General features: G+C 39.0%; 2 protein-coding genes across 12 annotated transcripts in view; both read left to right on the forward strand.

The window, feature by feature from the left end:
* The first annotated feature begins 18,658 nt into the window (after nt 1-18,658).
* herc4 (HECT and RLD domain containing E3 ubiquitin protein ligase 4) lies at nt 18,659-85,888 on the forward strand. 7 transcript variants are annotated; one of them, XM_017722813.2, is made up of 24 exons: nt 18,659-18,912; nt 32,550-32,840; nt 34,055-34,214; nt 35,068-35,144; nt 35,263-35,484; nt 35,568-35,659; nt 38,204-38,334; nt 45,363-45,523; nt 46,475-46,551; nt 50,733-50,857; nt 51,034-51,093; nt 59,001-59,112; nt 59,249-59,438; nt 61,915-62,087; nt 63,278-63,397; nt 69,412-69,510; nt 70,488-70,661; nt 71,555-71,698; nt 71,806-71,972; nt 72,097-72,163; nt 78,583-78,665; nt 82,724-82,907; nt 84,990-85,092; nt 85,223-85,888. In XM_017722813.2, exons 2-24 carry the CDS (start codon nt 32,615-32,617, stop codon nt 85,429-85,431), a joined length of 3,156 nt encoding a protein of 1,051 aa, XP_017578302.1. In that variant the 5' UTR covers nt 18,659-18,912; nt 32,550-32,614; the 3' UTR covers nt 85,432-85,888. The 7 variants fall into 7 exon arrangements, 6 of the variants coding, with proteins under 6 accessions (XP_017578302.1, XP_017578304.1, XP_017578303.1 ...); XM_017722815.2 differs by having other exon boundaries at nt 35,392-35,484; XM_017722814.2 differs by lacking the exon at nt 51,034-51,093.
* A 6,945-nt stretch (nt 85,889-92,833) lies between these two features.
* lyst (lysosomal trafficking regulator) overlaps nt 92,834-144,179 on the forward strand; it is a 166,916-nt gene continuing 115,570 nt past the window's right edge. Inside the window, exons 1-10 of one of the 5 annotated variants that reach the window (XM_017722809.2) lie at nt 92,834-93,056; nt 93,161-93,261; nt 93,739-94,007; nt 99,132-99,214; nt 111,966-112,167; nt 114,877-114,967; nt 115,876-117,970; nt 121,278-122,259; nt 122,593-122,748; nt 130,388-130,544. In XM_017722809.2, coding sequence (XP_017578298.1) covers nt 93,927-94,007; nt 99,132-99,214; nt 111,966-112,167; nt 114,877-114,967; nt 115,876-117,970; nt 121,278-122,259; nt 122,593-122,748; nt 130,388-130,544 — 3,847 coding nt within the window. In that variant the 5' untranslated portion in view covers nt 92,834-93,056; nt 93,161-93,261; nt 93,739-93,926. The remainder of the gene's footprint in view (nt 93,057-93,160; nt 93,262-93,738; nt 94,008-99,131; nt 99,215-111,965; nt 112,168-114,876; nt 114,968-115,875; nt 117,971-121,277; nt 122,260-122,592; nt 122,749-130,387; nt 130,545-144,179) is intronic. The other 4 variants (XM_017722807.2, XM_017722806.2, XM_017722808.2 and 1 more) reach the window with 4 other exon arrangements.

Raw genomic sequence — 144,179 nt, forward strand, 5'->3', positions numbered from 1 at the left:
ATGTCAAGTTCAGGTTGAACTTCCTTGCAGATCTCTGTATTCTTTGAGGTGGTGAAGAGTGTTGGGGTCGGCATCCACCAAGCCAATGGACAGGATTTTGGTAATGAAGTGAAGCTCCTGTTCACTAAAGTTCTTCTGTGAGAGAAAAAAGCTTGTTAATTTCCAAGCAGTAAATTTTGCATCAAAAGAATGATCAGTGCACATTTTAAGGGTTTAGACATTGTTTTTCCATAGAAAGGGCAATTCACTATTTATTATTTAGTGTAACTAGGCAATTCTAAGTATTTCTCTGCAGGTACTAGTGAAGCAGCAATATTGAATTTCTGGGGCAAATAAATTAACAGCCAGTTGTGGCTGTCATAAACTGTAATGTATTTAGAATCCATATATATGTACAGCTAAAAAACATTATGACCACCTGCCTAATGTGCTGTTGATACTCCACATGCCACCAAAACAACTCCAACATGTTGAGGCATAGATTCTTCAGAATCTCTAAAGGTGATATCTGGCACTAAGACATTAGATCCTTTAAGTCCCGTAAATTGCAAGGTGGAGCTCGTGTGAATTGGACTTCTTTGTTCCAGCACATCCCACAGACGCTAAACTGGATTGAGATCTGGGGAATTTGAAGAGCAGGTTCCTCACACCAGTCCAAGAATATTGCCTAAAGCCTTACACTCCCTCTACTGACACCTCCTCCCACAGTGCATACTGGTGTCATCACTTCTCCAGGTGAACGGCATAAAGGTAACCAGTTGTAACCCTTGTTTTCCCTGTTTTATAAGTCCTGTGTTTGCCCCTTGTCTTGACTGGTCTTTGTCTGCTTTGTTTGATCATGCTGTTGGTTGTTCTGGTTACTGTGTGTTGTTTGAACCTGATTATTGTTTATTGTTTGTCTGTCATGTCTGCCCCAGGTTCAGTCCGTGTTGGCTCTATGACCTTGGACAGTTACGACTATGACCCTGGATTTGCCCATAATAAATCTCTTTTATCTCAGCATGTGTGTCTGCCTCCTTGCTTCCCATTACAGCACCATAGTTTGCAAATGATTGGCATAGACACAGTCATCTTTTTGCTTCATGCAAATTAGTGATAAAATTGAAATCCTTGGCTAAAATTAAAATCAAACATCAGGACACAAAAGCGAAAATGTAAAAGAAAGCTCACAATAAATAAAAAAAACAAATGCATAAAATAAAATAAAATTATTCTAGAATGTAGGCGAGTGTATATAGTATATACCACGAAATCCAATATTCTTAACGACAGAGCATTGTTGGTCATGCAAGGCAACAAATTTAAACGGAGTTATGGAATAACTGAAGTTTTGATGGAGGGCCATGTCTTAAACCCCTGCTCCTTCAAAGCTAAAATACTACAAAATGGCCATCTTTGCCTTCTTTTTCCCTATTTTCTGTAATATGAACCACCACCCCACCCCCCATCTCTTCCTTTATGTTACATTGTGCCTATTTAGCATGATATTGTGTTTTTAAGTGCTTGTCAAACTTGTAAAAGTTCTGGGGCACTGTACCCTCCTGATCCAGAACATGAAAAGAGATTATATATTGCCAGTCTGATGATCCCCATAGAAATCGGGAAATACTTCCATATGGCCAACATTTTCTCTATTTATATACTGCTGTTCAAACTGTTTGAACATGTATACACTGACTTGCCATTATGTGCCTGCGATGCACGTATATTTTGTTCTTCTTTTACTTTTTTTCCCCATTTCCCTTTTTCTCTCTCTCCTTTGTCACCCACCTAGATCGTGCTACAGGTGTGCGTGCAATGGACCAATGTGGACATCAAATGCTTAGCTGTGTTCTTCTATCCATCAATCCAGATGGCTGCTGAGGGGCAGGCCTTGGCAGATAAAAGGACTCACCTGAGACTTGTCATGTGGGGAGCATTTAATGTGCATGAGACTTGCTGTGCTGTGCTACTTTAGCTGTGAAAATGTAGCTAGTAATTTTAGTTCCCTGTGCTCCTTCTCTAGCTCTCTCTTTCTCTGTTTTCTCTCCCCCAGCATGTGTGGACAGGCAAGTTGGGCACACCTATACATATGCATACCCAGTAGTGGTTGGATTGTTTAGACACATCTGGCGTGCCACCCTCTGTATTTTCGCGACGATTAGTCTCAGCTAGGCAGGTTAGAATTTGGTTTCTTTTTTTCATTTCTTTGGGACTGTCCTCCCCATTAGTCAATGTTCTTGCATACTTAGCAGTTAGTCAACTACTTTATCTTTTAATCTATACTCATATTCAGCTCAGATTATTGTATCATCCCTCTTTTCATGTAAATGTTCTGGTATCATACACTTTTGCAAGAGGGAAGCAAAGTAAAGCCTTGAATGCATACACCACTGTGTACTTGTGTCCTTCCCTTCCGTCTCCCATCACACGCCATGTTATTTTCCTTCCACCCCTAGCTACATCTGATGGGAATGTAACACTTGGGAACAGTGGGAAATAACCACAGTGTTTAAGTCAGTGTTGCTTATGTTCATTGCCATTAAAGATATTTGTGTCTTTGTTAGTTTCAGTCAAAATCTTCAGCAGTTTTTCTCTTTTGGTGGGTGAAATTTTGATGTATCACTAATTAAAATGTTCAAAATACTGTACTTACATTAAATTGTGAACCTGGCATTGTCAATCAAATTGTAGACTATATCATTATATCATCATACCTCTACTGTTCGTGGATACGTATGCAGGTGGGGGAAGAAGTAATGTAATGGAATAACTGTACCTTCTTTTTATCTGGAATGGCATGGGTATCTTTAGCACATCTTTGTGTGTCCTGTTGAAAGAAAAAAACTTCCTGTGTCTGTTTTCAAATTCACATGTGACACGTTAGACATGACAAGTTAATTTATTTTAACCCTGTACATTTTTGGATTTTTAAATGTTTTACCAACATCTTACCAGAATACTCAATAAGAATCGATAGACAACACTATCTAGAATTAACATGCCACATTTTTATGTACATTTTCTCCTTGCAGAACACACATGGGCCACACCATGCAATTTCTGTCATTTTAAAATGCTTAATTTGTGCCAAAATAATGAATTAAATAATTCAGTTGTTTGATAAAGGTATATTAAATTCTTCATTCCTTATTATCAAACTGAAATGTGCCTTCTGTTATGTTACGGGCGAGAAAAACAGAATCACAAGCAGTCATATGAGTGTATTATTTACTTTAAAATTTGCTTCCATGGCATATCGTATTTCACTTTTATTAGCAAAGACTAACATGTAACAAGCTTACACACGTTCTTGTTTTTTTTTTGTTTTTGTTTATTTTAAATTTACTATTTCCATCAACTCCTTTTTTTATTGGACGTACCAAAAATGCATGAATTGAAACCTAACTACTGTTTCTTTCTCCAGGTGACTCACAAAAAGGCTGTTATTCTATATGCCTGATCCAGCTCATCAACTGATTACGATTTGTTGGAGCAGGAAATGGTTGAAACTGTGCAAACAAAATTATTTAGAGAGGTGGTGGTAATATGAACCAGATATGTGAGCCATTTAATATAATGGTAATCAATACACTGACTGAGACATTGTTTTACAATAATATTGAGATAAAGTGTAAAATATCCATCCATCCATCCATTTTCTAAGCCGCTTCTCCGTCAGGGTTGCAGGGGGATGCTGGAGCCTATCCCAGCAGTCTTCGGGCGGAAGGCAGGATACACCCTGGACAGGTCGCCAGTCCATCGCAGGGCAGACAAACAGACACAGACAGTCACTCACACACTCACACCTAGGGGCAATTTAGCATGTCCAATTGGCCTGACTGCATGTCTTTGGACTGTGGGAGGAAACCGGAGAACCCAGAGGAAACCCACGCAGACACAGGGAGAACATGCAAACTCCACACAGAGAGGACACTGGTCGTCCGGCCGGGGAATCGAACCCAGGCCCTCCTCGCTGTGAGGCGACAGCGCTACGCACCATGCCACCGTGCCGCTGGTGTAAAATATATTCTTTTAAAAAATATATTCATAGTAAAGCAAGTGAATTTGGAGGCAGGACACATACACAGTCAGATATTTCCAAGCACCCTCTCTTCAACTGACCCTGCTTTCAAGAAAGATTTAAAGGTGGACAACTGCTCAAAAGAAACAATGGCACACATGCTCCTGCAGAAAAGAATGGTGTTTTCTGAAGATGAGAGGTAAGCAGACTTTGACGGCTGATGTGCAAATTAGTTCACACTGCCAAATATGAAGATGTGCATTAGCCTTTTAAGGTTTCTGATCAAAACAAGCACAGGTGTAAAAGTGAATTGCAGGTTCATTCATCATGCAGAACATCTAGGTTGGATGTCACTGGAATAAAAGGTAATGTAAATAGAAAGTTGATGTTTTTTTATTGGTTTCATTATTGGTAATGTAAAATAATTGTTTCAGCCCTAAACCCAGCCCTAAAAAGTACCGTTTTTTGGTAATTGTGTTCTAAAATCTGTTACAGCGCAATTATCATTAATAGAAAGCAAGCACAAACTGTATTGTGCAAATATTGCATTCTGCAATAAAACAAATAAAGCAGCGCAGTTGTGGCTCATGGCACTCTATCTCTATTGCCTATTATCTCTATCAAATTCTCAGGGTTTTAACTGCCAATTTAATGTAATGCAAGAATGCTGGGGAATTTTTTTTAGCAAGAGTTTGTGTTTGCAATGTGCTGTCCAGACATCATTTGCACTTCCATTCTCATGTTGAGTATACTTCTGGCCTAAACTCTTTACTAGCTAGGATATATTTTTTGAGTGGACAACAAAGCACTATCATATATTACTCTGGATAACAGTATCAGCTACAGATGGTAAATGTACAACTCCATTTCCAAAAAAGTTGGGATGCTGTGCAAAATGTAAATAAAAACAAAATGCAATGATGTGCAAATAATTTAACACAAAGACAAAATATACAATGTTGAAACTGAGAAATTGTATAGTTTTAAAAATCAACACATTCCAAAAAACTTGGGACAGGGGCAACAAAAGACTGGTAACATCGTGTCATGTTAAAAAAACTCCTGGTTGTTAATCAACAACAGGGCAATATCATGATTTTTGTGGTACAAAAAAGCATCTGTCTTTCAGAAGCAAAGATGAGGAGGTGTTCACAAGTCTGTGAAAGACTGCATGATCAAATAGTGCAAATCAACATTTGAAATTCTTTTTGGAAATCCTTTGTGTGTCCTTTGGGCTAAAGACCACTCAGCTGATTATCAGTGCATAGTTCAAAAGGCAGCATCCGTGAAGGTATGGGGTGCATTAGTGCCAAAATATAAGACATAGTATAGAAATAAACAAGGCGTCTGTTAGCAGAAAATTATAAAAAAATAAAAATAGAATTAAGAAACTACAAATTTACAGTTTACACCTGCAGTTGTAAGAATATTGCACATTTCTGAGCAGAATTATATTGCACAGAAATTGTAGATATTGCACAGTAATGATTATAGATATTGCACTTGTACAAATCTATCAGCAGCAGATATTGCACATTAATTAGATGTAGGATAAGATACAGTAGTTGGTCTCCTCAGTTCCCACACACTTGATTGTTGTTACAAAATAAAGTGTGATTAAAAGAAGAGGTGATGAAACACAGTGGTAAACACACCCCCATCACAACTTTTTTGGACTGTGTTGTTGGCATCAATTTAAAAGAGAACACTATTTGTCCAGTTCTGATGTGACCTACTAAATATCTGACCTAAAATATTTAACAGATATAGGATTTGTACTTGGATAAGAAAGCAAACTTTTTGATGTTTGAATTAAATTGTACTTCTGTAGTTTAGGTTAGAATCACAGTTAAGATGCTGCAATATTTCTATAACAATTGATTTGGTTGTGATGATGAAAAATATCTGCTTACCTGACTGAGCCCTTTAGTCATGCACACAATGATGCCAATAAGGCCAATGATGATCTGCAACATTAAGCACAATGTTAATGTTTTTTTTTTTGTGTTCTTAACCTCAAATGACTACTTAAAATTAGAAATGATATTCAGCTATCTCTGTGGTTATTAGCACTCAAGCTAGGATCAGCCATTCAAACAAGGAAAGACATTTATTTTATTAACCCAGCTAATCTTATCAGCGTTAAACTATCCCTGTCACACCTCTATCCCCAAAGCACCTCACAGATCCTGAAACCTGTGCTTGCACCACAAATATTAACAGATCCTATTAGTTTCAAACACAAAAGGCATGGTCATGATTCATTTAAACATTAGAAGCTGTCGTCAACACAGTTAATAATCTGAAAGTTTTGATTTCATAAGCTTATCCTAATATTGTAGTTCTGACAGAATCTTGGCTAAAACATCTGATTTAGAACTATCCATATCTGGTTACAATCTACACAGGAAAGCAAGGGGTGGCAGAGTGGTTATTTACATCAAATTTGTTATTCAAATTTTTTGTTAAAAACTCATTATTACATTATTCAAAGATAAATGCTTTGATTTCTTATCCTTAAACGTGTGCACAAGGTGCAATTACAGTTTCATGGTAGCTGGGATCTATAGACCTCCTTTCGCATATTTATATGGTTGATGAACTCATGACCCCAGCAAGTCAATACTAATAGAGTTAATTTTTCATATATCATATCGGATGCATTAGAAGCACCAGTACAATAAAGTCTGGCTCTTGGACAGTGGTTAGAAGAATTTTAAACATTTTAAAGATCAAGCCTTCTTAGAGGACCTGGCACTCAGTGACATCCAATACATTTCTAATTATTCCATACTCTTAAAAAGTCTACAAAATATTGGTTTCAACCTCAGGGCTACTACCTGAATTAGAAAACTATCTCTCCAATAGACTAAAAGTATAGAATAAAGTAAATCATAGTTATTTACATTAACAAAGTGGGTCCCTCAAGGTTCGATCCTCAGACCAGTATTATTTAATATTTATATTAATAATATTGCCACCTCAGTTATTGTCTGTAAAGTACACTTATATGCTGATGACACTATTTTGTACTACTTGGCTGACTATTTTGGTACAGCAGTGGATAAACAGCAGCATTCTTTTTATGTCTCTGTACCATCCATCTATCAATGCTCTGCCTACTTAGACAGTGGTGGACAAAGTACACAAACCATGTACTTAAGTTAGCCAAGGTAAAATATTACTCTAGTAAAAGTAGAAGTCCTCCCTTTAGACCTCCACTTGAGTAAAAGTACAAACGTATTTGACTTCAAATGTATTTAAGTATCAAAAGTGAAAATATTAAAAGATTAATTATACAACCCCAATTCAAATGAAGTTGGCACGTTGCGTAAAACATAAAATCAGAATACAATGATTTGCAAATCCTTTTCAAACTATATTCAATTCAATACACTACAAACAAAAAGATATTTAATGTTCAAATGGATAAACTTTATTTTTTTTTTGCAAATATTCACTCATTTTGAATTTGATGCCTGCAACACGTTCCAAAGAACTTGGGACAGGGGCATGTTTACCACTGTGTTACATCACCTTTCCTTTTAACAACATTCAATAAGCGTTTGAGATCTGACAACACTAATTGTTGAAGCTTTGTAGGTGGAATTCTTTCCCATTCTTTTTTGATGTACAACTTCAGTTGCTCAACAGTCCAGGGTCCCCGTTGTCGTATTTTGCGCTTCATAATGCATCACACATTTATAATGTGAGACAGTTTTGGACTGCAGGCAGGCCAGTCTAGTACCCGCACTCTTTTTTTATGAACCCACACTGTTGTAACATGTGCAGAATGTGGCTTGGCATTGTCTTGCTGAAATAAGTAGGGATGTCCCATGGCAGCATATGTTGCTCCAAAACCTGTATATACCTTTCAGCATTAATGGTGCCTTCACAGATGTGCAAGTTACCCATGCCATGGGCACTAACACACCCCCATACCATCAGAGATGCTGGCTTTTGAACTTTGCGCTGATAACAATCCGGACAGTCCTTTTCCTCTTTGGCCCGGAGGACACGACGTTCATGATTTCCGAAAACAATTTGAAATGTAGACTTGTCAGACCACAGGACACTTTTCCACTTTGCGTCAGTCCATCTCAGATTAGCTTGGGCAAGAGAAACCGGAGGCGTTTCTGGGTGTTATTGATATATGGCTTTTGCTTTGCATGGCAGAGGTTTAACTTGCACTTGCAGATGGAGCGACAAACTGTGTTCACTGACAATTGTTTTCTGAAGTATTCCTGAGCCCATGTGGTAATATCCATTACAGAATGATGTCAGTTTTTAATGCGGTGCTGCCTGAGGGATCGAAGGTCACGGGCATTCAATGTTGGTTTTCTGCCTTGCCGCTTACTTGCAGAGATTTCTCCAGATTCTCTAAATCTTTTGATGATATTATGGACTGTAGATGATGAAATCCCTAAATTCCTTGCAATTGCATGTTGAAAAACGTTGTTCTTAAACTGTTGGACTATTTGCTCACGGAGTTGTTCACAAAGTGGTGAACCTTGCCCCATCCTTGCTTGTGAACGACTGAGCCTGCTCCCTTTATGCCCAATCATGACGCTCACCTATTTCCAATTAACCTGTTCACTTAAGGAATGTTCCAAACAGGTGTTTTTGAGCATTCCTCAACTTTCCCAGTCTTTTGTTGCCCCTGTCCCAACTTCTTTGGAACGTGTTGCAGGCATAAAATTCAAAATGAGTGATATTTACAAAAAACAATAAAGTTTATCAGTTTGAACATTAAATATCTTGTCTTTGGTGTATTCAATTGAATATAAGTTGAAAAGGATTTGCATATCATCATATTCTGTATTATGTTTTACACAACATCCCAACTTCATTGGAATTGGAGTTGTAGCTTTAATGTCCTATTACCATGTTTGTAACAAGACTTTTGCTTCATTAACTCATTTTAGGTGAAAATATTCCAGTGTCACTCTTGGTAAATCAATCTTTTAATAGAATGTCATTAATTAGTCTGACACTGATGTCTATTAAAATGATCATAAGAACAAAGCACTGCAGGCAAACAATTTCCATTATGTAGAACCGAGTGACTCTGAAATAACTTTTTGCGAAAAAGCAAAGTTTCACTTTAAGATTTATTTATATCTTAGTTACAAGTTTAAGTTGAATAAAAACTTGCTTTAAACTCAGATTCACAAATGAGTTTTACTTTATTATATTGCATCTGTTCATTTCTGCTCATAAACATAAACAAGCCAAACAAATTTACCATAAAATGAAGTAGTATTTGTATAAATTCAGAAAAAAGGCAGATGCCAGTCACAATCGCATATGTGTACATTTTTTTATATTGTGGTCTGTTTACACAAAGTAAGGTTAGGTCCATCATTTATGTTGGCACAGGCACTCCCAAAATTTGATGCTGCTGATGTTGAACTATATATTTGCACTGGGTAGGTATGTCCAACAGGTCAAAACAAACTGCATGCTGTGACCCTTGCTTCATGCTTCTTTCCTTTTGACATGTTAGGTTTTTATACACACATAAAGCAAAAGGAACGACAGATTTCACAAAATGTAGTGGAGTAAAAAGCATGATATTTGACTTTGAAATCAAATAAGAAAGGTAAGAAAGTAAAAAGATGCCCAAATCAGTGAAGTACAGTGCTTCAGTGAAGTACAGATACATGAAAAAAAAAAACACTTAAGTACAGTAACAAATTACATTTACTTTGTTACTGCTCACCACTGACCCCAGAAAACTGATTTACACCACCACCCCATATAACACCTAATAATAATGTTCACACTCACAATGCAATGTATTGTTTCAGCTGTACTTTCCCATTTTGGATTCCATTACTGGTTTGCCCCTTTATTAAATGTTTGAACCAACAACCTGCTCTGTTTGCATTTGATCCTTCCAGACACCCCACAGACTATTTCTATGGCTAGCTTCAAAACTTGCATATAAACTCTTCTCCTGCATTATGGCTCAAAAACAATTTACTAATTGTAGCCAAAATCCACAGCAAAGCTAGCTATTTATCTATCTAGCTATTTAGATCTATCTAGCACATAATGCTAATTCTATATAGCCATTAACTATCTTGCCCTATGCCTGGAGGTACTTATTTCCCCAAATATGTAACTTTAAATTTTCACTATAAAAGTAAATGAATCTCCCTCAAAAACAATTTTTTTTTAATTCAATTGGTTGTGTGAAGAACCTTTTAAAGACTTGTAGTGTGTAGGGCCCATAAAAAGTGAAACTGAATTTTCTTCACTTTTTGAACTGAAATAGATTTATGCTTGAATATTGTTTGATTGTTTGTTTCAAAACATACTGTTCTCTCCCAAGTCCATTCTGTCCATATATGGAAACTAAGCTGCTTAAACAGCCTGTTTTAAATTTAGTTTTTGTGATGTCCCTGCCTCTTGAGCCTAGAGTAGTTTAGCCCCACCCATTCTTGCTGAGGTTATAGAGTGTTTCAACCTGGACAACTTTTTTAATGAGGCACAAAAATGTCAGCCAATGAGAAATATATAGGCGTCTTTTTTTACTAAGTAAAATACTAATACTTTTGACAACAGGTTGGAAAATGGACATATAAAACTTAATTATGTTCTTGATGCATAAAATATTACAAGTGTATCTCAGGGGACAAACAAAATGCACAAATAATGTATAATACAGGCACTTCAAAAATTAAGGTCTTAAAATAGTTCTTGGCTTAAATGTTTGCTTTAAAATAAATAAGGGTTAAATAAATAAATAGCACAGAACTTTTATGTGTGGAGGTCTTTAAGCTTTAAAAAGTTTCAAGATACCTCCCACTCACATATCTCATTTACAAATATTATTCTTTAAAGACATATTCATTGTGGTTCTTCTATGACATGTCTTCAAGGAACTCTTTTGGTTTAAGAGTGTAGTTTGCAGTTATTTTTTAAGTGTATTTTCAACATGTTCTTTTTTCTCCATCGTGTTTTTATGGTATTTATATATATATATATATATATATGTGTATATATATCTTTTTCCACTTACCCCCAACAGGTACAACATCACAAATTTCCCGTGTTTGTCTCTTACATGGTATTCTCTCTCCACCTCCGTGATTTTAAATGTGCCATGGAGTCAGACACATGACAGTAAACAAAACCTGATTTGCAGGTTTTGCTGCAGTTTTGAGCCACCTTTGACACAATGTAATGAAGCCAAGCTGAACAACAGTCACAGGATTTTTGTGAGCTCTAATGGTTACAGCTTCTTACTTTGTTACTACAGTTTTTTTTACATTTATTACCTTTGGTACCCTGGGATCTAGTCCCAAACCATAAAAGTTGTTTCATAAAATGTCCTCTACAATTTTCCATATTACTTTTAGCAAAAAGGGGTCACTACAGTATGAAAAACAGCTATCGGTTGTAACAATGGCGAAACCCTTTGGGTACTAAAACATTCATTATAGAGCTACATTATGTGTCAAAGGTTTGGAGACATCTACTTATCCCATGTTTAATTTAAAATCAAGAATATTGTGGAGTCAGAGCATGCTTTAGTTCCCATTAAGCTTTGCTTATACTTTGTTAGATTGTATTTAGTAGCTAGAACACTATGTAAAGGTTTTTGGTTTCATTTGCAAGTATATGATGTTATGGAGGTAATGTATAGAGGTTATGTGAACTCTAGAACAGTTGGGTACTGTGTTTGGGATTGTGTATGATACGATCATCTAGATTAGGGTGCTAATTTAGACCCCTGGCAGGGTTCTCTAACAGGTTGAGGCTGAGTTAGAGATTTAAGGCTTATATATCTTCTCTCTGGAAATAGGAGCATTGATATCTGGTTGAATGTTGGTTGTGATGTCAGATGACCAAAATCCAAAATACAGACAACATCTAATTCAAACGTCAGGCAAACGTCATATTTTGTTGATTTTAAGTTATGGTGTAATGTAACCAAAATATAACCTCAGCCAAACATAAAATTCCAATGTTAGATTGACGTAGAAAAATGACATACAATTGTGAGGTATTATGACCAAAACCCAACATCTATTCATGCCATAAGCCTAATGTCAGGTTGACGTAATAGTCTAACTTCGTTAGATGTTGATATTTTGTTGGTTTTAAGGTGTGATGTAACGTAACCAAAATCCAATATCTGCCATCAAACATCAAATGCCAACGACAGATTGACGTAGAATAATGACCTACAATTGTGAGGTATGGTGACCAAAACCCGTCTATTTACATCGTAACCTTAACATCAGATTGATGTCATACTCTAACATCATTAGATGTTGATATTTTTTTGGTTTTAAGGTGTGATGTTCACTAACCAAGATCCAACGTCTTCCAAATGTCAAATGCCAACATAAAATTGATATTGAATACTGACATATATTGATGAAGAGTGGTGACCAAAACCCAACATCTATGTAACGCCATGACCTTAATGTCACATTGTCTTAAAATTCTAACATCATTAGACATTGATAATTTGTTGGTTTTAAGTTGTGATGTAAAGTAACCCAAATCTAACATCTTCCGAACATCACATCCCAAAGTCATATTGAGTACTGAATTGCAGTTGTGAGGTATATTGACCAAACCCAACGTCTATTTAATGTCATAACCTTAATATCACATTGACGTAACATTCTAACATCATTAGATGTTGATATTTTGTAGATTTTAAGTTGTGATGTAAAGTAACCAAAATCTAACATCTTCGACCAAGCGACCGAGAGCGCACATCAGAGCAAGCGACTTAATTACATTTTATTTGTTTTAATTTTAGTTATTTATTTTAATTGTATTTATTTACATCAACTTCATCCCCGCTCCATCCACAAACCCCACCGGGCAGCGGGCCGGGCCTGGCCTGCAGAAGCGTGGCTTAGCTCCGAGGGACATGGGAAAAGAAGCCAAAGTGCATTGTTGTAGTGAATAGGGGCAACTGTATGAATGAGCTCATTGGAGCTTTTATGGATGCAGATATCATGAACAAAAGTATTCATATCAAATAGAGACTTCCTAGTAAGAAACTAGAAGAAGGAGAGGATTCACGTGTTTTGTGGGACTGCCTGACAGAATTTAGGGAGAATTCTACACAAAATGAACACTGGGTACAGATGCGAAGGCATCCTATCCTAGGCATGAATACCAAGTCCAGGAATGGCAAGTTGTCATGATTGGCCCCTCCCAGTCTGGTCCATTTGCATTTGTTTGGGTCTAGCCCACATGCTAGTTGTTTTGGTTTTCTAGTCCAGCCCCTTGTTTTGTGACTCTGCCCCTGATTGTCGCCACCTGTTTTCCGCCTGTCCCTCGTAATCCCTGTGTTTTATAAGCCCCGTGTTTGCCCTTTTTTTTGGCTGGTCTTTGTCGTTTGGATGTTTGATCATGTTGGGTGTATTATATTCTCATGGTGTTTGGCTCTTGTTTGAGGTTCTGTGTTCATTTAGTCACGTCTGTCCCTCCTGCTCTCCACATCGGCTAATTGAACCTGGACCATTTTGACCATGACCCTGGATTTGCCCTTAATAAAAGTCACTTATCTCAGCGAATGCGTCCGCCTCCTCGCTCCCATGTGTTACACAAGCAATTTCAAGAATTCTTGCTACAGGGGGCTAAATGTACAGTATTTTCCAATACTCCTCCCATTTGTGGAAGAAGCTCTGTACAGTACCACTTATTACAGCAATGTAACTAATTGCTTCATGCAATACATATCAAAAGAAGCGTTGGAATCATTTGTGTCTGTTAGCAAAGATGATCTAATAGATGTTCGAGAGCTACACAACTGCAGTCAGATTCCTTGTAAGGAAACTATCGCTCCACTCTTTACGCAGTTAGGGCACAAAGCTCTAATCCAAACATCAATGTTTATTAAATGTTGGAGGGCCATCTTGAAGTGTTTGGAAGGCACTTTCCACACAGACTTGTGGAGATAATGGAAGAACGCACTCCAACAGCTAAGCGTGTCAGAGCACTTTTGAAATTCTGCACTTCAGAACACAATGGCAAGACACTTAAAGAAGTATATTGGGGAGACAGATGACCTCAGCTTGTAGCCTTTTCTTCATTTATGCACAGGGGCAGACATCCTGCTTATACATCCCAACACAGTGCAGTTCACAGAAACCTCTTCATTCCAATGTCGACTGTTGTAAAAAGCCTTCTATTTTGAATTCTTTTTCAGTTTAATGCAACATTTTTCATTACAAAATAAATTGTCAGACAGTTTAGCAAACAATTATCAAGTGAAAAGTAAAATCTGAAAAAAGTGAAACATCCATGAATTTTCAGGGGGGTTTTTTTGTCCCCTTTCGCTTTAATGATATTGTGTACTCAAATTGCGCAAGCTTGTGCAGATGCCTTTGATAAGCAAATCCACTTCTCAGTGAATGGCTCTAGTAGCTAGTTCGGCCACATTTTCTTACCTGGATAATGTTCTGAAAGCAAAACTGTATGAGTGACTCGTGCAGAAAGCCACCAACAGGCAAGCCCTCGTTTTTCAGTTCACCAGGCAGCTGTATCCAGTATTCCACACCTTGTTTGCATATCATTCCACACCAACTCTTAATTCTTTGGTTTGTGGTATATGGTTGTGGGATCCACTGATATAGCTCTTTTCTCCAGCTTTGTCATCAGTGTTATTTTTGCGGAGCAATGTCTGAATGTCACAAATCATCACATTTTCCATTCCCAAGATCTACAAGGATCAGTTGAATATCTTCCTTTCTTGCTTTAATGCCCTGTTTCAAGCATTTGCTGTACATCCATCTGTAGCCGTGTTGCCTTCAAGGTCCATAATTTTGATGGTGACATTTTTGATCTGTCACCAATCCACTAAAAAATTTTCAGACAAAAGCGTACTCTTATTGTGGAGCCTTGATCTCATGTGCAGCCTACCTCATGGGCATAATAGATAATGCCTTATAAAGCTGTGAGTCTCCTCTCATGCCTTATTAAGTCATGGCCACGCATTAGGATCTTATTCCCACTCCTTAATATGGTGTGGCAATTTATTATTTTTATTTATATGGGATGTCACCAGCTGGACTTTGTACTAAGAACTGTTTGAAGTATGTTTTACTTGGATGTGCCATTATGGAAGTGTCCTTACTTATATGTTACTGCCATGCATATCTGTGTTGCTTTTGTTAGCTGTTGTTCTAAGTTTTATATTCTATGTTTCACCCACCAGATTTGCATGCTTATTGCTGTATTATGTTCTTACTCATGCATTACTTATTTTGTATTTTGTTTGTGGATAAAACCTTTCTCATTGCCCTCTTCCATATCCTCAGCCTTATTCCTCACCTGTATCATGTTTTGTGTTAAATTTCATCAGGTTCACAGAACAACTACCTATATCTCCTTGCATGTTGTTACTAAAAAACCCTTCCATTTAAGTTTTTCAAAATGAAGCTGAAGAATACATTAAGACCATAAATCTCAATAAGAAAGCCTCAAAATTTTCAATGGATGTATGTAAATTTTCATATGATGGTCAAGGCCTTACCTTCTTGTCTTTTTAATTTATTTTTCTTATATATTTGTACATATGTATGTATGTATGCTTTTTGTTGTATATGTCTTGTTTTTATAATCATCTTTGGTTTAGTGTTACTGTACAGGTTCACTAATATTTTAACTGTAGCGTTTTGCACACTTTGTTACATCTGTAAATGACAAATATTTGGAGAAAAAAGAAAGACATATAAAGCTAAATGGATAGTAACGCTTGTCTAGCAGACAGAAAATTACTTTAAAAGCAGAATATGCTACATAAAACATGATACTAAGCTATAGCTGGTTGGTAAACTGTTCACTGTCATGTATGTACACAAGGCATTGTTACACAATTCCATAACTGGACTAAGCGTTAGAAAATATGACTATGCTAGCTCATTCTACTAAAAAACTTTACAATAAAATACTTATATTAGCACATCTTGTAATGTCTTCAATTCTTGCAGACACCAAGCTTCAGCAGCCACATTTGTAGAGGACTTTATTACAATTCATTGTGTGCCAGTTTTATACGGTGGGATTTATTATCACACCACTGCTGACTGATGAGGGAGACTTTTTTTGTAAATGTGAAAGATTTTTCAGGATTACTAATGAGAGAAATTAATTAATCATAACTAATCATATTTAAATGCTGTGGCATGGAGAAGCACATACATAGAGAGACTCAACTGTAACCACATTAATGGTTGATTTGATGTGTTTGTTCTTTCTTTCTCTGTGGGTGCATTGTGGGTGCATATCTCTGTATGTATGTGCAATGCCTCTCTATATGGGTTCTGGGCTTTGTCCTGGAGGACGACAAATTGTATCACCGTGTTTCAACCAGGCCTGGGAAACATTGCTCAGTCCCATCTTGGACATAAATTGTAACTATGATAGGGACATCTGGCAATTATCCAAGAGCCTTGGCCTACAGACACTCTCAGAGAGACCTACTTTTGACCATATCTTTATTTATAAAGCATATATTTTAACACTTCCTTGTTTAGTCACAATTAGGAATAACATGTTTAGTCATAATTAAAAGGGAAAGGGAAAAGGAAAAGTGGGATATGTGAATTGACGTAATGTAATCAAGAGCATAGCACTGTGTTTTCCCTTAGAGATGATAATGATAGATATATGGTATAATTAAATGTAATAGTTAAGGTAAGTGGTTATTTTTTTATGTAACAGTATACTTATGAATAGAACTGAAATGGCTGATGAAGACTTATATGGCACTTTTGTTTGTGAAGAAGCAAGGCGTGTATAAAGGACACAAAATTGCAAAATTGTTGCAGTTATAGAAGAACTTGGTGTAGTCAGAGTTACATGTGATGTTAAGAGAATGTGCAGAGCTGCAGTAACTACAGAGGTATAAAGTTGATTAGCCACACCATGAATTTATGGGAAAGAGTTGTTGAAGCAAGGCTAAGGCGAGAGGTCCAGAGCAGTGAGCAGCAGTTTGGTTTCATGCCCAGAAAGAGTACCACAGATGCAATTTTTGCGGTGAGAGTGTTGGTAGAGAAGTACAGAGAAGGTCAGAAGGAGCTACATTGTGTCTTTGTGGATCTAGAGAAGGCATATGATAGGGTGCCAAGAGAGGAACTGTGGTACTGCATGAGGAAGTCACGTGTAGCTGAAAAGTATGTTAGGGTGGTGCAGGACATGTATGAGGATAGTGAGACAGTGTGTGCAGTTGGAGTGACAAATGGTTTCAAGGTGATGGTAGGGTTACATCAGGGATCAGCTTTGAGCCCCTTCTTGTTTGCAATGGTGATGAACGGGTTGACAGATGAGGGCAGGCAGGAGGCTCCATGGACCATGATGTTTGCAGATGACATTGTAATCTGTGGTGAGAGTAGAGAGCAGGTGGAAGAGAATCTGGAGAGGTGGAGGATTGCACTGGAGAGGAGAGGAATGAAGGTCAGAATACAAGACAGAATACATGTGTGTGAATGAGAGGGAGGCAGGTGGAAAGGTGACGATGCAAGGAGTAGAGGTCGTAAAGGTGGATGACTTCAAATATCTTGGGTCAACCATCCAGAGCAATGGACAGTGTAGAAAAGAGGTGAAGAAGAGGGTGCAGGCAGGATGGACTGGGTGGAGACAGATGTCAGGGCTGATGTGTGACAGAAGGATAGCAGCAAGAGTGAAAGGGAAGGTTTACAAGACAGTAGTGTGTCCTGCTATGATGTATGGTTTGGAGACTGTGGCTCTGTCTAAAATACAGGAGGCTGAGATTTTCGTTGGGAGTGACAAGGATGGACAAGATTAGAAATGAGCAGATCAGAGGGACAGTGTAGGTGGAGCAGTTTGGAGATAAAGCCAGAGAGGCCAGATTGAGATGGTTTGGACATGTGTTGAGGAGGAATAGTGGTTATATTGGTCAAAGAATGTTGGAGATGGAGCTGCCGGGTAGAAGGAGAAGAGGTAGACCTCAGAGAAGGTTTATGGATGTAGAGAAGGTGGACATGGAGATGGTTGGTGTAAAAGTAGAGGAGGCAGTGGATAGGGCAAGATGGAGGCAGATGATCCGCTGCGGCAACTCCTAAAGGTGAATGAAGAAGCTGAATGAAGAAGAAGAAGAAGAAGGTGAGATGAGGTAATGGGGAATACTCACTCCACAGCAGTATAAAAAGGTTTGATTTTCCTGTTTTTCACAGTTTTTCCTTTTTCCAGTTTTAGTTGCAGCCCAAGCCAGCTCAGGTTAATGCTTCTATTTTTGAAGTCTTAATCTTTAGTAAAAAATTGTACATTTCCTCTGTTATTCTTGGTGTTTAATTGCTTTCTGTTTTGTATGAGATTAAGTTTTATTTTTGAATTAGAGGCATGCACATGAATTTAGTCTAGATAAACTTTCCGTAATGCTCCGTTTTATTTCCCGTTTCATTTTCTCACAAGTATGGACTTTCTTCTTTCTTCTTAAGGATAAAAGAATGCCAGTTTTCTCACAAGTTCCCTGGTAACACATTTTCTTGAATGCTGATTTGATTTTTTGCTACATTTTTTGTGTCATCAACGCTTCCTTCCTCTAGAAGTTTGTGCTCATTCACCACATCTTCAAACAGCCAGTGACTCTTTGTTTACTAGAAATGGACAGAGCTTTTATTATGATTCGCCAGCTGTCCGGACGTCACATCCGGGATAAGAAGCCTCTAGAATGTTACAGAATGTTGTGGCACGTTCGTAAGCTCTCGGTTTTGGAAGTACTGACGTTATCGATCGATCGATCGTTCGCTGACATTATTTTGAGTATTTGTTGACAGTGCAGACACACGTTGTCAGGGTATGTGAAGGCAGCTGATGGTTTTGATCTGTTCTGTTTAGAAAATTTAAGGTCTATAATCCCAAATGTGAACTGGCACTCACATATCTCGGCCGCCACTGACTGTCAACAGGTAAGAAATATAATTATTAGGTTAATATTTAGCAAACGTGCTCTATACAACAGATAGCCATGGGAGTACATCCATGCTAATAGTCTTGGATTTCACGAGGCTGGCTAACTGGCTTAGTTAATTAATTTAATGTTATGTCTGGCGCATTTTGCATGTTCGCGCTGCTGTTACTTAGATAACCACTATTTAGGTTACTGTTTTTCGGAGGACGCCCCTATTATTATAAGAGCACAGCTATTCTGAAATAGTATGCTGATTTTCATGTGGCGGTGAGTTTGGAAATGGTCAGCCATTCACGTTTTGTAGCTAGCTTGCTAACGTTAGCTCTAACAGTGTGAATATAACGTTAGTAGTTAATGCCCCTCAATGATTTTTTGACATGCAAAGCTGTTGAGCCATATGTGAGCAGCTTACTTTATACAGTCTCGAGAATTCTGAAACTGTTTTCTTCGCAGTGTTTTCGTTGTGTGGGTCAATTAGCTTAGTTACCTAGTCCGTCTCAGTCAACTCTCTCAGAGTTCATTTGTGCATGTAGTGATAAATGTTGTGCTTATTGACGGTTTCCTGAGCCAGTGCTTTCATACCAATTCTCGTAATGAAAATTGGCATAATATTGTGCTCATTTACTCCTACTCAACCACATAAATTTTCACCAATACTAACATCTGTTATCAGCTGATGCCATGCAACAAGTGTAATCTGCCATGCTAATGAACAAATGGCTCATGCTGTTAGTGCATACTGACTTTGAGGCAGTTGAACACAAAGTTACTGGGCACTTTAAACATTCTGCCTTGGCATATTCCTGCCAAGCACTATGTGTTTTGGCCATTTTTAAACATATACAAACATAATCACCACCACTTCCCCAGTATGGACCGATCAGAGATGTAGGCTAGCGAAAAAATTCGAAAAAGGCGAAAAAACCCTCGCAGGTTCATATGTACTGACTTTGTTTGACTGAACAGAATTGCGAGGTTTAAACTTTTCTTTTTTTTAATTGGCCTTGTAGAATAGGGTGTAGAGAGATGATGTAGCTGTAGCTCAGTTTCTCATTGTGTTTGCACAGTACTTGGTGTGCAGTCTGTTACTTTGAATGAAATAGCTTTATTTAAAAATGTTCATAGACTTTGTGGATGTGGTGATGTAGTTTTTCAAAGTTTGCTGGGTGTAAGTGTTTGCGGTTTTCTCTGCCTTGTTAGTCTCTTGCAGTTTTTGGACATTTTCACATGGTTGCATATTGCCACAATAAACTACAACCACTGAGTTTTGGAGCTCACGTTTTCTCCCCCTTGTGAGACTCAAATCAGCTGATGAAGCAACATGTGGCAGACCTTGAGCTGTTGCTTTTATCTGAGTGCAGCATGTTTAGCTACGACTCTTTCTCTGTCACTGGTGACAGCAGAATTACTAGCTTTGTTTGTGTAAGTGTAAGTTCATTTCTTGCTTGATGGAGCAGGTTATATAGTTAGAGGTGTGCTTCCAGAAATTAGAAAAAAAGGGCTTGTCAGCAGGGCTCAGACTCGCTGTTAGAAGCTCCGGGTGCCTCAGGGACAGTTAGCATGCCCTGGTGGCATAGTTGCAAAGCTAAACCTAATGTTAAGCTACCCATGTCAGCACCACTCTTCTCACATTCACATGTCCAACAGGTTTGCCCCACTCAGTGAGGCACCCTCTGCAAGGCCTCTTAAAAGTGTACTGGTTATAGGCTATTCTGTTTTATAGCACATGAAAATATCTTCTACTTTAGGGTCACCAGTAGCTGTTTACTGGAAGCCAGAGCGCTGGACGTTAGAGGGAACCTGAAACTGCTAGATCTTCTTCTTTTGGCTGCTCCCTTTAGGGGTCGCCACAGCGGATCATTTGCCTCCATCTTGCCCTATCCATTGCCTCCTCTACTTTCACACCACCCATCTCCATGTCCACCTTCACTACATCCATAAACCTTCTCTGAGGTCTACCTCTTCTCCTTCTACCCGGCAGCTCCATCTCCAACATTCTTTGCCTAATATATCCACTATTCCTCCTCAACACATGTCCAAACCATCTCAACCTGGCCTCTCTGGCTTTATCTCCAAACTGCTCTACCTTCACTGTCTCTCTGATCTGCTTATTTCTAATCTTGTCCAGCATTGTCACACCCAACGAAAATCTCAGCATCTTCATCTCTGCCACCTCCAGCTCAGCCTCCTGTATTTTAGACAGAGCCACAGTCTCCAAACCATACATCATAGCAGGACGCACTACTGCCTTGTAAACCTTCCCTTTCACTCTTGCTGCTATCCTTCTGTCACACATCAGCCCTGACATCCGTCTCCACCCACTCCATCCTGCCTGCACCCTCTTCCTCACCTCTTTTTTGCACTGTCCATTGCTCTGGATGGTTGACCCAAGATATTTGAAGTCATCCACCTTTACGACTTCTACTCCTTGCATCGTCACCTTTCCACCTGCCTCCATCTCATTCACACACATGTATTCCGTCTTGTCTCTACTGACCTTCATTCCTCTTCTCTCCAGTGCAAACCTCCACCTCTCCAGATTCTCTTCCACCTGCTCTCTACTCTCACCACAGATTACAATGTCATCTGCAAACATCATGGTCCATGGAGCCTCCTGCCTGCCCTCATCTGTCAACCTGTTCATCACCATTGCAAACAAGAAGGGGCTCAAAGCTGATCCCTGATGTAACCCTACCTTCACCTTGAAACCATTTGTCACTCCAACTGCACACCTCACCACTGTCTCACTATCCTCATACATGTCCTGCACCACCCTAACATACTTTTCAGCTACACCTGACTTCCTCATACAGTACCACAGTTCCTCTCTTGGCACTCTATCATATGCCTTCTCTAGATCCACAAAGACACAATGTAGCTCCTTCTGACCTTCTCTGTACTTCTCTACCAACACTCTCACCGCAAAAATTGCATCTGTGGTACTCTTTCTGGGCATGAAACCAAACTGCTGCTCACTGCTCTGGACCTCTCGCCTTAGCCTTGCTTCAACAACTCTTTCCCATACCTTCATGGTGTGGCTCATCAACTTTATACCTCTGTAGTTACTGCAGCTCTGCACATCACCCTTGTTCTTAAAAATGGGTACCAGTACACTGTTTCTCCACTCATCAGGCATCTTCTCACTCTCCAGGATTTTGTTAAACAACCTGGTTAAAAAGTCCACTGCCTTCTCTCCTAAACATCTCCATACCTCCACAGGTATGTCATCTGGACCAACTGCCTTTCCATTCTTCATCCTTTTTAAAGCTGCCCTCACTTCCACCTTACTAATTCTCTGCACTTCCTGATCCACTATCTCTCCCCCCGTTGTCCTCCTCTCTCTCTCGTTTTCCTCATTCATTAGTTCTTCAAAGTACTCCTTCCATCTGCTCAACACTCTCTGTTCACTCACTAGTACATTTCCCTCTCTATGCTTTTTCTGCCTAACCTGCTGTACATCCTTTCCTGCTCTATCTCTCTGTTTAGCCAAACGATACAAGTCCTTTACTCCTTCTTTACTGTCCAGCCTCTCATACAGCTCAACATAGGCCTGAGCCTTTGCCTTTGCCACCATTCCTTTTGCTATGCGGCTATCCTCACAGTACTCCTGCCTACTTCCTTCATCTCTCTGGTTATCCCACTTTTTCTTAGCTGCCTTCTTCTTCTGAATACTCTCGTGGACTTCCTCATTCCACCACCAACTTTCCTTGTCTTCTTTCCTCTGACCAGACGAAACACCCAACCAATTTTTGCCAGTTTCTCTCAAACTTAGCTGTATTTTCCCAGTCCTCAGGTAGCTCTTCACTGCCCCCAAGGGCCTCTTGCAATTTTTCCCTGAACTGGCTGCAACCATCCTTCTCCTTCAGCTTCCACCATCTAATCTTTGGCTGTGTCTTCACTCTCTTCCTCTTCTTTGTTTCTAATCTCATTCTACAGACAACCACCCTATGCTGCCTTGCTACACTTTCCCCTGGTACCACTTTACAATCTCCAATCTCCTTTAGGTGGCATCTCCTGCTAAGGATATAATCCACCTGTGTGCACCTCCCTCCACTCTTGTATGTCACCCTGTGTTCTTCCCTCTTCTGAAAATACGTGTTCCCCACAGCAATTTCCATTCTCTTTGCAAAATCTACAACCATCTGACCTTCAGCATTTCTGTCTTTCTGTCTCACACCATACATACCCAGCACCTCTTCATCTCCTCTTGTTTCCTTTACCAACATGTCTTTTGAAGTCTGCACCAATCACTTCATTCATCTTACTTCAAAATTCCTCTTTCTCCTCTAACTGACAACCAACCTGTGGTGCATATGAGCTGACCACATTCAAAATCACACCATCAACCTCCAACTTCAGGCTCATGATGCTGTCTGACTCTCTTTACATCCAGAACACTTTTCCCAAGCTGTTCCTTTAGGATTATCCCTACTCCATTTCCTTTCCTCTCTACACCATGATAGAATTAGATAGTTTGAATGCACCTCCAATGTTCCTGGCCTTGCTTCCTTTCCATCTGGTCTCCTGGACACACAGAATATCTACCTTCCTTCTCTCAATCATGTCTGCAAGCTCTCTGCCTTTACCAGTCATTGTCCCTATGTTCAGAGTCCCTACTCTAACCTCCACACTCCTGCATTTCCTTCTAAAACTGGGACTGCTTAACATAAGGAATGTGTCCCAGTACCTAGTGAGCTCTCTTAGTAGCCACTGTCTACAGAGGCAACTGTTTAGGTATTCAAACTGCCATCTAACCTTATAACATACACTATTTCCAAAAGTATTCGCTTGTCTGCCTTGAAAATGTGAAATTGAGTGAGATCCCATTCTTAATCCATATGGTATGATGTCAGCCCACCCTTTGCAGCTATAACAGCTTCAATTCTTCTGTGAAGGCTTTCCACAAGGTTTAGGAGTGTGTTTGTGGGAATTTTTGACTATTCTTCCAGAAGCACATTTGTGAGGTCAGACACTGGTGTTGGACGAGAAGGCCTGGCTCACAGTCTGTCCTCTAATTCATCCCAATGGTGTTCTATCGGGTTGAGGTCATGACAATGTGCAGGCCTGTCAAGTTCTTCCACACCAAACTCACTCATCCATGTCTTTATTGACCTTGCTTTGGGGACTGGTGTACAGTCATGTTGGAACAGGAAGGGGCCATCCCCAAAATTTTGGTATTGCTAAATCAAGGTATTTAACCTCATCTATGACTCTTGGATGATGGCTATACTACTTAGATTGCCACTGTGAGAACCTGGGAGTTTGCATTTTCTAAGGTTTAAGGGCAGACCGGGTGCTTTTGAGAAATGATCAATTTTATCAATGGCTATAGAAACTGTGTTAGTGTTTTTTAAAAACAGTACTGTATTGTCAGCAAATTGGATAATTATAAATTCCTTCCCTAGTATTTCAGTACCTTAAATTTCAGGTGAGTTTTTAAAATAAAAACTGTTCTACAGCTAAGATGAATGATAGAGGGCTAATTGGACCCTCTTTTATTAGAGATACTTAACTGTTAATATCATTATAAAGCATTTGAATAACCTTAAAAAAAACTTAGAAAAACATTTGTTTAAAAACATTTTTAAACAAAAAGGGTGTTCTGGAGTATCAAAAGCTTTGAAAAAGTCTAAAAATAAAATTAATCAATGTGGGATCAGTGAATTATATCTCTAGTTCTAATTAAATATGATTGTAAATGTATCCCTTTGATAAAAATTAAGGTTTTTTTACATTTTTTGCTTATCCTTTACTTGAGTCTGTTGGCATAAATGTGTGCAAAAAGCTCAATCTCTATAAAGGAGTGTAATAGGCATTGAATTTTTCAAGGAAAATTTCTTTGTACATTTTTAATATAAGCGTGATTATACCTTGTTTCATTGTTGATCACAAGATGGAGCTGTCAATACTTGCTCTAAATGCAACATAAATTAGGTCTCTAATTTCAGCCGAGAAAAGTTTGTGCAACCCTGTTGTGTGAAATGACAATATCCAGTTCAGCCATAGTACGCTCAGCTTCTCTTAAAATTCTTTTTTGGGTCCTTTAACATACACAAGAAAAGATCATCCTTTTGGTTAGAGTACTTAGATTTGTTAGGAGTTTCTAAAGTGTAAATATAAGATTATTAATCATATCTTGATCTTTTTATTTAGATTAACATACAATTTATTTATTACTTTACCTGTCTGCTTTTCTCTAAATAAAAAAAAAAGATTCATTCTTTTCTCCGTCCTCTATTCATTTTGCCCTTGATCAGATGAATGTTCCTTTTTTGCCTTTTCTTTTGGTCATCTAACTTTAACTGCAGCTGATGGATTGATTCAGTGTTATTCTCATCATTCTGAACTTGTCTACATAGATCATTCATTTAGGTTATGATATCTACTTGATGTTTTTGTCTTAGGCTATTTTTTGCCTTAATAATTGCCAATTTTCCTTACATTATATTTGAGCCACTTTCTCTTATTCATAGGGGATAACCCACCTTGTAGTTTGACCTCCCTGATCATACATAAGATTCTGTTACAGAATTAATTGCTTTTCAATAAATGACTGTTAAATTTCCTGTGGAATATCCTATGATTTGGTACACTATCACTGAATGATACAGAAAGTGTGATATCACAGTGGTTCAGTGAGGGGAGAAAGGTAATATCGCAATCTAAAGATCATTCAACTGAATTGCTTATCAAACAGAAATCTGATCTAGAGCATTGGGTCTGCTCTGTATTATAACTCCATGTATGTTTTTTTTACATGGATTCGTTTTATGCCAAATATCAACAAGAGTAAGTGATTTGGAAAAATCAGATATTAACGAATCAAATGAGTGGGTGCTAAACTGGGTAGGAACCCGCCTTGACACTTGTCTGGTACCACGTTAAAGTCTCCTGTGGTAATAATTTTATCTGTTGAGTATACACTCTTCCAACCATCAATCATTATACCTAAATTAGAGGTGAACTTTTTCTTTTAGGCATACAAATTCACTAGAATATAATTGCAGTCATTGGCTTAAAGCATAAAGGCATAAAGTATGCCACTGGTTATAAATAAAAAGTCTTGTAACATATACTTTGCATGCAATGTCATGCATTTAAGTCACTTGTTCAGGTCTGGCTACAACTACCTTCAACTACCTTCAGTTGGTGACGAGGAAAGTAGACGCTATTCTTTTTCAGCTGTTAATGACTGCAAAGCTAACTGGTAGGTTCAAGTCCTCCAAGTGGCCTCCTCCACTGTTTGCCAATGACAAGCGTGAGTTTCACAGTCTTCTTTACAGAGGTCCTCCCTGAAGCGGATTTTCATGGCATTGCAAATCTTAGTATTTTTGGACATCTTCCAAACTTGGTCACGGGTAGTTCTCAGGAAACTGCATAATTATCTGCCTAGGCTTACTGTCCCTCATCTTCTTCCCCAGCTTGTGCAATGAATCCACCTTGTTTTGCAGTTGCTCAGCTGAGAGAGGGGACAACCTTGGTCAGGATCCTATTCACTTCTCTGATGTTTTCCCCTTCTCTTTCAGGGACACCATTCGGAGATAGTGACCATCTCCGCTTGTGCCTTGCATGCTCCAGACACGTTTCATGCAGTGCTGTGTTCTCTTTCTGTAGTGAAGCCATCTGCTTCTTCAGCTTGTCTTTGCCTTTTAATATTCCTTTCAAGGCCAGCGTATTTGTGTCATCCAACTCCTTGATTTGGACGACTGCATCAGTGCTTTTCTTCAGCTGACACTCAAAGGCTTAAAAATGGTCATTCTGAGTATCACATTCATGTGTGAGACTTTGGATGGCATTGAACAGGACACTGCTGATATTTCTTTCACTTGGGCAGAAGGCTTTTTCAGTCTCTTCAGGTTCAGGCTTTTTAGTGGGTTATGATGCTTATCTGGTAGTGAGATATGAGTTATGTCTTGGGGCACTTCTTTTTCATCTTGTTGATCCGTCCAGTTGATGTCCTCTTCATCACACACCTGCTAGCTGCATCTGTAGTTCACTCACGATAAGAAAGACAATGTAAAATGTACCCTTAATGTTAAAACTTTTTAATGTAAAGGCTTTGTGCACAATGGCAGGAGTATAATTTTGTTTTATCTGGCTTTTAGTTTTTGATAAAATGAATGTTTATTAAGATCAAGTCTCACTGCTCACTCGATCTTGGCACACCCCAATTATGTCCATAGCCCTCGTTTAAGTGGCCGGGGTGGAGGTATCTCGCGACCTTTTATACAAAAGTTTTATGCATGAATCAGAGAGCAGGCTACAAATTCTGTTGTTTTAAAATTCTTTTCATTTTCTATATTTTAGTATTTTACACTAATATTAAAACTTTAGTCTTTGTATTTCTTTTTTGTTATTTGTAATTTTCTGTTGTTGACCAGAGGAGGATGGGTTCTCTGTTTGAGTCTTGGCTCTTCTCAAGGTTTCTTCTTCTTGCTCTTAGCAAGTTTTTCCTTGCTGCCATCACCATTGGCTTGGTTATGGGGGCTTGGACCCTGAATTTTCTGTAAAGCTTCTTTGCGACAACACCTGTTGTACAAAGTGCTATGTAAATAAGCTTTGACTTGACAGAGTTGACTGTAGGGCGTGTGTCTCACATAGCAGAGTTGTAGCAATTATAATGGTTTATGTTTTTTTTACTACGAAATTTATTCTATGATTTATTTTTATTATTACTTTTTTTAATCCTTGATTTCTTTATTGAAACTCAGTGTACTCTGAGTTTTAAAAACAGGTTGACTGATGTAAGATTTATTCTCAGAATTTAGCAGCTACCTAATAAGCTTGGGTGATAATGCAAGTTTAGACAAATGATTTATTTGATATTTATTGTGATAAAAATTTAATTGTGATTCAGAATCATGTACCACATGGAAGAGTTAGAAACCCTAAAGCTATAGTTTGCTTTTTTGTTACAGTAATATAATTACCATAAAATTACTTTCTGGCCTAGCTTCTAATATTACTTCAGAATTTATAACACACAATTGTTGCAATATGTTGGTTTTCAACCAAACAAACACAGAGCTATGTTAACAGTGATGTAACCTGTTACGTTCCCCTCAGATGTAGCTAGGGGTAGAGGGGAAATAACATGGCATGTAATGAGAGAAAAAAAAGAGAGGGAGAGAGAGCTAGAGAGGGGGACCACAGGGGACTAGCATTAATGGCTACATTTTCACAGCTAAAGTAATACAGCTTACCACAAGTCTCAGGCATGCTAAAATGCTCCCCATACATGACTAGACTCGGGTGAGTCCTTTCGTCTGCCAAAGCCTGCCCCTCAGCAGAAAGCAGCCATCTTGATTGGTGGAGAGAAGAGCATTCGACATCCACATTGGTCCATTCCGCGCACAGCTGCACCACGATCTGGTTGGGGAGAAAGAGGCGAGAGAAAAAAGAAAGGGGGGAAAAAAAAGAAAAACGAAACATACATGCCATCTGCACAGAAAACAAAAGGTGTGGTCTGTAGAGGAGGAGAGGTTACATCAAATCACTCAACTGGTAAAATGAACAAACTGCTCATCCATTTTACTCTCTACCAAAAAGTATACTAGTAGAGTTTAAAACATACCTTATAATCATTGTATGTGTTATTCAAAGTATTTGTATGTATATAATTATGATGATAAAATTGAGATGATGTTATGTTTGTACAGTCCATAACAAAATGCAGCTTTTTAACTGTTTGTTTTTCAATCCCAGTTCCAAAAAACAGTAGATAAAATACAAATAAAAACAGAGAGCTGTGTTTTATAAATCTACTTTGACCTGTATTTGAATACAAACAGTAGAAAGACAACATGTGTAATATTTTATCTCATCAACTTAATTGTTCTGCTTTATACCATAAAAGACTTAGGGTATCTGGAGAAATCTTTGTGCATAAAGGAAAAGGCCAAAAACCCCAAATGAATGCATTGACTTGCAACCCTCTCAGGTGTTAAAACCAGCGTATAGGGCATATGAGGATTGTGGCACTTGTGGACTTGGGAAATCTTTTGACCAACCGCTGTCACACCATTCATTGCTGCATCCATAGTTAAGACTATGCTATGCAGAAGCCATATGTAAACAGCTCTCAGAAACGCTGCTGACTTCTGGAGCTCATCTGAATTGGAGTAATACACAGTGGAAACATGTATTGTGGCCTGATGTGGCCACCTTTCAGAGTGTTTATAGAAATAATGAAATTTAGGGCCCCGCCTTTTTCAGGGATGTCTATGCTTATTTTGGCATGACACCAAGCCACATTCTGTACGTGTTACAACAGCAGGACTTCGGAATCGGAGAGCAGGTGCTAGGCTGCCCTGCCTTGTCTCCTATTGAAAATGTTTGTCTCATTAAGCTCAAAATATGATGATGAAGGTCCTGTATGGTTGCGCAGCTGAAGAATTAACAGAAGAATGGCAAAAAAATCTGCTTTCAAAACTGGATCAGTTGGTGTCTTTATTCCCCACAAGATTTTTCTGGGGTCTTCCAGCTATTGCAGCACAGCGAACATGCAGGCTATGGCTCAGCCGGGCATGGCATGAAGCAGGACATCTCCCTAGCTTTGGGTTTGGCCCCTAGCAGAGGCCAGGGATCTTCTGCCTGATCTGCCACAGCAGCCAATTGAGGGATACTGCCATCCAACCTAGTGGTAATTGCCTGTGTTGAAACCAGCAGAGACAAGAAGATCCTTGTCATCCTTATTTGATAAAGTACAAAAAAAAAAAAAAATTTCAAGTTTTAAAATCTTTTGACTTGGCTGTACACAGCCATCTCACCCCACTTGAAAGGTAGGTGAAGGCATGTTAAAAAGTGTCTCAGTAGATTTAAAAGAAGTCATGTTAACTTGTTTACATATTATATTCTCTTTAACTGGCTATTTTCTGCACTTGCTAGCAAGCTTGACAGTTAGCAGAAAGCTAGCTGGCTAACATGCTAATGCTACAATGATAAAAGACAGACTTCAAGTTTAAGCTTTTAAATAAAAGATTATTTAAAAACAGAGACATACATAGCCTGATGCTAGTATAGCTAGCTATAATGTAGAGAATACAAGGAGCATTGTTAAAACCCTGATTTCTATTTTAGACATTGCTCTGAAAGGGAAATGCTTCATCTTTCTATGCTGGTAACTGACTCTCAGTGTGGATGGGTCAGGGGTTGTGGTTTCATCGTCACGTATGTCTCGAGAGAAGAGAAGGAAACAGACTCAGTCTCCCAGAATCACCTGTGAGATCACATGACTGTGACACTTCCCTCAACACACATGGACTACATCACTCAGAATACTACGGGTGACCAGCTGATTTCAGGTCTTCACCCACGCTCCTATCAGCGTTTGCAATCACCGGAATTCTGCAGTGTTTCACCTGTTTGCTTTGCTCATGTGATCATCTCAGTTAGTGTATAAGCTGGGTTTTAGCTTTAGATAATTGCTAGGTATTGTTTCTTGATGGCAACTACTAAGCATTCTTTCTGTTGTCTTTCCGTGTATGACTTGTTTTGGCTCCTTTCAACTTTGGTTTGTTTGCTTTGGATTTTCGCTATCTGTGTTTTGACCTTTTTCCCTGTTTTTTGATTATGACTTTAGATCCGGACTTCCACATTAAATCTTGTTTGTCTGCGAGTGTTTGAATTCTGTGAAACCATTACATTCATGATGCTGGCTGAAGTTAAGGCAAGGTTTTTTTTAGATAGCGCTTTTTTACAACAAGCATTGTCCCAAAGCAGCTTTATTAAAAAACCCTGGTCCAAGCCCCCATGTCCAAGAGACGGGCGAGCAGTGGGCACCAGGATTAAGGCAGATGAAGCAACAGCACCAGACTGCACAGGATGGGCAATTGTTCAGCTTAGCCAAGGAAACACACAGTTGGTTCTGTTAGTTCAAGAGAGACTGGTTACAGTACAGTGTTAACAGTACAGCAGAGACTCCAGCAGGTCTAGCTATTATAGCCTAAATAAAAGGGAGAGCTAAAAGGTAACAGAGATGTGGGGGCTCCTTGAGATGTCTTCACCCCTCTGCTCCACCATCAACATACTTCAGTGAATGCATAAGAGCAGTGGGACGACACTTTTAATGGAGCAACATTATCTAGAGCAGAATGAAAAGTATCCTCTAAGCACTTGGTCATAGTGTCCAATTTGGTAGGTTCAGACGGACAGCTGATGGGACCTGATAGATCTGGGAGCTTTCTGATGAAGCTACTAGCTTTGGAAGATGTTACAGTGCACTGAACATGATAGCATGGTAATGAACGTACATAACAACTAAAGCGAAATCGTTATAAAATTTTTATATATATATATATATATATATATATATATATATATATATATATATATATATATATGACATTATTACTTTATTCAAGAGTGTTACTAACTTGTCAGCATATTCCTGTAAGAACTGAGAAAAGGGCCCTGCTGGTCTACAGATTATAATTGGTGAAAACGAAAAGTTACTTGTTCCTTGATCACTTATGGTAAGAAAAAGAATTTCAAAAGAAGATAATTTGTAGTCTGCCTTCTTGTTCGTGCCTAAGCTTTTAGCATGCAAGTTGTGGGCTTTTGTGTCAAGAAAAGAAAATGTTTTGTGATAACTAATTTATATAGTTTTGTTTTTATAGTCTGACCAACATGAGATTTTTCGCAGCCAATATCAATGTTATTCAGTAGTTATGCAATGTCACTTAAAGATAGATTATTTCTGTTCTCCCATTAGGTAGACCAAAATTAGCTGTTGTATGTGGTGTAAAAAAATAAATAAATAAATAAATTTTAAAAAATGTAAATGCTAGAAAAGCACAGTTTTGATACTTTTTTATTAGTATTAGTATATGTTTGAAAATACTTCTGGTTTCTGATTAACTCAATTATCAAGACATGGACTTGAAGTGCATTTTATTGTGAATAGAGGAAGTAATTTGTTTATTTGTCCAGTAGATGGTGCTGTAATTCCAGTGTGGTGCATTAATTTGGCACATCATGTTTATGGTTATCCATAAATTCATAATTTGGCATGAAGGTCAGAGGCATAGCTTGTTTTTTTTATTTTTTTCATTTAAACCTAAAAATTGAAGGTAGGTATATCGCAATTGTTTTGTTTTTTTATTGTGTTTTTGAAAGTCTTTAATTACAGCCCCAGTGTTACAGTACTACTAAGATGGCAACAGCATTCACTTAGCATTTAGACAGTGCCTGTGTATCTTCTATGTCTGTAATCTCATTGTTGCAGAGGAAATCAAGCTATTCTTCAAAATCTCTGCATAATGAAATTGTTAATAATTGTTAATATGTAAAGAAAGTCAGAGTCAAATGCTCAGAAAAGCCAGAATTATTTGTTTTTATTATTTTTGTTTTTATAGAATTATTATATATTAAATTTAACGTGATCTACCTAAAGGGGCCATTGAAATACTAGCAGGTAATTTTGAGAATCGGATATGGAAGTGTTCAAAGTCACTAAAAGCTACCTCACAGAAAGTTGGTCATGAATATGCTGCCTGATGCATTAGTCATTGTTTTATTATAGTTTTGAGAACACTTTGGCCAAATGTAACGCTGTGCAGTTTTTTAATGTGAAAATTGTTTTTGTGTTTTTTGTGTGTGTTGCTCTTTTTAACATTACGTTTATGTTGTTACTAGAGCATTTTGAACCTATTGAGAGTGAAGACAGCAAGTGGAGCCTACTGCCAGAGGGGGCAGTAGACATGCTGTGTTGGGGAAATGCCTCCTACGGCCAACTTGGATTGGGCGGGATTGATGAAGAGATTGTTGTAGAACCACGAAAATGTGAATTCTTTAATGGGAAGGTGTTGCATGATGTGGGATGTGGAAGGAGACACACAGTCTTTCTGCTTGGAGATGGTACTGTGTATACATGTGGCTGCAATGATCTAGGACAGCTGGGACACGAAAAGGCACGCAAGAAACCAGGTAGAGCAAAAATCTATACATTTTATTCATATACTTATAATTATGTAGAACAAAGACAAATTCAGGTGTGTGGTATCATATCTTTTAACTTCATGCAAATAAGCTCCCATCAGTCAACTTAACATTTGGGTGGAACATTAGTGCCTAAAATGTGAACGATACAAAAACTCTTGAAAGTAAATCAAGTTCAAGACAATTCCAGTCTGTTTAATAGAGCTAAACTTTGATAAGTTTAGAATTGATGATAAGATGTGTAATTAAAGTATTACTTACAATGATTAATATTTAATTTAAATAAGAAGTAAATCTGAAATCAAAATGTACCTTAGTTTCCCCTTGTTGCTTGTCCCTTGTCATATTGAGCATATCATATGAAATATGTGATAAAAGATCGTATATTGTAGTATAGTATAGTATAGTATACTGAATGTATTTTATTGTCAGCTTTGATTATCATAATGCACCAGCAAATGGAGAAAAAAATTAATAAAAGAGAATAAAAATGCTGAGCTTACTCTGAGAGCCTCTCTGATACTGTTTCATGTAAATACTCACAGCCTAAATAAAGTATAGCCATCACTGAATCATATATACAAACAATCTAAAATGATAACAGTAAAACAGTTCAAATTAATTAAGTCACTCCAAACAATTGCAAAGCAACCAGTCACATGAACAACAAGCACATTCAGTCCAATGGCAACAGCAGCTGAGCCCAGCAAAAACACCAAAATAACCATTCAATTTAATTTAATTCATGCTTTGTGTTTACTGGGAATAAATGGCATATGGTTATTCACAGTGAGCCTGATGACCATGACTACCATGTTATTGCAGCAGAGAATAATGTATTTGTGAATAGTATGTATCAGAAATTGGTTGTCGGTTCACCTTGATGGAAGTGCATGGGTGGGAGTGGGACAAATTATTTAGATTTTCTGTGAGAGCGGGCGGGGGCAGGATGAAATCTTGCAGGAGTTGATGTGAGTGGGGCTGAAAAAAACAATCCTGCGCAGACCTCTAATGTGTAGCATGTTCTCTATAAAGGATGCATACTTTTTTTACTGTTTTCACAAAATCAACAAAAATTTTATTTTTAACCATGGCCACCCTGACTTTTGTCTACAACTGTGTCTATGATAATGCTTTGTCATGGTTGTATTAAGTTGTACTAACATACAATCATTTGTTTGTCCTGAATGTTTCTTTTACAGAGCAAGTTGTAGCACTTGATGCTCAGAACATTGTAGCGGTATCTTGTGGTGAGGCCCATACTCTTGCCCTAAATGATAAAGGACATGTGTTTGCATGGGGTCAAGCATCTGATGGACAGCTTGGCATTGGTAGCATAGAGGAATGCATCCGTGTGCCCAGGTGAAGCTACTTCCAAGAAAACACTGACCTTAAAACAGTGATCAATGTCTGACCACAGCTTTTAAGGCCACATTTCATCTTAATTGTAATGCATCAGAAATAAATCCAGCATCAGAAGTAAATTATTAGAAATTCCCAATATTCTTTATGAATGATCTTGTTACATTCCAGCTCTTCAACTGAGCACTTCACTGTGGAAGGTTTATCGATTCAGATTGCAAAATTAGGTGTAGCAAATTGTTTCACAGGAAACAATCCTGTCTTAGTACTGTGCTTAAAATCACTCTTGTGACATTTAACAACATGCTAATGACATTTAACAGCACACTTCAGCCGCCCAACATTTCAGGACAAAATTACACTGGGAAACTGGCAGTTGCAACTATACTGTTCAAATAGAGAATATGAAACTATGGGCATGTATTTAGATTTGGGGTGACTTATTTTATGCTCTTAAACTAAAAGTTTCCAAAATGGGTGCTTTGGAGCCATACAATAGAATAATCCCTTTTGCTTCCCTAAAGAACCTTTTAATGGACACCTCTTTAAAGAATCATTGTACTAAAAGTGTGAAAAAGGTTTTTGAAGTTTAAAAAAAACTTTTACATAATGTAAAAGTTTTGAATCAATTGAAAGATTTTCCTAGAATTGTACATCAATGTTGTGAACCACTTTGGACCTATTTAGAGTCTAAATGTTACCTACTAAGCTCCAGTGCTAAAAAGGAGACAAATGCGGGTCCTGAGTATGTCTTTCCTGTTTGACTTCATTTACTATAATAAGAAACTTATTCCAATTATATGTTTTGCCAAATCAAATGTTTTAAAATACTAATATAAATGAATTACTCCAGAAACATCAAGAGTCTGTCTGAGGTCCATATTGTTCAGGTCACCTGTGGATATCTGCATTCCCTTGCTCTTTCTAGAAGTGAGTATGCTCAGTTACTGTTTTTAGGGTTTTCAGTAGCCTTTAAATGGACATTTCAGACTGCCAATGCTTCAATTTCTGATGTATAGCATTATCATAATGTTTTTTCCCTGACCAGGAGGTCAGATCTTTTCCTGGGGACAAAATAAATATGGGCAGCTAGGACTGGGATTAGAGGGACCTGGTGTCTCAACCCCACAAGTCATCCAGTCTTTACTGGGCATCCCATTTGTCCAAATTTCTGCAGGTGGTGCCCATAGCTTTGGGCTCACTCCATCAGGAGCCATTTTCGGCTGGGGGCGAAACAAGTTTGGGCAGCTGGGCTTAAATGATAACAAAGGTAAGTTAGTCCGTTTATTTAATAGAATTATAATGATCACTAATCTTGGCAGCTCTAAACATTTGGTTCATGTTTTGGTGTAGATCGATGTTTTCCTTCCTTGCTGAAGACACTCAGGTCTCAAAGGGTTGTTTACATATGTTGTGGGGAGGATCACACTGCAGCACTAACAAAGGTAAACATCAGTACTAATGTTTGAATAACTCAGTAAATGTTATTTGACAATAGTGATGAAACTGTAGCAAAATATTTGGAAAGTATTTTTAAAAGGCACAGAAACACTCCAAATGCCTATTAAAAATATCATCAGTCATTATTAACATTAAAAAATTTGGGGTTTGTAGGTACATAACACCATGATTATGACAAGTTGTATGAAGTAAATCTTAATTAAGACTTAACTGGTTTGATGGATGTTGATCAGTAGAACGAGGATGCTGACAGACTAAAATGACAACAAAGAATATAAATAGAAATAAATGTCATACCAATATCAGATTTATCAAAATGATTGATTTTATGCTGCCATTGAATCAGCTAATTAATGTTGTAATATCAGTTACCTTAGTTTTGAAATTCTTTGTGAAACCTTCATTTGACACCCACTTCTTAAATGCCTGTATCTTGCAGGGATGTACTGTAGCCTTAGTTGGAGTGAGTGTGACATGAATTTTTGTCATGTACAACATATTCAGTAAGTAGAAAGAAAGCAAGATGTTCCATTACTGTTATGATCATCAAAGTTTGAATACCACCCAGCTTTTTTATTTTCAATTTTACTAGGTTAGTATCTGTTATGGCCTTTAAAGTCTGTCAGTTCAAGCATGACTCATAATGACCCCTGAGATGCCCCTATAGTTGTGTGTAAAAGTTTAGGGGTCCTGGTCTAAATGCTTTATCATTTTCAAGTGAAAATCAGTTAACACAATCTACAGAAAACACACTTCTGCACATTTTAATGCACACTGTTTGTTTAACTTAATGTATTGTACAAATAAAAAATACGTTCCATCCTGAAAGCGGCTGCATAACTAACCACTTCTTTCATAGGAACCTTTCTTGTTGGGCAGCATTTTAATCGGAAAGGAACCTTATGAATCTGCTTTGTTTTTAACACACAAAGGATATAAACTAAATGCATTTTATGTTGTGCATTCTCATCTGATTTATGAGCTCTCCGTCTGAAATGTACCTGTCAACACTCACATAACACTGATATGACTGTGATGAGCATTACAAGACAAGCAGAGCAGGCAAGATAAGCAGTTTTCAAGATAAGGTATTTATGTTTAAAAACCATTTTATTTCTGAACTTCTACATCATCCAGTAGGTTGCAGTATTTTCATCGTTCAGGGAGTGTTTTCCCCCCATCTTCGCTCAGCAAGTGAACTGCTTTCAGCCATTCAGAGCAATTTTCCCGCTCCTCTTCCTCAGCTCCTTCAGCCAGGGTCTCTTTTCTGTAATATTATGTAATGATCTGTTACTGAGGACAAAAAAAAATATCACTGAATATAGAATCAAATTGATAATTATTTACATACAAAAAGTACTACTAAACAGTCAACAGCCCATATTTTAAACTGAACTCTAGCCCACTAGCTAAGCTAACTAATTTCACCTAACGAGTTACAAACTCAGCCTGTCAGGTTGTGTTAAACAACCAAACTGCCAAAATTTCCCCACAGGAACATTTTCTAGAGGTCTACAAACACACATATTAAATACTGTACACATACACAACAGCCTATCAAAACAGTAAAGACACATGTCAAGAAATAACGTTCATTTGTAGACTCCTTGGTAGGCAAAAAACGTACGCTTCATCCGCCATGTTTATCAAACTGAAGCGATGGAACTCTTGGCCAGTGAACAGCATTGTGAGATTGCCTTGGTTAAGACAGACACGTTCAATACTGCTCAGATTTGGTCAAAATAGAACAGCTGCCTTATGCTGCCTTCTAAATGGGACAGTATTCGTCTCGGGAGTATGCAAATGCTGTCTTAAAATGCTGCCTATTTAAACAGCTGCCTCCTCATTGGAACACACCAAAAATATTGGGTATACAAAAGTTACATCACGTTTTATATTGCTTTAGTTAATTTTGCAGAAAAATGTAGAAATTTTGCAGAATATAAGTAAGGTTTATTTCTTGTAGCTGATGCTTTCATTTATTTTCACTTGGAAAATCAATAAAGCTTCAATAAAAACATGACAAATGTGACCAATTTAGTCATATCAAGAATACAGATCATCAGCTGCAGCCTTTTTTAGTCGTTGTCAGTTTGCATTTATATTGGAATGCACCAGTGAATTTCTGCGGCAATATTGAGAATCAGACATTAGCATTGAATTGTGCCTGACACTGGTACCTATAACTAGTTGTTTTACTTTTTTGCTTTTTAAAAACGTTTCACCTTAAATTAAGTGCCCTGAGGAGAACAGCCTTTAAAACTCTAAAGATGGCTTGATTACATTTGTACAATTATGACATAATTCAGAAGTGCAAGTTATTGTAAGTATTTGCATACTTAGCAGATATTACCAGGGTAAATTAAAACATAACATTAGGTGAATTGCTGTATTTTTTGAGCATGTGTGTGAAGGGCCCTGTGCCTCAGAAGTTCTGAATTATTTTGAAATGCTACATTTGATGAACTTTCTACTTGAATTTATTACATACCTCTAATCCACTTTATTTTGGTTGTTCACTGCTTTAGGAAGGAGGTGTATTCACATTTGGAGCTGGAGGATATGGCCAACTTGGACACAATACCACAAACCATGAGGTTAACCCCCGGAAGGTTTTTGAACTCATGGGGAATGTAGTTACTCAAATTGCGTGTGGTAGGTAGGTATAAAACTTATTGACCGATAGTTGCCACTTAGACCCAATCTGATTTCTTATTTTTACCCCTACCCTTTGTTGATGAGTATCACCTTGTGCCTTGGAACCAAGTTACAAGGGGTAGTGGTTGAAATCTTTCCTTATAAAATGGGACAATCCTCAAATAAAAAAAGAACATCACTTCATTAACATTAAACTTGCAGTTCTCTGTAGACAGTTCATCTTGTTATGCTTGTTATGCCATGCTTGTTATGAAGCAAATGTGCACAATACATTGAAGCAACATTTAAACTAAGATAATATAATGTTTATCAGATTTTTTTGCTGAGAAAATAGTTACACTCCGTTTGGAACATGCCTCCAAAAAAGCTGTTTGGAGCTCTTTATCAACAAAAACTGTGACACCCAGTCACAAAAAGCATGAATGCGCAGAAGAGGGATAAGGGTAAAGGGTGAAATGGGTTTGTGCCTTACTGCATTTTAGTAACTTTTTAAAAAAGTGTTTTAAAGCCTTAAGAAACCTGTTAACTTCCATATAAGAATCAAGACAAAAATATACATATTTTGCTTTCAAGCAGAGGTATGAGAAGGTACAGTTAATGGAAAGTAAATACAGAATACAGATTAGTTTGATGCTATAGCATTAAAATTTCATAGACACAGTAATAGAGGTTAATATTATTTCTATGGCTGTATTCTGGGTGCACAAAATGCAGTGAGACATACATTAATGTGCAGAAGAGATTCCCCTTACAATGGTTTAGTTTCCAGTCCAAATGGCAGACATGATTGTGCCACTATAGAGCAAGATTTTAAGTTTTGGCCCATATGTCCTGAACCAGGAGGCAATGTTTAAAATTCATTTACATTTACATTTACATTTTTGGCATTTTGCTGACGCTCTTCTCCAGAGCGACTTACAATTTGAAAATTTTTTACACAGGTAGGCCAAGGTGGTGTTAGGAGTCTTGCCCAAGGACTCTTATTGGTATAGTGTAGGGTGCTTGCCCTGGTGGGGATTGAACCCCAGTCTACAGCGTAGAAGGCAAAGGTGGTAACCACTACACTAACCAACCAAATTCCTCCTCATCATCATCATCATCACCGTTAACTGCTTAGTCCAGATAGGGCTGCAGTAGCAGTTGGAAGAGCAAAGAATCCCAGATGACCCTATCTCCTGCAACATCCTCCAGCTCATTCCCAGAGAGCCCAAGCCGCTCCCATGCCAACTTGGAGATATAATCCCTCCAGCGGGCCCTAGGACAACCCGGGATCTTGTCCCTGTAGGCCGTGCCTGGTTACACCCCCACCGGGAGGCGTCAAGGGGCATCCATATCAGATGCCCGAACCACCTCAGCTGCCACCTTTCAATGTGGAAAAGTAGCAGCTCTACTCTGAGCTCCTCCTGGGTTACTGAGCTCCTCACCCTATTATGAGTGTGGCCTGCCACCCTGTGAAGAATGCTCATTTCCACCGCTTGTATTCGTGAAATCATTCTTTCGATCATTACCCATTACACAGCTCATGACCATAGGTGAGGGTCGGGATGTAGACCGACCGGTACACAATCCTCTTCACCGCTATGATCTGGTACAGAGAACGCGTTATAGATGCTGCCTGTCCCAGCCTCTGGCCGATCTCGCAATCCCTCTTCCCATCACTCATGAACAAGACCCCGAGATACTTAAACTCCTCCACCTAGGGCAAGTACTTTCCCCTTACCTGGAGTGGGCACGCCTTTTCCGGGCTAAGACCATGGACTCGGGCTTGGAGGTGCTGTTTATCACATTCAACCACTTCACACTCGGCTGCAAACTGCTCCAGTGAGCACGGGAGGCATCCATGCGATCCAGCCAAAAGAACGTTATCTGCAAATAGAAGAGACACCACCCTTCGGCCTCCACACATAATGCCCTGCTGACCCCAGCCACGCCTTGGCACCCAGTCCATGAATATCACAAACAAGAGTGGTAGTCCACTAAACACATGTAGACTGGGTTGGCAAACTCCCATGCCCCCTCAGCAATCTGTGAGAGGCTGAAAAGCTGGTCCATTGTTCCATGGCCGGGACGGAATCTACATTGTTCCTCCTCAATCTGAGGTTCAACTATCGATCGAAGGCTCCTTTTCAGCACCTTGCATGAATTTTCCCAGGGAGGCTGAGCAGTGTGATATGCCGATAGTTGGCACACACTCTCTGGTCCCCTTTCTTAAAAATAGGGACCACCACCTCGGCCTGCCAGTCCAAGGGTACTGTTCCCAAGGTCCATGCAATGTTGCAGAGGCATGTCAGCCATGACAGCCCCACAATATCCAGAGCTTTAAGCATCTCCGGGCGAATCTCATCCATACACCCCCAGTGCCTTGCCACCTCAGTGACCACCACCAGGAAAATGGAGCCTGACACTCCAGAAGCCTCTGGCCCTGACTCCCGTAAGGTAGGCATGTCTCCTGAATTAAGGAGTTCCTCAAAGTGATCCTTCCACTGACCGACAATATCCTCATTTGAAGTCAGAGTTTCTCCATCCCTGCTGAATACAGCTTGGGCAAAGCCACCCCGACTGCTCCTGAGTTGTCGGACAGTTGTCCAGAACCTCTTTGAGGCCGACTGAAAGTCTTTTTCCAAGGCCTCATCAAACTCCTCCCATGCCCTGGATTTTGCTTCTGCCACCATTTTTGCGGCCTCTTTTTGCCAGTCTGTACCTGTCTGCTGAGTCGAGAGTCCTTCGGGCCATCCAGTCCCTAAAGGCCTCTTTCTTCAGCTTGATGGCCTCACCACCAGTGTCTACCAGGAGGTTCTTGGGTTACCGTCCTGACAGGCATCAACAAGCTTTTGGCCACAGCTACACCTGGCAGCTTCCACAATGGTGATTTTAAACAGGGTCCAATACAGACTCAATGTCTCCTACCTCCTCCAGGACATGAGAAAAGCTCTCCCAGAGGTGGGAGTTGAAATCATTCTGACCAGGGGCCTCTGACAGTCGTTCCCAGTACACCCTCACTATATGCTTGGGCCTACCAGATCTGACCATCAGTTTTTCCTGCCATCTCATTCAACTCACCACCAGATGGTGATCAGTTGACAGCTCAGCACCTCTCTTCACCCGAATGTCCAGAACATATGGTCCCAAGTCAGATGAAACGACAACGATGTTGATTATTGTCCTTTGATCCAAGGAGCTCTGGTACCGTGTACACTTATGAATATCCTTGTGTTCGAACTTGGTGTTCGTTATGGACAATCTATGCCTAGCGCAGAAGTCCAATAACAAGTCACCATCGAGTTTAGAGCAGGCAGGCCATTCTTCCCAATCATGCCTCTCCAGGTCTCCCAGTCATTGCCTACATGAGCATTGAAGTCTCCCAGTAAGACTATGGAGTCTGTAGACGGGGCCCTTTCCAGAACCCTGCCCACTCGCTCCAAGAAGGCTGATTTCTCCGACCTGTTGTTTGGTGCATAAGCGCACAACAGTCAGTTTTCCTCTCTGCGATTTTAATTTGCATTGAGGTGACACTCTCATCCAGTGAGACTCCAACTGCCAGCTGGGGACTCGCGAGTATCCCCACACCCGCCTGGCGCCTCTCACCCTGTACAACCCCTGAGTAGGAGAGGGACCAACCCTTATCCAGGAGTTTGGTTTCAGAGCCAACACTGTGGGTGGAGGTGAGCCCAACAATATCTAGTTGGTACCTCTCAACCTCCTGCACAAGCTCAGGCTCCTTTCTCTCCCAATGAGGTCACATTCCATGTTCCAAGAGCCAGTTTCTGCCACAGAGGTCTAGGCCACCAAGGGCCTTCCTGCCATCTCCCACTGCTTATACAGCACTGCACCACTCCCCCATGCTAGACCTTGCGGGTGGTGGGCCCACATGGTCTCCCCATGTTGCCACTTTGGGCTAAGCCTGGCCGGGTTACGTGGGCTGCCTGGCCACCAGGCGCTCGCCGAGGGACGCTACCCCCAGGCCTGGCTCCAGGGGTAGGTCCTGGTGACCCTCTCCCGGGCAGGGTGCTTCATTTGCAACTTGGAAATATTATGCAGAACACTGGATTTGTATTGCATTCTATGAAATGGCAGTATAAACAAAAAATGGTCCAAAAGCGTACCTTCACTTTAAACTTTGAAAATACATTTATTTTTGTAAATTACACAGGAAGTCAGGGAAGCATCTGTCTTCTGGAAAAACAAATTGGTCCAAATCATGCATTCCACAGAGTCTGACAGTTGGGCAAATAAGTTTATTTCAAATTACCTCTAAATATTTCCTTAAACAATCTGTGGCATCGGAGAAATAGTTATTAAAATCACAGTGTGGCTGCAAGATTTGAATAAATGAGTGTGACTTGTATTTGTAGTCCATTAAGGCAGAATAAACCATCAATGATTGTCTGTTTATAACAAAATTTGAACATATGTTTAAGATGACAAACTGAGGGTGTATTATGAATTAAATAATCACAATTTAAAGTTAGGAACTAGTTCCTAAAGTGGTACTTGGTTCCGTACTGCTTGACCAGACTTTACAAGTTGTTTTAAGAACAAGATTGAGAGCATTTCTCCTGAATTAATTCATTTAAAAAAGGAGTAGTATGGAGAGAAAAAAAAACATTTCAAATTTGAACAATTTGCTGGCAAACAGCAGAGTCTTTTAAAAAACTTGTATTTGCAAAATATTTAGGCTCTGTGAAATGCTTATCTTGTAAAATGGTATTTGCCAAAAGATAAAAAGAGTAAAAGTTTTGACTAATGGTATATTTCAAAATTGAAATATACTGCCTTCACATGCATATGAACTTAAGTGACATCCCATTCTTAATCCATGAAGTTTAATATGATGTCGGCCCACCCTTTCCAGCTATTACAGCTTTAACTCTTCTGGGAGGGCTTTCCACAAGGGTTAGGAGTGTGTTCATGGCAATTTTTGACCATTCTTCCAGAAGCGCATTTGTGAGGTCAGACACTGATGTTGGACGAGAAGGACTTGGCTTGCAGTCTCCGCTCTTGTTCATCGCAAAGGTGTTCTATTGGGTTGAAGTCATGACTCTGTGCAGGCCAGTCAAGTTCTTCCGCACCAAACTTACTCATCCATGTCTTTATGACCTTGCTTTGTGCATTTGTGCGCAGTCATGTTGGAACAGGAAGGGTCCATCCCCGTACTGTTCCCACAAAGTTGGGAGCATGAAATTTTTCATAATCTCTTGTTCTGCTGAAGCATTAAGAGTTCCTTTTACTCAAACTAAGAGGCCAAGCCCAACTCCTGAAAAACACACCATAATCCCCTCACAACCAAACCGTACACTTGACACAATTCAGTCAGACAAGTACCGTTCTCCTGGCAGCCGCCAAACCCAGACTCGTCAGATGGAGAAACGTGATTCGTCACTCCAGAAAACATGTCTCCACTTCTCTAGAGTCCAGTGGCGGAGCTTTACACCACTGCATTTGACACTTTGCCTTGCGCTTGGTGATGTAAGGCGTGGATGCAGCTGCTCGGCAACCCATTCCATGAAGCTCTCTATGCCTTGTTCTTGAGCTAATCTGAAGGCCACAGTTTGGAGGTCTGTAGTGATTGATCGGCAGAAAGATGGTGACCTCTGCGCAATATGTGCTTCAGCATCCACTGACCCCCTCTGTCATTTTACGTGGCCTACCCCTTAGTGGCTGAGTTGCTGTCGTTCCCAATCACTTACCCGTTGTTATAATACCACTGACAGTTGACTGTGGAATCTTTAGTAGCAATGAAATTTTATGACTGGACTTGTTGCACAGGTGGCATCCTATCACGGTACCATGCTGAAATTCACTGAGCTCCTGAGAGCGACCCATTCTTTCACAGATGTTTGAAGAAGCAGTCTGAATGCCTAGGTGCTCGGTTTTATACCCCTGTGGCCATGGGGATGATTGGAACACCTAAATTTGGTGATTTGGATGAGTGAATGAATACTTTTGGCAGTATAGTGCACATGTTCATAGTATTATGGCTCATTAAGATGTGCAATTTCAAACCATTTTAGGGTCTTAATTTTTTCTGTCCAAATTAAAATAATATTTTAGCTTGTTGGCAGGGCATTGAGCTTTGCAAGAGACAAATTAAGCTGATTCAAGCCAATTTTCATAAGTTTCCTCTGCTGATTATTGTGATGTATATAGCAAATTTGGTGAGGATCTGAGAATCACTGACTGTTTCATGGTCCCTTGTGTCAGAATAAGCCAGGCCAAACTGATTGATTCATATCTTGCAAGGGATATATACGAAAAAACTCTTTTCATATGCTGATGATTTACAGGAAAACAATAGACCTTTTTTAAAACTTGTATTTGCAAAATTTCAAGGCTCGGTGGAAAACAAAACACAATTTTCTTTTGTGCCACAAAATAAATATGGTACAGCTGTTGATCTCATTGCATGTGCTTGAGTCACAAGAGAGTGTTGTATGTTTTGTTAGAATTTTTGTCACAATCAGAGAAAAATTATGGATTAGTAGGAATCTACAGACTCTACTGTTTAAAGATCAAATTTGAAACAATGTAAATAAAATCTACAGACTAGTTGGAAAAGCTACCTACCATACCCTTTTGCCTAGAAGGTGCATTCTTGGCATAAAGGAGCTAAATGAAAGTAAATCAGAATGGTCTTCATATGTTATGATTATTGATCAGAACAAAGAGGTTCACTGAGTTTTGTTCAGATTGACCTTTTGACCTTTATTATGCATTATAAGGTGTAGTCTATGAAATTAATTAGTCAAAACACTAGACAAAGAGTGACCCTAAAAAGAAAAATCAAAAAGGGTTCTGTGCACCTACAGTGTTTGGATCCCTAAAAATATCTTTTTGGGTTTTTTTTTCCCCTGACACAAAAATGATAACATTTAACTGGAAACTAAATAAAAGAAAGGGTGTAGTTAATGGTAGTGTTATTATTACTTATTAATTAGTTGTAATAAACTTCAGGTATTTTTTTTAGAGTTCTATTTTAATTATATCATAATTACAAAATACAGTAATTCCATATTTTTGTTAATTTGCAAGGCAGCACACCTTAGCGTTTATCCCATCCTCTGGAAAGATTGATTCTTTTGGGCTTGGTGGAAATGGTCAACTCGGCACACGGTCCACCTGCAACAGAAAGAGCCCTGCTCCTGTGAAAGGCCCATGGAAAGCTCACAATGACCCCACACCAGTAGAGGCAGGTCAGTACACTTACTGATCACATGCATTTGACGATTTGCATCTGTTTAATTAAAAGCTTTAAACAGAACTTTGTTTGACTGCATTATAAAAGGGGAACCTATTATGGTTTAATGGTTTTCTCTTTCCTAAAGCTATAGCTTTTTATGCATGTAAACAGTCTACCAAGTCACAGAGGAATTAACTCTCTCCCACAGAAACTACTTTCCTTAGCTGCCTGAAATGCCTCACTGGAATTCCAGCATTAATGTTAAAAGGCAGACACTTTGAGTCCAGTTGGCCTGATGGTGCCACTATAAGGCAACATTTTAAGTTTTGGCCAATGTCCTGAACCGTGAGGCAAACTAAAATGGTTGAATTAATGCTGTTGTAAGAGTACCTAGAGTGGGGTAGGGGCAGAATTTGTAGCAGGATGCTGCTGTAGTGGTGGACCAGTCAGAACAGAGTGACCAGTCAGAGCACACTGGGCTTATCGGGAGAGGAGCTTAAAGAACAGGAGCTCGAAAAGAGCATTTCAGAGGGTGAATGAGGTGTGCAATATGAGAAAATGAATGTGTTTTTTTGTAAATCTATTCTAGTAGACCCCAAAGACTAAAATTTTGAGCATAATTTGTCCCCTTTTAACAGTTGCTTTAGTGCAGTGGTTCTCAGTCCTGGTCCTGGAGGCCCCCTGCTCTGCACATTGTATTCCAGCCCTTAACATGCCTGATCCAGCTAATCGGAACCCCTTCTTGAGTTGAAGTGTTTATTACAGCAGAAAAACACTGAAAGGCACTTGATCGGAAGCTTCCAGGTTCGAGGTTGAGAACCACTCAGGTTATTTTTGTACCAAACTGTAGGGCAAAACACATTCAAGAGTTTGCATAAAAAGTAAACATATGTACTTATTTTTACTGTTTCATCATTGGATTTATACATTTTTTCTTCATTTTTTTCTAAATTGTCTGTTTAAGAGACTGACCAGCACTACTGTGTGAAGAGGATTTATGCTGGAGGAGACCAGAGTTTCGCTCACTGTCAGTGCCCTCAGGTATTCATATATGTTCTCTAAGGTCTATTCTAAGTTTATTAGAAACATTTTCTTAGTTTTTGTATCTGTTCTCGACTGCTAATGCCTAATAATATAACATTTAATAATTTACGATGGGCCTAAGTTTGCAGTGGAACTAACTACAAAATGACCACAACTTTGTTTTGTTATGAGTGCAGAACTTTTGAATATATGTACACTCTGTCACAGAATGCCAGTGCTGCCACCTTTTACAGAGAGGGTTCATTGAGTGCCGAAGTGAGTGATGCATAAAAATTGACCTATCCCTTGCATCACTCAGTACGGAGTTTAAAACTTTAAAATGTAAAATGTTGGAAGCAACATCAGCACAAGAACCGTGCTCAGGAGCATTATGAAATCAGGCGTGTTTAATGAGACAGTGTGCTGAAGTCTGCAGTGCTTTGGCCCGTGACGACTATTGCATACAATGCTGTTGCATACAAAGAGATTTTAGACTATCCAGGCTTCCAGTTTTGTGGCAGCAGTTTGGGAAAAGGAATTTCATAGCATGGGTTCCCATGGCTGAGCAGCTGCATACCAGCCTTACATTACCAAGCACAATGGCATGCATTGGATGGAGTAGTGGAAAGCACAGTGGAAATATATTTTGTGGAGTGACGAGTGACACTTCTCTATCTGGCAGTCTAAGGACAAGTCTGGATTTGGCAAATGCCAGAAGAATGTTACTTGCCTGACTGCACTGTGCCAACTGTCTTGGGGTTGTTTTTCAAAGGTTGGCTTAGACCCCTGAGTTCCAGTGAAGATAAATCTTAATGCTTCAGCACACCAAGACATTTTGGACAATTGTATGCTACCAACTTTGTGGGAACAGTTTTATGAAAGGCCCTCAAATAACACTCAAATAACACATCCTAGATCTGAATGAATGAAATATTCTCATTGAATACTTTGTTCTGTTCAAAGTTGAATGTGCCGACAACAAAATCACACAAAAATCATCAATGGAAATCAAATTTATTAACCAATGGAGGCCTGGATTTGGAGTCACACACAAAATTAAAGTGGAAAAACACACTACAGGCTGATCCAACTTTGATGTAATGTCCTTAAAACAGGTCAAAATGAGGCTCAGTATGGTGTGTGTCCTCCACGTGCCTGTATGACCTCCCTACAATGCCTTGGCATGCTCCTGATGAGGTGACGGATGGTCTCCTGAGGGATCTCCTCCCAGACCTGGACTAAAGCATCCATCAACTCCTGGACAGTCTGTGGTGCAACGTGGCATTGGTGGATGGAGCGAGACATGATGTCCCAGATGTGCTCAATCGGATTCAGGTCTGGGGAACGGGTGGGCCAATCCATAGCTTCAATGCCTTCATCTTGCAGGAACTGCTGACACACTCCAGCCACATGAGGTCTAGCACTGTCCTGCATTAGGAGGAACCCAGGGCCAACCGCACCAGCATATGGTCTCACAAGGGGTCTGAGGATCTCATCTCCCACCTAAAGGCAGTCAGGCTACCTCTGGCGAGGACATGGAGGGCTGTGCAGCCCTCCAAAGAAATGCCACCCCACACCATTACTGACCCACTGCCAAACTGGTCATGCTGAAGGATGTTGCAGGCAGCAGATCGCTCTCCACGGCATCTCCAGACTCTGTCACATCTGTCACATGTGCTCTGTGTGAACCTGCTTTCATCTGTGAAGAGCACAGGGCACCAGTGGCGAATTTGCCAATCCTGGTGTTCTCTGGCAAATGCCAAGCGTCCTGCACGGTGTTGGGCTGTGAGCACAACCCCCATCTGTGGACGTCCGGCCCTTATACCATCCTCATGGAGTTGGTTTCTAACCGTTTGTGCAGACACAGGTCATTTTGGAGGGCTCTGGAGGTCATTTTGCAGGGCTCTGGCAGTGCTCCTCTTGTTCCTCCTTGCACAAAGGCGGTGGTAGTGGTCCTGCTGCCTTGTTGTTGCCCTCCTACGGCCTCCTCCACGTCTCCTGGTGTACTGGAGAGGTGGTCTGTGGTCCCCACCTGCAGAACCACTCCTTTATTGAGTGTGTCTTGCTAATTGCCAATGATTTCCACCTGTTGTCTATTCCATTTGCACAACAGCATGTGGAATTGATTGTCAGTCAGTGTTGCTTCCTAAGTGGACAGTTTGATTTCGCAGAAGTTTGATTTACTTGGAGTTATATTGTGTTGTTTAAGTGTTCCCTTTATTTTTTGAGCAGTGTATATATTACACAGACACACACACACACACACACGTCATGTGTCATGTCACTCGTTAGAGTTACAAGGTTCCAGGTCTGCCTGTCAGTGTTCAAACCAAACACCACACAATGCATCAACTCACTCTGCTTTCCCAGAAGGAACCCTCTTCTGAAACTGACGCTAAAGAAAGCCCACAAACAGTTTGCTGAAGACAAGCAGTCCAAGAACATGTCCTGTGGTCTGATGAGACCAAGATAAACTTGTTTGGCTCAGATGGTGTCAGCATGTGTGGCGGCGCCCTGGTAAGAAGTACCAAGACAACTGTCTCTTGCCTACAGTCAAGCATGGTGGTGTTAGCATCATGGTCTGGGGACCTGCACTGGGGAGCTGTGGTTCATTGAATTCCAACATGTACTGTGACATTCTGAAGCAGAGCATGATCTCCTCCCTTTGGAAACTACATCGCGTGGCAGTTTTCCAACATGATAACGACCCCAACGGGGCTTCAGGGGGGCTGGGAGGATGCCACACCCCCACCCCGGGCCTAGAGGGGGCCCAGATGGGAGAGAGGATAAGATTTCAAGTAGCCGGGCCTCTATCACATCCGAAGAGAGCTGGAGAAGGCGGGCCCTCTCCTGGTTGTATCCAGATGAGCATTGTATATGTCCAAAGGCATAGCCTACCATACATCACCCATCATTTTATTCAAGTTTTACATGGGGATTCCAGTAGCAACCTGTGCAGCTCTGGTGAATTTCATGGCCACAAGGGCAGTGCTGGATAATAATGATGGTCACACAAAATATTGACACTTTGAGCACAATTTGGAGATGTTCACTGTGAGCTATTTAGACATTAATGGCTGTGTCTTATTTTCAGAGGACAGTAAATCTGTACAGCTATACAAGCTATACACTGACTACATTATATCATTTCATTTCTATAGAATTGTCCCAGGAAAAGATATAACAAAATATTTGCAGAAACGTGAGTTATTTACAAATGAATGAGAATAGTAATTAAAAATATTATTAATACAATTATAAACAATAGATTTAAAAGAAAAGAAAACAACATTAAAAATCAAATGTAAAAATTTATTGGAATAATTGCCGTTACAGGATAGAAATGCATTAGAGCTTACAGTGTTTTAAACTGAGCTGAAAGCCCTCTCAGATAGGAATGTTATCAGCCCTCATTTAAAAGTGCCTAGTGTCAGGGCTTTTCTAATTGTCTCTGTCAACTGATTCCATTAAAGAGCAGGACAGACAGACACTTTATTGATCCCAAAGGACATTTAGCAATGGAAGGAATATTAACCAAACGCTACTTCTCTGTGTTTACTCTTTATCTTAGGTAAGACTAACTCAGTTTTTTCATTCTGAGAGTTCTTCTCAGCTCATATTACTGCAGCATATCAGACAAATATGCTGGTTCTACACCATGAGCCTATTTATAGACCAGTAATAATACATTAATGTCCATTCTGTTACATACTGAACAGAATTTGGCCAAGAGGAAGTATGCATAAATTAAATAAGAGTCGCCCATGAATTGTCATTCTCCAAGAAATACTGTTTTGTATTTTGACCAAGATGTTTTTTTCCATGCAGGTATGAACTGAACAGTTTCAAGACAGTTCCTGAGAGTCCAACTCAGCTCTCAAGTCTATATATAAGCATTTCATGGTCACCGGTGTCAAAGGCAGTGCTGAGATCGAGCAATAGAAGATATTTTAGAAGAGTCTGAATTTAAATGAATATTACTAATAACCTTAATTAGAGCAGTCTCAGTGCTATTTTGAAAACTCATTTTTTTTATTTAATTTTATAAGTAGCCAATTGATGTTACCTAATCAAAAATATAAGCCTGGTAGTTGGTAATTAAAAAAAAATAAGTATAATCTGATTATATCTGTTTTGATCTGGTAATCAAATTACATATTCCACAAGGCATGGACCTGACCAATGTGCATTTCTTTTAGAATGTTTCTCCTCCAGATGATCTCAGAAGGCACAACTGTGATCAACATGTCTTAACACTGAAAGATGACCTCATCCAGAAGTGGCTGAGCCATGGTCATGGAAGACTCTCACCAGAAATAACAGAGTACAGTACTATCATTGTGTTGCACTTGAAATTGTTAATTTATTTTTTCTTCAGTTTCTCTAGCTATGTCTTTGTTTGTGTTACATACTGAGACATTGAGTTTATTGTACTAATTTTAAGATGTACTATACAAACTTTCTGTGATACTAATCCTTTATGTTTGATATTTCTCATAGCGAGATTGACCTTGTTTTCTCCTCAGCAAGTTGCCTCAATGGCAGTTTTCTATCTTCAAGGTAGTGTATTTTCTCTGTAATGCTGTGATTCAGTAGCTTTCCAGTAAATATACATTTCATAAACACATTGCAAATACAGAAAACACTTTCATTAGTATGACTACCCAAGAATTACATTTCACTAATGTGCTGCAAATGCAGAAAATTATCAATGTATCCATTGTGGTTCACTTCCATGGTGTTGTGACTTGCTTTGTTGTGTGTTTCAAGTGTTTTCTGCATTTGCAGCACATTAGTGAAATGTAGTTCTGGGGTAGTCATACTAATGAAAGTGTTTTCTGTATTTGCAATTCCTAAAGGGGTACGATATCTGTGATGGAAAATAACTGACAGCAGTTTAAAAGACCACAGAGAGACTCACATTCCAGTAAGTGTATGTTTAACTTGGCTGGTTAGTTACCTTTCTGACATACTTAGCTGTATGATAGTTATAGAGCTATGTAGTGTAGTTAGCAGTCACATCTGTTATTAAGTTGGCTTGAAAAAGCCAACTTACTGTTCTACGTAATCTTCTTCTTCTTAAAGTTGCACATTGCTTAAGCAATACTGTTATATACTATACTGTTATCCGATTTATATTATTCTTATTTTTCTTCTTCTTCTTTTTATTATTATTTTGTTTATTTTTCTGCCGTTTCTTTGCCACGTAACTAGTCCCACAGTTTTCGAGATATCGACGCCATTCCAACTCCAGATTGTCCGGCCTGGTTGTGTGATGCATGCTTATATACAGCTTTTTGATCAGATGCATGGATTCTGAACAGCAGCTGAAAATGTGGGAATATTTGTCCCTTTGAAAATGAATGGGGAGGCTGTTGGCAGACTGCCAGACATGATGTTACAATGGCCCCCTCTCTCACACAACACCTACAAACCACGCACGGAGCTCAATGTCTCACCAACTCCCAGTCTGATTCTCAGCTGTTCTGTTAAGGTTTAACTGCTTTTAATGTGGAATTGCACTAAGATAGCACAGAATTTTAAAGTGGAACTTCAATTTAAGGTGGAACTAGCATAGAAATAAATTTATGGTGGAACTTGCATTAACACAGCACTATATTTAAGGTGGAACTGCTATTAACGTAGCACTAAATATGACAGTGTTTAAGGTGGAACCTTTTTAAGGAGGCGCAGAACTTAAGGTGGAACTTCAGTTCACATAGCACAAAATTAAAGGAGGCACAGAATTTAAGGTGGAACGTTAATTAACATAGAAACAAAATTAAGGTGGCACAGAACTTAAGGTGGAACTGCAATTAACCTAGCACTAAATTTAAGGTGGCACAGAATTTAGGATGGAACTACCTTTAAGCTAGCACTAAATTTAAGGTGGAACTTCAGTTAACATACCACAAAATTAAAGGAGGCGCACAATTTAAGATGGAACTTTAACATAGCAATGAAATTAAGGTGGGGCAGACCTTACGGTGGAACTTGAAATGACATAAATTTAAGGTGGCACAGTGTTTAAGGTGGAACCTTTTTAAGGAGACACAGAACTTAAGGTGGAACTTCAGTTAATATTGGACGAAATTAAAGTAGGCACAGAATTTAAGGTGGAACGTTGATTAACATAGCAATAAAATTAAGGTGGCACAGAACTTAAGGTGGAACTGCCAAAAACCTAGCACTAAATTTAAGGTGGAACTCAGTTTAAAGTAGCCCTAAAATTAACATGCAACAAAATTTAAGGTGGAACTTCATTCACAGTAGCACCTAGCAACAAATTACCATTGATCATGGATACTGCAGGTCTGCTTTACAAATTTTTCGTAACATTTCAACAACTATCAACACTTTTCAACCATTTTAACATTTTAACAACTATCAACTGGTTTCAACCAATTTAACATTTTAACTAAATCAATGTCTTACCTGCTCCCAGCCTAATTCTCAGCAGTTCTCTTAAGGTTTAACTGCTTTTAAGGTGGAATTGCACCAAGATATCACTGAATTTTAAGGTGGCACTTCAATTTAAGGTGGAACTAGCATAACAATAAATTTAAGGTGGAACTTCAATTAACATAGCGCTATGTTTAAGGTGGAACGGCTATTAACATGTCATTAATTTTAAGATGAAACCTCAATTAACACATTTTTTGCTATAAGGTTGAACTGCTATTAACATAGCACTAAATATGGCACAGTGTTTAAGGTGGAACCTTTTTAAAGAGGCACAGAATTTAAGGTGGAATGTTAATTAACATAACAATAAAATTAAGGTGGCACAGAACTTACGGTGGAACTGCAAATAACCTAGCACTAAATTTAAGGTAGCACAGAATTTAGGATGGAACTCTCTTTAAGGTAGCCCTGAAATTAACAGGGAGCAAAATTTAAGTTGGAACTTAAACAAATTACCATCGATAACGGATACACCTTCAAACCACGCACGGAGCTCAATATCTCGCCTGCACCCAGCCTAATTCTCAGCAGTACTAGCACACATTATGATTTTGTTAAGGTGGAACTGCTTTTAAGGTGGAATTCCACTCAGAATAGCACCGATTTTCAGGTGGAACTTCAACTAGCATAACAATAAATTTAAGGTGGAACTTCAATTAACGTAGTAGTAGACTTAAAGTGGAACTGCTGTCAACATGTGACTAATTTCAACTTGGATCAGATATTGAAGTAGACCTTCAGTGCACGTAGCACTAAATTTAAGATAGCACAGAATTTAAGGCGGAACTTCATTTAACATAGTGTTAAATTTGAGGTGGAACTTCTATTAACATATCACGAAATTTAAGGTGGAATATCAACTAGCATGACAATCAATTTAAGGTGCAATGTTAATCAAGACTGCGGTAAATTTAAGGTGGAACTGCTATTAACATTTCACTAAATTTAAGGAGGCACAGAATTAAGGTGGAACTTTATTCAAAGAAACACCTAGCAACGTATTAACATGCATCATGGTTACTGTAGCTTCTGCTTTACAACTTTTTCGCAACATTTCAACAACTGTCAACCGTTTTGAACCATTTTAACAACTATCAACAGTTTTCAACCATTTTAACATTTTAACTAAATCAATGTCTCACCAGCTCCCCGCTTAATTTTCTGCTTTTAAGGTGGAATTGCACCAAGATAGCACTGAAGTTTAAGGTGAAACTTCAATTTAAGGTGGAACTAGCATAACAATAAATTTAAGGTGGAACTTCAATTAACATAGCGCTCTGTTTAAGGTGGAACAGCTATTAATATATCACTAATTTTAAGGTGAAACCTCAATTAATATTCTAAAAAATTTAAGGTGGAACTGCTATTAACATAGCACTAAATGTGGCACGGTGTTCAAGGTAGAACTTTAACATTGCAATAAATTTTAAGTGGCACAGATTTTAAGATGGAACTTCTTTTGAGGTCGCAGAGAACTTGAGGTGGAACGTTAATTAACAGAAACAAAATTAAGGTGGCACAGAACTTAACATGGAACTTCTTTTAAGGTGGCACAGACTAAGGTGGAACTGCTATTAACATGGAATTAAATGTTACTAAATTTAAGGTGGAACTTCAATTAACATAGCATTAAATTTAAGTTCGACCTGTTATCAACATGTGACTAAATTAAACTTGGAACAGAAATTAAGGTAGAACTTCAATGAACATAGCACTAAATTTAACATGGCACACAGCAGTTAATTAAAGATGGCACAGAATTACTCAATAGTAACATTTAAACCGGTTTAAAACACTCTACAGCGAGCAGGTAACATCAGTTGAACCATATCTACAGCTTTAAACCTCAATTGTAATATTTAAACAGGTTTAACACACTCTACAGCATCAGGTAACATCAGTTGAACAATATCTACAGCTTTAAACCTCAATTGTAATATTTAAACAGGTTTAACACACTCTACAGTGATCAGGTAACATCAGTTGAACAATATCTACAGCTTTAAACCTCAATTGTAATATTTAAACAGTTTTAACACACACTACAGCTACCAGACTACATTGGTTTAACCATTATCTACAGCTTTAAACCTTTAAAACTTAAAGATGAAACCTTAATTAACATTGCAAAAAATTTAAGGTGAAACCTCAATTAACATAGCAAAAAATTTAAGGTGAAACTGCTATTAACATAGCACTAAATGTTTAAGGTGGAACTTTAACATAGCAATAAATTTTAGGTGGCACAGATTTTTAGATGGAACTTCTTGTGAGGTCGCAGAGAACTTAAGGTGAAACTTGACATAACATTGCACTAAATTTAAGGTGGCACAGTGTTTAAGGTGGAACCTTTTTAAGGAGGCACAAAACTTAAGGTGGAACTTCAGTTGACACAGTATGAAATTAAAGGAGGCACAGAATTTAAGGTGGAACTGCAAATAACCTAGCACTAAATTTAAGGTGGCACAGAATTTAGGATGGACCTCTCTTTAAGGTAGCACTAAATTTAAGATGGAACTTAGTTTAAGGTAGCCCTAAAATTTACATGGAGCAAAATTTAAGTTGGAACTTCATTCACAGTAGCACCAAGCAACAAATTACCATTGATAACGGATACTGCAGCTTCTTAACAACTTTTTTGCAACATTTCAACAACTATTAACAGTTTTGAACCAGTTGAACATTTTAACAACTATCAACCGGTTTCAACCAATTTAACATTTTAAGTAAATTAACTGGCTTTTTCAAGCCAACTTAGTTCGTTCACAAACGTTCCTTTTCTAGTTGCTATTTGAAGTTTTACACTGGCGTTCTATAGCAAATGCTCATTACGATGCAGTGATAATAATAATCTGTTAAAATAAAGTTAATTTTACTGGTGAATGTTCATGCTTCATGGAATTTAAGTTTGTGTCATCACCTTTTGATTGTTCTCTGGAAATATTTTCATTGTGTTGTGACTAATTTTGCAGCATATCTGAACTTTTATGTTTTCTGTAGGATGTTTGTAAAATGTAGCACTGGTGTAGTCAATTTGGTGTGTTTTTTTTTTTTTTTTTTAAGTTTAAAAACTCATTTTTCATTATGGGTGCACCGATGTTCAAATTCTGGGCCAATGCTATGACTGGTATTTTCCATACGCAAGTGCTGTGACAACAACCAAGTCTTTAGTTCATTGCATTTTGTTAAACTATCCCCTTGAGATTCTTTTTTGGTGTCTAGTCCTTACTGTAAAGGTAACTTAAAGATTAACTGAGAAAAAGAAATTAAATCACAACTGTAATCTGCATTGTTCATATGTCTGTATGACCGCACATACAGGCAAAAGGGAGTTGGATTCTGTCACGGAGACTGAATTTGGCACAACATTGGCACTGTTCACTTCCTCAGTGCATCTCACCACGCCACTCCACATTTTGCCTTTCTTCTTCTTCTTCTTCTTTCGGCTGCTCCCTTTAGGGGTCGCCACAGCGGATCATCTGCCTCCATCTTGCCCTATCCACTGCCTTCTCTAGTTTCACACCAACCATCTCCATGTCCACCTTCACTACATCCATAAACCTTCTCTGAGGTCTACCTCTTCTCCTTCTGCCCAGCAGCTCCATCTCCAACATTCTTTGACCACTATTCCTCCTCAACACATGTCCAAACCATCTCAACCTGGCCTCTCTGGCTTTGTCTCCAAACTGCTCCACCTTCACTGTCCCTCTGATCTGCTCATTTCTAATCTTGTCCATCCTTGTCACTCCCAACGAAAATCTCAGCATCTTCATCTCCACCACCTCCAGCTCAGCCTCCTGTATTTTAGAAGGAGCCACAGTCTCCAAACCATACATCATAGCAGGACACACTACTGTCTTGTAAACCTTCCCTTTCACTCTTGCTGCTATCCTTCTGTCACACATCAGCCCTGACATCCGTCTCCACCCACTCCATCCTGCCTGCACCCTCTTCTTCACCTCTTTTCTACACTGTCCATTGCTCTGGATGGTTGACCCAAGATATTTGAAGTCATCCACCTTTACGACCTCTACTCCTTGCATCTTCACCTTTCCACCTGCCTCCCTCTCATTCACACACATGTATTCCATCTTGTCTCTACTGACCTTCATTCCTCTCCTCTCCAGTGCAAACCTCCACCTCTCCAGATTCTCTTCCACCTGCTCTCTACTCTCACCACAGATTACAATGTCATCTGTAAACATCATGGTCCATGGAGCCTCCTGCCTGCCCTCATCTGTCAACCTTTCCATCACCATTGCAAACAAGAAGGCGCTCAAAGCTGATCCCTGATGTAACCCTACCTTCACCTTGAAACCATTTGTCACTCCAACTGCACACCTCACCACTGTCTCACTATCCTCATACATGTCCTGCACCACCCTAACATACTTTTTAGCTATACCTGACTTCCTCATACAGTACCACAGTTCCTCTCTTTGCACCCTGTCATATGCCTTCTCTAGATCCACAAAGACACAATGTAGCTCCTTCTGACCTTCTATGTACTTCTCTACCAACACTCTCAATGCAAAAATTGCATCTGTGGTACTCTTTCTGGACATGAAACCAAACTGCTGCTCACTGATCTGAACCTCTTGCCTTAGCCTTGCTTCAACACCTCTTTCCCATACCTTCATGGTGTGGCTCATCAACTTTATACCTCTGTAGTTACTGCAGCTCTGCACATCACCCTTGTTCTTAAAAATGGGGACCAGTACACTGCTTCCAACATTTTGCCTTTATTACATTAAAATAAATCCATATCAAGTCAGAAAGCCACAATAGGTTTTACATGTGGCTGATACCAAGAGTGATAAGTCACACTCAACACCTTATTCTATTCAGTTAATACAAGTAGAGTGTAAAAATTAACTTGAGCCAAGCTTTTATTTCTCTCCCTGCTGGTGACTCAGGTGCCAATGTAATTGCAGCACCATTAAAATTTAACGAACACTTGAACAAGAAGCTGGTGATAGTCATTTATATTTTTATAGTTTTAATGCAGTTTTTTTTTTTGATAAGAATATATTGTACCTAGAGGGTTATGTACAGTTACTTATGTGTGTACCTGCAGGTTTTGCTTGTGTGCACAATCCTGTGGGAGACATCACCTTAACAATAATAGTGCTCTCCCAGCATACAATAAATGCATCATCAAATATGGTTTGAAATATCAGCCAAATATAAACATCAGCCGAATTCTAAGGATGCTTAAACCAACACAAATACCAGCTCACATTTCTTTACAGTGGTGATGACAAGAACCTGGGGTTGCAATACAGCCATTTCCAGAACAATCAGTGAGCATACACGTATCATCCGCAGTTTTTGAATGTTGGTAATATTAAAATAGTGGTACAACTGAAAACAGTATAGTTTGTTTGGGTACTGTTTTGCCTTACAATGCCCTGCATCTATCTCTCTGCCATGAATGATTTAAAAAAATAAAAATAAGTATTAGGCCAAAACTTTATCTCAAAAAAAATTATAAAGTAGTGTCTTAGACATTATGCGGCACGTTGATAATGATTTCATGTAAAAACTTTTTGTAAGGATGGATTTAGAGGTATTAAACACTTCAGATGTCTGAATTCTATCACCACTGTGAACAGTTCTGACTACGTTTTTGTAAAAGCATTTCATGTCAAACCACTCTGAATGATTTTTTTTTTATCTTAATAATGTAATTATGTAGATATTTTTGAAAAATTATAGGAATTGTAGAGAGAATTTCCAAAGACAAATATCAGAGAGAGGATAAATGACGACAAACTATAAATATACATTCTCATCTCTCGTCTTGTAATGTGCTCAGGCTGTTCATCTTAACAAAATAATTACTATGCAGTCATCTGTTTCTATGTTTTGTAATGCTAATTTGTGCTATTACAAATTATGGTTATGGGCACAAACATGCTATAGAGTAATTAAAAATCTAAAGTAATCAGATCTGTTGACCTGCCATTTTTAATGAAATAACGTGGAAAATTATTTTGCAGTCATCCAGATCACTATTGCACCAGCAGTAAATGCTCAGGGGTGGATGCGAACATGGCTCATATCCTATTCCATAGGCTCATCCAGCATGATTATCCACATATCTCGCAGCAAGTGAGTATTTCATCCATCCATCCATCCATTTTCTAAGCCCAGTTGCATAATTTATACTCATAAATGGTTGGAATTCAGTTTAACTTTAAATTCTATTCTTGAGATTCATGTTGTGTGTTTTTGTTTTTTTTTGCAGGTTGCTGCCAGTTTGGAGAAGAACTTGATCCCCAACCTCAGTAGCTCTCCTCCAGATATAGAAGCACTGAGACTCTACCTCACGCTTCCCCAGTGCCCTCTTTTTAGTAACCCCAGCACTTACATCACTCTTGCCATCCCTTTTGCTAAGGCAGTTATCAGCCTAAAGGATGCTCCTCTCAAGGTGCTTGGTAAGCATGACGGTTGTGAGGTTGTGAGGTAATAGTGTTTGTTTTTGAATGTTGGTTCTTCAGTGTTTTATAATTTTAGGAGATGTCCTGGCTTTGGTTATTTTCTTCTTTTCCTTTAAATAAAAACAGTCATTACATAAAGTATTGTCCACAAGTCTTAGATATCTAAATTATATATATAAAGCTAATTGTTTGGGCAGTAAAATTTTTTTCTGCATTCTGGGCAGTTTTGAACAGGTGGAAGTCTGTATCATATATGAAAATTAGAGACACCCTGAATATATTCTAAATGTACAATATTAAAATTGTATCAAATGTGTAAATTATGTTTTTAGGACAGATGCTACTTATTTTTAAATAATAAGGTTCTGACAACATGAAAAGAAGTAATGATTTTCAAGGAACACAAACATTACTCGTAATTTGTTTTTAAATATAAAACTAGTGTGTTAAGTGTCTACATGATCAGAAAGTGAAATTTGATGCCTTTATATAGCATTTTTTATTAATGTATTTTTATGGTGTTTATCTCGTTTTAGGACAAATCGTCTTTTTCTTATTCAAAAAAGCATTACTCTTTAAGTATAAATGTCAGAGCTAAATATTTTGTACAGTGCAGAGGTAGAAATCATTAGTTTAATTTTTCTTCAGTGAGGCAGAAACCAGCTACTGTAATAAACTGTCCCAGCAGGTCAATATAAAGGCAATGTGAGGTTTTGTTTTATATCAGAAATGTGACCCTAATGAGCCAAAATATGTTTTGGGAGAAAGAAAAAAAAGTCTGGATGAATGAATGAAATTACTGTTTATATTGTAATTAAGACGTCATCATTTCAGATGTTCACTATTTAATTACCCTTAGGGTTAACATTTATAATATTTAATGCAATATTAGTTTTTAAAAAAATGCAAGGAGACAGGCAGAGTTTCAGCAACATGTTTTCATTTTTCACAGTTTTATAAACTTGGACAAAAATACAAACTTATTATTAATCATTATAATTGTTAAATATTTCTTAATATTAAGGATTAAATAAGCAATTGTCGAGTCATGGCAAAACATTTTAAACAATGCAACAACTCAGTTTCCTCTAATAGTTAATAACTGTTTCATCACAATTTCATGAAATACCTCTAACCCATCATGTTGTCATATCCTATATCATTTTTTCAACTAAACACTATAATACTGTCCACCTTATGGCTCCACTGCCTCTCTTTCTCTTACCTCTACCTCACTGACCTGGAGAAAAAGAAAACATATTTACCATGTCAGGGATCAGGGTCATCACAAAAATAAAAAGAGACAAAAAAGTTAAGTATGGTTCCACTGACTAGCTAAAGGCTACATTAAAATATAATTTTACAATGATTCTATAATCATTAATATTTTAATACAGAGGTACTGATCTTTCTACAAAAACCCAAACTAATGCTAACATTAACAAGCTAGTGTTACCTGGCTAGCGTGGTAGCTAACAATGAATATATATCTCCTCAGCAAGGTCTTAAAATGTGCCCCTTTTTTCCATAGTCTGAGCAGTGCAGCGACATGGCAAAGTAACCCAATTTGTATGTATTTGAAGTTCTAATTGGCTCGCTGATTGAACCTTATAGAAAGAAGTTTAACTTTGCAGAAAGAACCTTTTTGTTTTGTAGATTCAAAAATGCACACTGAAAAAAAAAGACATCACATAATATTTGTCACACAATAAGAGTATATAACTTAAGTTTGACAAAATTGTACGGCACTTGGAATGAACCTTAAAATTCCAAGGGGGCAAAATTGCACAAACTGGCAGTGTGGGACACCTACATTCAGCGTTTAAGCCTCAAGTCATAAAAATTGATGTGCTAGTTTTCTTGCCAAAGAACAGGCCTGGGTCATAATTAATAGAAAGTAGTCACATATAAATCACAATATTAGTTGGAGAGTTGTTCCCCCAAAGAGTTGATCACTACTTTGTGTTTAGTGTGTTACCTAAAGGGGAATTTCACCATTCCTTTTTCCAATTTACTGCATAATCGATCTTTAAAATATAAACAAAGTTGTTCAGTGTAAACTTTGAGAATCGTTTGCAGTAGTGGAGATGGGAATGCAGTGTCTGAATAATTTAATGTCTCTGGATGCTCCTTCACAGAAAGCTACTACATGAAATGGTTAATTTATTGTTTGATGTTTTAGACATTGTTTTACAGTAGTTTTGAAAAAGTTTTGGCCCAAAAATACTTATTTAAAATGCATTAATCAAGAGACATATGTAGGTTCACTGGTCATTTTGGATTTTGAATATTTGTGTTGTTCAGTTTGTTCAATAAAATAAGTTTTGTTTTAATAAATGTTTGATTTGCCCTCCTATACATAGACTAAACATACATTCAGTGTTTTTTGCACCGTGATCAATAAATGTAAGAAGGCATCATTGATAAAGTTCTCATTGTTTGTGGTGGGGTTTTTTTTTCTTCTTCTAAACAGGAAATTGGTGGTCTCAGATTGAACCGGCAGTCTTCCAAGGACTTGTGGAGCTGTATAAAGAGGTGGTGGTTTATTTGCTCCATATGCAAAAGGTTGGAATTCCACCATCTGAGCATAGGATATTTACCTGCTTCCTTAGCACGTGCCTCAAATTTCTGGACATCCTGCACTCTGTGAGTATTGTGAGTGGCACAGATTGCATGTTTGCAATTACAGTTGCATGCAAAAGTCTAAACAGCCCTCATCAAATTACATGTTTTGTTGATTTTCTAAATGAAAATAAGTTAATGCATTCTTAACAGAGATCGCATTTAAATATGACCGTTTTCTGTAAGTTGTAGTGCAGAATTGCTATTTGTTTGATTAAAATAACTAAACATTTAAATGTGCAATAACGTTTGCACTGTATATATTTATTTTTTCCCCCTCAGTGTTAAATTTGTATTTAACACATTAATAAAATTTCACTCAGAAAATGCGCTATGTAATTTGACCAGTGCGCCCAAACCTTTCCATAAGTCTGTGTGTATAAAAACAGATAAGTGATGTATTTTTGATACTTAGCACAGTATAATTCCAGTTTTTAGGTTGTAAAAGTGAGCACAATGAACAAATAAACTTTAGTACAATAAACAAATAGTACTTTAGACAAACAGTTTAAATCAGTGTTTTTAATGCTATGAAACTAATTTATTTTGTTGCAGACAAGTGTCCTGTTCAACTTCTTCAGGACACTGAAAACTGGAAATAAAAAAGAAATTGTACCATAGTTATGAACAGAGCTATAGAATATTTTAAAACAACTTTAAAATCTGTACAACATTGAGAATTAAGATATGATAAAATTAGCTTCCAGAATTCATCATATTTCTAAAGTGAAGATTAAATTTTAAAGAAGATAAGTTAAAAATACATAAATAGATAATCACTATAGTATTTATAATTTCATTTACTTCTTATTTACAGAACTCTTCAGGTATTGAATAAAACGTAAAAATCCATTTTGATTGTTCTATATAAATCCACAGTTGTTTATATTAATATAGTTAGTATAGCAAGTTTGAAATGCTACAATATGATGGTGTAAACCTGCAGACTTGTAACAGGAACACATTCCATTTTTATCAACCAGAGCTGCACTTTTACTATGCCTAGAAATAATCAACTTTTTGTGTAAACCAAGGCCTTCATTACTTCTTTACTTTTTACGGCTGCTATCATAGAGAACAGTTAAACTCAATCTTAGCCCTGGAGGTAAATTATGGCTTAGTTGTTTTCCACATATAGTGTATAGAAATTATTTACACCAGCTTTAAGCAACCTTAGTACATTGCCTTTCAAAATGATCATATTGCAATTCTAGGTGAATGAACGAGGTGGCCAGATCATTCAGTATGACAAATTTTATGTACATGAGCTGGAAGAGCTGGTTGACATCAGGAGTGATTATGTTACTTGGATTCAGCAACAGATGTTCTCCATGGTAAGTAAGGCCTGATCACTGTGATAATTCTGTGGTTGATACCAATTTTAAGGGGCTAAATTTTCTGATAATTGATAATACTGGCTGATAAATACTTGTAAAATTGTGTTATATTCTATTATTCTCATACCAAAGGTTGGGTTTTGGATATGCTTTACATGTTTTGTTAGAAAAAAAAAAACTTAAGATTTCTGATATCTCCATCAGACACTAATGGTTAGATCAGCATTTAAATTGAGATTTTATTTGCACATACCATAAGGTTCATAGGTACAGTTACTTAAGGACATACATACTCATGGTTAACATGGGTAAAAAAATAGGAAGAAAATGACTGTTTTGGACCATGCCTCAAGTGAAGATATGAACACTGCCATATTTGCCAGAACTTAGACATTTTCTGATTTAAGCTTTATGTCACTTGCTCTAATTGAAGCACCGGTGTAACCTGGGACAACCAGAAATCAACAGATGGAACTTGAGGAGTTGACCATGAAAGTAAAATACTTGGCCAAATGTACTATTATAAAAAACATATGCTTTATTTCATTGTCAAGTAGAGATTTCATATCAAAGTAGCATAGTAACAAAGCAGGAAAGAAGACAAGGCAAGCCTTCATGGTGAATCTCCTACCATCCGTCCATCCATCATCGTTGACCGCTAGTCCAGACAGGGTCGCGGTAGCAGTTGGGAGAGCAGAGAATCCCAGATGACCCTGTCCCCCGCAACTTCCTCCAGCTCATTGCCGGGGACCCCAAGCCACTCCCAGGCCAACTTGGAGCCATAATCCCTATAGCAGGTCCTAGGTCGACCCCGGGGTCTTGTCCCAGTAGGCCGTGCCTGGAACACCCCCACCGGGAGGTGTCCAGGGGGCATCCGTATCAGATGCCCAAACCACCTCAGCTGGCTCCTCTCAATGCGGAGGAGTAGCAGCTCTACTCTGAGCTCCTGATGAACGAGCTCCTCACTCTATCACACCCGCCACCCGACGAAGAAAGCTCATTTCTGCCGCTTGTATTCGCGATCTCGTTCTTTCGGTCATTACCCACAGCTCATAACCATAGGTGAGGTTTGGGATGTAGATCGACCGGTAAACAGAGAGCTTCGCCTTTTGGCTCAACTCCCTCTTCACCGCTACAGTCCAGTACAGTGACCGCATTACTGCTGCCGCCTGTCCCAGCCTACGGCCGATCTCACGATCCCTCTTCCCGTCACTTGTGAACAAGACCCCAAGATACTTAAACTCCTCCACCTGGGGCAGGTCTTTTCCCCTTACCTAGAGTGGGCATGCCATCCTTTTCTGGGCCAAATCCATGGACTCAGACTTGAAGATGCTGATCCGCATACCAACTGCTTCACACTCAGCTGCAAACCGCTCCAGCGAGCGCTGGAGGCATCCACGTGATTCCACCAAAAGAACATCATCTGCAAATAGCAGAGACACGTAATGCCCTCCTGACCCCAGCTATGCCCTGACACTCTGTCCATGAATATCACGAACAAGAGTGGAGACAGAGCACAACCCTGGCGGAGTTCAACGCTAACACTGAAAGAGTCTGACTTAATGCCGAGTATACAGACACAGCTCTCACTCCACAGAGATTGGATAGCCCGGAGTAGTAGCCCCGGCACCCCATACTCCCGGAGGACCTCCCACAAGATATCTTGAGGAACACGGTCATAAGCCTTCTCCAAGTCCACAAAAGACATGTAGACTGGGTTGGCAAACTCCCATTCCCCCTCAACAATCTGTGAGAGTGTGAAAAGCTGATCCATTGTTCCATGGCCGGGACGGAATCTACATTGTTCCTCCTTAATCTGAGGTTCAACTATGGGTCTCCTTTCCACCACCTTTGCATAGACTTTCCCAGGAAAGCTGAGCAGTGTGATACCCCGATAATTGGCACACACCCTCCGGTCCCCCTTTTTAAAAATAGGGACCACCTAGGACGTCTGCCAGTCCTAGGGTACTGTTCCCGAGGTCCATGCAATATTGCAGAGGCGTGTTAGCCATGACAGCCCCACAATATCCAGAGCTTTAAGCATTTCTGGACGAATCTCATCCATCCCCAGTGCCTTGCCACTGAGGAGCTTACCAACTACCTCAGTGACCTCCACCAGGGAAATGGAACTTGACACCCCAGAAGCCTCTGGCTCTGACTCCCGTGAGGGAGGCACGTCTCCCGGATTAAGAAGTACCTCAAAGTGCTCCTTCCACCGACCGACAATATCCTCATTCGAAGTCAGAGTTTCTCCACCCTTGCCAAATACAGCTTGGGCGTAGCCACCCAGACCCCTCCTGAGTTGCCGGACAGTTGTCCAGAACCTCTTTGAGGCCTAATGAAAGTCTTTTTCCAAGGCCTCGCCAAACTCCTCCCATGCTCCCATGGATTTTGCTTCTGCCACCGTTGCAGCTGCCACCTTTTTAGCCTGTCGGTACCTATCTGCTGAATCGGGAGTCCTTTGGGCCAACCAGTCCCTAAAGGCCTCTTTCTTCAGTTTGACGGCATCACTCACCACCAGTGTCCACCAGGAGGTTTTGGGTTACCGTCCCGACAGGCACCCACAAGCTTTTGGCCACAGCTACGCCTGGCAGCTTCCACAATGGAGGTTTTGAACAGGGTCCATTCAGACGCCATGTCCCCTACCTCCTCCGGGACGTGAGAAAAGCTCTCCTGGAGGTGGGAGTTGAAATCATTCCGAACAGGGGCCTCCGAAAGTCGTTCCCAGCACACCCTCACTAATTGCTTGGGCCTCCCGGATCTGGCCATCAGTCTTCCCTGCCATCTGATCCAACTCACCACCAGATGGTGATCAGTTGACAGCTCAGCACCTCTCTTCACCCTAGTGTCCAGAACATATGATCCCAAGTCAGATGAAACGACAACAAAGTCGATCATTGACCTTTGACCCAAGGAGCTCTGGTACCGTGTACACTTATGAACATCCTTGTGTTCAAACTTGGTGTTCGTTATGGACAATCCATGCCTGGCACAGAAGTCCAATAACAATTCACCATTCGGGTTTAGATCGGGCAGGCCGTTCTTCCCAATCACGCCTCTCCAGGTCTCCCAGTCATTGCCAACGTGAGCATTGAAGTCTCCCAGTAGGACTATGGAGTCTGTAGGCGGGACCCTTTCCAGAACCCTGCCCACTCGCTCCAAGAAGGCCGAATTCCTCTTTGCCTCTCTGCAATTTTAATTCGCATTGAGGCAACCCTCTCGTCCACCGGGACAAACTGCATGGTCACCAGCCGGGGAATTGTGAGTATCCCCACACCCGCCCAGCGCCTCTCACCCTGTGCAACCCCTGAGTAGGAGACCAACCCTTATCCAGGAGTTTGGTTCCAGAGCCGACACTGTGGGTGGAGGTGAGCCCAACAATATCTAGTTGGTACCTCTCAACCTCCTGCACAAGTTCCAGCTCCTTCCCCCCCAGTGAGGTTACATTCCATGTACCAAGAGCTAGTTCCTGCTGCAGGGGCCTAGGCCACCTAGGGCCTCCCCGCAATCTACCACTGCCAATATGGCACTGCACCGCTCCCCCCATGCTGGACCTTGCGGGTGGTGGGCCCACATGGAATCTCCTTACAATAAAATTGTATCTTGTTACATCACCAAAAACAGTGCATATATGTACCTCTTTCCCTTTTAGATTTAAAGCAAAGATTTGAGCAATCTAAAGTGATCTTATGAAGGTGAATTGACATAGATCTTATTAATAACTTATTTCATGAAAAGATCTCAAGCATATTCTATGCTTTAGACCTTCGCAAATCAATTTCCAATTATCGTCATTCATGTTCATGTCCAAGTCTCACTCCCACATACCCCTCTAACAAAGTAGAGAAGATGTATATACATCAGGCAAGTCCTTTCAGGCCACAAGAATCTCCTCTATCTCAGTCAACTCTATTCTCAGTTTACCTCCATCTTGCAAGGATTTGAGAAAATGTTAAATTTGCTAGTATTTAAAAAAATTCTGATTTTAAAAGACCAAATTGCTCTCAGATCTATGAGAAAGATTTCAAAATGTCTGAAAATAAATGAGATATTTGGATGAATCTGGAATAACTCCATTTAGGGAGTCCTATATTCAAGAACTGATGGGGGGGGGGTCAGGATTATAAGCAATTGTAGATAACAATGAAAGATGTGGGGGAATTTTAAGATATGACTAAACATCTCTCCAGGCTAAGAGTGTTTTGGAGACCACAAAGCTCTCTTGAGAGGCACTGTAGCCTGCAGAAATCCTGTATAAATGGTAGGAACTTAATTGATAAAGGTGAGCAAAGAGCAGACTCAATATTTAACTACAAAGATCATCATCCTATCATTATACCAAGTGAGCATATTCTTTATCTGAGCAGCCTGGTAGTATATCTGAAAATTAGGTATGCCAGCTGCTCCTCTGTCTCTTGGTTTCAATAAATTTGCAAATTTGCAAAGTTCTGGGTCTCTTATGATTCCAACTAAACCTGGAAAATAACTTACTGAGACTAATAAAAAAGGAAGCATCTAAATAGTGGTGGTTAGATCAGCATTAATGTATCTTCCAACCCAAAGATGTGTACTTTCTTTACTTGATTTATTATGTAGTTTATAACATAATGCTCTCTTATTATACCCTGAGCTTTTGGTTTGTACAGAGCAGTGGTTCTCAAACAGGTCCTCAGGGCCACCCAGATAGTCCACATTTTTTTTCCCCCAAATTTCAGCAAATAGGGATAGAACAAAAAAAAAATTGGTAGACCTGGATGACTAGATTGAGAACCACTGCTACAGAATACATATTCCTAAAATCTTCCATTTCTATTTTTTTTTTTTTTCTGAAAACACAATAGGTAGTAGTCCCTCCTGCACCTTCACTACACTACATGAGCCCAGTCGGCCTAAAAGGGGTGCGGTTGTGCAGGCCAACTCCAAAACCAAGCGTTTTAGAGACAATTTGTTTCCTGATTCCTTGGGTCAAACCAAATTTGCTATTTAGATCTTTTTGCTCTGCCTCTAAGATTTTTCATATATTTGTATAATATGCGAAATCTACTGTTGAAACCCTAGGGTTTTCACTCAAACCTCATGTAACTATGTTGACTTTTCTGCACAGTATGGCTACCATATGCTAATTAACTTCATAATTATTTAAAAATACTATAACTGGACAATCCTTTATCCAAATATTTTAAAACTTTATAGGCTTATTCAGTAGTAGATTCTGAGGTATTCTATCAATTTTTGTGTGCATACATCAATTGAGGGCACCATACATTGTAAACAGTTTCTTAGCAATTGTACATCCAATCAAGCAGTCACTTTTTGAACTGTTCTTTGGGTTTGATCAAAACTTTTGAAATTGACCTAGAAACACACTGTGGCCAGCCTCTCTAGGGAAAATATAAAAAGTAAATATATAAATAAATATTTTTACTCATTGCAGCCATGATATTGTTAGCTTAAATTACTTGAAAGTAAGACTGTCGCTTATTATACCAAGGACAACAGGTCAGTCTGAACAAAACTGGGTAAACATCTTTGTTGAAGTTCTCTGATCAATAATCATAACATAGCTAATCCACTTTCACTTTGCTCCTCTATGCCAAATGTGCCTCTCATGCGTGCATGGAGCAAAAGCATGCATATCAAAGGGGTAAACATGGAGTACCAATCCACTTAGCAAATACAACTGTGACAGAAATTTTGCTATTAGTCATGTACTTTTAAGGTCTAAATTGACAATCTTTTGCATGTTCAACAAAACTCAATAGCTTATTACATACAAAACGAAACATACATCATGTTTAAAGATCACTGCTCAATAATTATGGCAGATGAAGGCCTCCAACTTCCTTGCATGTTTAATCATCTCTTTGTACATAAGGCCCAAATTGCATTTGGCCTTATTACACCTAGTTGGCTAAACCTGGATAAGGGTTTATTGTGTTGAAGCGTGCTTGATCCCACAGTTTGCTGCTTGTGGCTGTACTTCATATATTGTTATCTTTTTACTTGGACAGGTCATCGATTCTCAGGTCATTCTGTGCAAATACCCATTTATATTTGATGCCCAGGCAAAGACCACACTGCTCCAGACTGATGCTGTTATCCAGATGCAGGTGAGTGCTGAGTCCTGGACCCAATAAACCACCTGCAGTGCTGAAAAGTCTGAAAACAATTTGCTTTGTTTATTTATTGCTTTTCAAGATTATCATTTATATGTTTGTATCTGTGAGAAACATAAAAGCAGATTTTCTTTTTTATTATTTTGTTTTGGGTTTTGGATTCATAGGAGTAGCTCTGGAGATCTCTGGTTTTGCAATAAGTGTCCCAACTTTCTTTATTTCTTTCTTTCTATTTATGTATTTATTTTAAGTAAAGGGGGTGGAGTGTTGGAGTTTGCTGTTGTTGTATTGTTATGTAAGAATGTAAGAATTGTTATTATTGTTATTAAATGCCATCAAATCAATTCTGCATCTGGGATATTGTTTTTCCAGAATGTCCTGTCTTCTGTTTTTGATTTTTGACTTTTTAATGGCTTGTCCATGATTCTGTTGATTGTATCCATCTATGTAATTGGTTACCATTCTCTTTTCTTCCACTTTTACCTTCAACTGTTCAAAACATAATTGTCTTTTCTTCTCATATCTGCACAATAAGAGAGCTTCAGTTTGGTTATCTGGGCTTTGACACATGAGGCTTGATCTTGGTCAAGGATCCTTTGTCTGTTTCTTTTCATCCTGTCTAGCTTTCCATTACCTGGACAATTATGATCTCTGTTTGTAAAGATGTCATTACATTTGAAGATCATTAATCCTTGTTCTGCAGTGTGATAATTTGTGTTGTATTTCTTGACTGCTGGATCCTATGTTGTTAATAACTGATGTGTATGCAAAAGCTGTCCACCACATCTACAACTTTACTTTCAGTGGTAAAATTAATGGTTCCTATTGTTATAACTATACTTTCCTATTGTTATAATTGTTATACAATTGTTTTCTACAAATTAAACTATTAAAAAAATAAAACAAATAATAATAGTGTTGAAAGACTTCATTTGAAGACTGAATTACAGATTTGTCTCTTTTCTGATCAGATGGCTGTGGATCAGGCACAAAGACAGAACTTCAGCTCTTTATTCCTGTCTGGAGGGGCAGCGGAGTCAGTTAACCCCTGCCTCATTCTCATCGTGCGAAGAGAAAATGTTGTTGGTGACACCATGGAGGTCCTAAGGAAGTCCAAAAATGTTGATTATAAGAAGCCTCTAAAGGTATTGATAGCATTGTCTTGTTTTAGGTTAGGAGCTTTAATGTTTCCTTATTAGTTCTCTGTGATGTACTAGCCATTAGTCTTAAATGGGGAATGCCACTGATTTTTCAAAATTTCTTCATAATTCAAATGTTAATGTATGAAGAAAGTCATTCAGAGTGGTTTCACATGAAATGGTGTATTGTAGACAAACTTACAGAGCCACATTTCTTTACTGTGGGAGTAATAGGACCAATGTGTACAACATGTCCACAGCAATGCCTTTAACACAAATATATCCTGAGTATATATCAACCCCTGAGTAGGAGAGAGACTAACCCCTATCCAGGAGTTTGGTTCCAGAGCCGACACTGTGGGTGGAGGTGAGCCCAACTATATCTAGTTGGTACCTCTCAACCTCCTGCACAAGTTCTGGCTCCTTCCCCCGCAGTGAGGTTACATTCCATGTACCAAGAGCTAGTTTCTGCTGCAGGGACCTAGGCCACCTAGATCTCCCACTGCCAATATGGCACTGCACCACTCCGCCATGCTGGACCTTGCGGGTGGTGGGCCCACATGGCACAAATATACAAATATATCCATTTTATTAAAATCTTAAAGCTAACCATACATGTGTCTTCTGGAATTCTGCACACTGTGCAAAAAAAAAATCAAAATGATGCTATATTTTAAACAGATTCAAAGTGTTTAATCATGTTTATGTGGTCTGATGTTATTATATTTTGTATATGAATTATATTCTAATGGTTGTTATAAATGTGTCCAACAAAGCTACTTGTTGACATTTTTGTAATGGAATAATTTCTGATGGGGAGGCAGTATGTACACATCTGCAGATGTTAATTTTTGAATGACTATCGTGTGGGACAAAACTCATTTTTGTGCTGCTCTGAGGTGATCTTTGTTGGAGAGGAGGCTGTGGATGCTGGAGGAGTACGGAAAGAATTCTTCCTCCTCATCATGAAAGAACTGCTGGACCCCAAATATGGCATGTTTAGGTACTATGAGGAGTCCAGGCTCATCTGGTTTGCAGACAAGGTAAATATTTGGCTCACAGTTTGAACATAAAATTAAAATCTTAATAGAAAAAAATATTTTGTGAGGTTTGTACATAGTCTTGATCAGGTTTGTCAACTTGGTTACAGACATTTGAAGATGTTGACTTATTCCACCTCATTGGAGTCATTTGTGGATTGGCAATTTATAACCTGACTATAGTGGAACTGCACTTTCCTTTGGCCTTGTACAAGAAGCTCCTAAAGAAAAAACCCACATTGGAGGACGTAAAGGAGCTCATGCCTGATATTGGCAGGTCAGCATCTATGAGTCCTGATTTTTTTTTTTTTTTTTTTTTTTTTTTCCCTTCAAATTTTACTCCAGATTCTAGACTTTGAACAGTATGGTATAACTTTTGTCTGTTTCTATATTGGTGATAGAAGTCTACAACAATTGCTAGACTACACTGAAGATGACGTTGAGGATGCATTCTGCTTGAACTTCACAGTAAGAATAGTTATACAACACATTATAGTACACAGTAACTACTATAAGTAAAGGTTAATGTGTGTATGTATCAGACTGCACCTAATCCTTTTGAAAAAGTTTCAAGTAATCAGTTCGTTTTGATCAGTTTTAGTTCAATTTTCAATAATCAGTGGATTGATTTAAATAAAAGCAGAAACACAAGCAAAAAAAGAAAATTAATCAGAATTTAAAAAGATGTCTTGAAATGTTTTAAGATATACATAACTTGTATGACATAACAATACATTGTGATTTCTTGCTTTTGTTTTATGTAATGAAGTTTGCTTTAGTCATCCCACTGCAGGTTTATTTGAAGTACTTTAGGCTGTAAGCTTATCTGAATATCTTAATATCTCAAGAATCAGGCAGTGTATTCATAAACATTTAATGTAATACCTTTGTATGATATAGCTTTTATAGCTATTGAAGTAATTTTATTGTAAGTGGAACTCACTAGTATAGTACACAAATCAACTTAATAAAATACACACCCTTACCCTGCTGATATTTTTATTTGGAAAGTGCCAATGCGTATTAAACATTTTTCAAGCATTATAATTTTTGCCTTATTGGTATATTAAAGTGGTGTTTCCAATTCTTCTCTGAACAAATTTCCTAACAGTGACCCCACAGAAATCTTACCAGAAAATAGAACGCTATCTTGTGGATTTAACAAATTATTTGCATTTTTCAATCAGCCATTCTTTATTTAACTTGGAGTACACTGAGGGAGAACCTCATTTAAAGTAGTCAGGCCAATATGGTAATCAGGGATTGAAAAAATGTGTTGTAAAAACATATAAAATGCAAATAAAATCTGTCAAATCAGACTAAACAATTAAGTGCGACAATGTAATAACTTAAATAACTGTTCAAACAACGATAAAATCTAATGAATGGATTTTTATGAATAAATATGTAAAACAATGTGCACCTAAAAAGTAAAAGAAATCAATGAAAAAGAAGTAAATGGAAAAAATAAAATAAACAAGGTAAAGTTTATGAACAAACTTTAAGTTGACTTGAAAAAGCATAAAAATAGTGGAATAATGTTGATATTTGCTAAAATGTTGCTTAGATATGTGGTTGCTGTTCGACCCAAGATGTTGCAAGGAGGTTGCTATGGTGTTGCTAGAGTTGATTGCTATGGTGTCCTGAGTTGTTGCTAAGGTGTTGGTAGCTGTCCACTGGTGCCTTAAATCTACTGCTACTGTCTGTATGTACTGTATATGAGTGCCTTTTGAGAGATTGTGACATTACTTTTGGTAGTTAAGTTGGCTTAAAAAAGTCAGCTTGCGCTTCTTTGTAAACTTATTATTGCTGTTCTGTGCTTAAAAATAAAACGCTACACCCATGAAACTTTGCAGAATCATAGGACCTATACTCGATTAGATTGCTTGTGATTTTCTGAGCGATACGACGTATGTTTTTCGTAAAATTATTTTCCCCCCATAGTAAATGAATGGCGGAATGTTTGGGACGTTCAAATCTGACTGCCAGAATTGTTGTCACAATGCACATCTCTCACACAGACACTCATACACAGTGCACACAGACTCACACACAGACAGCCTAACAATAACAGCACAAATAATACATTTAAGGTAGCACTGCATTTAAGGTGGCACTACATTTAAAGAGGAATTGCATTTAAGGTAGCACTGAATTTACAGTGGCAGTGAATTTCAGGTATCAGTACATTTAAGGTGGCACTAAATTTAAGATTGAATTGCATTTAAATTAGTAGTAAATTTAAGATTGCAGTGAATTTAATGTGGCACTAAATTGAAGATGGCTGTGAATTTAAGGTGTCAGTGAATTTAATTTATGATTACATATAAGGTGGCACTGAATTTATAGTAGCACGTGGAAACTGTAGCAACCGCCTAGCAAGATTTTATCAACACTTTAACAACCGTCAATAGCTTTCTACTATTTTGTTTTAACACAAAAAACTGAACAAAGTAGTTTGTTCATAAATTTTTCCTTTCTAGTTAGATTTGAATGTTTCAAACATTCCGGCATTCATTTCCTATGCGTAAAAAAATCTGTTGTTAAACATCAGCGGCACAAAAATTGTACACCAGATTAATTTACAAAAGCACAAGCACACTTTTATATTCAGGTATAGGGTCTGTGATCATACAAAGTTTTGTGGTTCTATGTCAACCACTGTGGCATGAGAAAATGTTTACATTTTGAACTTGGCATAAAAATAAGAAGAAAATTACTTTTTTTTTTTTTTTGACAACACAATAAAAAGGATAATAAAAGGGACATAGCAACATATCAAAATCGTATTTAAAGTAAACTAATATCAGATAAAACAATTTCAGGCTGGTTAGAGTCTAAAAGTTTAAAATGTTCACATGACACCCGCATGTGAACAGCATTGTGATGGCCCACTAAGGTCCCCACATGTAACATCAACATGGGTTGTGTGTGTTGGGTATTGGAGTGTGCTGGGGATTTCATGTAGTTTAATGCAGTTTGTAAATGTAGCTTAATGTGCTCCACATAAGTATAGAAATACACCGTTATTTATACTATGTATATAGCTCTCTGATTCTTTGTAACATTTCTAACACTGCTCATATCTTGTGCTAATGGTTGCTAATTTAACATCGTTAAAATGTATACTTTTCTATGCTAGGAGTGCACACTAGCAAGAAGAGTCAGACCATGGGTTGGAACAGTTTTAACACTTTATTGAGCTCACCGGATGTGTTTTGCCACCTTCTTTGTTTGTTCCCCAGGAACCATATCTGCAGCGTGGGTCAGTGGGTGGTACTTAAGAGGGAGCATGTCTTTATAGACATGCTTGGAATTCTGGGAAATGTGGACTAGACTATCTGGAACCTTTCTAGGGGGTAAACCAGAAGTACTTAGAGAGCTATGTGAATAATGTGTAAAATTACTGTTTTTATACCTAATATTGAAATATTATTTTGTGTGTTGGGAATGTGCTATGAAATGGGAAACAGCGTTATTAAGCTAAATGTAATCTGTTAGTTACTGTTGGTGGAGAAGGTACCTTGTGGATTGTTTATGGTTTCACCCATGTTGTTAAAAGTGGCCATGTTTCCCTGTTTTGGGAAAAAAAGGTGGTTTTTGCCTTGCCAGAACCTTGTGTCCCTGTAAGGGGTAATAAATGTTCAAATTGACTCCTTGTTGTGCTCCTTTGCTTTTGGTCACACCCTGACAAGCATGGTGCACTGCAGCGAAAAGGACATTTTCCCAGTTCAGAAAAAGCACCTGAAGGGTAATCCAGTCAATGAAATGAGTCTGATCAAATGCAGTGTTTACACTGAGCATTTTTGTGATGTACCATTGCATATGGCCAGTAAGTGCTTTTATAGATAAAAAGAAGCCAGTATGTCTCTCTATGCACAGCCAGAGATCACCAGCCAACCTTTTAATATAGTCCGTAGCAATAGGGAATGTAGGGGTCGCCAGTAAAAAAAAAAAAAATCTTGAGAAAAGTAGTGTAGAGCCTGCATATCCTTATACATTAGCATAATCCGAAATAGACAGTAGTGTTGCTTCAGCAATGTTTATCTTTGTGTGCATAGGGAAAACATTTTGTTTTGATCCAGGAGGCCAAGTTGCTAACATGGTGTTTAAAAGTAAAAGTAAATTTGCCATCTGCCCATATCCGCATAAGATATATTTGTATTCACTGACTCTTTTAATGTCCGGTCCCTTCAGGGTTGTGATTTTAAGTGTTAAAATCAATATTAGAGGCTTTAGATGGAGCATAAATTCAGATTTCTTAACATTTAAGCCTAGTTTATGATTATAAAAAGCCAGTTGTAGGACATTAAATTAATGCTGCAGTTTGTATCAATATAGTACCAATATAATCAACCGAGCAGTACAAGATGATGTCACTGGCATATAAATATCCTTGCAATTGACAACAGAGGTGGCAATGATATAAATATTAAATACTCCTGGTCTAAGGATTAAGCTTTAAGGGACCCTCTCAGTACTTTGTCCCAGGGCCACAGATTGCTTTCTGTCGGAGAGATGATTTCTAACCCCAGGGTTTGGATGGTCATGAAAATCATAGAATATAGAACTTTGGTTTTCCAGGTCTGAAAAAGTCACAGAAAATAATTCTATGTGCTGAAAAGGTCTTGGAATTTCCCTTCACCCCTCCTCATGTGGTTCGTCTTCTCATTGCATTTGAAGCACTGAAAAGTTGAGATCACAATATAACAAAAAAACAGAGACTAACATATCTGCACATATACTATCTTAACTAATGTGTTGTTAATATGAATCTGAACTAGCTAAATTGTAACAATCAGGATGTGTGTGTTATGGATGATATTTTGACATTTGAACACTGGAGAAGATGAATTAACAAGCCAAATGTGAGAGGAAAGACACACTGCTGTTGCTCCTGTCACCAAGATCTACAGGACCAGCTTCTTCACTGTGAGTCAAGCTAGTAGGGCAAAGGTGCCAATTGCAGTGTCTCCAAATCTGTGCACGGTTGTGGCGTGTGGTCATGCACCTCCACATTTTTGGGACTTGGCGCTAATTTAAAATGAATGTGTAATGTCCCAGCCTCATGGTAGAGGCAAGGTACCACTAAGGGGTAATTAGGGCTGAGCTCTTAACAGCATTGCCATGATAGCTTGTGAGGTAGTGAGTTTGAGTCTTGCTTGGTGCAGACGTGTGTGTCTTCTTTTCCATGCTCTTGAGTCTGTACTCTTCTGCACCTTTTGTGAGTCCACCTTTTGTGCCTGACAAGTGGCTTACCCCATAACACTCTTCTATCTGAACAAGAGAACCGCCAGTTTGATAGATAAAGCCAGTTTGTTGTACTCTGGGTACATAAAGTTGTGAAGAGACTTTTGTACTTTTGTTACATCCCACTTCTTTTTGTCACGACAAAAGTCACTGACACTGTGAATTTGTACAGGATTAAAATTACTGATAATCTTTGGTAGCTTACTAATGGAGAACAGTGTCCTCCTAATAACATCTGCATGCATGCACAATGTGTGTGTTATGGTAATATGCTAAACCACTTTTTTACAAGTGCACAGCTTGTGTTGGTCTTCCTCTAGTCCTTCATCAGTGGTCACAGGATGCTGTTCGCTGGATATTTTTGTTTGGTGGACTGTTCTCAGTCCAGCGGTGACACTGAGGTGTTTAAAACTCCAGTAGCACTGCAGTGCTGAGAATGATCCACTACCCAAATTGTACCTGTTCTGTGAGGTCCATGGGGGTTCTGACCAATGAAGAACAGGGTAAAAGGGAGCTAACAAAGTATGCAGAGAAACAAATGGACTACACTCTGTAACTGTAGAACTATAAAGTGCACCTATACAGTAAGCAGAGCTGATAAAATAGACAATGAGCGTAGAAACAAGGAGGTGCTCATAATGTTATGCCTGATCAGTGTAAATGGGATCTGTTCTGACTGGCTGTCCTGTATTGTGCGTCATTCGTGAGTAGGTGGGGCTAAACTACTGTATGCTGAATTGTTGGATATGATTGTGCATTTAGGTACAATATGTTATGTCTGTCTGCCATTTGAAAATGTAAATAATGTAGTATTGTGTATTCTAAGAAATAGAAATGGTGGACATGGAAGAGATCTGAGATTCTGAGCTTTAACAAAACAGTGTGCTGTCTGCTGCAGCAACTACGTTCCTTTGGAAAGTCGAGCAAGTCAAGCTGTGGAAAATGAATTTTTAAGTATGAAGGCACACTTGTGTTCTTGTGTATTTATAAAATCAGGCCAATATGTGAAGTTACTGTTCTACCTCACGAGAACGCTAAAACGTAAAGTTACAGCAAAAAAAAACTATTTTATGTAGTGCAGCCGGGTGTTTGCTGTGAATTCCCAAGTTAATGGTGAATAGTTAAGTGAACTGAAATGCTGGATGTGAAAGAGGTATGAGTCTATGAACAAAAAAAGCTATGCTCAGATGTTACAACTTGGTGTATTGTCTAGTTTATTAATTAAATTCCTTTGAAAAGTTGAGCAAGTTCAGCTGTCAGATTCTGTGGAAAATGTTATTTATTTATTTATTTTTAATTATGAAGGCACTTGTGTTCTAAAATCAAACCATGTGTGCTGTCAACTATAATAACTAAATTCATTTGGAATGCCAAGCGTAAAAATGTTTTATTCATCAGCACTTTGGAATTGATAAGTCTTTCATCAGTTCAGACAACAGATCGAAAATTTATCCAAATTAAGTTTCATTTAAGAATATGAGCTATTGTCATCAGGAATAGATTACTTTGTGGTGACTTTGTAAATGTGTTTTCCTGTTTTGTCTTGGTTTGGGCTTTGAACATATTTTATTTCATAGTTATACAGTGCATATTTGAAGATTTCATATGCTGATTTTTTGCTTATATTCTCATTTCAGATTACAGTGGAAAATTTTGGCGCTACTGAGGTTTTGGAGCTGATTCCTAATGGAATGGACATCAGCGTAAACAATCAAAACAGGTTTGCTGTTGTTTCATGTTTCAGCACTAAGGTGTTCACTCTCACTATAGAACTGCTTATAGAGATTTGCCCTCTTGTTGATCTGACACATTTGGCTCTGATTCAGTGCTTCAGATGAATGTTGAATAGATGAAATTCACACATCAGTCAAGACTGTGGTAATAATTTAAAATAGCTTGCAAAGCATTTATAAGTATGTGAATCTATGAATATTTCACAATGATTTATCATTAGCACAATGCTGTAAACAATCATTAGGTTGTGTGTGTGTGTGTGTGTGTGTGTGTGTGTGTTTGTATTATTTATTTATTTATATATATATATATATATATATATATATATATATATATATATATATATATATATATATAATACAAAAAGTTCTCCTACTTAGAAGGTCTGTAATTTTCATCATAGGTAGACTTCGACTATGAGAGACAATATGACAAAAAAAAATCCAAATCATATTGTACAATTTTTAAAGAATGTATTTGTAAATTATGGTGGAAAATAAGTATTTGGTCAATAACAAATGTTCAACTCAATACTTTGTAACATAACCTTTGTTGGCAATGACAGAGGTCAAATGTTTCCTGTAAGTCTTCACAAGGTTTGCACACACTGTAGCCTGTATTTTGGCCCATTCCTCCATGCAGATCTCCTCTAGAGCAGTGATGTTTTGGGGCTGTGGCTGGGCAACAAGGACTTTCAACTCCCTCCACAAATTTTCTATGGGGTTGTGGTCTGGAGACTGGCTAGGCCACTCCAGGACCTTGAAATGCTTTTTACGGAGCCACTCCTTGCCCGAGTTTGGAATCATTGTCATGCTGGAAGACCCAGTCACGTCCATCTTCAGTGCTGTCACTGACGGAAGGAGGGTTTGGCTTAAAATCTCACGATACATGGCCCCGTTCATTCTTCTCTTACCACGGATCAGTCGTCCTGTCCCCTTTGCAGAAAAACAGCCCCAAAGCATGATGTTTCCACCCCCATGCTTCACAGTAGGTATGGTGTTCTTGGGATGCAACTCAGCATTCTTCTTCCTCCAAAAACGACGAGTTGAGTTTTTACCAAAAAGTTCTATTTTGGTTTCATCTGACCACATGATATTCTCCCAATCCTCTTCTGGATCATTCATATGCTCTCTGGCAAACTTCAGATGGGCCTGGACATGTACTGGCTTAAGCAGGGGGACATGCCTGGCACTGCAGGATTTGAGTCCCTCTTGGTGTAGTGTGTTACTGAGGGTAGCCTTTGTTACTTTGGTCTGAGCTCTCTGCAGGTCATTCATCAGGTCCCTCCGTGTAGTTCTGGGATTTTTGCTCACCGTTCTCATGATCATTTTGACCCCATGGGATGAGATCTTGCGTGGACCCCAGATCGAGGGAGATTATCAGTGGTCTTGTATGTCTTCCATTTTCTTACAATTGCTCCCACAGTTGATTTATTCACACCAACCTGCTTGCCTATTGTAGATTCACTCTTCCCAGCCTGGTGCAGGTCTACAATTTTCTTCCTGGTGTCCTTTGACAGCTCTTTGTTCTTGGCCATGGTTAAGTTTGGAGTCTGACTGTTTGAGGCTGTGGACAGGTGTCTTTTATAAAGATAACGAGGTCAAACAGGTGCCATTAATACAGGTAACGAGTGGAGGACAGAAGAGCTTCTTAAAGAAGAAGTTACAGGTCTGTGAGAGCCAGAAATCTTGCTTGTTTGTGGGTGACCAAATAATTATTTTCCACCATAATTTACAAATAAATTCTTTAAAAATCCTACAATGTGATTTCCTGGATTTTTTTTTCTTACATTGTCTCTCATAGTTGAAGTGTACCTATGATGAAAATTACAGAACTCTCTCATCTTTCTAAGTAGGAAAACTTGCACAATCAGTGGCTGACTAAATACTTTTTTACCCCACTGTGTGTGTGTGTGTGTGTGTGTGTGTGTGTGTGTGTGTGTGTGTATGTATGTGTATATATATATATATATATATATATATATATATATATATATATATATATATATATATATATATATATATATATATATATATATATAGTGTGTGTGTGTGTGTGTGTGTGTGTGTATACACACAGACATATATGTATGTATGTGTGTGTGTGTGTGTGTATATATATATATATATATACACACACACACACACACACACACACACACACACACACACATATATATATAATACACTGCTCAAAAAAAGGGAACACTCAAATAACACATCCTAGATCTGAATGAATTAAATATCCTCATTGAATTTGAATTGAATTGACAACAAAATCACACAAAAATCATCAATGGAAGTCAAATTTATTAACCAATGGAGGCCTGGATTTGGAGTCGGACACAAAATAAAAAAAAAAAAAGTGGAAAAACACACTACAGGCTGATCCAACTTTGATGTAATGTCCTTAAAACAAGTCAAAATGAGGCTATTGTGTGTGGCCCCCACGTGCCTGTATGACCTCCCTACAACGCATGCTCCTGATCAGGTGGCGGATGGTCTCCTGAGGGATCTCCTCCCAGACCTGGACTAAAGTATCCTCCAACTCCTGGACAATCTGTGGCGCAATGTGGCGTTGGTGGATGGAGCGAGACATGATGTCCCAGATGTGCTCAATCGGATTCAGGTCTGGGGAACGGGCGGGCCAGTCCATAGCTTCAATGCCTTCAACTTGCAGGAACTGCTGACACACTCCAGCCACATGAGGTCTAGCATTGTCCTGCATTAGGAGGAACCAAGGGCCAACCGCACCAGCATATGGTCTCACAAGGGGTCTGAGGATCTCATCTCGGTACCTAATGGCAGTCAGGCTACCTCTGGTGAGCACATGGAAGGCTGTGCGGCCCTCCAAAGAAATGTATGCTGACACACCATTACTGACCCACTGCCAAATCGGTCATGCTGAAGGATGTTGCAGGCAGCAGATCACTTTCCACATCTGTCACATGTGCTCAGTGTGAACCTGCTTTCATCTGTGAAGAGCCAGTGGCGAATTTGCCAATCCTGGTGTGAGCACAACCCCCATCTGTGGACGTCGGGCCCTCATACCATATCCTCATGGAGTCGGTTTCTGACCGTTTGTGCAGACACATGCACATTTGTGGCCTGCTGGAGGTCATTTTGCAGGGCTCTGGCTGTGCTCCTCCTGTTCCTCCTTGCACAAAGGCGGAGGTAGCGGTCCTGCTGCTGGGTTGTTGCCCTCCTACAGCCTCCTCCACGTCTCCTGGTGTACTGGCCTGTCTCCTGGTAGTGCCTCCAGCCTCTGGACACTATGCTGACAGACGCAGCAAACCTTCTTGCCACCGCTCGCATTGATGTGCCATCCTGGACGAGCTTCACTACCTGAACCACTTGTGTGGGTTGTAGAGTCCGTCTCATGCTACCACAAGTGTGAAAGCACCACCAACATTCAAAAGTGACCAAAACATCAGCCAGAAAGCGTAGGTACTGAGAAGTGGTCTGTGGTCCCCACCTGCAGAACCACTCCTTTATTGAGTGTGTCTTGCTAATTGCCAATGATTTCCACCTGTTGTCTATTCCATTTGCACAACAGCATGTGAAATTAATTGTCAATCAGTGTTGCTTCCTAAGTGGACAGTTTGATTTCACAGAGGTTTGATTTACTTGGAGTTATATTGTGTTGTTTAAGTGTTCCCTTTATTTTTTTGAGCAGTGTATAATTGATTGGTACATGTTTGCCTATATAATTGTATATAATTCATTATTCATAATGGAATGCTGATTTTAACGTGTTATATAATGACTTAAATTCTAAACATTGTGGGACTAGCTGTTATCCAAGTACTGTTTTGTCATAGAAGCTCAGACTTGTCATAAGAGGTTAATTACAAGTAAATGTACAAGCTTGCATTTATAATTTAAGTGATAAACAATTACTCCATTTATCATCTGTATATAAATACATTGGCCGAAAAGGGTTTGATATTAGTGCCATACTTGAAATCATATTAAGTTTACAGAGTTATTAAAATTGCATAACACCATTGTTTCAGTTAAAATTGTTACATAATTTTCTCTTTAGGCAAGACTTTGTAGATGCTTACATTGACTACATCTTCAACACATCTGTGGCCCCACTTTTCAACGCCTTTTATAGTGGATTTCATAAAGTATGTGGAGGAAAGGTTCTAGAGCTTTTTCAGCCAAATGAACTACAGGCAATGGTAATAGGGAACACAAACTATGACTGGAAGGAGCTAGAAAAGGTAAGGAACAGTAAATCACATCAAAATTCTGAAACCTTGGAGAATGATTGATGACAGGCAAGATCTGTCATATAATAAAAAAAAATTGTGTGTGTGTGTGTGTTTGTAAAAAAGCTGTCATTGATCGTCTGGCCAACTATTGCCAAAAGCTTTTGTGGGGTATGATGTTGATTGTATGATAATACAATCTAGATAATACTAGAAAAAGCCTAGTGAATCATAAATCTGATCTTTTTTTTTTAAACGTCAGTGCAAAAAGCAGCCCAAGTTCCATTGGTTTCCTGTTTTAGTCTTGGAGACACTTATGTTAGTTTGCATTTGGATGCATTTCATGTATTTTTACAATTTCCAATTACAACTCCTTTCCGAAAAATTTTACTGTTTTTTTTTTAAAAATATGCTCATTTTGAATTTGATGCTAGCAACACATTCCAAAAAACATCATTGGGTATAAAATGAGCATCCTAGAGAGGCTGAGTCTTTCAGAATTAAAGAGGAGGAATTCACCACTCTATAAAAGACTGATTAGTGCAACAATTCAAGAATAACATTTCTAAATATAAAATAGCAAATCATTTTTGCTTCCGTCATCTATGGTAACAGTAAAAGATTGAGAGATTCTGGAGAAATCTCTGTATCAAAGGGACAAGGCTGAAAACCCGTGTTTGCTGGCTGTGATCTTTGGGCCTTCAGACAGCACTGCATTAAAAACAGACATGATTGTGTAGTGGAAATCACTGCATGGGCTCAAGAACTCTTCTGAAAATCACTGTCTATGAAAGCAGTTCGGTGCTGCATCCACAAATGCTAATTAAAACTCTTAAATGCAAAGAAGAAAGCATATATAAACAGGATCCAGAAACGCCACTGCCTTTTCTGGGCCCAAGGTCATGTAAAATGCCTTGAGGGGAAGTGTAAATGTGTTCTGTGGTCCGATTAATTCAACATTTGAATTTCTTTTTGGAAATCTTAGACACTATCCTCCAGGCTAAAGACCACTTAGCTAGTTATAAGTGCATATTTCAAAAGCCAGTATTCATGATGGTATAAGCGTGCATTAGTGCACCGTCAGGGGAGATTGGTACATCTGTGAAGGCACATAAATGCTGAACGATAATATACATTTTTGGCAAGATACATTTTGCCATCCAGATGACGTCTTTTTCAAGGAAGGCCTTGCTTATTTCAGCAAGACAATGCCAAACCACATTTTGCGTGTATTACAACAGTATGGCTTTGTATTAAGAGTCCAGGTGCTAAACTGGCCTATCTGCAGTTCAAATCTGTCACCCAAATAAAAATCTGTCGCCCCCCAAAAAAATACCCAAATATACCCTATAGCCAGTTGAAAAAGTGTGCATACTTTTATCAATTACCTTATTATTATTTTATCAGTTTTATCAATCATTTTATGTCTCATAAAATGTTCCTTAAACATTCTGGGACAACATACTGCTGTCACTACACTTGAGTCAAAGTGAAAGAATGGCAAAAACAAACATCACAGGTATAAACATAGGACTGCTTACTGATTAGAACGCTCAGTTGTCATCACCGAAAACCATGGCCATTACACATTGCTATGTAATGCCATTGCTTTACAGTTTTTGAAAGTGTACAAGAAATTAAAAAGTTGAAATGAAATAACTATCCCTTAAGTAATTTGCCTTGGCTCTTAAAAGAATCGTCTGACTAAAAGGGTTCCTTTCATTCAGGTTTAGGTTTCTGTGCCAGATTAATTAAAACTGAGCATTAAAAGCATTCAAGCATCCTTCCAATAATGATTATGTAGATTTTTATTTAGGACCACGTATATTTCATGTTAGGATGTTGTTAACATTTAACACATCTGTTCAAACTTTGTCAGAAGTTATATCCTTAAGTCACTCAAAGCATCATGGGGTGTAAGAATAAGGTGGATTAAGACAGGTACGATATTCATATGAGATAAGCTACCTGTAATTGATGCTTTATTAACAGAAATTCCACCGATATAGCCATTTTCATCTAATCTTAATATCACACGATATTTTGATAGATCAGTAAGCCCCTACTAACCAGGATTTTTTTTATTTTCCTCAGAGTGCTGAGTACAAGGGTGAATACTGGGCTGAACATCCCACCATCAAATTATTCTGGGAAGTTTTCCATGAGTTACCTCTGGAGAAGAAGAAGCAATTCCTGCGTAAATATGAACAGTTTCCTGTATCTTCATTTAGAAACCATTTTATTTAAATACATTTTTGATTGTTGCATTTCACGTCTGTTTGTTGTTGTTGTTGTTGTTGTTGTTGTTGTTGTTGGTTGGTGTACAGTGTTCCTTACAGGCAGCGATCGAATCCCTATTCTGGGAATGAAGAGTCTTGGGTTGGTCATCCAGCCCACTGGAGGTGGAGAGCACTATCTTCCAGTGGCTCACACCTGCTTCAATCTCCTGGACCTGCCCAAGTACAGCAGACGTGAAATCCTTCGGGAAAAACTTCTCCAGGCCATTGAACACAACCAGGGTTTCAACCTTGCCTGAGAAAAGTCTGCTGGAGTCTTCAGACTATAAATTATTATTTGGGACTTCTAGCTATGAGGGTCTGCTAATTTGCAGCACTAAAGAGCAGTGATTAATGTTTCTGTATTTTATTCAGTCCTTAGGTTTTTGGTGATACCTTGAAAAAAAGAGGAGAACTACATACTCCTTGGTAGCATCAGATAAAGAGGGGAAAATTAGCATATTTTTGTGCTAAGGTAAAAATCTATAAATAAATTGGCTTTTTACTGACCTCTAAATATTCTCTGCCTGATATGGTATGAGACTGATTTCTTTATATATTATGGAAATAGTTTGTTTATTGATTTGATAGATAAATAATTACGGTTACTGAATAAAATAAGCCTTTTCACATTTACACTTGCAGCTTTGATGTGATTACTGATAGAGTGTTTGATTCTTTGGAGCAATGTCTTAACAAATAAACAGCTTTTTGAGATTTTGGTTATTTGTCTATAATAATTTCAATAGAAGGGAGTTTCAACATCTGGCTTCTACAGTTCTGTGCCATCAGCCTAGCAAATAAATTCCGGAAGAAACTGCACAGTTTTGTGTTTTCTCTGCATTAGATTTATATCTTCAAGCAGAGTTCTAAATGGTCATTTCATTTGTTGACACCTGTATCACCCAAACTTAATAACTGATTTGCCAACTATTAATAATAACTACAGCAAAGTACTTCTTCTGTCTTTCATATCACTGTGTAAAATTTTAGTCTAGTCTAATTTTGCAGAATTGCTGTCACATTAGAAGCCTTTTGGAAGGCAAACTGTTAAGTTCACCCCTAGTTACAGCACAAATTATTTATCTATATAAAATTTGCATAGTCTCTGTACTGAGATGAGCGTAAAAACGTCCTCAAATGGTTTTATACAAGTATGGGCTTTGCCGTGAGAGATTTTGGAAAATCTTGGACAGCTAAAGTCTGAAATTAGGCAGTAACTTCACAGCTCTTTGGAGTCAAGGTCAAAAGCAGGATATGTAAGTAGCACTGCTACCATTCTCCAGAAGATTGAGAAATTATTTGGTATTGATATAAAAGTAATAGTCTTTGATGAGATGATGAATGAAAATAAAATGGCATTTCCTTGATCCAACTACAGAACTGTTGGTCTCTTGTAGTGTTTAATGTGGTTTTTATTATTGGAGTAGAACAGCATATCTTATCTACACAGGGTGGACGTAACAAACATTAAATAATAAAAATGGAGGCCATGAAAGGTGTTAAAACCTCGTGAAATCACGTGAGTCATGCTCTGATGTTGGAACTCTGTCCAGACCAGTCAAGTTCTTTCACACCAAATATCTCTTTCTAAACCTTGTTTTGTGCACCAGGGTGCTTTCATGCTGAGGACCTTCCCTAAACACTTTCCCAAAGTTGGAATGATTAAAGTTGTAACATTCTCTAGAAGGTTAATATATTGTAGCTGTAAGATTTCCCTTTGCTAGCACTAAGGCAACTATTATTTTTCCTCCACCAAACTCTACAGATGGCACTGTGCATTCAGTGCTCTCTTAGCATTTGCCATAGCCAGATTCATCGATCATGCTGCCAGGTAAAATTCCCTCGCTACACTGAAGCTACTTTATATTATTGTCTTTAAAAACACTAATTCATTATATACAATTAAAACCTGCAAAGGTCTAGGATAATCAGTATGTCAAGTAAACATATATGATTGAGACAGAGTAGATACATTAGTGGAGCTTTAGGCTGTAACATTTACATCTTTGACTGATCAAGCATTTTGAATTGGTGTTGGCAGTCAGTGAAGAGAGAGTTCTTTGATGGGCTGTTCAGTCCAACAAATGACAGCACAAGAAAAGAAATGAGGCAAGCAAATCACACTGAAAAAACACGCATAGACAGTAGCCTGATTTTTTCAGTATCAGTGCAAAGTTATATCACTAGGGATGGACATCTTGCTATCCAAATGCCTGACTTTATAGATTAATCATGTTTGATTCAGGCTTAGCAATGGGTAAATTACAACTAAGAGATGAAACATAGACAACTTGATTGACAAAATATATGTTTATATTTAATCTGTGGAAATTAAACAATATCAGAGTTTGTCAACGCTACCCTGCTATTTGATTCATAAAATTGCTTCACTAGCTTCCAAAAAGCTATTGAATTTGGAAAATAGTGATATTATCACCTTGCCTCTGGGGATGCAGATGTAGGTCATTCTCACTCTGTTTTTATAGCAAGGGGGTTTTCAGAAGAAGTGTAGACGACTCCATGTTCATACCCACTGATTATTAAATAGAGTACAAGAGGTGTCTGTCACTCTATAACTTGACTCATGTCTCTTCCTCTCCCACAACCACTCAGCTTGCATACATAGACAAAGTACAGAGGTCGTTGTTAGCCCCGCCCTCCACAATAAAAATCCATAGCAAAATGAACCAAGCAACACAAATTCTAGGGCACACTTATTAACACATTTCCTGAACATGCTTCCGTACTTTTGAACTAAATAAAACACAGGGCAATACATTCTATAAATATATGTAAGTATGCTGTATTTTTAGGATTTAACATGAAACAAGTAAAATATTAGAGGCTTTAAAGTTTACCTTAATATGTGCTTACTGCAAACTAATATACTAGCCCTAAGTGAATCTGCTAACTTCAAGCTTGTCCTTTCTAGACAAATAATAACAGGCTACCAGCAAAACCAGTGTGTTTTGGATGCTAGTATGCCAGTCAACCAGCATGACCACTAGTGCTTTGTGCTGTTTTTATTTTTTTTTCAAGAGAGAAATAATGGACGCTGGGAATCATTTTTAAATTAATCAAACCAAGAAATCTCTTAAGTCACTTGATGTTACAGTGGCAGGTTTTCATGTCTAAAAAGAAGAGGAAGATACATTTGCTTCAGAAGGTTAAACCTATTGAACATATTCATGGTCAGGAATGTGGTTTCTCCGCTCTAAGACTCATCTGGAGCTGATAGACAAATCCTTCTCCCCAGCCTGGCAACTAATCGCCTAATGTAACCATTATTCTTCTTTTATAGTATGAGCAGGCATGATTTTCCCAGTCTAAGAGATTGTTTTCAATTCTTGGCAATGAATATTATAGATTGAGCATATGGCTATATGAAATGGCTAGTAGTAAGCACTAGCAGTGAGAGTGGAAACAAGGATCAAGGTGCCCTAGGAAAAAACTCCCACTCAGATCACCATATACAAAATTCTAAGAAAGTTCCACCTCCCTTAGTTTTTGTAGCTATTAAACTTTAAACTCCATTAAACTTTCACCACAGGCTACCTGGTAGCATCTATAACAATTGTGCTATCATACAGAAACCTTCAGCGGACAAAGGAAAGTTTGTACAGCTGAAACATTTTTCATTCAAAAGTAAACTGCTTTTACAAAATCATCAGAGAACAGTGTTTGGAAGCTAACAAAAAATTAATGTAGGCCAATTTAAAGTGAACAACCCTGCTAGAAAAATATAAAAGCATGTTTGGTTAATAGGAAAAATGGCAAAAGTGTTTTGGATGCTGATATACTGCTAAACCAGCATCAGACCAACAGAAACAGCAGGGAAATAATAGATTATGAACACCATATTTACTTTAATCAAACTAAGGAAATTATTTGGTCACTCAATGACAGTGGCAGGTTTTATGTCTAATAAGAGGAGCCTTTGATGAAGGAAGTTACCCTTTCAGAAGAGCTAATGTTAAAGGTAAAGCTGGAGTTAGTTAGAGCAATATTAGATCCTGAAAAGAACTATTTTATGCAAGGTTGTTCAGTGAACTTTAATGAAACAATACAAGGAATTTCATGTGTACAAGCACATTGATATTTTAATCACACATGTGACTGTACAATCCTTTTTATCCTGACAAATTTATAAAGCTCTCAGCATTTAAGTTAAGAAAAGCTAAGTATAGCTATAGCCAATCAGTCTTAACATTTTAGTAAAATAATTTATGTTAAAACATCATTTAAAAATGATTTTAGCAAATACATTCACCTACTAAGTTTCAGTAATGACACAAAAACAATACCATCAGGACAGCATGCCAAGCATTAGAAGTTCCTCTGTTAAATCTTTCTTAGTCTAATAATTCAGAATTTACTAAATTTATGGCCAGCATCGTTCTATGATTGGCCAAGAGGTGTGTCAATCATAATTTTATAAATGGTAAATAATTGCACTTGCAAGAGAGTCCAAAATGACCGAGGGCCTCTTGAGATTTTGTGCAAAATTGTCATTTGTAAGTGGACAAGTGGACAAATGCCCCTGGTTTCACAACTCAGAATGTCAGAGATGTTTGAATATTTTACCATGTTTAATTGTTTTTGCTTTTATTCATTATTATTAGTAGTAGCAGTAGTAGTAGCAATTGTAGTAGTAGCAGTAGTAGTAGTATTTTCTTTATGATTGTATTATTTTTTATTATCTTACCTATTTTTAATGTGCTAATTCTTAATCACAGTTTTTTGGTCTTTTTTAATGATTACACATGTTCCTATGTTTTTACTTTTTCTTTGAGTGTTCATTACTGTTTTCAATCCTTCATTCACTGTTCAAATGCTTGGCTTTCATCCAGTTGCTCCAAAACGTGCATGTACACCCCCAGCAATAGTGTTTTTTTTCACAGATGTGAAACTTACCCATGCCATTGGCACTAACATGTCACCATACCACCACAGTCCTCGGCTTTTGACGTTAGCAATCTGGATGGTCTTTTTCCACTTTGGCCCAGAGAACACAACATGATTTCAAAAAAGCAATTTGTAAAGTGGACTCCTCAGATCACAGCACACGTTTCCACTTTCTCTCAGTACATCTCAGATGAGCTTTAGCCTAAAGAAGTTGGCAGTGTATCTGGATGTTGTTGAAATATGGTTTCCACATTGTGTATTAGTATCTTCACTTGCAAACACTGTTTTAATACTGTTAGGCTCTTTGCTCACAGTTTTTCGTAAAGGGCAACTAAGCCTTTACTAAATACTTCATTTATACCAAATCATGATAGCATCACCTGTTCAAACCAAGTTTTTATAATCATTCCACAAACTTCCAGTCTTATGTTGTCCCTGTCCCAACTTTTTTGGACAGTGTTGCAGACATCAAAATAGGAATTACTGTATATTTACAAAAATCACCCAAGTTAATAGGATAAAATATTTTTACATTTTTTAATATAAAAAAAATAGCTGTGCTAAACCACACAACGTGAAGTTCAAGACTTTCAGACAACTGAATTTTAGGAATGTGTTTATATAAGAATATTATCCAGAGCTATGAAGGCTATATTTCCTGTCTCAAGAAATGCAGTACAGTCATGGCCAAAAGTTTTGAGTATGGCACAAACTTTGGTTTTCACAAAGTTTGCGGCCTCAGTTTTTTTTTTTTTTAGAACATTTTGTCAGATGTTTATATGGTATAATGAATTATAAGCATTCCATATGTGTGTTAACTTTTCATTGACAAATACATCCAGTTTAAGCAAAGACTTATTTATTTAGATATTTACAGTTTTGACCCTTCCTCTTTACTTTTTTTACTTCTGTAATTCGCTTCAGCATGCTGGATATCAGCTTCTGGTCAAAACTTTGGATGATGGCACCCCATTCTTGCCTAATCAGTGCTTGGAGTTGATCACATTTTCTGGGTTTTTGTTTGTGCACCATCTTTTTGAGGATTAACCACAGGTTCTCAATGGGATTGAGATCTGGGGAGTTTCCTGGCCATGGACCCAAAATTTCAATGTTTTGTTCACAAAGCCACTTGGTTATCACTTTTGCTCCATCATGCTGGAAAAAAAGCATTGTTCATCTCCAAATTGCTCCTGAATTGTCAGGAGAAGTTGCTCTTGGAGGATGTTTTGATACCATTCTTTATTCATGGCATTGTTCTTAGGCAAAATTTTGAGCGTACCCACTCCCCTGGATGAGAAGTAACCCCATTCATGAATGGTCTCAGGATGCTTCACTGTTGGCATGACACAGGACTCATGGACGCGCTCACCTTTTCTTCTCCAGATAATCATTTTTTCAGATGTCCCAAACAGTCTGAAGGGGGCTTCATCAGAGAAAATAACTTTACCCCAGTCCTTTGCAGTCCAATCCCTATACATCCTGCAGAATTTCAGTCTGTCCTTGATGTTTTTCTTGCGCATGCAAAGTCTTTTGGTCGAAAGCGGAGGTAATCCGCTTTTACTGTACATATGTGGATTTTACTGTTCATATATGTCAACAAAGTTAAAGTTACAGGGGGATGCTGTTTGTGGGACATGACCTTTCACAAGATGCACCCTTTCTTATATGTGGCCATTAAATGTAAGAATACTTTGTCAAGTGAGAGGTAATTTCCCACAAATATAGATCATTTAATTACCAAATATAAGAAAGGGTGCATATTCAAATTAGATCACGGGGGATAATCTACATCCCTTCAACATATTTGGAACCAATATGCATGACCTGTATAAGCATCCGGGGTATAATAATAATTTAGCCAGATTTGAGAAGCAGTACATTTCCCAGCAGGTTTGTTGATACAACTATGAAACATTTTTGGTAATGCATATTTGGGACCAATATGTGACCTTTGTATAAGTATTACAGACATAATAATAATAATGTAGCCAGATTTTAGAGGGGGTGCATTTTCTGATAGGTGGGCTGCCTTAAAAGGCACCCCCTGTAACTTACTTTCTGTTGACTCAACTATAATATGTAGGTGGGCTGCCTTAAAAGGCCTTTAATGCCTTAAAAGGCACCCCTATAACATTCTTTCAACTATAATAGGTTTTTAAGCCCCCCCACCCCCAAGCCAGATCTAACAGAGGGTTCTTTTCCTGACATGTGGACTCACTTGAAAAGCATCCCCTTGTAACCTTTTTTTCTACGACTAGAACTACAAAATATGTTAGTATTATACACTAAGGGTCAGCATGTGTTTCTGTAATATATTTTCAGGGATGCAACACCAATTTAGCAAAAACTATTTTCTGGCTAGTGTTCTGCTATACAAAGCATTTCCTTGACATTTTCTTTCTTTTCCGTCTATCATGAGATGATTTTTGCAGTGTGTATTTGCAAACGGTATGTATCCATGTAAGTTACATGGCAGCAATAAGAGTGTATCTCGATTTATATTGGGTTGCATTTCCCGAGAGTTCTTACATGTCACTGCCTTTAGAGTGTAAAATCTAAATAACGTGATCCAGACTGGTGAGAAACATGACACGATAAGGAGGTGAAATTCGTGTGTATATTTTCTGCATTTAGAAAAAGCACGCTACACTATACTTCTGTATTACTATTTACGGGTCGTATTCGGCACTACGCTTGACATTCGCCCCTTTCTGGTTATTGCGCTGTACTGCGAGTCCAGAGAGCTCCGCCTACGTAGGGGGACACTGCGTTTTACGTAATCAAAATTATTGGCGGAAAGAAGAGTCTTTTACAGCATATTGAGCCAAATAGATTGATCGATCGATACTTGCCGTACGGTTTCCACCATCAGTGACAAAAAACAGTGTTTTGTGGGGTGTTAGTTCGTGATATGTTTCGCATCGCCTTTTATCTAGGGGTATGGATGTAAGCGGATGTTTGGGCTGAGAGGAGAAAGGTGGGTGAACATATTTGCATCACGTGTACAGCTAACAATGATACGCTGTAGTTAGGATAGGAAAACAAAAATTGAGACTTTTTAAGACGCTTCTATTGTTACAGTAACCGTTCGCTGCAAAACCACTAGGCCGTTCAACACCGAACGTGGTGCTCGCGCCAGTTGAAGGCTGGAGGCGAATATAAAGATGATTTTCTCTTCGCAGGTAATGTGAAATATTTTTACTGAAGTAAGGTCCAAATTATTGGGCTGACATAACCAACAGCTTGCAGTTCGTTGAGACTTTGGCGTACCATCATTATTTATTTGCTTCACGTCAGCTTTTCCGCTTGTATCATTAAACTTGACGGGAACTCATCTGGTTAGCATAGCTAACGCTAGCTAGTAGTGGCTAGCTAGCTAATGTTAGCTGCTGCAGCCTTGCCAATACATTTACTTTATAATATTACAAAATAATGGTCAGTTAAGACTATCAAGAAGCGGAAAGTGACCTGAATATAAAACATGAATATTAATGGATTCGTCGTGAATGAAAACCGATCCGCTCAGATTACAGCAAACTAACCTGTCTTATTCATTGTAACTTGGCAGTTCATTGCGCAGGAGTAATTAGATCTATTCTGTCAAACCGTTTATTAAACCAGTGCTTAGTGACTGTAATGATCTTATTTGTTCTTTATAGGAGATACGTAGTTGTGGACTTGTTACAACGCCGTTTAACACAGGCGATGGTTTTGGTGAAGCCATAGAAAAGCGAATCGAGACCGTGTCTTGGTATAACTTCGAGTGGTGAATTTGTGCTTTAAAAAAAAAACTTGACGCCTAATGAAAACTCGACAGTTCTGTTGTCAACCTGGAACTTAACAGGTCATGGCCAGCACACAGCCAGTTGATCTCACACTTGCCTGGGAAAAGTACATGGATTATCGTGCCCAGGGAGCAGATCTTCAGGTGAGCATCAAAAACATAAATCTTTGTTACTGATGTTTTACTTTGATCGTTGAACTGAGATATGACAGTGTTTGGGACTGCATTAACTTGAAATCTTTTTTTAAACCGTATTGATGTATGACTTTGCCAAAACCTGTAACACACAATACTGTGTTTTACATTTGATGGTTCTTTGGCTCAAATACTTCCTGGCAGAGCACACAAACTCTTGTACTGTCATTGTCGTTTGTCATGCAGCTATACTGCAGATATGTTTTGAATTGCAAATTACCGTTATCTGGTTATTACTAGTTTAATCTTATTCATACTGACAGCAGTGCAGAGAATCTACTAGATGTTTAAATAGAATCCCAGCTGTCACAAGATGTATAATAAGTCCTGCCTTTCACTGTCTGAAATTAGCAAATGCTGATGAGTTATGTGTACAATGCACAAAGGAACAAGCCTGTGGACTCATGACTCGGTGTTGTTTCATTTTTAAGGCAGTCATTTACTTTAATGACTGAAGCATGTTCTCCTTCCCCAAGCGTAGAGGCTGATTCAACAGCCTTAGCTCTGTCTCCCCACAGGCAGGCATCATCGTCACCTGGAAATCGAGGCAAGGATGAAGTTGAATAAGAGAGTGTAACTTGCAGCTTAAAGGAAATAGTTCCAACTAGGCTAAGCAGTCATGTGTTTTTCTGCTAGAGCATCGAAGAGGCGTTTCTCTGAGCTGTTTTTGACCACTTGAGCCCTTGAATATACTAATAGATCCATCACGAGACTCTGATTAGCTTCCTTTTGCCTGGAGCAAGGCTTTGGGTTGTGTGCTGTACACACACAGGCAGATTTACAGTAAGGGGCGAGGTTATTTTAATGTTTACGTTTTGTTTAGGGTGGCCAAATGCTCTCAGAAATGTGAGCTGACACTGTAATATTCATATATAATACATATAATATATTAATTAATATATAAAATATTTGGATAGGCTAGATTATATTAGTCTGTTATTGTCACATCATATTTTACAGGTCAATTTATGTATGAAAATTATAGAGCTTTTGATTGTTTGGGCAAGTGGGATACAGCCATATAATCACATGCAAAACCATGGAGTGAAAAAAATGACTGGGAGTTGATGAGACGTTTTGGTTTGAGGTGAATCAGTAAGCAGCACAATAATGCAAAATAAATCATGAAACAAAATAAAAATACATGTTAACCAGACAGTAGAAGACTTTGAAAAGGCTATGTAAAGACCCTTAAAAGACTAAAGTCTGAGACCCTCTCACATCTAAAGACAATATTGCAGATTTTTTTGCCACAGACCATGATTATGCGAAGATCTTGCAGGGTCAATATTTGCAGTACTCCAACTAGATTTTTGAGATTAGTTCCCATCGTGGTTCCAGCAGAAACTTACAAGAGAAATCTATTTTCTTCTCCACTCTATTGGGATCAATAAAGTATTCTGATTCTGATATTACATGCTCAGTGATCTTGAAATATTAAAACAGCCAGTTTGCATTTTTAAGTTAATATAATTATTGGAATACGTTTGCCAGATTTTGAGCACTCATGCATTAATTTTCTCCTTTTCACTTTCTCTCACACTGTTACTTTGCCTGTCTCTCTGTGTATCTCTCTCTCTCTCTCTCCCTCCCTCCCTCCCTCTCGTCATGCCTCTCCCTCCCTCTCGTCATGCCTCTCCCTCTTTGTGTCTCTCGCTTTCTTTCTCATCACTCCAAGCGCGTGCACTTGCCAACTTGCTCTCATGCACACCTCTGGCTCATTACTGTTCGCATAAGCCAAGACTTTAAACTTACACCAATATTAAACAGGGTTGATTAGTATTGGAACATCAAGATGAGAAAAAGACTGGCTTAATTATATAAATTGAAATTATTATTGTTGTTGTTGTTGTAGAATTAGAAGGAGTGCATTGGACTGAGTGTACAGAAGTGTCACAGGTCAGATTTGAAAAGGTAGAGATTTGGTATAGTTGTTATAGCCAAAAAGAATAAAAAAATCTAGTTTGCTTATATGGTTATCAAATAATTTAATGTGTAATATTTTTGTAAGCTGTTAACCAATAAATGTCAAACCATCTATCTAAAAATTGCTAAATGTTAAACCATGCTGCCTACTAAGAGAAGAAGCTGTTTAGCTGTAGCTTGGCTAGCATGGTAACAGCTCTGCTTACTACACTCTGCCTAACTAAAGCGCAAGTTTAAATGAAATGAAATAATTAAAATCTGGGGGAGTGAAGTTGACCTGTTCTGTGTTATTTGGATCTGTAGCCTAATCAGCTAACTGAATGTTAGCATAGCACGCAGGCTACAGACCAAAATAGTGCAACACAGAGAGTCAAATCAAGTGACCAGTTCTGAAATGACAGAAAACTGAACTCAAACCTGTTCTGTGGTGTGGGGGATTGTACCATTTTTAACTAAGCTAAAGATAGCTTAATTAGCAGGCCAAACTGATGCTAAAGTGACATCTGAAAGCCCAAAGGGGGTGATGAATTTGTTTTGTGGTGTATGTAGTTTCTAGCCATTGCTAACACTGCCATGCTTTTTCTGAGGTTAGTCCTGGCTGTGATTTTTCCTTTTTTTTCTATCAGCAGTACCTACTGGTGAGCTCCCACACCCTCTGTTCACTTTCCCCTAAAGTTTTCTCTTCTGTACATTTGTGGAATTGTGTGCTTTGTTGCTTTAATTTGACGTCTTGGTTTACGTTCTCAACTTCCACTCTCATAACTGAAGACATTCTGTCTGATATGTAGATTTTGTAAAACTTTCGTAATAGACAGACCTCTCTGCTCTGCCATTGGCTAGGTCTGTTGAAATTAGCAAAGGAAGGAAATTGAGTCACGCTATAAGCATGAGTTCAGCAATAACAATACAAACCCTTTTAAGTCAGTCATTCATTATACTAAACCATGCTGAGACTAAACTGCAGTCACTTTAAAGATGTCTAGAATTCTTTAATTCTCTAGAATTCTGTGATATTCTTGCTTTTATTGTTGTTGATGACGAAAGAAATAGGTTTGTCTGAATCGGTGAAGGTAGCATTGGACCTGTTAATACAGGTAATGCACTGCAGCAGTGTGTGAACACACTTCCATGTGGCAGGTTTTATCAGTCCAACTAGAAACAAATTTCTACTAACAATTGCTCTGTGCCCCATAACTGAGCTCTTCAGATTGAGATAGTTGGTGAAGCTCACAAATTTCCCATTATCACATGTAAGTGAAACTGGACCCGACCTGTTTTTCCTTTTTGCACACACACAAGTGTTGCAGAAACTCAAACTGAGAATGAATATGGGGTTGCCGAACACAGAGATCACAATGAAGGCTTGAGAACCATTTTACTGCAAACTGACAGCTAAATTAAAATTGTAAAGAGAAGACCTGCTGATTAACTGTCATGTACGCATTTGTGAATAAATATTTTACTGTCTTTCTGTTTATTTGTTGCAACTACAGTAGCTAATTCAACTGATTAGCCATCTTTACTTTGCAGCTAGCACTAGGTCATACTGACATGAAATGATCTACTGCACTTGTAGTGTCCACGCACACAATCACAAGCTTTTCCAGCTGAACAGAATCATGTGGAGTCATCTAAAGCTTACACGTCTTTTCTTGATATTGTGAAATTGTTCTGTTATTGTACATACAAAATTACCATTAGCTATGTAGCTAACAAACCAGAAAAGAGCTAACATTTCTCTTAACGTTTTTTTTCTCTAAGTAAATGTTTTTTTTGTTTTGGTTTTTTTTTTTTTCTTTCCTCTTTTCTAGCTTAGTCATTTGCTACTGGTTGAAGCACCCATTGAGTTACATTGCGAACCATCTCACACTACAGGACAGAAATGTTTTGAGTTGTAAAAAGGTTTTTGTTCATGATCATTCCTTGAAAGATTGCTTCAGGTTGTGACGGTTTGTCAGAAGGGCAAATCAGGGTTAAAAAAAAGGGCTTCATTGGATTTTAACTGCAAATACTACACTTTCTTGAGGAGAGGTTCGAAATGGTTAAGCTAATGTAATGACACGATCACAATTTTCTTTCTTTCTTTTTTGTTTGTTTGTATTTTGTTAATACTATAATCCCTGCTTTCTAAATAAATAGCTTTACATATAATTCTCACACACTGCCTGAAACTTTTGCATAGTATGGTTTGTCCCCAGGCTTGTGCAAATACTACTGGTATGTTCTTTGATGCAGCACATTCCACAAAGAAAGAACTGTCAAAGTTTACATGGAGTCTGAAGTCATTTGGTATTCTGTTTAGCGAGTTTAAGGGGCAGTATCTGACTGCTGGCTCTTACTTAGAAATTCCGCACAATCCCATCTGAGTAGATTAGCAGTGAGATGAATGAACGCTGGATTACTGTAACTATGTGTGTAGGCTGTGGTGTGATGGCTGACAGTTGCAGGATCAGGTGTAGCCAGTGGCATTCTTTGCAGCAGCACTGATGCATATCCTTCCAGGTCACACATGCCAGTTACTGCAGCACTGGTAGCCAACCCCAGGACTACAAATCGAAGTTCCAGGGTTTAAGTAACAAAAATGTGTGAAGGTGTGTGTTTTAACTATGATGGTATTTTGAGTAGATGCACTAGCTCACACTGTTATTACAATAGAAGTAAGCAAGTGAGACTCAAGGCAAGTTTCCTGACTTAAGTTTCAGTGTCTGAAAACTTAACAAATACAACTATGATTAACTCTTTACAGCATTGGTTAGCAACTTTCTCTTATACATCTCCCCTAAGCAGGTATAAGTTTGGGGAAATTACATAGCAGTCAGAAGAACCTCTTAAAAATAAGTTTACACGAAAAAGAAAAAAAAAACCTACTTTATTTTAAAGGTAAGTCAATGGAGTCAGACTTTTTTCCAAGTTATTTTGGGCTGTCTGTTCATGAAATTTACACGCAATGTAAAGGGCAACAGGCATTTTCCAATTATGTCATAAATGACAAAAATAGACATATGAGGTTGTCTTCTGACAACAGCGATATTTTCCTTTATGTGGTAAGAAGACAATTTAGACAATTAAATTTTTTTTTTACATAAATCAATACCTGTAGAATATTTGATGCTTTAATTCTGAAGTGACCTCTCCATTTTCTTTTAGATCAGTCTGCAATACTTGGAAAGCTTCCTGTGTTTGTTCCACTGTGTGCAACAACTCGGTGACCCTGTGGCCCTTAAGTTCTGGTATGTACTTTTTTCATTTTGTACATATTTGTGCATACACATTCATTAACATTTGAACATTGAAAACTAGTAGGTTGAAAAGTGCTTGGGGCTTGCATGTTCTGTAAAACTGACAGAGGAAGCTTGGTCTACCCTAACCACAAGCACATCTATTCTTGGTGCTTGTTAAAATTGTATTTACAGTACTGACATGTGCTGCTTCTAGCATATGGTCACTTATGATTGCTCAGCAGGAAGTGATGTTTTCTCTTAGCTTCTCTTAGCTCAGCTTCATACATAGTATTGTACAAGTAAGAGTAAATGCTAATTAAATGGAACAGCGTTAACTGTAGCAGAACGTATAACTTGGTGCCACCACCTACACTATGTTTTCACTTGTACTTCATTAAAAAGAGTAGTTGGCCTTTAGATATTTAAAAAAAATGAATAAATAATCCCTGTAAATTCTTTTTATTCATTCTTGTTCTAGACTGCCATCTAGACAAGCGCAAAAAAAACAGGGCAAGCTTAAAGCTTCATGCTTAAAGCCCTAAGCCACTTCCTGTATTAACAAACACTGTAAACACTCATCTCTTGTTTACAGTCCAACTTTTGCTGACTCTGTGTAACACTAGTATGTCTGCTTTAGCATAAACAAAAGTGCTAGCAGAAGCATTATTAAACATACCCATGTATACATAAACACAGTTGATAAAGGTAAAACATAAAATTGTTTAGTTAGGTATTTAATGATCACTTGCTGCAGGAGCAGCTTCAGCATGTCTTGGCATATTCTACAAGTCTCAAACACTACTGGAGGGATGGAATGCCTTTTAAAAGGTATTTCCTCAATTGGTGTTTTGATGATGACTTTGAAGTGTCCAACACATTGGTACAAAATCTTCCACAAGTGTTCAACTGAGTGACCACAGGAGAAAGTCTTTAGGCCATAGCATATGAAATGCTTCATTATGATCAACTTATTTAGAGACAGCCTTGTGCCTTGTGGATGAGGGCAGTGTTATCCTGGAAGAGACCACTCCCATTAGGAAAGAGAATGTTTCTTCACAGGTTAATGTTTTAGTTTCTAGTGAAGATTTAGTCAGTGCGGTTGCCATGACATGTAACATTATATTTGCACAATGTTATTGAATCAGTCAGTATGTATAAATGATATTTAACTTGGCAGACATTACAGGAAGGCATGTTTTCAGGTGTATTTTCAAACTCACATGGCACTTCATTCTCATTGGTAGCAGTACACCCAGTCTTGAAGAGAAATGTGTCCACAGTTTGTATTGCCTCTTTCTTCCCACCTGACAGGCTGCTGGTGTAGATATAGCACTCATTTGAGAGGCCAGTTAATAGCTTTTTAAGCTAGTTATATTTATTTGTACAGACATGCACCAGGAAGGAAAAAAATCATCCAGTCATTTAAATCATCCAGTGAGAAAGAGGGAGGCTGTTAGAATTTTGTTTGTGCACAGATTTATGCATAAAAATTAGAACAATTAGTTATAACCAGTCAATCTTGGTTGTCTGTCCGAACAGAGCTAATCATTTTTTCTTATCTGTTTACTTGACAGGGCATAATGAACAGAGATTTTGTCAGGTGTTTGTGAAGCATTCAGCAAAGTTTGCATGAAAAACATAAAGCAGAAATACTCGTCAGACCTCTCTGAGAAAGGTCTGGGTGTGGTCTTAATTAAAAAACTGAAAATAACACTTTTGCTAAGTTTTGTCCACATTTCTCTTTTATATCAATGAATATGATATCTTTATTTTAGCAAATATCTTGTTAACCATCATATTAGTATGATAATAAATGAGTAAAATTCCATACACGAAAAAGTTATCAGAAAAATTATCAAATGGAAACAAAGAAAAAAAACCTGTCAAAATGAGAAATATATTTATATCAGAGTGAGAGAAAATGAGTTTGATTAAACTTTAAAATTTGCAACATTTTGTACATTTTGACTTTTTTTAAAATTTATTTAAAACATATGGCACAAAAATTAACCACATACATATATGGAGACTGATTTAGGACATGAATTAATGTTACAAATCAAAGGAAAACTTGAGAAAAGGAAACATAGGTCACATTTTCAGGCATTTAAATTTCCAGTTTGACTGTTGACAACTGATCAGCTGCAAGAATTTATTTTTAAAATTTAATATGGAGTGAAAACAAAACATACCAGATATTGAGTGCAATCTCAATTGAATGGTTGTAAACGGTCATAGCCATAAATAAAAATGAGGTAAATCTTGACCATTATGGCAGTGCATGAGCTGCTCCAGTTGGACTCAACAAGAATTCAACTGGTTTATTAGTTGTCTAATGTGTGTGTGTGTGTGTGTGTGTGTGTTATATATATATATATATATATATATATATATATATATATATATATATATATATATATATATATATATATATATAAAAAACACAAACTCTGCGTGTCAACAAATCTCTTTTATTTCACGTATTTTCCTTTTTATTTTTTCTCATTGTTTCTCTTGTTTCCTTTTCACTTTCCAGTTTTTGAGATATTTACTACAACCCCAATTCCAATGAAGTTGGGATGTTGTGTAAAACAGAATATGATGATTTGCAAATCCTTTTCAACCTATATTCAATTGAATACACTACAAAGACAAGATATTTAATGTTCAAACAGATAAACTTTGTTGTTTTTTGCAAATATTCACTCATGATGCCTGCAACACGTTCCAAAGAAGTTGGGACAGGGGCAATAAAAGACTGGGAAAGTTGAGGAATGCTCAAAAAACACCTGTTTGGAACATTCCACAGGTGAACACAGGTTAATTGGAAACAGGTGAGTGTCATGATTGGGTATAAAGGGAGCGTCCCTGAAAGGCTCAGTCATTCACAAGCAAGGATGGGGCGAGGTTCACCACTTTGTGAACAACTGCATGAGCAAATAGTTCAGCAGTTTAAGAGCAACGTTAATCAGTGTGCAATTGCAGGGAATTTAGGGATTTCATCATCTACAGTCCATAATATCGTCAAAAGATTCAGAGAATCTGGAGAAATCTCTGCAAATAAGTGGCAAGGCAGAAAACCAATATTGAATGCCCGTGACCTTCGATCCCTCAGGTGGCACTGCATTAAAAATCCAAATCATTCTGTAACGGATATTAGCACATGAGCTCAGGAGCTTCAGAAAACAATTGTCAGTTAACACAGTTTGTTGCTCCATCTGCAAGTGCAACTCTGCCATGCAAAGTGAAAGCCGTATATCAACAACACCCAGAAACGCTGCCGGCTTCTCTGGGCCCGAGCTCATCTGAGATGGACTGACGCAAAGTGGAAAAGTGTCCTGTGGTCTGACGAGTCCACATTTCAAATTGTTTTTGGAAATCATGGACATCGTGTCCTCTGGGCCAAAGAGGAAGAGGACTGTCCAGATTGTGATCAGCGCAAAGTTCAAAAGCCAACATCTCTGATGGTATGGCGGTGTGTTGGTGCCCATGGCATGGGTAACTTGCACATCTGTGAAGGCACCATTAATGCTGAAAGGCACATACAGTTTTTGGAGCAACATATGCTGCCATCTAAGCAATGTCTTTTTCAGGGATGTCCCTGCTTATTTCAGCAAGACAAAGCCAAGCCACTTTCTGCATGTGTTACAACAGCATGGCTTCATAGTAAAAGAGTGCGGGTACTAGACTGGCCTGCCTGCAGTCCAGACCTGTCTCCCATTGAAAATGTGTGGCACATTATGAAGTGCAAAATAAGACAACAGAGACCCCGGACTATTGAGCAACTGAAGTTGTACATCAAGCAAGAATAGGAAAGAATTCCATCTACAAAGCTTCAACAATTAGTGTCCTCAGTTCTCAAAAGCTTATTGAGTGTTGTTAAAAGGAAAGGTGATGTAACACAGTGGTAAACATGCCCCTGTCCCAACTTCTTTGGAATGTGTTGCAGGCATCAAATTCAAAATGAGTGAATATTTGCAAAAAACAATAAAGTTTATCCGTTTGAACATTAAATATCTTGTCTTTGTAGTGTATTCAATTGAATATAGGTTGAAAAGGATTTGCAAATTGTTGTATTTTGTTTTTATTTATGTTTACACAATGTCCCAACTTCATTGCAATCGGTTTAGTAATTTTTTCTGTACAAAAGTGTGTGCTTTAACTTTTAACTTTGTAGATGTATGAGTTTATTTTTACCATTAGTATTGGGGCTGTGAATGTCCTTCTCAACACTTAAGATAAAGTGCTGTGTGGCCTCCATGGAGCCATCAGTGAACTGTATACTAGGTTGGCTTTTTCTTCATCATAAATGGGTGCAACAGATGAAAACATACAAATGATTGAAATCTAAGCCTCATCAATTGCTTATTTTAGCTGGATTTTGTTGCAATATTTGTGCTGTTTGTACTCTTTTGCATCATGTATTTATGCAAGTAGTTTTTGCTGAATGTTTCGCAGTAATCAAACGTAAATAAAGGATCATTAATTTTCTAAAGTTTTCACTTTCTTGCAACCAGATTTTGATTCAGTTTAATACTAATATAGTACTACCACATCTAGATGTTGCTTGGTTCTACATAACTGAGTGCCACAGGTCTTGCATAATATAGCTGAAAACCTACTTTTTAAGATGTTTTGACTACATATTTTCCCAAGAAGGAGTATTCAAATTTGCTTGAAACTTGCAGACAGAAATGTAAAGATGTTATATTACTCAATTATTTACTATTTGTTAAGTAGCTAATTTTTCATACTTTTCACTGTTCATGTTCATGGTTATATTACATTCATATTCATGGTTTTATGCACAGGTAAAAAGTGCTTGGTGTAGAGCTGTACACAGGTTCTTTTGTTTAGTAAATGTGAGAAATTAATGTTTTTTCCTTTCTTTAGGCAGGCAGAAGTTTAGTTGGGAGTTGTTGGTATTTTTCAGCTTTTTAGTTAATAAGAACCAGTTACTACCAGCTGTTGGAAATCCATTAGCAAAAGTATTAGGGAGTTGTTATCATGATTTGGTGGTAATTGGTTAACAATCGTAATGGAAGTACACATGTTAGCATGTAGAAATCTTTCAGTGGACTTGGTACAAATCCTGTCCATGCCACTGGTGTCTTGAGCTCCTGAGTCAGACCTGGTGCCATGTGGCATCACATGCTTTCACAATCTGGAAAGCATCCATTTGAAATGAATGAAATACACAAAGGCTTGGTGAACCTCACACCAATGGACGATGCGGATGCATTTTATTTCTCCAGGGTCTTTGTAGGAGGTCCAAGCACAGTGTTTTATTTATTTATTTATTTATTTATTGATTGATTGAGTCTTTAAAGGTTGGTTTGGAGTATAAAGTCAGTTCCATTGTCTGTTTGGGCTGTGTCTGTAGTAACTCAGTCATAGTAACTACTATACAACAGTGTCAAATATGTATTGCATCTTTTACAGAAAATGCATTTAACCTACGCCTTTTCTGGATATTGACGTGAGAAATGCTGAATATTGTATTAAAAGCAAAGGCTAAATAGAAAGTCTGTACCATGCACTTTTTAAATTAGATTGTAACTTTTTTGTGCCTTATTCCACAGTTTAGATGTGCAGATTTCCTTTTTTGTTTGTTAGTTTTGTTTTAGAGTGTGCCTCAGTGTACCAGTTTGTTTTGCCTTTGTCCTTGGGATAGTAGTTGTTTGAAATTCTGTAGGGTGCCTGATCTGGAGGATGGAATAACAGGTTGATGTGATACAGTAAGCCTCTTAGTTAGACTAAGTGTCAGATGACAGGTGCAGGGCAGGATCTTTATTCTCTTTGAATGTAATCCCATTGCATAACAGCTAGATTCTCACTACTTCAGTCATCACACAGGGCTCACACAGACTGAGACTATGATCTAGTTCCTGCAGTGCAGCTTTTATTAGTTCTTAGCATAACACAAATTAAAGGTTGCATCAAACTTGACAGTACTAAGTATACCACAATATAAAAAATGGTAGTTTTTTACAAGATAGAAATAAAATCCATTTTTAAGTAAGTCCTTTTTTTGGAGGAATTTATTTTTTACTGAAGAACATTTTCTCAACGTGTGTAATCAAGATCTTCACATTTCTTCAGTATTTAGTTTTTCTGAGGTTTCAATGGAACAGAAAAAAATCAGAACCACATTAAAAGTACTATGAAAAACTGAATACAATTAAACATGACTTGGTCCGACATGGCAGCTTTATTTGTCTTTCCCCCGATATTTTGGTAAAACAACCCCTAAAACAACAACAAATATATAAATTTACTTAGGATTAAGTAATAATTAGGACCGTCATGTCAACGACCGAAGGTGCTGAAGAGTCAACCGAGCAGCAAGGTCGAAGCAGCTCTCCCGGGCAAGTGTATGGCGAAGCCGAACCAGAAGTTAGCTTGCTAAGGATACTGAACAAGCTTAAGGACTTTAGACGTGATAATAAGCAACAGCTCGCTGACATAAAGCAAGAACTGAGCAGAACTAACCACCACTAATTAACACCAGATTAGAACAAGCAGAAGAGTGAATCGGCGAGGCTGAGACAAGACTCCTAGCAGCGGTATTTCAGCGCCTTCTCCGACGGTAAACGGATATGGAGGCTAAGCTAACTGAACAAGAAGGGCGCTTATGTAGAGACAATTTCACAGGGGAGACCACGGTCTGTCGTTTTCAAGCCACAGAACGAAGGAAGAGGTGCGCCGCAAAGCCTGGCAGAAGAAAGAGGTTTTCTGCAACAATGTCCACTTTTGTGTGGATCATGACTATTCTCCTGCTGTCCTCAAAAAACACAGTAAGTATAGTGAAGCGAAGAAGGTACTCAGAAGAAAAGAAAATCAAGTTTCAGACCCCTTACCCAGCGAGACTTCGGGTTTTTAACGAGGAGGGTACCAAGTTGTATCAGAGTGCGGCGGAGGCAACGAGAGACATGGCTTTGCAGGGATTTCCAGTGTCAGTGGTGAAGCTCTTAACTGATTCGGTCCAAGAAGACATGGAATGGCAAGTGGTCACTCGTTGCCCAGATCCCCGGGGCCAGGTTGCGGCTAAAGCACCCACACAGGCAGACTGTCTCACCATCCTGCATGGAAAAGTTGCAGGAGTTCAGGTGCAGATCGTCTTCGGAGGACTGAAATATGAACAGACGTCTCAATTCAGTCAACGGGAGTAGATAAGTCACCCGTTTATCCTTGGTTATTTTCGGTGATTCAAGACTCTCTTTTACTTTGCAGTGGCACGATTCCTATGCTCTCGGAGTTTTGATTTTTTTGAGTTAGATAAACAAGTCGAGATGTTTAAAAAGACGTAACAAACTGTCTTCTTGGTAGTTGCCATGGGATTCTATTTAAGGACCCTACTCGGATTAAAGAGTGGGTCATCCCCTTATGGGTGCTCTGACTTCCCAAGCCCCCAAAGGGCTCATTTAAAATGAGCCTCGTTGTTTTTGTGTGTGTTCACGACGTTATGGGTGTGTTTCACGACGTTCATAACAGGCAGGGGGACGTGTAGGAGTTTAAGCTTGAATCAGAGAAGTGAGGAAATTTCCTTTAACGTAAATGGGATATTACACCCAGTAAAGAGAAGAAAGATTCTATTAAAAATTAAAAAAGAAAAGGTACATATTGTTCTCTTGCAGGAAACACATATTGGCTCTTCTGAACATGAGAAACTTAAAACGGGCTTTTCAAAAATGTATTATTCATCTTGTAAATCAGGCCACAGGAGAGGGGTTGCAATATTAGTCTCCAGTAAAATACCATTTGAACAAATATCTGAAACAAAAGATAAGGAGGGAAGATGCATTTTGGTAATAACAGTATTGAATGTATATGCTCCACCTGGTAGTGACTTGGCATTCTATAGAAAAATGTTTTTGTTGGCAAAAGCGGAAGGTGTGTTAATTTCCAAATAATAATAAATAATCTAAAGTTAGATTCTACTAAAGAAACTTCTGTGGAAGCACTACATAAAAAATGTGTTCTAATGATTGTGTTGGGCATAATAGATCTTTGGAGAGATTTTAGTCCACCAGGACAAGACTACACATATTATTCTCCACCCCACGATGTCTACTCAAGGATTGATTATTTTTTTATGTTTAAAGGGAACTGAAATAGAATAGGCTGTATTGATATAGGAATGATTGCTTTGTCTGACCATGCACCTGTTAGTTATTCATATTAATAGAGTCACTGGAAATACATTGTGGAGGCTTAATTTAAATATTCTGAACAGGCTGCACGAATGGCTGAAGAAATAAAAATGTTTTTGCAGCAGATTGACAATGAGGAAGTGGGTTCAGAGATTGTGTGGGACACATTGTAAGCAGTTATAAGGGGGAAAATAATAGTCCATTGCGTTTTTCAAAAGAAAATAAGGCAATTAAGACTGATGGACTTAATAGAATTAATAGAGCTCGGATCTGAACACAAAACAAAACCTGAATCTCATTTCAAAGATAAATGTGATTAAGAATGAAATAGATGTAGTATATAGGCAAGAAATTAAAGAAAAAAAAAGATGTTATTCACAAAACAAAAATATTATGAGTCAAGGTCAAGAGCTACCAAACTATTGGCAAGAAGATTGCAAAAACAGCAAACAGAAAATATGATTTACAAAATCAGAGATAAAGACTCTAAAACTTTATTTATATGATAGGGACAGAATACAAGAAGCTTTTAAAAAATACTATGAATATTTATACTCTCAGCCACACCTAGAGAATGATCAACAGATTGATAGGTTTTTGGGATTTCTTCATTCACATGCCCTGTCGGAATAGCAAAATAAAAAATTTGACGGCGGAAATGACAAGAATTGAATAAGACCATTTCTAGTCTAAAGGCAAATGAGTCCCCGGGTACGGATGGTTTTCCTCCAGAATGATACAGGACATTTAGATCATTTAGATACAGAATCTTCTTCAAACATGTAATACAGCTCTTTTGGAGGGGAAGATACCACCTTCATGGAGGGAGGCTATAATTTCTGTCATTCCCAAGGAAGGAAAGGATGAAACATATAGGCCAATTTCGGTTCTAAACATAGATTTATAAACTGTACACAGCTATTCTTTCCAAAAGAGTAGAAAAGTTCCATCCTCAGCTTATACATAACGATCAAACAGGATTTATCCCACAAAGACAAACTCATGATAATATTAAATGCACGCTACATATATTAAGCCATATTGAACAATGCAATTTAGAAGCTTAGTGAGTTTGGACGCTGAAAAGGCTATTGACTAAGTTTTATCTTTCTGTATATAGAGTCCTTAAAAGATTTGGGTTTCATGACCAATTCATTAAAGCAATTCAGACTTTGTTTGATAATCCAAAAGCACACAAAAGCTACTCTTTTTCCTGTATATAGAGCCACTTGTTCAATGGATACATCGAACAGATAAGATTAAATGTGTCTCCATACATGGGGACCAACATAAGATTGCACTTTATGCAGATGATGTTTTGATGTATTTGGGAAAACCCTCAAACTCATTTCCCGAATTGATTAACTTTTGGATTGTTTTGGGAGATATTCTGGATATAAACTAAATCTACAAAAGACCCAAATAATGGCTTTTAATTATACACCCCAAAAGAAAATATTAAATAGATTCAGTCTGAATTGGAGCCAGAATTCATTAAAATATCTTGGAGTAAATTTTCCAAGAGACATTTCGTCACTGGCAGAGATTAATTACGGCCCCCTTCTAACAAAAATGAAAGCAGATATAGAGAGATGGAATTCCGTCTCTTTCTTAAATCCTTAGTCACAAAATAGATTCTGTAAAAATAAATATTCTTCCAATATTCCTCTTTTTGTTCCAGGCATTTCCAGTAGAAATTAATTCAAAACAATTTTCAGAATGGAACAAAATGATATCTAGATTTATATGACAGGGGAAGAGACCCAGGATTAGATTCAAAACATTACAGCTCTTAAAGGAGAAAGGGGAATGGCTCTCCCCAATCTTACAGATTACTTTTACACAGCCCAAATTAAATTCTTGATTAATTTGTTTAATCCAGATTTTCATGATGGGTGGAAAAATATTGAATTGTCAATAATGAAAGTAGTATTGATGCAGTGTTGCAGTAAAGATGCAGTGCATGCAGTCTTAGGAGAAAAAGACTGGAGAAGATTTGTGGACAAAATTCTAAATCCATGGCTGAGGTCAGAATTAAAAATTTGGAGTAAGGTTAAGGAGTAATACAAATTAGATGAAAAATTTAGAATATTTAGATGGTGTGCATATGATAGAGATTTAAGCCTATTGAGATGGATGATAGATTTAAAACCTGGATAGCTAAAGGAGTAACAACATTTTATTCATTAAAAGGTCAGCTGCAAGATTTCCAGACTCTGAGAGAAAAGTATGGACTGGAAAAACAACATGTTTTTTTTGATATCTCCAGATACACCATTGCTTTGACCACAAAAGTAAAGAGAAAACTTTGAACATGAATGAACCAATACTACAAGTGTGTGTGTGTGTGTGTGTGTGTGTGTGTGTGTGTGTGTGTGTGTGTATATATATATATATATATATATATATATATATATATATATATATATATATATATATATACACACAGCTGGATAGATCTAGTGAATGAAATATCATCATAATCATCGTTAACCACTGAATCATCGTTAACCATCGTTAACACTGCAGATAGTGTTGTGGTAGCAGTTGAAAGGGCAGAGAATCCCAGACGACCTTGTCCCCCACAACTTCCTCCAGCTCATTGCTGGGGACCTCAAGCCGCTACCAGAACAACTTGGAGATATCATCCCTTCAGTGGGTCCTAGGATGACCCCGGGGTCTTGTCCTGGTAGGTCGTGCCTGGTACACCCCCACATGGAGGAGTCCAGGAGGCATCCAGATCAGATGCCCAAACCACCTCAGCTGACTTCTCTCAGAGCTCCTCCCAGATGACCGAGCTCCTCACTCTATCAAATGGAGTGTAGCCTGCCACCCTACGAAGAAAGCTCATTTCTGCCACTTGTATTCACAATCTTGTTCTTTCAGTCATTATCCACAGCTCATGACCATAGGTGAGGGTCGGGATGTAGACCGACTGGTGAACAGAGAGCTTCACCTTTTGGCTCAGCTCCCTCTTCACCACTACAGTCCAGTACAATGACTGCATTACTGATCTCATGATTCCTCTTCCCATCACTCGTGCGCAAGACCACAAGTAATTAAACTCCTCCACCTGGGGCAGGTCCTTACACCTTACCTGGAGTGGGCATGCCATCCTTTTCCAGGCTAAGACCATGGACCTGGAGGTGCTGACTCGCATACCAACCGCTCCACACTCTGCTGCAAACCGGTCCAGCGTGTGCTGGAGGCATCCATGTGATTCAGCCGAAAGAACATCTTCATCTGCAAATAGCGGAGATGCTGCCCTCCAGCCTTCACACATAATGCCCTCCTGACCCCAGCTACGCCTTTACACTCTGTCCATGAATATCATGAACAGGAGTGGAGACAGGGCACCACCTTGCAAGCTAGTTATTGCCACAGGGGCCTAGGCCACCAAGGGCCTCCCTGCAACCTCCTACTGCCTATATGGCACTGCACTGCTCCCTCATGCTGGACCTTGTGGGTGGTGGGCCCACATGGTCTGCCCATGTTGCCTCTTGGGGCTAAGCCCGGCCGGGTTACGTGTGCTGTCTGGCCACCAGGTGCTCGCCGAGGAACACTACCCCCATGCCTGGCTGCAGGGGTAGGTCCCGGTGACCCGACAGGGTACACGATTTTCTGTGTGTGTTGTGCATGGGGGAGTTTTAGATTGCGTTAGTCTGGGTCTTCACTGAATGAAATATATATCATGTAAAAAATTACTTTCTCACTCCGCTTACGAATGAATACATTTAAGTCTTGGTTGAAGTGGGTTACTTATATAAAACCTTTACAACCACATTTCATGGACGTATCCAATGAATAAGAACTACTGTTTGTGATACTATATTGCTGTACCAAATTGATAAATTTTGAAAGTTGTTATATAATTTCATGTTTAGGTATCTACTTCTAACATTTGTTTATATATCTATGCACTTCCCCACTCGTGATACTGTTTATTTATTGCTCCCTGACTGAATGTATACAGTTGACTGTTGTTGTTTTTTTTTGTTTTGTTTCATGGTAGTTGATTTGTTTGCTTTAAAATTTTAAAAATAAATAAACAGCAAGGTGGTTAAAAGCCGAGAAGTGATTGTCTCTCAAAATAAAGAATTAATGTGATGTATATGAAATATAAATACCTGAAATGTTTGGATGGGTCCTCTAAAAATGGATTTCTTACCACAGATGTCAAAGGTCCACTATTCGATGCTGCTTCTGCAGGTTTCTTATGGTCAAGGACCACCTACACCCTAATGTTGCTGCATGATTAAAATGTACTCATTTTGGGATCTGTAATGTTATATGAGCTGATGAGAGACTATCTGGAAAAGAACTAAAAACAGCCTTATGAATGGCTGGGTGTCATAAACTGAAAAAGGTTTTGGAAGATGAAAAGGAAAAAAAATACAGCAGGACTGATTATGCTTTGATTGTGATGAAATGTAATAGGTCGGCACTCTTTTAATACTGATGATATCTACAATATGTTCAGAAAAATCATTTTGTAGTGTAGTGTATCACAGTAAGATAAAATATAGTCCACCCTTAGATCTGTGCTTTTCTATTTGGTTAAGTTAGTACAGGACTGTTATGTTTCTCTGTTCGTTTCGCTCCTCTAGTTCTGATATGAGTGGTGCCAGTAATACTCTGGCAAGAGAGTTCCTGACAGATGTCCACCAGCTTTGTAGTGCTGTGGCTCAGCAGGCAGAGGCCCAGAGAGAGGATGAAGAAGAGGAAAGTCACATGGTGGCTCTGGGCGAGTACTTGGTTCGAGGCCGTGGCTTCCTGTTGTTAAGCACCCTGGATTCAGTAATCGATCAGGTCAGTCAAAGTCATTGTTGAATTTCTCTATTTTAATGTGATGCTGATACAATTTGGAGATGTGCAATCTGCCTGATTTTGATAATTGAGTTTCTGCAAGTGTTAATAAATATAACCCCATTCCCAAAAAAGTTGGGATGCTGTGCAAAATGTAAATATAAACAAAATGCAATGATGTGCAAATAATTTAAACCATATATGTAATTTAAAAAAGAACAAAACTATATCAAATGTTTAAACTGTGAAATTTGATTGTTTTAAAGAAAAAATGACTAAAAATGCATAAAAAATGCCTATGCCTACACATTCTAAAAAAGTTGGGACAGGGGCAACAAAAGGCTGGTAAAGTTGTCTAATGCTAAACACCTGGTGGTTAATTGGCAACAGGTCAGTAACATGATTGGTTATAAAAAGAATATCTCTGAGGCAGAGTCTTTCAGAAGTAAAAACGGGGAGGGGTTCACCGTGAAAGACTATGCAGGCAAATAGAGCAGCAATTCAAGAATAATAAGTTTCTCAGTATAAAATAACAAAGACCTTTTGCTTTTCATCATCTGCGGTACCTAATAATATTAAACAGGATCCAGAAAAGCTGCCACCTTCTCTGGGCCTGAGCTCATTTAAAATGGACTGAGGGGAAGTGGGGAAGTGTTCTGTGCTCTGACAAATCAAAATTTGAAATTCTTTTTGGAAATCATGGACACTTTGTCCTCCAGGCTGAAGACCTCCCAGCTTGTTATCAGCACACAGTCCAAAAGCCATTATTGATGTCATAGGGATGCATTAGTGCACATGGCATGGGTGATGTGCATGTGTGTGAAGGAACACCTAATGCTGAATGATATCTACATGTTTTGGCAAGATATGCTTCCATTTACATCTTTTTCAGGGAAGGCCTTGCTTATTTCAGCAAGACAATGCCAAACCACATTCTGCATGCAGTTCATGCTCCGTATTTTAAGAGACTGGGTGCTAAACTGGCCTGCTTGCAGTCCAGATCTGTCACCCACTAAAAACATTAATGAATGCAAGAGACCCTGAACTGTTGAGCAGCTGAAATCCTAGGTTAAACAAAAATTGGGAAAACATTTTCCTACTTTCAGAACTACAGCATATGTCAAATGTAATAAATGTCAAATCATTATTTCTTTGAAGTTTGACAGCTGATTTTTGCTCCTGCTTGGCTGTCCTATTACAGATGCTAAACAAATGGCCAATAACAGTGCCAAACTGTTTAGCTTCTCAACAATGTCACATTAATACGAACAGAAAGCACTATATCTGTATGTCAGTGATGGATCACACTGTCAGAGCTCATACCACATTCGTGTCAGATCACAGTATTCAAACACCAGCTAGCAGACGACTGGATTTCTCTATTCTGTCATAGTAGTTTGAGGCGTGAACCGCAATATATCTAACATCAGACGGAGTCCTCCTTTTAGGCATATTTAAACTAAAAGTGGTGCTTTTGTGTCTTGTTTGATCAGTATCATCAATTTGCTGTATTATGCAAGTGTCGAAGTGCTGCTTCAAGTTATGCAGCTGCTAAAAACAGCTAGCCTGTTTTCCAGTGCCTCACAGCTTCCTCAGTTTACTTTCATTTAAATCAGTGCTCTTAACTTGCATGAACCCACTTCTTTCTTTCACTTTCAGGTTAAGGTTTTCAAAACTTTGATTTATAGCTGGTCAATCTGTACAGTTTTGCAGAGCAACTAACAAGAATAAAGAGTTTACTGTCTGAGATTAGTCTTTCTGCAGCAAAATCTGGCAATGTGGAAATCCAGGTTAAACGTCTATCAAATATCTGCAGATCTCAGTTCTGCCAATTAAAAAAATACTTAATAAAATGATATAGGTTAGCTGAATCAAACTCTGTGAAGTACTGTTGGGTGAGGATGTCTTCAGAATTCCCTCCTGGCAGCAGAACCATTCCCCTTCTCTTTAATCAAATAAAAACTCCTCAAATCCACACAATTCATATTTCGTATTTATCATTAAAATGGCAAATTTTGGTGAAAGATGACTTGTTAGCATTTGAATGTAATCCTCTTGGTAAACGCTTTTTCTAATGTCTGTAATCTGATCACGGTCTTTTTACTGTAACGTTAATGGATTAATGACCTTTTTTTATATCCTGATTAAGTAACACAGTTGTGTATATATATTCTGTTACTACCCAGCTGTGGTTGCTATTTTTTTTTATCCATCTAAAAAGACTAGTTTTAAAACGGACAGAATTCATGTTTAAATAGGACAAACATAATTTTTTTGGGTGTGCTGTAGCATATAGTATTGTATGTAATACTATAGTAGTAATAGTACGTTCATAGCATCAATCTGGTTAGATTGGTTATTTTTGTATGTTTATACTGGCTCCACATAATTTCTTTGCAAGTAAGGTGGTTAGCATAGCTTAATAATGGTTTATCTGGGGTCACATGGAACTGACAAGAGCAAGCCCCCTGTATTTACTTTTAATTCACACATGCTGGTGCACTTTCTCTTCTCCTTGTGAAGAATGTTCTCTTCTGAATGTTCAGGGTGGAGCTACTGTTCAGAGCTAGGCATTTACACACACACCACATTGCCTTTAAACACACATCTTGGTCAATAGGAAAGTGTTGTTTGCCTGTGTTGTTCTCATTTGCCCACAGCATGACATTCTCAACTAAAATTTCAACTTAAATTCTTATGGTTCAACTTTAGGAGCTGACCTGCCGGGAAGAGCTGCTCACTCTTTTGTTGTCACTGCTGCCGCTAGTCTGGAAGATTCCTGTTCAGGAAGAAAGCGCCCCAGGTTAGTATCAATCTTCAAGTTTATGGAAAATACCCTACAAAAAATAAATCTGGCACATCTGGGGCTGAGTAGTGTTCTGTATTTTTTTTTTTTTTCTCTTGGCTCTGACCAGGTGTTGTCCAATTAGGTTAAAACTAGAAATTGCTTGAAGTAGTAATTTCTATGTTGATCACAGCATGAAAGATGCTTGAACTCCCATATGTGATTATGTAGAAATTCTGATGCCATGAATTTGACATGTGAGAAAGGAGCCCTGCTCTACTTCCATCCCACTGATAACATGGCTCCCCAGCTAAATGGATAAGGCGTGCATAGCGTTGCTGTTGCTGCATTACTAAGCAGGCCCTTTACGTAGTACAGTAGTTGCAGAGAAATACTGGATGACAAAATTGTGTATCATTTCCATTTTTAGTCCTTGAGGTTGGTTTTCATTTGTGCTTTACTTGGTTGAATTAGTTTGATCTCATTTAACAAATTATGTATTTGTTTTCAATATAATTCTGAAAGTTTAATCCATGTGAAATGGTAAGACACAGTAATCATCATCATCATGTATGCGGTACTCTTCAGAAATAGTTTAATATCAGTCTTTGCACAAATCTCATATAAGAAAAAGCTCCAGTTGTATAAATTGTGTCTGTTGCCGCATGAGGATGATGTTTCTTTTGCAAAACAGTATTTAGTGCTGAAATGCTGTTCTTTCCTGTCATGGGTGTTTTTAAATAGTTTCCTTATTAGTTCCCATATTTATACAGTTTTTTCAGAGGCTTATGCTCTGCTTTCTCATAACCAGATGAAGTCAAATTAATTGAATTGATACTAAATCAAGTTCAGAGGACCTCTTCTTCAGTCACTGGGATGTACAGCTGTTTTTGTATCACGAAATTCTGTTTTCTGAACTTTGTTAGATTTTACTCTACCTTCACTTCTGGAAGTACATCTAAGCCGAGAAGAAAAAGCTGGTGGTCTGAAGGTGGGAAAAGAGAAAAGTGATTCTGATGCCCAAAACTTGGGGACACGATCGTGTGGCGTTTGGAAGTCACGACGTACACGTAGAACTGCACAGAGATACTCAGTGAGGGATGCATGCAAGTCCCAGCTTACCACATCTGATTCTGAAGCCAATTCAGATGAAAAAGCTGCAAGCACAGGGACCAAACATCGCAGGTCCCATGGTTCATCATTTCGTGTCAGTTGCCAGCCTCGCCAGTCTGTCATTCTACAGCAGCGGCCACTGCAGTATTCTAGTGTGGATGTTATGAGTAGTCTAGAAGGATCCCAGTCTCATGTGAGGCTCTTTGGATCCCTACCAACCGATAGCGAAACACTCACTGACCCCACAGCTCTTTCTGTTTTGAATCGTATGGAAAATTCACCCTTTGACCTCTGTCATGTTTTACTCTCCCTTCTGGATAAGGTCTGCAAATTTGACATGACCATAAATCACAACCCAGGCCTTGCGGTCAGTGTTGTTCCCACACTCACTGAAATTCTTACAGAGTTTGGTGACTGCTGTGGACCTGGAAGCAGAAGTGGTGGGGGAGGGGTTGAACTGGCTGAAGGCTGGACCGAGGAATCCATAGCACTTGTTCAAAGAATGCTTTTGCGTACCATCCTGCACTTGATGTCTGTAGATGTGGGTCGGAGTGAGGCACTACCTGGTAATCTGCACCAAAGTCTAACTGACTTACTCAGTGCCACATTGAAGATCCGCACCAGCCTTGAGAGACAAGCTTACCCGTTTGCTCCCCGACCCAAAAAGACCCTGCAGGAGGTACAAGAGGACTTCAGCTTCGCCAAGTATCGTCACAGGGCCCTGCTTCTGCCCGAACTTCTTGAGGGAGTCCTTCAGCTTTTACTTAGCTGCTTGCAAGCCTCTGCCCCTAATCCTTTTTTCTTCAGTCAAGCTCTAGAATTGGTTCATGAGTTTGTGCAGCACCATGGCCTTGAGTTGTTTGAAGCAACTTGTCTTCATCTTGAAGCCCTAAGTGGTGCTCAGGATTCTGAGGGGGGTGAAGCCTCAGAACGTCTGCGTAGCCTAATTGCTGGTGTGCTTAAGATAATAAGTGCAGTAAAAAAAGCCAAGGCAGAGCAGTTACACCAGTCTGTCTGTGCACGCCGTCGCCACAGACGCTGCGAGTACTCCCATTTTTTGCACCATCATCGCGACCTCTCAGGACTGCCTGTCTCTGCCTTCAAGCAGGCAACTCGACGCAACCCTTTTGAGGAGGATGCTGAGGGTAGTGGTGTACAAGTGTGCTACCCTTATCGCTGTTGCTGTCTTGCTGCCTGTGCGCACCAGTGTCTGCGCCTTCTCCAACACCTCTCACCGTCAGGACCTGCGGTGCTGCAGGTGCTGGCTGGCATGCAGGCCGTAGGTATTTGTTGCTGCATGAACCCACATTCAGTTATAGGTCCTCTTCTTCAAGCATTTCAAGCACCAGGACTGCACAGCTATCAGTCCCATGTTCTAAATGTGCTTAGCAGGCTTGTGCTGGAGCAGCTTGGAGGAGGACAGCCCTCAGAGAAGGCCAAGCTTGCCTCATGTAACATCTGTACAGTGGACAGCGGCCAAATATCTGGTATTGAAGAGACTTTGCATGGCTATGGGCCAGGAAAAGAGATGACCACCTCTACCTCTCCGTATCCCTTGTCTTACTCACAAGGTGTCTTGCCAAGCACGGGGTCTGAGGACATGCTCTGGAAGTGGGAAGCTTTAAAAACTTACCAGGAAATAGTGTTTGGGGGAGATTGGCAGTTGAGTCAACAGGTTGCCAGTCATGTGTGCCAGCTTACCTTGCGAGGCAATGCAGTGGTACAGTGGCAACTGTATACTTACATTTTTAATCCTGTGCTTCAGAAGGGCGTTGAACTAGTTCACCATGCCCAACAGCTAGGTGTGTCCAGTACATGTTCCCAGGTCTGCAGCTACCATACCCAGTGTTTCCCTGTGGAGGTCCTGCTTGTTTATCTTCAGACACTACCTGCTTTACTAAAATCAAGGTAAGACTTCTTTTCTATCACTTCTCTTCCTATAGTGTGTTTTTCCCCTACTCTGTAGTCTCTACACATATGACTAGGCCTATCAGGGCAAAAGACTGCGGAAATAAGTCAGGCTTCAGATCAGATCACATGATGAGCGCAAATAATTTCATGCATGTGACAGGCTTGTTGAGACAGTGGTCACATGGCCTAAATAGCAATAGCTGCTATGCATTCTCATATTGCAAATGGATGTCTGGACATATATTTGTCAATACTTGTCAGTACATATATTTGTCTTAACACAATACTTGTGTTATGTGTTAAAGTAAAAAAAAAACTGACGTCATAAAAAAAAAAATATGAAATGAAATTACATTATATACTGAACATAATGAGCCAAGATGAAACTAGGCCCAAAACTGACTTCAGATGTTTTGCATTGATACACTGTGTAAAAGTCTTAGGCAGCCATGGTTCAATTGTTTAAAACAGCACACCTGATTCAATTTAATAAAGGAATGATTAGATAATCTAGGTGTTGGATTGTAACTCGAAATACTGAGCTACCGTGAGGAGAGATCACATACTATAGCATACATACATACTAAAGCTAACATATACATTAAATCCCTGTTTTGTTTTGGTTTTTTTTCCTCGCTTTTTTGAAACTTTCTGTATTAATAATAATAATTTTAATAAATAAATCTTTAATTAATGGTGCCACTGATTATGAGGGATTTGGGCAATAGTGCCCTGCCCAAATGTGTAAACAATCATTGGTCCAGCTACCCTAAGACTTTGGCATAATAAGTAAAAAAAAGACCCTTATTATAATGATGTAAAAGTTGAAGTCAAGATTACGTGAACATGTGAATCTGATTTGGTTATCTTGCTACAATGACTGTCGCATGGCTGGGGGAGAGGCGAACACACACTGATTGGGAAACCCAAGGAGAGCATAGAGAGACACACAAACATCAGCTAAAATGAACCAAAGTGCCTTATTTATACATTTCTAAGTAAACACACACCAAAAGTTAAACATGGCTTCAAAGACTTAATTTTACAAGACAAAAGTTCCTCTTAATTTTACTCTTTCTCAAGCATCTACTCTCTCACGACTCAATTTTTAGAGTCTGTGCTCTGGGATGCCAGGCTGTGCAGTCGATGTTGGCGTGTCCTCAGGGCCATAGGTGCCACTGTTGATGCTAGGGTGTCCTCTGGGACACCAGGTGTTGCTATTGATGCTGGTGGTGGCTCTGTAGTGACTTTAGGCAGTGCCCAGGTGCTAGGCCATAGCAGGCAATCTGGTCATGGAGAGTACCCTTCCTTTTCCATGGGCCTGCCCTTTCCAGGCCCACCTCCCCACCCCTGAGAATGAGAGAGAAATGACTGGGCACCAGCCCTATTCTGGCTGAGCCAAGTGCCGTATTTCCTCCAGGGGTGTAGTAGCTGATAACTCTGCTCAACCCACCCACTGCTCCTCTCATGGGCTTGTCATCTGGCCGCTCTAGGCCCTGTAGAGCATATGTCTAAAGGGTCCAGGAGGGTGGGGATGAACTGCTGGCTCTTTTTTTTTTTTCCCCCTTTGGCATTTCTTTTTTAATTTAATCGAAACCAAAACAAAAAACTAAACGAACACCACTCACATCAGAGCTGCAGCAATGCCTTCAAGCCTCGTTTGGCGCCCAGTCATAGGACATGCCCAGAAAGGAGCGTTGAGGTGTAGTCAGGGGGAGGGGCCAACACACACTGACTGGGAAACCCAACAAAATCTCAGAGACACACACACAAACACCAGCGCGAGTGAATCAAAGTGCTTTATTCACACATTTCTGAGTGACCATGCACCCAAACTTAAACATGGCTTTAAGTCCCTCTTACTTTTTCTCTATCACTCTCTGGCGTGTGTGTGGCTCGGAGAATTTTTACCCAATTTTCTCCCCAATTTAGATGTCTCCAATTCCACCAGCTACTTAGGACTCCCACAATCATACAATGCTACCAACGTTAGGAGGGTGAAGGCTAGCACAGGCTTCCTCAGAGACCTGTGAAACCAACCACTGCTTCTTTTTCAAACTGCCGCTCACGCAACGTCAAGGGACAGCCGAACGCACTTGGAGAAAAGCGCCACTTGCCAGATCTGTTACGTCAGCTAACAGACACCTGCACTGACTAGCATTGCGTTGAGCGATGGAAGGAGAAGGGGGGCCATCCTACCCACCCGGAGAGAGGGAGGCCAATTGTGCCCTCTTGGACTCCCGACTACGGAGATGGCTGCAGCATCACCAGGGATCGAACTCGCTGATGATAGGGCCAACGCTTAGACGGTTGCACCCCCAATGCAGTTTTTAAAGAGTCTCCTCCTCTGATTTAGAGCAGCTGTTCGCGATCAGAAGAGGAGAATGTCATGTGCTTGGGGCTAGGCACTGACTCTGCCTCTTCACCGCCACATGACTTATTAAGCGCATTTATTGTGTGTCTCCTAGCCCATCTTTACAGCTGATCTACATATTGTTGGCATTAGTGCATATGTTGCTATGCTGATATGTTGGTTCCCCTTATTGTCTGTAGGTGCAGTAATCATATTAGGCCATATGTGATCTCGTAAATTAAAAAATTGGGTTAAATAACTGAATAGGTATTGCAGATTCATTAGGGTAGGAACAAACTAGTATGAAACTAGTCGAAAACCTTGTGAAGTTGGTTCTCAAAGTAGGATGTTGTGCATGAACAATGTACCGGTTATGCATGGATTTATTGTAATTTAATATGGCTAAATGGTACCCCCATCAAAAAAAAAAAAAAGCTTAAAAAATAGTTAAGCTTAGCATAGATGTGCATGCTAAGGTCATATCACATGGTAAAATTGAACAAGGGTAAAATGGTTCAGTTAGCAAATGATAAGTGATTGTAACTATGTTTTTGTAACTGTATGTTTTCAAATTTCTGTATAGCTGCTGTATGATTGTGATATTGTTGTTAAAAGCACTATACAAATAATCTTTAATTGATTCACTAGCCAGCTTTGTTTTCTGTATGGATGCAAGGGGCATAGACTAGAGGAATTTAGGGGTAGGTTTTAGAAAGGGCATACTCTTTGTTTGCAGCAGACTTCATTACAGTCCAGCACCAAAACTTCAGCAAGCTGTGAACAGATGTTAATTCTCATTGCAAAATTACATCTGTCTCCATGACACTATAGAGGAAAGTTTTCTGTATTCAGTTTTTTAGTTTTTTTCTGTGACTCAATATGCATCATCAGTAGAATGGTACTGCTAATTTGAATTCGTTTTTATTGGTTTCCTTTTTCTTCTTACCCCAGCACAGTGGTGCAGGGCCTGTTCCTTAGCTCTAATGGGCTGAACCAGGTCACTGAGTTGATCCATCTAGATTACACTCGACCTTGGGCCCTGAAGGTGTTTGAGATGCTGATCTTAAGTGGCTGGCATCAGCAAATGAACTGTGCTCTACAAGAGCTGGGGAAAGTTGAAGACCAAGAGAGAGGGGCCGTACTACGGCTTGAAGAGGACTTGGGTTCTTGTGGGACAGGAGATGGCCCACAGAGCCTCAGCAAGTTCTATGAGGGCCTAAAAGAGGCATGTCCACATCGGCGGGGCAGGAGTGTTGGTGGGATTGGGCCTAACCATGGAGGAGCACATATGAACACTATTAATCTTTTCCTATGTGTGGTCTTCCTGAGTGTCAGCAAGGATGCTGACTCCGACCGGGACTCTGCGAATGACTCTGAGGATACCTCTGGCTATGACAGTACAGCCAGCGAACCCCTGGGGGTTCGTTTACCCTGCTTGTTACTGGACAATGTAGCACTGCCTTCTAAGGAGCAGGTGAGGCGAGCAGCAGACGTGTGGTCCATATGCCGCTGGATCTACCTTGCCAGTCCAGTATTCCAAAGACAGTTCTTCAGGATGGGCGGCCTGGAAGTCTGCCACCGCCTTATGGCAATGGTCATACAGAATCTTACCTCCAAAATCAAAGACAGTAAAGTTAAGAAAAAGCGAGAGAGCAAGGGCAAAGCAAGCCCATCTCATTCAGACTCCCCTACTGTGACAAGAGTGCAGGCAGAGGTTATACCCACAGCACCTGGATCACAGGAAACCCACCAGCAGGACCTCAACAGCTCCTTGAATTTTAGTCAAGTAGAGGGCAAGAGCAAGGACCCAGCATACAAGCTGGAAGAGGAGTGGCTTTTGCAGAGCATTCGGCTACTGGAAGCCCTTCTGGCTATCTGTCTCCACAGCGCCAACGCAGCCGTGCAGAAACTTGAGCCAGATCTTTCATTCCAGGTAACTTACAACTTATTAAAGTGTAAAACTCTGTGAAAACAAGTATGAATTTTCTATGCAGTATGAGTATTTTACATTGCCTGTTAGACTATTAGGCTGTGATTGGAACTTGGATTTGATTACTCAGTGTTACCTAAATGAAATCTGACAAATACGAAATCTTTTACCCTCTTGCTGTGTCCCTTTCTCTGTATTTTCTCTCTCACTTTCTTTCTTTCTTTCTTTCTCTTTTTCTTTGTCTTTTTCCATTCTGTTTTTCTTTTTCTCTTTCTTTCCTTCCCCACTCTATCTATCTCTCTCTTTTCCCTCTTACCCCCCTGTGGGCAACTACAGTCAGTGGAGGGGACACTGTGTGAGGTGAAAGATCAGCTGTCTTGCTCTGGTGTGGTGAACTCTGATCTGGCTGTTCCTCTGTTTGACGCTCTGTTGCGTGTGGCGCTGGCTGAGGTATGCGGTGCTTCACTTGCTGTTAAGGAGAAACCGGAAAAGGTTAGTTGTCTTAAACATCTTGCTCACTACATATTTTTTCCCCCATTGAGTTTAGGTGTTTCAGCCACACCCATTGCTAACAGTTGGATAAGCACATGGCTTTGCAGTCTCTATAGACACTCACAGTAGAATTGGTGATACTGATGAACTCAGTGACTTTTAACATGGCACTGTCATAGGATCTCACCTCTACAACAAGTAAGTTTGTGAAATATCTAGGAGCAACAATAACTTGCCATGAAGTGCTAGACCAAACTCACAGAGTAGGGCTGCTGAGTGCTGAAGTTCACAGTGCCTTCTACACTTCTGATGGACAAATCTGGGTTTGACAAATGTCGGGAGAATGTTACCTGCCTGACTGCATTGTGTCAACTGTGAAGTTTGGTGGAGGAAGGATAATGCCATGGTTTTTTTTTTCAGGTGATGGACTATGCCCCTTAGTTCCAGTGAAGAGAAATCTTAACGCTTCAGCATATCAGCACATTTTAGACAATTGTATGCTTCCAACTTTGCAAAGGGGGTCCATCTCCATATTAATGCCTCTGGATTTACAATGGGATGTCTGTAGGTCTCATAATATTTTTGTCCTTATAGTGTACATTGTGATGAATTTGTCCAAACAGCAGAGAACTGATTCACTTTTTTCTTAGAACATTCTTAGAACAAACAGTGTTAATGTTTAATGGATATTAATGTTAGCTTAGTGTAGCTGGTGTACAGTGATGGCGGAAAAAAAACTTACAGCTGAACCCAAAACAAAGCTTTTAAATAAAATAAAACGGATGAAAGCAGGCTAGTGTTTTGGACATTGCAGTTATATCATTAGGTAATTTGTGCTTTGATAGTTCAACTTCAGTTGTGATTCTGTGGTTAGGAGCAGAAAAACACAGAAAAAAGGCTTTGAATGTTGGCCATATAATTTGGAGCTAGCTACACAGAAAAGCTAGGTTTATACTTCACACATTGAGCAGTTTCAGCATGCACACCTTAATGCAATTTATAATCTATGTTACTGTGCGTGGTCGTGCACTTCCGGATTTGTGTAACTTGGGGCTCACGGTGCACGTAGCAGTTCATTTAGAATGAAATAATTTGAAGGGAGATCTGCTTAGCAGGTTCCCTTCTACAGGCGTATGTGTAGGAGCTCTGTCATATCACAGAGATACTGCTATGACAGAAATGCTAACTGTAAACATGCTTCAGGTTCGCAGACACTGCAAAGGATGCCCTGTGCCTAGAATGGTCTTTCACACACACTTAATCAGCACTTATATATCTTATATCTATCAGCAATCTTATATCTACACTCCTTGTATCTGCATGTTATTAGCTCTACTTAAACATATAGGTGCACTTTGTAGTTGTACAATTACACACTAGTCCATCTGTTTCTTTGCATGCTTCATCAGTGGTCACAGGATGCTGCCCACAGACCGCTAGTGGCTGGGTAATTTTGGTTGGAGGACTATTCTCAGCCCAGCGGTGGCACTGAGGTATTTAAAAACTCCAGCAACATTGCTGCATCTAATCCACTTGCAGGACACACTAACATGCCACCACCATGTCCGTGTAACTGCAGTGCTGAGAATTATCCACCAACACCACCATAATACCTGTTCTGTAATGGTCCTGTAGTAGGTCCTGACCATTGAAGAGCAGGATGAAAGACATGTAAATAAAAGGAAGTGAGTGTGTCTGTCACTTCCTTTTATCTACACCTCTTATTTATATTCATATACAACCCCAATTCCAATGAAGTTGGATGTTGTGTAAAACATATATAAAAACAGAATATGATGATTTGCAAATCCTTTTCAACCTATATTCAATTGAATACACTACAAAGACAAGATACTTAATGTTCAAATGGATAAACTTTATTGTTTTTTGCAAATATTCACTCATTATGAATTTGATGCCTGCAACACGTTCCAAAGAAGTTGGCACATGGGCAATGAAAGACTGGGAAAGTTGAGGAATGCTCAAAAAACACCTGTTTGGAACATTCCACAGGTGAACAGGTTAATTGGAAATAGGTGAGTGTCATGATTGGGTATAACGGGAGCATCCCTGAAAGGCTCAGTCATTCACAAGTAAGGATGGGGTCGAGGTTCACCACTTTGTGAACAACTGCATGAGCAAATAGACCAACAGTTTAAGAACAACCTTTCTCAATGTGCAATTGCAAGGAATTTAGGGATTTCATCATCTACAGTCCATAATATCATCATAAGAGTCAGAGAATCTGGAGAAGTCTCTGCAAGTAAGCAGCAAGGCAGAAAACCAACCAACCAAAACCAACCAACCTTCGATCCCTCAGGCGGTACTGCATTAAAAACCGACATTCTGTAATGGATATTACCACATGGGCTCAGGAACGCTTCAGAAAACCATTGTCATTGAATACAGTTCGTCGCTCCATCTACAAGCGCAAGTTAATACTCCATGCAAAGCGAAAGATAGGTATCAACAACACCCAGATCCGAGCTCATCTGAGATGCACTGACACAAAGTGGAAAAGTGTCCTGTGGTCTGATGAGTCCACGTTTTAAATTGTTTTTGGAAAGTTCAAAAGCTAGCATCTCTGATGGTTTGGGGGTGTGTTAGTGCCCATGACATGGGTAACTTGCACATTTGTGAAGGCACTATTAATGCTGAAAGGTACATACAGGTTTTGGAGCAACACATGCTGCCATCCAAGCAGCGTCTTTTTCAGGGATGTACCTGCTTATTTCAGCAAGACAATGCCAAGCCATGCATGTTCAGCATTTGACAGCTGAACATGCATGGAGGAGAGAACTCTAACCACCAGTTCTGTTGCGTCAGCTAGCAGATATCTATGCTGGCTAGCATTGCATTGGGGGAGAGAAAGAGCCATATTACCGAAGAGAGCGGCCAGTTGTGCTGTCCTGAAGTCACCGGGGAACAAACTCGCATCTCCTAATATTCAGGCCAATGCTTTGATAGTTGCACAACTCAGAACCTACATACATATTTCAGCTTTTTGTCAGACACCTGGTTGGAAATCATGTCGTACAGTGTTCCAAATTAATTTGCAGTTAGAAGTATAAGTATAAAGTATAAAAAAAAAATACTTTGCAAACAATAACTGTTTTAAAACTACACTTTTCTAACTAGTCCCTGAGATTTGATCCCAACTTAAAAAACTTAATTACTCAACAGGCTCTCCCTTTATCAAGCAATCTATGCTGACTGATGAGGTCCAGATTAGCCTTTAGGGGTGCTGCAGCACTCAAACATTTGTTTTTTATAAAACCTATTACAATGATATGAAGTCTACACATTGTCATTTCAGTTCTCTGTGCTGAATAACTTTGCAGTTAGATGTTATGTCAGAAAGTGGACTGCTTATCTGGTATTTTGACTTATTCATTTAAAGACTACAGCTTCTTTTACCAAAGTCAAAAAGTCAGTCTGAACAGTACTCCATGAACAGGCCTCTGATCAATAATCATAAAATTTAGAGGCTTTTTCTTCTCTATTCCAAAAAGGGCCTTTGTGTCAATGGCATATCAAAGTGTTAAGTTTAGAGAACCAAACAACATAACAAACACATCTATGTCAGAAATTGAAACGTTTGTCATGTATTTTCTACTTTTTTGTAAATGTTAGATTATACACTGCTCAAAAAAATAAAGGGAACACTCAAATAACATATCCTAGATCTGAATGAATGAAATATTCTCATTGAATACTTTGTTCAGTACAAAGTTGAATGTGCTGACAACAAAATCACACAAAAATCCATCCATCCATCCATCCATCCATCATCTTCCGCTTCTTCGGGGTTCGGGTCGCGGGGGCAGCATCCTGAGCAATGAAGCCCAGACCTCCCTTTCCCCAGCCCAAAATCATCAATGGAAATCAAATTTATTAACCAATGGAGGCCTGGATTTGGAGTCACACACAAAATTAAAGTGGAAAAACACACTAATGTTGTTCTGTTGTTCTGCACTAATGATGTAATGTCCTTAAAACAAGTCAAAATGAGGCTCAGTATTGTGTGTGGCCTCCACGTGCCTGTATGACCTCCCTACAATGCCTGGGCATGCTCCTGATGAGATGGCGGATGGTCTCCTGAGGGATCTCCTCCCAGACCTGGACTAAAGCATCCGCCAACTCCTGGACAGTCTGTGGTGCAACGTGGCGTTGGTGGATGGAGCGAGACATGATGTCCCAGATGTGCTCAATCGGATTCAGGTCTGGGGAACGGGCGAGCCAGTCCATAGCTTCAATGCCTTCATCTTGCAGGAACTGCTGAAACACTCCAGCCACATGAGGTCTAGCATTGTCCTGCATTAGGAGGAACCCAGGTCGAATCGCACCAGCATATGGTCTCACAAGTGGTCTGAGGATCTCATCTCGGTACCTAATGGCAGTCAGGCTACCTCTGGTGAGCACATGGAGGGCTGTGCGGCCCTCCAAAGAAATGCCACCCCACACCATTACTGACCCACTACCAAACCGGTCATGCTGAAGGATGTTGCAGGCAGCAGATCGCTCTCCATGGCGTCTCCAGACTCCGTCACGTCTGTCACATGTGCTCAGTGTGAACCTGCTTTCATCTGTGAAGAGCACAGGGCGCCAGTGGCGAATTTGCCAATCCTGGTGTTCTCTGGCAAATGCCAAGCGTCCTGCACGGTGTTGGGCTGTGAGCACAACCCCCATCTGTGGACGTCGGGCCCTTATACCATCCTCATGGAGTCGGTTGTGCAGACACATGCACATTTGTGGCCTGCTGGAGGTCATTTTGCAGGGCTCTAGCAGTGCTCTTCCTGTTCCTCCTTGCACAAAGGCGGAGGTAGCGGTCCTGCTGCTGGGTTGTTGCCCTCCTACGGCCTGTCTCCTGATAGCGGCGACAGCCTTTGGACACTACGCTGACAAACACAACAAACCTTCTTGCCACAGCTCGCATTGATGTGCCATCCTAGATGAGCTGCAATACCTGAGCCACTTGTGTGGGTTGTAGAGTCCGTCTCATGCTACCATGAGTGAGAAAGCACCATCAACATTCAAAAGTGACCAAAACATCAGCCAGAAAGCATAGGTACTGAGAAGTGTTCTGTGGTCCCCTCCTGCAGAACCACTCCTTTATTGAGTGTGTCTTGCTAATTGCCAATAATTTCCACCTGTTGTCTATTCCATTTTCACAACAGCAAATGAAATTGATTGTCAATCAGTGTTGCTTCCTAAGTGGACAGTTTGATTTCACACAAGTTTGATTTACTTGGAATTATATTGTGTTGTTTAAGTGTTCCCTTTATTTCTTTGAGCAGTGTATTATGTTAAAATACAAAGCTCATCATTTATGAAAAATAAAGCGTTTTGATGAACTCTTACTTCCTTTCAGTTTTTCTGTGTGTGTATAAGACCCAGACTGCATTAGGCCTTGTTAGGTCTTGCTGGCCCATACTGTAGAAGGCCTCATTGTGCCAATTTGTCCTTGAATCTGAAGATTGCCAGTAGCAACTATGTTATTACTTTATCATTTTAGGAGCTGTGTATGTTTTTTTTTATGTTCAAGTTTATTTTGAAAAACATTATTACATCGTCTCATTATTTCCATTAAATACTTATTTGTCAGGGATCTCTATGAACTTTACATATTAATGTATAAATATTTTAAGTTAGTATTCATTAGTAGAAAATTATGTTCACGTAATGCTTATTTTGTGTAGAAATGGTCTTCCTGTAGATTTTATACTGTAAATTTATGGTAAATAATTATATCAGGCCCGTATTATGGGTGTTGGTCTATGAATAATATGTATGGGTATCACCACAGAGAAATGCGACCCTTAACTACATTTCCCATTTTCATGTTTAAGATTACATTTTTGCCCTTTACAGAAACATGGCTTAGACCACATAGTTTATTTTTATTTTAAGATGTTTAAAGAAATTCATTATAAATATCAACTGCACAGTGTGAGTTGTATTTCTGCAAAGCCAATTCATAAACATCTATCACAAAAACCTGTTTATTTAGATTAAGTGATGAACAGTTATGAGCACATTTATAGTTATTTCACAATTTCATAACTGTTACCATTTAATGTACTAACTAATCATAATTATTACCATTTTCTGTATTTTTGTTTTTGTATTACCATTTGTTTTTCATGCGTGTGTTTTCATTTAAAAAGCCTTTTTTGTCATGCAGTTAGATGTGAAATTGTTTAGCACCTCAGTTAAGTTGCATGTTTGTTGGAGAATTGCTGAGTTGGGTGTAATTTTTCTCCACCATTATTTCCTAAAATAATTAAATGGCTGTCTAAGTGGTTCTTATCACATCAGGTTTGTTTAAACTTTTGTATACAACTGTGTTTATTGAGCATGTTAATCAAATTGGACCCTTACACAGATGGATTAAGTGAGTGACCCACCCACCCAGCCAGAATCCAGTATTCTGTCAATTTTTTCATCGATTAATCGAGTAATCAGATAAATCACACTTTTGTGTTTTTAAGCAACTATTGATAGTGTGTTATGCAACATGAAAGGCCTCTCTTCGCAAGTGGCTGTTATTCCTCACAAAAGGTTTTTATTCAAACTCAACACTTTTACTAGATCAAAGACCTTTGGCTTATTGGCTGAGGAACTAAGCCCATTTATTCAACCTTTCTGTGAAACGTTTATGATGTACATGGAAAAAAACTATAAAATACAACTTCACAAGCATAGGTTAGCTTATTTGTCCTTAGTTTTATCTTAATTTTAAAAAAGGAAAAAGGGTGTAGTGAATGTATGAAATTGAATTTGTCCAACTGTTGCATTTATCATTACTACCTTATGTATGGGGAAAGGCGTGTTTTGAGATGTAACCTCTCAGAGTGCGTGTGTTCGTGCGCGGGAGGGAGAGATGAGAGATAAATTACATGAGTGACATCTTGGTGCATTTGCTGTCTTGCTTCTTATTATGCCTAGTCACTATCGACCCAACATGGGCTACAAATTATTATTAATATCAATATCAATAATTACAAATACTGTAAGTTCTAACAAGAGCTAGTATTCATATCAGTTAGCAATCGTAAACCTATGTTTTAGAGGCTCCGAGTCCACTTGGAGAAGTGCAGTTCACTTGAGTATGCTTTTGGTTCAGGTGCTGCAGCCTTGGTGAAGTACTATTATACTAGGCCAGGTCCGTTTTACAGTGTATACACTGCACTACATTGTCCACCTTAAAATGGTCCCACACTTTAGACACTTTTGCCCTTTCACGCACACCGGTATCTTTATATCTTGGTGACATGCGTTAAACAAAGCCTCAAGGCAAAGAATTTGCCATGAACATTTTTGTAATTGAATTATTAGAGTTACTCGAATAATGATTTAATACAATGCAAGTAATCCATATAACTAGGGCTTAGTTATATGGGTTACTTGCATTGTATTAAATTTGGATTTATACTGTTCTGTGTTTTATTTTTTTTTTATAGATAAGAATTTAATTATTTTGTTATTTTGCACTTTTAGTACTGTTTGAAGTTTTGCTAGTAGATGTTTTTTGGGATTTAAAATACTGCTCTTGCAATTTGGATGGTTCTAGAGCATTTTTTGGTGGTTAGCATGTTTTTTCTTTTCAAAGGGACTAAAGTTGTTCTCCGTTTTTCAGAAGAGTCAGGGGGATGGTGAGGCACTGGCTCCATCAGGAGATTTATCTGAAGAAGCAGATGAAGTTCAGGTGTGTGGTTTTCAAGCTCTCATAGAGGAAGAAGGCTACGAGGCTGATAGTGAGAGCAACCCTGAGGATTCTGCCTGGCGGGAGGAAGGTACTAATACATGCGCACACATACACAGATGGTTATTGCATAATAGGGACTTGAGTAATTTAATTTCAGGCTGTATGGATCACCACCTTATCGTGGTGGAGGGGTTTGCGTGCTTGAATGATCCTAGGAGCTATATTGTCTGGAGCAAAAGCTCCTGGTAGGGTCTCTCATGGCAAACTGGTCCTAGGTGACATGTCAGACAAAGTGTGATCCATAATAACCCCTATGAGAAGACAAGAACAGGATTTGTGTACCCTGCCCGGATCAGGGTTACCGGGGCCCCACCCTGGAGCCAGGCCTGGGGGAGGGGCTCGCCAGCGAGCGTCTGGTGGCCGGGCATTTACTCATGGTGCCCGGCCGTGCCCAGCCCGAAGGAGTTACATGAGTCCCCCCTCCCATCGACCCACCACCAATGGGAGGGGCAGTAGTAGGGGTTCGGTGCTTTGTGGATCGGGCAGTGTCCGAAGGCGTGGGCCTTGGCGTTCTGATCCTCGGTTGCTGAAACTGGCTTTTGGAACTTGGAACGTTACCTCACTGGCGGGGAAGGAGCCTGAGTTGGTGCGCGAGGTTGAGAGATACCGGCTAGATATAGTCGGGCTCACCTCAACACACAGCTTGGGCTCTGGGTCCAATCTCCTTGAGAGGGGCTGGACTTTATTCTTTTCTGGAGTTGCCCATGGTGAGAGGCGACGGGCAGGTGTGGGCTTTCTCATAGCCCCTCGACTCGGTGCCTGTATGTTGGGGTTTTCTCCGGTGGACGAGAGGGTAGCTTCCCTACGCCTTCGGGTTAGGGAACGGGTCCTGACTTATGCACTTATGCTTATGCACCGAACAGCAGTTCAGAGTACCCAGCCTTCTTAGAGTCCTTGGAAAGGGTGCTTGAAAGTGCTCCTCCTGGAGACTCTATTGTCCTACTGGGGGACTTTAACACTCACATGGGCAATGACAGTGAGACCTGGAGGGGTGTGATTGGGAGGAATGGCCTCTCTGATCTGAACCCGAGTGGTGTTCAGTTTTTGGACTTCTGTGCAAACCACAGTTTGTCCATCACAAACACCATGTTTGAACACAAGGATGTCCATAAGTGCACATGGCACCAGGACACCCTAGGCCGCAGTTCATTGATTCACTTTGTAGTCGTGTCATCGGACTTGCGGCCATGTGTTTTGGACACTCGGGTAAAGAGAGGAGCTGAGCTGTCAACTGATCACCACCTGGTGGTGAGTTGGTTCAGGTGGTGGGGGAAGATGCCGGTCAGACCAGGCAAGCCCAAACGTATAGTGAGGGTTTGCTGGGAACGTGTAGCAGAAGAACCTGTCAGATTGATCTTCAACTCACACCTCCGTCAGAACTTTGACCAGATATCGGGGGAGGTGGGGGACATAGACTCAGAATGGGCCATGTTCCGTTCCTCCATTGTTGAAGCGGCTGACTGTAGCTGTGGCTGTAAGGTAGTTGGTGCCTGTCGGGGCGGTAATCCTCGAACCCGGTGGTGGACACCCCAGGTGAGAGATGCCGTCAAGCTGAAGAAGGAGTCCTACCGGGCATGCTTGGCCTGTAGGACACCAGAGGCAGCTGGCAGGTATTGACAGGCAAAGCGATCTGCGGCTTCAGCCGTCGCCAAGGCAAAAACCCGTGTATGGGAGGAGTTTGGTGAGGCCTTGGAAAGTGACTTTAAGTCGGCTCCGAAAAGATTCTGGCAAACCGTCAGGCGACTCAGAAGGGGAAAGCAGTGTGCCACTAGCACTGTATATAGTGGAGATGGTGTGCTGCTGACTTCGACCGAAGACGTCATTGGGCGGTGGAAGGAATACTTTGAGGACCTTCTCAATCCCACCGACACGTTCTCCAGTGAGGAGGCAGAGTCTGGGGACATGGGAATAGGCTTGTCCATTACTGAGGCCGCTGTCGCTAAGGTAGTTAAGAAGCTCCTTGGTGGCAAGGCTCCAGGGGTGGATGAGATCCGCCCTGAGTTCCTCAAGGCTCTGGATGTTGTGGGGCTGTCTTGGCTGACACGCCTTTTCAACATTGCGTGGACATCGGGGGCAGTGCCACTGGATTGGCAGACTGGGGTGGTGGTGCCTCTTTTTAAAAAAGGGGACCGGAGGGTGTGTTCCAACTACAGGGGAATCACACTCCTCAGCCTCCCTGGCAAGGTCTATGCAGGGGTACTGGAGAAGAGAGTCCGGCTTATAGTTGAACTTCGGATCCAGGAGGAGCAGTGTGGGTTCCGTCCTGGTCGTGGAACACTGGACCAACTTTTCACCCTCTCCAGGATTCTGGAGGGTTCATGGGAGTTTGCGCAACCAGTCCACATGTGCTTTGTGGATCTGGAGAAGGCATTCGACTGTGTTCCCCGGAGTATTCTGTGGGAGGTGCTTCGGGAGTACGGGGTACATGGCTCTTTGCTACGAGCCATTCAGGCCCTGTACAAACAGAGCAGGAGTTTGGTTCGCATGGCCGGCAGTAAGTCAGACTTGTTCCCAGTGAGAGTTGGACTCCGTCAGGGCTGCCCTTTGTCACCGATTCTATTCATAATTTTTATGGATAGAATTTCTAGGCGCAGTCAGGGGATGGAGGGTGTCCGGTTTGGTGACCTCAGGGTCACATCGCTGCTGTTTGCAGATGATGTGGTCCTATTGGGGACATCAGGCCGCGAACTTCAGCTTTCGCTGGATCGGTTTGCAGCCGAGTGTGAAGCGGCTGGGATGAGAATCAGTACCTCCAAATCCGAGACCATGGTTCTCAGGCGGAAAAGGGTGGAGAGCCCTCTCTGGGTCGGGGATAGGCTCTTGCCTCAAGTGGAGGAGTTCAAGTATCTCGGGGTCTTGTTCACGAGTGATGGTACAAGGGAGCGGGAGATTGACAGGCGGATTGGTGCTGGGTCAGCAGTGATGCGGGCTCTTTACCGGTCTGTTGTGGTAAAGAAAGAGCTGAGCCATAAGGCAAGGCTCTCGATTTACCGGTCGATCTACGTTCCCACCCTCACCTATGGTCATGAGCTTTGGGTAATGACCGAAAGAATAAGATCGCGAATACAAGCGGCTGAAATGAGTTTCCTCCGCAGGGTGTCTGAGCTCTCCCTTAGAGATAGGGTGAGAAGTTCGGTCATCCGGGAGGGACTCGGAGTAGAGCCGCTGCTTCTTCACATCGAGAGGAGTCAGCTGAGGTGGTTCGGGCATCTGGTTAGGATGCCTCCTGGACGTCTCCCTCGGGAGGTGTCACAGGCAAGTCCACCTGGGAGGAGACCCCGGGGAAGACCCAGGACACGCTGGCATGACTATATCGCCCAGCTGGCCTGGGAGCGCCTCGGAATCCCCCTTGGAGAGCTAGTGGAAGTGGCTGGGGAAAGGGAGGTCTGGGCCTCATTGCTTAGGATGCTGCCCCCGCGACCCGAACCCCGGAGAAGCGGAAGCTAATGGATGGATGGATGGATGTATGGTTTGAGCAAGACTGACACAAGTTGCTGTTAATTCTTACTGTTACTTGGTATATTACTGATACTGTATATTTACCACTCACTTCTGTTCTCACCTCCAAAGCCAAACAAGTAGGAAAAAGCAACATATTACCCATTAACATGTTTCATCAACCCAACCCTCATCTACCATTAAAATACAGTAATTCAGAATCTCCCTGATTTCGCTCACAAATACATCGTTTTAGGTGCATTAGTGTTTAAAAACTTGAAGTCACTTGTGACAGTAATTATTCCTGTTATTTTAAAATGGATTAGAACACCAGAAAGTATTTAATGTTTTATTCAATATTTTAAGCTTTTGATGAATGATACCATAATTATATATTCAGAGTCTTTTCTTGATGATTATCTGCCTGATATTTGATCATGTTTTAAATACAATATTTTCTGGATGTTAATTTTATTGTGACTTAGTGTGAAGTGTTTTATCATGTCTTCATCTAAAATTGAATCTTCTTTTTTCCTTGCATCATACTATAATTATACACACACACACACACCCACACACACCCACACCCACCCCAAATGACCTCTTCATTAAGTACACCTACCTGTCTCAATCAATACGTCAGTCAGTCAACGTATATTTTTAGTACATTGAGTGTGATTGAAATTAACTTTGTAGCTGAGCCAGTACAGAAATCAAGGATTGAAAAAATTTAATTGCAAAATCAATGATTACCAGAATAGTAAATTTCATGGTACAAAATCAGTCTATTCAGAGAGTAGTTAACAATGCAAAAATAAAATAACTTTTTATTAGAATAGAGTAACAGATCAAATAGAAATAAAATAATGAAAACAGTTATTAAACTAATTGAAAATGTAAAACACTAACTAAGCAGTAACTAAAGTAAAAGCTAATAATGAATAAAAAGAATAATACATGTAAAACAATAGCTGAAACACACCAGATTAAATGAAAAGTTAACTAAAATGAAATAAAACAACTAAAACAAAATAAATAAAACAAAAAAGGTTGAGTGGAGGTGGTTAGAGACAAAAAAAATGAAATGTTTGTGTGGCACTAGTGAGCAAAGTTTCCTGTAATGAGTTTCAGCTCGCTGGTGCACTGTACCTAAAGGCTAGATTTTTTTTTCTTCTGAAAGGTGATCCAGTCACTGGAACAAGTCTGATAAATTTCTGATGTATGTATAGCTTTTGTACGGTAAGCACTTAATAGAAGAAGCCAATGTGTCAATGCACAGACAGAGATACCCAGCAAACCTTTTCATATAGTACAGCAGTAAGGATGCTGTGTGGGTTACCAGTATAACCCTTAAAGCAGAAGGGGGAAAAAGTCTAAAGACAGTAGTTGCAAATTCATATCTTTGTATCACATTGCCATAATACAATAGACAATATTGTTGCTTCAGTCTTTTTTTGTGTGCAATTGGGAGCAAATTTTGTTTTTCATGCAGGAAGCCAGGTTTTTGCCTCAGTTTACATGTAAGCTTGTTAACATCTGTTGTCAGTGTTGTGAACTTAAGTGTTATCAATTTTAGAGGCCCTGAAACAGCATAAATTTGAGTTTTCATGATTGAAAAAGTGGGGTGTTACAAGATCATTGTAACGCTTTATATAGATATTAAATATTATTTGTCCAAAGATCAAATCCCGAGGGACCCAGTAGTAGCTCTGATTTACTTTGTCCCAGGGCCACACTTCTGCAGGAGACATCATCTCCTTTGTGGAGTGGAATTACATGTGCTGTTTCCTAGATACTGGGAAGTCTGCTTAGTAAAACATATACACAAAAAATATAGGTATGTAATGTGTTCTTTATTTATTTATTTTTTTTAGTATTGGTGTTGATCACCAATCAACAAACCAAAAATGTTGATAACTTTTCACAGATGTGCACATCACCTATGAGTGGTCTTCAGCCAGGAGGATCCAGTGTCCATTTCCAAAAAGAATTTATGTACTGTAGGTTATAGACAGCAAAAGTTCTTGGCTATTTTACATTGAGAAACATTATTCTTGAATTGTTGCACTATTTGCTCATGTAGTCTTTCACAGAGTCGTGAACCCCTCCCCATTTTTGCTTCAGAAAGATTCAGCCTCTCTGGGATGCTTTTTTATACCCAATCATGTTACTGACCTGTTGATAATTAACCACCAGGTGTTTTATTTAGCATTACACCCACTTTACCAGCCTTTTGTTGCCCCTGTCCCAAATATTTTGGAATGTGTTGTTGGCATCATATTCAAAATGGGCATGTATTTTTCAAAAAACAATAAAATTTCTGTTTCAGCAAAGTAAAGAATGTTTGCACTCTAATGCTACATCTCAAAGTTAAGCTGATTGAGCTTTATAAGTTAATTTATGGTCACATTTTGTGTTTTTGTATATAATATGTGGCTCTTACCGGAGGGGGGGTTTCTTTTCTCAGGAACACCTAGCAAACTCTTGAGTTCAGGGCTCTACAATCAAGTAGTTATTAGAAGCTAAACATCCCTGTGGAGTTACTTATTTTATCTGGCCAGACTTGAGCACCATCTTAAATGCTGTTTCATTACTTTATTAGCTGAAGTGAAGGGTGCTAGAGGAACCCTCAGATAGGCAAGCGATTGAGCTAAAACCAGGGTCGACTTCACCAGAATTTGCCCAGAAATCTTTGCAACTATGAAATCATGACCTTTTTAAATCCCTAATGTGATGGCAGACAAAGCTGTTAATAATAAGATTTAGAAGTAAACTACTTTAAAATGGTTAACATTGCCTTTTGGATTAAAACCTAATGGTTTTGCTCTCAAATGTAAATTGGCTTAATGGTTTTCAGTAGAGACCACAAAGTTTCCTGTTGAATACCCGTAGATCCCATTAAGAAACCATCAGATGCATTTAGAATAAGCCATTGGTCACCTGTTAAACCATTATCGTTTACATTGTAATATGAACCCACAAAAAAAGCCAGAACACTATACAACCATGAGGAACCATCAGAAACAATTAATTGTTTCTGACTTTTTTTTCAGCAGGGATTTGTTCCATTTGAATACTCTGCTGCTCGCTGATGCCTCCTCCACTTCTTCCATGAGTAGTCACTTGTGGAACATAGGAGTGATGCGCATCTGAGTGGTGAGCCGAAGTGGGTGAGAGCATTTTTAAAAAAAATAAATTACTGAATTGGGGCTGTTTGAATCTGCAAGTCTTGCTTTGTCCTTGCTCCAGTGACTCACATACATGTGAGTCTTGACAAATGATATAACGTTAGCATACTTGGACCATCAGTGCAGGTATTTGAGACTCGAACTATGTCTGCACACGGTCACCATTCAGTCTGCAGCTCTTTACTCGTCTTTACTCTGCTCAACTGGGAAATTGAAGAAGCTAACTTCAGTAAGGTAATCAAAGATTTTTTTTCTAGCTCAGAGAGCTGTGCAGTAATTTTTTTTTTTAAGTATCTCTGTTTTTTTGATACCTACACAATTTTGACCTTCGTGTTAGTCATTCGAAAAAAAAGTTTCCTACACCCTCATTGCAAAATTCAGCATCAGAAGTTTGCTAAGGGACATTTGAAGAAGTTTGATGCTTTTTGGAATCAAGTCCTAAAGACTGGTGAAGTTAAACTAGAACTTTTTGGCTGCAGCAAGCAATGGTATTTTACTAAATTTTACTAAAAGAGCCCCTCTCTAACTGTTTAGCCACGGGTTAAACTGATTATGCTCTGGGCTTGTTGCAGCCAGTGGCACGGGGAACAGTTCATTGCTAGAGGGAAAGAATTAATTCATTTAAACACCAGCAAATTTCTTGAAGCAAATATCACACTTAAAAATGATAAAATGAGGTTGATTTTTACAACAGGGTAACGATCTTAAACACATCTCAAAATCCACATTGGACTAACTCAAGAGGTGTAAGCTGAAGGTTTTGCCCTGGCCCTCATAATGCATTTTGGCCTCTCAGTCCCCCAACATAAACATCATAGAAAATCTGTGGAAAGACCTCAAATGAAATGTACATGCAATATGGCACAAAAATCTCACAGAACTAAGAGTATTTTGCATTGAAGAATGGGCCAAAATCCCCCAAGCAAGAACTGAAAGACTCTTTAGCTGGCTACAATATTTGCCAAAGGGAGTGTTACTGACTATACAGGGTACCTAGACTTTTGCTTTGGGCCCTTTTTGGTTATTTTGAAACTGTAAAAGATGGAAAAAATTTTATTTAAAATATGATTAAAATATGAAACAAATGTGTGATCTTTGTGTTTTTTGGATATCAGGTGATCTTTCTACTCACTTAGCTAATCACAAGGAAATAAAATTTCACTGGGGTGCCCAAACATTTGCATGCAATTGTATGTGGACATTCCTCCATTTGCTCCAGTCAACTGTAAGTGCTATTATTGTGAAATGGAAGTGAAGATGCCATCTAAAGTTTACTGATACCCAAAATCCACTGCCTCTTTAAATTCACTACCAAATTAAATGTACTCTGACCTTAAATCCACGGCCACCTTAAATTCACTGATGCCTTAAACCCACAGCCACCTTAAATTTTATGATATCTTAAACCCACTGCCACCTTGCATTTACTCTAAAATTTTGTGGTTGCATGTCAAACTGTGGACTGTGAAAAATGTACAAAATTATGTTAAAATGGTGGTAGACTGATTGGTAAAGTGATTGGTAAAGTGATTGGTAAAGTGATTGGTAAAGAGTTGTTAGGCGGTTGCTATGGTGTCCTAGGTTGTTGGTAAAGTGTTGTTAGGTGGTTTCTATATTATTAAATACAGTAACCTTAAATCCACTGACACCGTAAATCAACTGCCACCTTAAAATGTATTGTAACCCTAAATCCACTGCTGCCTTAAATTTACTAATACCTCAAACCCACTGGCACCTTAAATTTACTTATGCACTAAATTCACTGCCTACTTAAATTCATTGCCTTGTTAAATCCACTGCCACCTTAAATATACTCAAACATTAACTCCACTGTCACCTTACATGTGCTTATGCTTTAAAATCATGGCCATCTTAAATTCACTGTCCCCTAAATTCATGGACACCTTAACCTCTTATTCTCCAGATTATATATTTTTTTCCATCTGAATTTCCATGACCAAATTGTAAGGCAAATTATTCACTAACTGCATGAAATAAATGAAGATGTTGTGTTTTTTTTGTTTTTGTTTTTTTTTTTTTTTGCGAAAGCAAATAGAAAATGTGAAAAATGTCAACTTTCAGTAGACCAAAAAAAATGAGTTCAGCTTGTTGTACATTAAAAACTGTGGACTGTGAGTGTACAAAATTGGAGCATAGAATAATATGAAGGTTACAAAGGACAGTAAGTTGGCTTTCCAAGCCAGCTTAGTAATAAGAAGAAGACTATTATGCAGAATAGTAAATTGTTTTTTCAAGCCAGTTTAACTGGAAAGGGTCAGTTTCATGTAATTAGCTGGCTTGAAAAAGATTAACGATCCCTTGAATCCACTGCCATCTTGAATTGACTTGCCACGTTAAATTTAGTGAGATTTAAATCCAACATTCACCTTAAATTCATTGCCATCTTAAATCTATTTATATCTTAATTCCACTGCTACCTTAAAAGCACTTTCACCTTTGTCTGCTAATACAACAAAAAAGTAGAATAAAAATTTTATTAAAAATGTAATATTACCTTGCAGTTCTATGTGTAATATTCATTCATCCAAAAGCAGCGGTTGCTTTATGGTTTGTCATCTGAAATTTTTGTTCTCTGTAAATCCAAAGTTCTACAGGTAGCACTAAGCACCCACTAAGAAATTTGCCCATGTTATAGCAATCCTTCATCAGTTACACTGGTTTCAAGTTACAGAAAACATCTGTTACAAAATCCTGCTGTTAACTTTTAAAGCTTTGCATAGCATTGCATTTAGTTATCTCTCTTGTTTTTTTACATCCACATGCCCCTTCACACAAGATAAGCACCTCTGATTCTAGTCTTCTAGCTGTTCCTAGAATGTGGCTTTCCACTGTGGTTAGCAGGTTTGCTACCCCATTCTCTGGAAATCCTTACCTTTTATCTCTTCGCTCTTCTACTTCTGTCTTCAGAATATTTCCAGTCCCTTTATCTTTTTATCTTTTACCTGAAATTGTAAAGTGGTTTGTGTGAAAGGTGCTATCTCCTTCTTCTTCTTATTATTATTATTATTATTAGTATTATTTTATATATATATATATATATATATATATATATATTATTATTATTTTTATTTTTTTTAAATGGACAAGATTTTATTTTATTTACTGTCCAACTTATAGTTATCATACTTGTTTTTAGTATTTTTCAGATTAAATGTAGTTTCATTAGCTCATTTACCCTGACTATGATGTTGATTGTGATAGTGTGCTACCATTATTTACAAGATTCAGTTCTTACACTTATCAGCATGAAGTTGTCTCTTTGTTTTTGAAGAAGTCACTGTGGCTAGCCAGCAGTTTACTAAAGACATATGATGCTACAGCATCTCCTTTAATCACTGATAATCAGGACTTGTAGACACTAGCATCTATTATATTTCCTGTAATTTTTATTTTCTTGTTTAATTTTTAAGGATTTTACAACTGCCATTTCAGTGGTTATTTAACATTCCTTGCAAAATGTATTGTTTATGCTTTAGTTTTGGTTCATTGATTAACTGAAAAACATGGATCAAAATGTTGAGCTGAGTTAGACAAAAATATGCATATGGCTTTCATTTACTAGATTTAGGTTTGCTAGTAGGTTTAAGTTTTGTCTCAGTCTCAGAATGCTCCTTCAAAGTTGGACAGCCTACAGAAAATATTCTACTTATGCATCTGTTCAACTGATCATGGGTATGAAATGTGGCTAAGCTGGAGAGAGGTCAGGCAATGTGTGATCCTGATCTGTAGTCACATGGAGACTGAATCCTCTCTTTGCCTAAGAATACGGTCATTGTTCCCTTTAGACTATGATGCAAGACCACTGTAATCCATGGCCTTATGAGCCAAGTCTTGTGACTTTTTTTTTTTTTTTTTTTAAATCAGATCGACACACACACACACCCCTAAGGTTGTATAATTTAAACCATAAAAGTGTTTTTTTTTCTATTTATCTTTGTTCATTCAATCAACCCATATTTAAACTCTGAATACGTTGAGGGAGACCCTCATTTACTGTGTAGCCAAGACAATCAGGGATCAGGGAGATCAGGGATTGAGAATTCAAATATTGAAAACCTACTTAAGCAGCTTAATAAATAAGATAAAATAAATAATAAAAACATTTAGTAAAGTAATGAAATAAAGAAATAAAGTAAAAAAAAAATAGCTTGGCAATATTAAAATAAATAAGAACATGATTATAAAAATGAAACTAACTAAAACCATACCAAAAAACACTTTAAAACTTGACTACAATCAAGTAAAACAGTGGCAGACTGATTGGAGGTGGTTAGAGAGTTCATATATGACACCAGTGAGGGAAGATTTAGAGATTTCTGTAATAAATTCTCACTGGTGCACTGTAGCTAAAAGCAGATTTTCCCAGTTCAGTAAAAGCTCACAGAACTTGAAGGGTGGTCCAATCACTGGAACAAGTCTGGTAAAATTGACTGTGCTATGCTCATTCTAGCTTAATAGGCTTACCTTAATGCATCACAAAATAGGTTAGATTCTGTTTTTTTGTCAGACCAGCACCAGTTACATGAGTCTTTGTCCTATAAACGTGCACCAGTAGAATATTCAAGAGTGTACAGTTTACAAATGGATACTTCACCCACTGACATTTTACTGGTGTGTTTCACTCAGCCACTGGCACACTTCCTCTGGTTTTGGCATATTTCTCTCAGCCACTTGCATATCCTATGACCTTTCAGGACACACTGCTTATCTAGCTAGTTAGAAAACTAATGTAAATATCACCGTACTGCAAAGCATTAAACCCTACAAAAATCTATGTTTATATCACACATGGAAGTGAACATGAAGCTGAGATTTGCTTCTTACTTTTTGATTTTCAAGTAAGCTATTAAAATTTCAAATTTTCAGCTATTCAAATTTTGCTTTCTTTGAAGCACAGCCTCAAACTGCCAAAGCCTCTAAACTACCACTTCAAAAGTCAAGGCCTGCTGGTTTGTGTGTGCTGTATTTCGGCTGCTTAATGACCTCATTATAGTGTAGGGGTGTTAATATTCCAAAATGCCAAAATTTGTTTCTGTCATATAGAAAACCAGCTTAGGGACGAAGTTCCTAATATGGGCTTGATGGCAACCATAGAATGACTACACTTCTTGAAAAATAATCACTGCAGTGATAACACATTTGACACATATGTCAATGTGTGTAGTCATGATAGGCCATTTATTAAGAGATAACCATGAGTAACCAAGACCAAGAGATTGAATGATGTAGGAACATGCTGTGTGACTTACGCATTTTGCTCAAAATAAACTGGCTACCTGTGAGACTGTGTTTGAATAAATGCAGTGTCTGTGTGTGTATGTTTGTTGATGTGATACAGAGAACAAATATTTGCCACATGATAAATAAATGTTTGATTATTTGCCTTATCTGCTTTATGAGTGTTACTGTTTGGCTTTTTGTGGATCACACATTATATAGAGTATGTTAGATTATTGCTTTCTAATAAGTTATGTGCTATGATGTCACTGCACTCTGTAATTTCTACTAAGCTCTGTAATTTAATGCGGTAGAGGTTGAGTAAGGGTTAAGATTTAAGAACTTTTACTCTGTTAAGCTACATTGAAAACTCCTACTCTACTTATAAAAATGAGGTGTGTGGCCTTTTGACTTATCTGCTGCTATAAAGTAAGCATTGATTTAGGTTTATCAGTCTGACAACAGCTTGTAAGACTGCTCTTGTGTATGTGCCTGGGATGAGGCAGGAGCAGTCTTAATGACATTAAAGAACGTTAGGTCATTCAAGGCAATGCAGAATGTAACTGCTGCACCATTTAAAAAGAAGTTGAAAGTTTCAGTAAGAAAGTTGAATGTGAAAATTTGAAAAAGACAATCCATTGGCCTTCTTCTTCTTCTTCTTCTTCTTCTGCTTCTTCTTCTTCTTCTTCTTCTTCTTCTTCTTCTTCTTCTTCTTCCGGCTGCTCCCTTTAGGGGTCGCCACAATGGATCATCTGCCTCTACTTTTACACCCACCATCTCCATTTCCACCTTTACTACATCCATAAACCTTCTCTGAGGTCTACCTCTTCTCCTTCTACCCGGCAGCTCCATCTCCAACATTCTTTGACCAATATATCCACTCTTCCTCCTCAACACATGCCCAAACCATCTCAACCTGGCCTCTCTGGCTTTATCTCCAAACTGCTCCACCTTCACTGTCCCTCTGATCTGCTCATTTCTAATCTTGTCCATCCTTGTCACTCCCAATGAAAATCTCAGCATCTTCATCCCCGCCACCTCCAGCACAGCCTCCTGTCTTTTAGACAGAGCCACAGTCCCCAAACCATACATTATAGCAGGATGCACTACTGTCTTGTAAACCTTCCCTTTCACTCTTGCTGCTATCCTTCTGTCATACATCAGCCCTGACACCCGTCTCTACCCACTCCATCCTGCCTGCACCCTCTTCTTCACCTCTTTTCTACACTGTCCATTGCTCTGGATGGTTGACCCAAGATATTTGAAATCATCCACCTTTACGACCTCTACTCCTTGCATCTTCACCTTTCCACCTGCCTCCCTCTCATTCACACACATGTATTCCATCTTGTCTCTACTGACCTTCATTCCTCTCCTCTCCAGTGCAAACCTCCACCTCTCCAGATTCTCTTCCACCTGCTCTCTACTCTCACCACAGATTACAATGTCATCTGCAAACATCATGGTCCAGGGAGCCTCCTGCCTGACCTCATCTGTTAACCTTTCCATCACCATTGCAAACAAGAAGGCACTCAAAGCTCATCCCTGATGTAACCCTACCTTCACCTTGAAACCATTTGACACTTCAACTGCACACCTCACCGCTGTCTCACTATCCTCATACATGTCCTGCACCACCCTAACATACTTTTCAGCTACACCTGACTTCCTCATACAGTACCACAGTTCCTCTCTTGGCACCCTATCATATGCCTTCTCTAGATCCACAAAGACACAATGTAGCTCCTTCTGACCTTCTCTGTACTTCTCTACCAACACTCTCACCGCAAAAATGGCAT

The sequence above is a fragment of the Pygocentrus nattereri genome, chromosome 5 (genome assembly GCF_015220715.1).
Source record: "Pygocentrus nattereri isolate fPygNat1 chromosome 5, fPygNat1.pri, whole genome shotgun sequence".
Classification (NCBI taxonomy): domain Eukaryota; kingdom Metazoa; phylum Chordata; class Actinopteri; order Characiformes; family Serrasalmidae; genus Pygocentrus; species Pygocentrus nattereri.

Excerpts from the sequence above, each read along its gene's own strand:
- herc4 (XM_017722813.2), top strand. The coding sequence starts at position 32,615 with ATGCTGTGTTGGGGAAATGCCTCCTACGGCCAACTTGGATTGGGCGGG. Across the intron at positions 35,660-38,203 it reads ACACTGCAGCACTAACAAAG|GAAGGAGGTGTATTCACATT; the intron begins GTAAACATCAGT and ends TCACTGCTTTAG. Across the intron at positions 45,524-46,474 it reads CCCCACACCAGTAGAGGCAG|AGACTGACCAGCACTACTGT; the intron begins GTCAGTACACTT and ends TGTCTGTTTAAG.